Genomic DNA, 121,896 nt, shown 5'->3' with positions numbered 1-121,896 from the left:
ACCCTCTGAGTTAGTGAGAAACGACTGTCAAGTTAAGGGATAACCATGTTTTCCTGGCTCATTTCTTACCACAGGAGAATCCTGGTCAGCCATTTTCAAGACTTGCTAAGGCCCAGGATTGATGCAAGAGGCAAAATGCTGCAGAGACAGTTAATAAATACTCCATATAATACTACCAATCGATCAAAAACTATATAGAATTAACTAATATCTGGTGTGGGCCTGTGGATAAAAAAGCACATCATAGATCAAATTAATGAAAGTGGAATGTTCAGCATAATTGCTGATGAAGCTCTACATGCAACTAATAAGGAACTGCTGCCGTACGTTGCAAGACCTGCGGGTAATCTGCAGCAGCAGTTCTCAAACTGCTCCACAGAACACACAGTCAATGGAGTCTCTGCATGAAAAATTGCAAGGGCTCATAGTGTTGGCTGTGCTTACCTGAGTTGCATCAACAAGCTTTCATTCAATCTAAGCTTTTAGGTCCAGCACCTCAGTAGTATTTGGGTTCCTACAGAAGCCATCTTATATGGAAGTCATTTCCTGTTTCTTATTTCTGCACGTACACAAGAGCTTGAACTTTTCCTCACCTATTTGGGAATGGCAGGGAGGATGAGCTAAGTGGAATGTGTTAATGAACTGTTTGGATTTGGGGCTCTTACTGCCTGGTACCTGTTCCTCCTTGCTGATAACAGTTTTCTCTCTGAAAATGATTGATGTTTCTCTAACTATTGCTTCTGGCTCTGGACTTGTTTGTGGAAGGGTATAAAATACTACAGTTAGCTGCATCAAGCAGCCTTGCTGGACCTGGTTTTACTGATATCCAGTTTGGCTCACCTGTTGCCTTATTGAATTCAATAAAGCTGAATGTTAGCTGCCTAAACACAGAGAAGTATTTTGCTTCAACAGTTCTCAACTTCCACTGATGTCAATATGCAGTGTTGTAGCAGTGGGAAATAGAAAAATAAATACCATTGAGGATCTGGGCCGAAATTACAAAGAGGAGTCTGGATGTGTGTTCATGCAGCTGGATCAAGAAGAGACATGGGACAGCATGTATTTACAAAGGCAAGAAGCTCAGGATGCCATCATGAAAGCTGGCAACTTTTTTTCTTTTTTGTGCTCTTAAGTCTTTCTGTTAAAGAGGCTGTTGGGATTCTGAAATGTTCAGTGTACTGCCAATATTTCCAATCTAAATTGGTCCTGATATGCAACAAAAAGTTAATGGTTGCATTTTAATTAAATGGTACTTTCCAGAATTGCTTTGCTGGTTGTACTATATTTAAGAATAGTGTTTGATGCATCTCCTATCCTTTTGCTAACTCCAAAAAAACTGCTATCTGTAAATAGAGAAACTGTAAATAGAGAAACATTAAGCAGAAGGCACACTATGCAAGAAAGGCCATAATCATTACCCTGTCAGGACTCCTATATTAATGTATCTCTAATGTAGCCTTTCCCCAACATTTCGTCAATTCTATTGGGTTTATCTGTATCTGACCTTCATATATTATAAAACTAACCCTAGAAGCTTGCACTATGTGAGTGGTTTATACCTCATGGAATGATGCCATATCACTTTCATAATAGAGCAACAACTGTCATTTTAGGTGCTGGCATCAGGTAAAAAAGTTGAAGATCCTAGTGTGATGGATTGGGCCACTGCATGTGTTGAGGTCTCACTGAGCCCATCAGCCATACAAGTCTGGATTTCCCTCATACTGATTTGCTGTTGCTAGGCCCTCAAGCCCCTAATCAACACACACCCGACCAAGACCACACCCAGCTGCACATACAGACTGCAGTCAAATCTGTGCGAGTGGGTTCAACTCAGAGATTTACCCAGCATTCTGATGCATGCCACCTGGAGTGTGAGCCCCAAATAATGTCTTGCAAACTGCACAGCACAAGTTCATAAGAATTTGCCCCATCCCACAATGGGGCAAGTTACGTTGATTCCCCCCACCTCCATAAGAAATGCACAAACTGGGTTATGGGATAAACAAGAAATAAATTTATTAACAACAAAAGGTAAATTTTAAGTGATTACAAATGCTAGCAAACAGAATAAAGCACTTTACTTTTGTAAATAAACAAAACCTGCAAAATGAGCTTAGCATAATAAATAGCTAGGATATACATTATTAGCAAGTTCTCACTCTCAGTGATAAATAGGCTGACAGATTCTTAAGGTGTCAGTTGCCATGGATTTCCCAGGTATCTATACACAGACTAAAAATCCTTCCAGTCTGGGATCATCACTTCCCACAGTTCGGTCTTTCTTTCTCAGGTGTTTCCAGGTGTGTTGTTGCAGGGAAAGTGAAGTTCCCCACAAGCTGAAATAAAATGGCCCCTAAGAAGAGCAGCTTCTGCCCTTTTATAACATGCAGTACTCTGTTAGCTAACTAGAAATCCCTATCAATGGATTTCATGCCTCTGGAAGAGCTATTCTCTTAGAGTGGAACAGCACTTTAGGTCAACGATCATTTTTTGTTCGTCTTTTGACAACAAATAGCCATCTGAGAAGGCAAAGAGGCATGTGCAGCTGGAGAAGATTCTTTGGGGGTTCTAAGCCCAGACCACACTCTCCCAGAAGCCGGAGCTTCTGTCACAGGTGGGGATCAGGCACCCTGCTCTGGCCAGCTGATTCTCCTCAGATTTGGAGGTATCACTGACAGCATCATTTGTGCATGTCTGCACATATGAGCTGTCCCTCCTCCTCCAAAGCCCCAATCGCCCCCATGACTGTTGGCTGTGGAGCTTTGTCTAGTGATCCTGGTATGCACAACAGTGGCTCAGAAAATAAGGCAGAAGTAGATTTGGAGAGTGTAAGTCCCCTCTAACCCTACCCACTTTTCACCATCTGTGGAAAGAAATAAATGCACAAACTGGAGTTTGTGGCTTGGTCAAGTTACATGCAGAATATTCATAATCTCAAACAGAATTCGTAAATTGTACAGGCTCCCAGGTTGTTGCATCATCTGATGGCTGTCTTCCTCTTCAGGTTCTGGTAAAAGATGCAGCAGAAACATCACTTAGTGAACTGCTCCTTCAACGTGGACTCAGACAACTAATAATTGGAGGAAGACTCCATGATCAATTCAATACAGGTCATTTGGATGTTGCAAAAGCTTCCTACCCTTCCAGAAGCCTATCTGGTTATACCCCTTCTGGTCCTGAACCACTACACCAGGCGTCCTCAGGATAGGGAAAGGAAATGTGGAAATTCTTCAGACCTTTTCGCCTGCACCTTCCCTTCTAGGGAGGACTTACTAACATGGTATGAAGGGGACTTTCTAGGACTTATAATGTGTGAAGTTCTTTGCTATTCTGTTTTTCCAGGCTTACGAAGAATCCACAAGGTAAGCCATCCCAGAAGTCCAAGGGTCTCCCACCTGCAAAAAAGCCTGAGAAAATCTCCCTATTCCAGACCTCTGGACCAGCACCTGGACCCCTGGAGGACTTCAGTGTAACCAACTGTGGAGCATTGCAGAACAACAAAACTTTCAGACACCAGTGCCAATCAGAAGTCTACACTACCTACAGTGGTTTGGGTACAGGGGATTTTCCCCCTCCAGCACAGGTGCTAGGCAAGGAGAAACTGTTTCCTGTTTCAAGATTCTATCTAGTTTCTGAATACCATTAGAGCCTTTGTCAGCACTGCATCAAACAAAAGTTTAGTGATTTTTTCCTATAGTTCCTTCCACAGCTTAGCACTGTCTTACATGTTAAGTCTTATACATTATTAAACTATTGATGATGGCCTTGTCTCTGCCAAATATGCCAGCCTTCCCATTAGGCCACTTTTCCCTGGAGTGTTTTTGTGCTCTTTTTGCACATGCTATCCTCTGTACAAATCTATGAAGCCAAACTTAGTACTCATTCAAATGCCCCCTTAAATGCTTCTTGGCTGTGATGCTTGCAATAGGGGTGTGCGCTGCTATTCCTTCTCATGGACTTACCCAGGATTGTTTCATAGTTTACCTTGACTACCGCTTTCACTGGTTTATCCACTAGACATTGCATCATACATAGGCCATGGCTATATGAGATGTCTCTACCAACAGAAGTTACTGTTGCAAGGGATTTCCCAGCAAAACTTCTGTCAACAGATTGTGCCTACATATAAAAGCAGATTGAAAATGCAATCTGCTCTGACAGAGAGCAGCCAGACTGCCCTGTCCTCTCTCGACAGAACAGCTGATTGGAGGCTCTGCAAACAGGGCTGCCTGGTGAACTAGAAGCCGTCTGTCCACAAAAGGGCCCCAGAGCATCTACCCAGGTGTTTTGTCAACAGAACATTGTTGAGAGGCATTATACCTGAACAAGGAGACATATAATGCTGCTGGTGGATGTGCTGGGTTTTGTTGACAAAGTGCATTTGCTGTGTAGACACTCCATGTTTTTTTTCCTGGCAAAAGCCCGGTTTTGCTGGGAAAAGTCACACAGAGAACGGAGGATTTGGGAGTAGGGCTTGTCTGGTTATGTGTGTGTACACTGCCTAGCCCCAAGTCTTTATCAGGGCCTCTTGGTACTAAGGTACTGTGATGCTGGCAGGCCGGGGGCTACTCGAGCTGAGGACACTAAAAGATCCATAGCTGGAATCTGACTGGGTCACTTGTGGAATAATACTGATAAAACAAGATAGGTAGTAAAGTGTTCAGACTCTATTGAGTGTTTGTGATTGCTGCATCCATTAATCTTGCCCGTAATATATATTTCAATTTGTAATGTAATATTTGAATGGGTATATTGCGAGCCTCCCTGACTGCATGACTCACCATACGGGAGGGTGATGTTAATTAGCGGGAAGAGTTGCTCTTCTACAGAAATTGTTATGCCTTTTGTGAAACAGAGTCCTTGGCCCTGGTAGGCTAGTTGCAACTGGGAACTCCTTACATCTGGATTGATATATCATCAATAAAAAAGACCAGACTCTTATTGTAGTCCTGCTCTGCTCTCCTGGACAGTGAGATCCCATACCAGCAGGGGGATTATAGTCCCCAAACAAAAAGAACTAGGCATTTCTATGCTACTTGGTGGGAGGTAAGGGGGAAGTGATTCTAGATGTAAACATGAGATCCCCAGCAGTTTAGTCTGGGTTTGCCCTCAAGGTCAAATAGAGTTTGCTGATTATAAAAGCCTGTATTGGCCATTCAGACCTAAAACTGTAACTTATTCATGTGTCTACTTGTTTTTACCTTATAAAGAACTCTCCAACTTCCTTTTCCTATTTAATAAATCTTCACATAATTTATTACTGGATTAGCTAGAAGCATTGTCTTGAATGAGAATCTTTAAAAATCACAATTGACATGAGGTAAGTGACTGGTCCTTTGGGATCATGTTTTACCTGAATATTACTCAGATTCTTGGTGTAAAGCTCTGTTGATCACAAAGATACTTGCCTGGCTGGCAAGAAAGACCCAAGTGCCAAAGGAAACTGCCTGTGTCTCCAAGTTGAAGCTGCTGAAATGCCTGAGAAATGGGCACTTAGTGCAGCTGGTTGGAGTAATCTAAGGTTAGAGCTCACAACCAATTAGAGTTCATGCCCTGGTTTTTAACAACCTGCCTTGAGCCTGGCATTGTGTCTGTCAGGAGGATTATGAATATAAACAAACATTCATATTTCATTGTAAAGAAGAGGGACCATCGAGCAATCGTAGGGTTCCTTACTCAGTTCAGATATCCTTAATTTACAGGAGGCTTTTCTCAGGTTTGCAGAGTGGGATTCAATGTAGGAAAATAATCCTGCATTGGAAGACTGTCACAACACATTGGCACATTGCTGGTACTGCATTGACCATATTGTAAACTTTTGTTACCTAGAGCTGGAAAATTCCCATTTATTTTGGGAAGAAGGGGCTTTCAAAGACTGGGAGGTTGCTTTGAAAGGCCCCCAGCTACATGGACAGCGCACAATTCGAAAGTGGCACTTTTGAATCGCCATGGCTGCCATTATGCTAGTGAGGCAGTGCATATTCATTGCAGTTCCTCATTAGCATGTTTCAAACTCCCTCATTAGCATGCCCCTTCTGAAAGGAGGGGGCTCATGTAGACACGGCCTAAAGGAGATTTTTCTCACTTACTTTTCTCTGTCACAGCTCACAGTATCACTGGCAGCCTCAAGAGAAACACGAAGGACTGAAGGGACATAGAAAGAGCTGTGCTTGGAACTCTTGTATCACCCACTTGGATAATGCTGAGATGGATTTTTTCTGCTGTCTATGCTATTCTTATTTGGTGAATGAACAGAGGACTTTATGTTCCAGAGTTGTCAAAAGATTTGGACACCAATAAAATCTGGCATAACTACTAAAATAAATGAATTAATCTACTTTTCCTACGGAGGCTGGGGTTTTCTAAGAGGATTAATGAGGTTGGGTGCCCAATTCCCACAGAAATTATTTGTGCATTTGACACCTAACCCTGTCCCCTTTGAGAGTCCCCACCTGACTCTGTAAAATCTTTAGGTGAGGGAAAAAACTAATCTTGTTCTCAGATCAGACCATGCTGATCTGGGCTTTACTGAGAGAATTTACAATGAGCAGAATCTTCTGAAACCAAGAGACACAACAGCTGGGAAGAAATAATCTGTTGTAAACAAAAGCCAAGGCTCAGAACGATATTCAGTTCGATAACACAAGTTCTTCGCATGCTTGTTCATGTGTATTCCAATTAGGTGTGCATGGGTCTGCCCATGCATGCATGGTGGCCAGAAGATTTTTTCCATCGAAGCACCTGTAGGGTTGGTCTGGGTGTCCCCTAAAGTGGTGTTTTTATGGAGACCAATATAGTGCCCCGCCAATGCCCCCCTTCTCACTTTCTTCTTACTGCAGCTGACAGCAGGCTGGAACACCTGTAGCTCTTGCTTTGCAAGCAAACCATTTCATTTATCATTGTATATAGGGATCTTTAGGGTTAGCTGTTTGATATTGTGTACACAGTCATACTATTTAGTGTTAGACAGTTCCGCCAGAGTTGTCTCCCCACACTTCCCCCCAGGGATTTGTTTTCTGTTACCCTCAGAGTCGGGGTATGCCGAGGTCTTTAGGGTTTAAAACCTGCTCGTATTGTGTGAAGCGTATGCAAAAAAGTAATCCACACTCCTCCCATCTATGCTGTTTAGGAGAGGGTCACCATAAAGACTGGCCACAGCTGCAGAGAGTTCAGACTTAGAACTCCAAAGGCCAGAGAGTAGTGACTTAGGAGGTGCTGCACCCACAATCCAGTCCCAGGCCAAGAAACTGGCACTGAGTACTTCTTCAGTATGTGGCACCCTGGCACTGCTGGCCTCGTGCCTAGAAAAGATGGCTCGAGGCACCACCATGCATCATCCAAAGGGGGCACTGGGTAGGCACCATTCCCAATCACCAGTGCTGCAAAAAAGGAGACAGCCAGATGGCTGTTCCTCCTCTATGTCAGGAGCAGTTAAGACCCTGAGAGGGCCACCCCTCAAGTCACTGCCCAGCAGAGCATCGACTCTTCCTAGAGAGGGCAGGTCGAGTCTACAAGTATGCCGGTCATTGAGCCCCTAGCAACCTGCTTTGACTTCAAAGGCATTCGAGGTGGTTCAGGACCTTATGAGCGTCACAGTGCCTTTTTCTATGCCGCAACGTGACAAATCTCCAATGCCTCTGGCACCAGCACAGCCTCAGATTATACTGAGAGGAAAGCCTGCAACGATGTCGAGGCAGTCATCATCATCACCAAGCCCTGAATGTCCCCAGGTGCTGAATACAGAGAGAAACACATCACTAAGTTTCCACCTCAGCACACAGACTTGGCACCACCATGGTGCTCTGTGTTAGAGACCTCAGCATCAGAGTCGGACTCTTACCACTCGATGGAATGCACAGAGATCCAGGTTCGCTGTTAGGTCTTCTTATGCCAACAAACCAGCATAGGCATTTTAGGCCTCACTTGCCCCAGTGGTTCTTCCCACAGAACTATCAGGATGATCCTAGGAGAAACAACAGGGGTGGTAGAAGACAGTTGAACCAGTCATCCGGCCAAGGAACAGGCCAGTCTAAGCCTTCTTTAAGCCCTAAGCAGGGCTTTTGAGGTCATAGTCAAGGACATCATACCAGAGACACACAGAACACAGCTCCCACACCGTTTTCTTTCAGGCTACCCCTGTTCTACCTGGCATGGTCCCATATCATCAGAGTGGTGAGCATTCCGCAGGCTAAAAAGAGGAAACTTGATTCAATTTTCTATCCACTCCCTTGCCATCCCTCTTCAGGGACCTCTCTCATTTAATGCAGGAGGAGCAATCCTGACTATCTCTGGGGGCAACAGAGGAGATGCCTCAGGAACACAAGAGCAAGGGTTTCTCTTCCTGGTATTTCCTAATGCTGAAAGCAAAAAAAAGCTTCAGAGCCATCTAGATTTGAGAGGTCCTGTTCCTCACTCCCAGCCATCCATAGTCTTGATTATGGATGCCTCTGATGGGGGGTGGTGTGCACATTTGGAAACCCAGGGTTTCTGTTCTCAAAGAGACCTGAATCTGTAATCAATATCGGAGAACTTTGAACAGTGAGGGTAGTGTGTCAGATGTTCAAAGATTGCCTAGTGGGCTGTTGTGCGTTAGTCATGATGACAACACAAAGATAATGTTTTATATCAACAAACGGGGGAAGGGTGTATGTTCCTCTCCCTTGTATAATGAAGTGCTCAAAGTGTGGGAATTCCATATAGAGCATTCAATCCTCTTGCAGGAGTCTTATCTCTGAGGAGTTTACAGTGACCTTGTAGAACATTTCAGCAGGTCCTTCTACAACCACAAGTGGTCCTTTTGCCTGGAAATGGTTCTTTTAATTTTCCAGAAGCGGAACTTTCCTCACACAGACCTGTTGGTAACTCACAGCAAGAAGCGTCAGGGGTTTTGCTCCTTCCGGAACCACAATCAGGGCTCCACAGCGGATGCATTTCTAATGCATTGTCAAGGCCCATTGCTGTACATTTAACCCCATCCCTCTGGGCCAGAGGGAATCAGGCAGAGGTCATACTCATCGCTTCGGCATGGCCTTGACAATTATGGTTCTTTGTGCTTCTCAACAGGCCAGTGGAGACACTGATCTCTCTGTCACAACCTCCTGACACAGGACCACAGCCATCTTCACCACCCCAACTTGGAGTCACTTCACCCTACAGTTTGAAAGCCCAGTCATAGAATCCAACTGAACTTACTTGCAGAGAGGAGGTTAGACAGGTCCTCCATGGCAGTAGAAAACCTTCTACTAGGTCTACATACCTTGCTAAATGGGGATAGTTTTCAGTCTGGGCAAACTAGAGGCACTCCTCCTCCCCATGAGGGCTTCAATTCTGTTGATTTTGGACTATCTTTTTCACTGTTGCCACCAGAGATGGCAGTGGGGTAGTTTGTGCCCGGTGTGCAAAGCTAATTCATCACACCGAGAGTAGAAGAAGAATCTTTATTTGGCATGCAAAGTAAGGCGCAGGGGGATCTCTCCTCAAAGCCTGCGTACCCAACGTCTGGGTGATAGCACATATATACAGCTGTTCAGTGAAAGTCACTCCCCACACAGGTAATACACTCCGCCTTCCCATTATACAATCTCCTCATACTATGCAGGCATGGGGGTCTCTGGGGGTCCTCTGGTGGTCGCTTTAGACAGGAGACCCAGGCCCCAAAATTCAAAGGTTACCCTCGGTTACATTTTGTTTCATAGCAATGAAGCGAAGCCAGAGGCCGTTTGTTTCATAGCAATGAAGCAAAGCCAGATATGGGCTGTATGTTCCGCATTCTTTGTTCTACTTACTACTCCCTTTTCTCCGGTTACATCACCTTAAACAGGAAAGCCTCACCTTTCATCACTAAAGCTAAGATTCTGATGTGATCCTGACTCCAGAAACTAGGGCTTTAAGAAACATACCAGCAAGTGTGAGACCAGCAATAAAACTACGTGAATATCAACTGAGTTAGACACCAGAGTTACAGTTTGAATAAGAGATTTCATAGATCCCAAGGCCAGAAGCAACCACTGTGATCGTCTAGTTTGCTCTTTTTTTTATCATACAGATACTAGAATTCCTCCAAAATAATTCCTGAAGCATCTTTCCGAAAAACATTTAATCCCAACCTAAGTACTGCCTCAGATGGGGCACAGTTCTTGGTTAATTATTCCAATGATTAATTATCCTCTGTTGAAAGTGTACATCTTACTTCTAGTCTGAAGATGTTCAACTTCCAGTTATTGGATCTTGTTATACAGTAAGGATAAACATTTTTTTTTGTTCAGATCGTAAGATGGGGTCGGCACCCCTGGCGCACATGCCAAGAGTGGTATGCAAACGGATTTTCATCAGCACCCAAGGCCTCCTCTCTCATGCAGCCCTGTTTTAACAAAAGACCAGCTAACGCTACCAACCAGCACCTAAACCATACAGCTCTACAGCTTATTTATTAGTGAAGCTGTAAGTAGCACTACTCGTGCCTTTAAAAAGTTTCAGCGGCACTTGGCCTGTACATAGAGGTCAAAACACCAAATTTCTGCCTCTGATCTATATTATAAGACATTAATACAGCACACGTGTCCTTTTTTTTCCCCATGACCCTGTGCCTCCAGCGTGGGCCTTGCCCCAAGGCTAGCTCAGACCAGGTTTATGCAGAGCACCCATGACGCTGGACAGAGGAACGGGGCTAACAGAGGACTTACGACCGAGCCCTGCGCATTACACCTGAAATCGCAACAGCGCGTCACCCCAGCGGGGCCAGCGCAGGCTCCCGGAAGCCTAACCGGAGGCTACGGGCCCTCACGGCCTCGCTCCTGCCACCCGCCCCTCAGCCGCTCGGCGCTCTACCTATAGCCAGCAGATGGCGCCGCAGCTCGCTTCCCACTTCCCCCTACTTCCGCCTCCAGGGAGGAGGGAGCGACCGTTCCAGAAACTTCCGGAAATAGGGGGAGTTAGCGGAAGTGACGTTCCGGCGTGCGACGCAATTTCTGTTTGTGCGTGGCTGGCCAGAGCTTCTGTAATCAGCTCGCAGGGAAGGGAGATCGTCCGCCGGGGTAAGCCGGGGGGCGGCTCGCGGGCGCCGGGGAGGAGGGTACCATGGCCACTGGGGCGGTGGTAGCCGCGGCTTTGTCGGGCCGGAGTTGGGGGAGGGGCGGAATGCGGGTAGGTCTCTCGCTCTCAGCAACAGTATTGTTGGTAACAGAGGTTTCGCCGCCCCCCCCCCCCCCCCCGCCCGCTGGCGGCGAGGGACACACGAAAGGGCGGGCAGCGGGGAGCCTGCGGGTGCCTACGGCCGCGGGCGGGGGGGGGGGCATTTAGCTCTGACGCCAGTTCCGGGGTGATGGGTGGCTGTGGGAAGCGAGCGGATGCGGTGGTGGTGGCTCAGTTACCGTGCTGGGCTGCTGGCTGCCCTGGAGCAAGAAAGTCGTCTGCGTTGAACCCGCCGCAACGAGGCTGGTAGGGGTCAAACGCTGGTGGGGGGTGGTGAGGAAGCTTAGAGAACTCGGCCAGTCGCAGGTAAGGAAGAGGTGGCTGGTGAGAGTAGTTGTGTGGCTGCTTCTTTACTGTGGTTTTGCGCATGCTTGGGGCGGGGGAGGGGGGTGACTGTGAACTAGTTGGGCTTCAAAATCAAACAAGGAAAATAGCTAGTGAACCACAGACCTGGAATTCTTCTGAATTAGTCGTTTGCAGCAAAACTTTCATGCACTTGAGAGCTTCTTGCTGTAGTAAGCCGGCTAGTTGGCTGTGTGCAAGAGCCTTTTTGTTTTGAACTTGATGTTGCTGAGCTTTCTATCTACAGTGAGTGCCTCTGTGAAGTGAAGCAGATCATTCATGTCATCGCAACGTAGGATTTGTGGGGTGATGGGGAAGTGGGATTTCTGGGTTTCCTGCTGGTAACGAAGTTTGAAATGTGTTTCAGTTTCGTCACAAATGGTAATTTGAAGTTGATTTGTCTGCAAAACGCGTTTCCTCTTTAAAGCAAGAACTTTGAACAAATTATTTAAGACCTTATGATTCTTCAGGCTGTTCCATACTAAGTTTTAACTATAACGTTAAACCGTAGATAGAAATTGGTGTCTTTATTATAGAGTGATCTGACTGCACCTGCATGAAAGTATAGAAGCTAAACTTTTATAACAAGGTTTAAAATAGGTATGGTCAAGCTTGTGATTTGGTATAATTCAGTTGTCTGTCTTTTGTATAGAATGTCAGAAAAAAAAACATGGCTTTGGCCTAGTTTGAGTGATTGGAAGAGCTTTGGGCTTTTAGCATTCAGTGCTCTATTTACCTGGTCCTTTCTCAAAGCATACTGCCGAAGGCTGAACAATTATATTGGGCTGGATTCTTGTTCAGTTTTGGAGGTATAAGGTGTAATGTAGCTCCGTTTAAGAAGTTTGTTTCTAGGTTGGAAGATAATTTAACTAGTAAGTTCTTACAGTTAGTTTATTGGGCTGACTAAATTGTCAGTGAAGTCTGGTGTGTTTTCAGATGTGCAAATCTGATTGTGAGGATGCTTGTGACTTTAAGATATCTGCAGAATAAGAAACAAACAACTTTTTTAAACTTTGTTTTTATAGATTGATGCTTTGAGCCCTTGTGTGAGCCCTGTCTAACTGCAGAGCCCTTATCAGAGCTTCGTTCCTAAGTACAAGAGTTTAAGTCAGTCACTGCATTTTTTTGGTTTCAATTCTCTTTCCAGCTTGTGCATTTGAATTCCATTGTGTTATAGCTAGTTCTATGCTCCTCTATTTTGTCACAAGAAAAGTGTCGCTAATGTCCAGTGAAAACATGAAAATAACTTTCATTTTGAAATTCAGAAGTGAGAACAACAGGGCTTTTTGACTTGGCGTTGTTAAACTATTCCAGCAAAGTCAAAACTTCATGCATAAATTGGCATAATATTGTAAGACTTTGCTCTAATACTGTAAAAATAAACCCAAGGTCAATTTTCGCAAACTTCCTCATTCCAAAATGTTTCATCAAACAATATCATGTTACAGGGAGGTGGAAGAATTTTTAAAACTATTTTTGAAAAAAAATCTTAACTTTTGAAATGTTTTATTTTGTCATACTGGAGAAATTCTTACTTGCAGTCTTAAAAAACAAAGTAAGTAAAATTTGAAGTTTAGTGAAGAAGAGAGAGAATCCCAAAAATTCAAAACATTTTTTCCAAACAACTTAAAATATTTTTGCCAATGAATTAGTTTCAGCCAGCTTTACACAAAAGTAATTGCCTTTATGCCAGGTAAACTGTTTCTCTGCTTCACAGTTATGGTCAGTTTCCATCAGTTAATTGCTTTCCTGGGCTGTCTTCCATGATGGATAACACTTCAGGATTTGTTATATATTTAAATTTAATACAGGATTTAAAAAAAAAAGTGTTACAAATTGGAAATAGTCAGTCTAAGACCCAAATTTAATATACTGAAAAAATGTAAATTAAAAAGCAAAGATGAACCACAACTTGTGGAAGTCCTGGCATTAGTTTTTCACAGCAGTTGCTTTAGTGGTGGTGCACAGAGAATATTTTCAGTTTATTCAGCTAATTCAGTTCAATGGCTGGTACAAAGTTAAGAAACCATTGGAAACATTGAGAAAGCAGGGAGAGCTTGGCTCCTTCTATCCTACCTTAGGAAAATTTAAAAATGGTGTGAAAATGAGCTCTACTAATTTTTAAGCTTTTGAAGGACATAGGATCCACAGCAGTATTTAGTCTCTGGATGACTACTGAATTCAGCAAATTAAGAACCTAAATACCTTTGCTTTCAATCACTGTAGCACAGATCCACATCCAACTTAGTTGACTAACTTTAGGCCATGCTTCCATTGTTTGAGAAATCAGTTTTAAATGCAAAGGTTGTTAAACGGATATGTTTTGGTATACAGGGGACTATACCCCTGTTAGGTCTTCGGACCTCTTAATGCAAAGAGTGGAGTTAGGAAAATTCTGAGACTGTGGAATCTCAGTATCTAGAGGGCTGGTAAGTTGAGGTGAAGTACAAAAGTAAGTTGGCTTCATAGTTTTTAAAAATGTAACAAATTTTAACAAAGATTTCCTGTGATTCTGCTACAACCAAGTTAGTGTTCAGAAAAACTTAGCTGAGGAAAGTTTATAGTTGGTCTTAAACACTAGTTTTAAGAACCACTATGCCTCATGGTTTGAAACACATGTATGTGTATTAATTTCAGACCTGATTCAGCATTAAGTCAAATATCCTGTGTGCAATACCACATACATAAGAGGAATGTGCAAGAACTATGCAGTAGTTAAATGTGGGATGATTGGTCTCTTCCCGCATTAGGACTTGTTTTGATATCCAGTAACCTGCTTATGACCTGAAACGTGAGGTTTAGTATCTTTTCCATAATTTTTGTTAGCACTAGCTATGGTAATTCTGGTATTCTTGGTATCTGTCTGTATCTAATCCCTTTTGGAATCTTTTTAGGTTCTTGATCTCTGCTCCTTCCTGTGACAGTGAGTTTTACAGTGTAATCATGGAGTTATGAGGAAGATTTCTTTTATCAGATCTGAATTTTTGATCTTACTTTAATTGACTCTCCCCTTGTTTGTCTGGTAGATCAGTTTTCAATATCCTATTTTATACTCGTTATAATGTATATAATTTTATTCTCTATTGAGGATGTATGAGGGGCTGTGTTGAGTCAGACCCATGTTCCATCTAGCCTACTATCCTGTTTTCCAAAGCATCTGGGTATTGTGTTTGCCTAAAGGAACAGAACAGGGCAATTTCAAGTGATCATCCCCTGTCATCCAGGCCAAGCTTCAGGCAGTGGGAGTTTTAGGGGCACCTGGAGCATGGAGGGCTAATAGGCGTTAAGAACATAAGAAGGGTCATACTGGGTGAGAGCAATAGTTCACGTAGCTCACTGTCCTTTCTTCTGACAGTGGCCCATGCAAAGTACTTCAGTGAGAACAAAACAGGCAGTCATTAAGTGATTCATCCTGTTATCCACTCCCAGCTTTGTGCAGACAGTGGCTGGAGACACCTCAGAACATGGAATTGCAACCTGATCATCTTGGCCAGTAGCCATTGATGATCCATTGTCCTTCATGAACTTACCTAGAGTTTTTCCAACGTCCACTGGCAGTGAGTGAGTTCCACAGGTTCCTTTTTGTTTGAAATCTGCTGCCTATTATGTGAAGGGGTAAATAACACTTAACTTTCTCTATGCACTACGGCCATGCCTACCCTCGAAGCATCTATGGACAGAAGTTACTGTCAGAGAGAACTCAACAGAACCTCTGCCGACAGATTGTGGCTACACACAACTTGCTGTGCCGATAGAGAACTTCCAGACTTCACTGCCCTCTGGTGCAGTGCAAATTTTGGTACCTCATTTTTCATCCTGTTTTTAAGATCATTTATGGATATGTTGAACAACACAGATTAACTGATTCTGATGGAATCCCAGTTTGTACTTCTGTTACGAAAACTGACCAGTTGTTCTTATCCTTTATCTCCTTTTATTTTTAACCTCTTTCTGATTTATTAGAGGGTCTTCCCTGTTATCCTCAGGGCTGTTCAGTTTTTTTAGAGCCTTTGGTGAGGGATGTTCAGAAACACTTTGGAAAGGTTTAGTTCAGTACTCTATCAACTGCATCATCTTGGTTCTCACGCTTTTTGATCTCCTCAACAAATTTTAATAGGTAGATGCATGATTTCTATTTATAAAATCCATAGTAATTCCTCCCCAACATATATTATGTATCTTCCTGATAATTCTGTTCTTTACTATATTTTTCAACCAGTTTGCCTGGTACTGAAGTTGAGCTTACTGTCTTGACCTTGCCAGAATTGGCCCTGGAGAGGTGGTAAGCGACGTGTAGCCCACTGGCTTTCTATGTGTGGCCTATCTGGTATTGTGTCTACCATTGCCAACATGCAGGGTTGTCAGTTTTTGTGGATTTTTCTCCATAGTTTTTTCCTACTAGTATTACTGAATTTTCTTGCACATAACACAAGGTTATGTGAAGGGAGGTGCGTGCTGATTTTTGTACGACTGACTGACTGAGAGCTGTACACTCTCTCTGCATCCAATCAAAGCACTGCTATGATTCAGCCTCCACACCATGCAAATTCTAGGTATGACAGTGAAGTTAGCAAAGCCACCCTATCCTGGGAGATTGTCTTGGTTACAACAGTCTTGAGCTGAAGGGACATGTGTGCTGCCTAGCCCAGGGGTCTGGAAGATAGTGGGGGTGCCACATTATTCCTTTTCCCTCATACTATTCTGGGCATATTTCGGGTCTTGTCAACAATCAGTTGGTAGTTAATTACCTGTGCCTTACATCGGTCTCATAGTTCCATCAACAAGAAGGAGGAAGATGTACTTGGACTGAACTTATTCTGATGCATTAATCAGGCAATGACGTTTCCCTAGCACCCTACCTCCCATTCCCCAGGATGCCGGCAGCCCACCTGAAATCTTGGCATCTCAGCCCCCAGTTGAAACCTCCACCCAGTCCTTTTACATACATATTCCCTGCCTGTGGCTGAGAGGGAGTCCTTGCTCTCCTTGGCACTAGAAGCTGCAGCACAGCAGTGCTAAGAGTCAAATTCTCTCCCAACCAGAAGTTTTCCCAAAGTACTGACCTCAGCCACCCCTTGTTTCCCTCATCACCTCACCTGTGTCTTCTCCAGGATCTAGGAGGCCCTGATCAGTGGAGTTGGAGACTTACCTTTTGAGGGAACTCTTCAGTAGTCAGTGTCTGAAGTAAAAACAACAAGAAGTCCTGTGACACCTTATAGACTAACAGATATTTTATGCTCCAAAATATGTTAGTCTATAAGGTGCCATAGGACTTCTTGTTCTTGAAGATACAGACTAACACGGCTACCTCTCTGATCAGTACGTGAACTATGAATTCTGTGTTACCCTGCTGTCGCAACGTTTTCTTCTGTTCTTTGCGCTGAAGTAGAGGATTTCACTCACCTGTGCTGTTTTTCACTTTTTAATTGGCTGATTGAGAGCTTTTTCTTAGCTATAATCCCATCCACAGACTTGTGTATCTTAACATTTACTTCTCTGTTCTCAGTGTCGGCTACAGTCTGTTCTTGCTGCCAGCTTAATCTTACACTCGTTTTCTTTTGGGGTCTTCTTTTGCTGTACTCCTTTTCAGAGTAGAAAGATGGCATTATTTTAGAAAAGCAGAATTAAAGTCAGTGGCCATCCTGTAGAGTTGGTTCCACATTTATTTACTTAGTTGTGTTTTGTTTTTGTTTGTTGTAGAACTCTTTTTTGTTTGGAAGAAAAGCCATGTAAATGTCAAAATCGTAAATGCCAAAATGTCTTCATTTATGTAGTTTAGCTGCAGCACCACCTCTGAAATTGCTTGTGCTAGTGGTTTCCCAGCTGTGGGATATAAAGAGGAACGTTGTGGGGAGTGGGGTAGGATCTGGAGTGCCATACACTCCGATGCTGTCCCAAGCTCCAGTTTGGCCCTGTTCCCCAGCCCCTAACTCTGAAAGTGGCAGAGCTCCACTGGGTTCAGACACATTCCATTAAGGTCGGGGAAGAGAGGAAAGGGGTGTGACGTGAAATATGAGGACTGCCACTCTATTCTAGCAGGAGAGACATCTCTCGTTGGCATAAAAAAACTCCTCTGGGAGTGGCATAAGCTGCATTGATTAGAGAAGATCTCCCGCTGACATAGCATTGCACACATAGGCACTTATGTTACCCTTTTGGAATAGTTACTCCTCTGACATAAGTTGTGCGGACATAGCTTTGGTATAGTTTGTCTCTGTGCATTCAGATGTTTGGGGCTTTCGTGTTTAACCTTACTTGAAAGCTAGTGACTTTTTTCTTTGTAAATTTGCAGCTGAATTTCAGGTGCACACATGGGTTAGCCTGTGTGACAGGTAGTCTCTCCAAGCTTTAATGGTCAGCATTGAAATTACTTGTATATTAGGATATCTCGGTGTATATTTTACTCCGCTTACATGAATGTTGGTCCCAAAGAATTACAGCTGACTTCTGAAGATGATAGTGACATTTAAGGAACATGTCACTGATCTTTAGAAAGTTTTCCTGTTGCATTGTAGTGCCCTGGCATCCGTGTGGAGCAGCTTTCATTAGTTTATTTGGCAAGTGTGGTGCTCTAAACTTCAATTTTATAGTAGGTTTGTCTGTGCAGTGTGTCTTGCCCAGAGACCAAAATGTCCATGGTTCCCAACCCTTTCAGTAACACAGAACACTTCAATGAGACAAACAATTCCTTAGCACGCAGGCTTTTTTCAACTGAATCAATTGTTTATAAACATCTTTTACTTTTACTATGGTTACAGTCTTACTAGAGAGGTTTGCAACATAGTAGTGCATACAACAAGCTAAACAGGATCCAATGCATTAATGTTTCAAATCTACCACAGAATACACCCTCTTAGACAGCAAGCACAGATACACTTTCAAAATCTGTTAATGCTAGGGATGTTAAGTAAACAAATAACTGAAAGCAGGCTTTCCTCACTGCCAGCCAGGACACGGCATTTAAACCATGTCCCAGTTCCAACAGGCTCCTGCCTCTTCCCCCTTGCCACACCAGGGAATGGGGGCTCTCCATCAGCTCCTTGAGTCCAGGAAGTAGCATTTCAGCTGCCTCCCAGTGTGAAGGGATCCTGTGAGGTCAGCATTTCCCCTCACCATGACTCTGCAAGGGGCTACCACCAGGAGGGGGCAGAGGGGATTTAATGAACCTTGCACCAGCTGGTAGGCAGCATTGCTGCTTGAGCCCCAGCTTGTGTGGTGTCATCCTGTTTTTTTTTCCCCCCTCCCTTCCAGGATGGCTCTGCAAAGAGGGGAGGAGAAATTGACAGAGTTTAGTGGCATACTTGGAAAGTTCGCATGCCACGCCAGTGTGCCACGGCATACTAGTTGAAAACCACTGACCTTGGTAGCCAGAGGTGAATTCTCAACATTGTTTCTGGGTTGGAAGATCTGTTGATTTAGTTGTGTTTTACCTAGAATTGCCTATTTAAAAGCTTTTGAGAGGAGTCTGTATATTTGATTTCAAGCTGTTCTCTGTTCCTGTCTGGCTGAACAACATCTCTTTATATTATGGTTGCCATTGAAATAAAAATGTCTAAATTTATGCTAACTGAAAATATTTTGAGATGGATTTTGAGTTGCGGGTCTCTTCTGTGCTTCAGAACTGAGCTGTGCAGCAATTTTTCTGCCTGTTATAGAGAGCATATTTCACTCAAGGGCTCCTTCTGTACAGGGCAGTGAACCTATTCAACTGTTTCTTCAGTGATGCAACAATGTTTGGGTGCCACAGCTGGTAAACTTAACAGCCATGTATGATTAAATGCCTGCTGGTTGATCTTTATAGCCCTCTTTTTGCAAAGTTAATTGGAAAGGCTCTATGGATGAGCAGTCTGCTTGTTCTTGTTGCATGGATTGGAATCTGGTCTCTCTCATTTTCTGTTCCAGTTATGACTCACTTAGATCGTGTGTATGAGGGTCATATTAAGATATTATTGCAGTTCCCAGGTGATAATTGCTATGTGTCATCTGGTTCACCCATTGTCTGGTTGTTCCAATGCAGTTGCATGCATGTGAAACCTGGACAACATACAAGCATCATTTGAAGGTACTTGAACAGTATCATCTACGCTGCCTCAGGAGACTCCTAAATATCTCATGGGAGGATAGGCACATGAATGCTAGCATCCTGGAAGAGTCAAGCACGACGGCATTGAAGCCATTATCATCGGATAACTTCGTTGGACCGGTCACACGGTCCCTGAGGTGTGATCAGTGCCTCCCAAATCAGATTATTTTCTGAGTTCAGGGAAGGCTGGAATTGTGTGGGGGGCAGAGAAAGCAATATAGGCACATGCTGAAGACACATGGACAAAAATGCAATATTGGTGTTGGCACTTAAGAGAACCTTGCTTAGGACTGTCCCCTGTGGAAGAACGGTAATCCATGAGGGGGTGGCAAAATGAGATGTCCCACAGCAGCACAGATGAGGTGAGGCAAAGAAGGAGAACAGAATGGTAAAAGCTGCCTGTGCTTCTCCAACAGCTACCAGCACCTGCCCTTTCTGTGATAAGACCTGTGGCTCCAGAATCAGGCTGATCAGCCATCAACAGACTCACAAATAGGAGAGTGGTATGAAGACATCCTACTACTAGAGTGACCATCAAGAAGACGAGATTAAGAAATACGCAGATCACAAAAAGTGAACTGACAAAGTTTCAACTATAATCGTGAAATAGCTGACTTGGAGGCTTAATACTAGTCTCCTGTCCATACTGGGCTGATTAATCTTGCTAATTTTTGTGGTGGTGGTAATAAAAAGCTTAAATTCCAGTCTTTAGGGCTGGGGAGAGACCAGTTAAAATAGTAGACATAGAGCCTCATGGAACTTTCTGTGGATAGTTCTTTATTTCAAATAATTAGAGCTAATGCCTAAGAATTTTTTCCCCTTAGGCTTTGTCCACATTTTAAAAAACAAAGGTTGCTCTTGATTTACAGGCATTCTAATTAAAACTCGTTTACTGTGTTAAATGCCAAAGCTAGGAGTTTAATCTGCACTTCAGTTTGGTAAAATGTTTGAGCGTTCAGTCTTATAGAACAGGTCTGTCCCCTCTCCTTCAGTGTTTTAGGTGTCTTCCCAAGGAAAACAAGATGTTAGTTACATGTTGCAGTGAAAGGCAGGCTGTGTCCATACTTGTTGCTGGTGTGTAGCTGTATGCAGTGTGGAAAGGCTCCAGCAGTGGAAGACAGCGGGATGGATACTTTGCTAAAAATAGCAGTCTACATGTGGGAGGTGCAATGTAGGATATACTCCCAGAAGTGGGGGTTGTGGTTTAGGTGCTGTAGTGCCCTCTGCTTGTCTAATATAGGACTTGTTTTTTCCGCTATTTTTTATACTTGTTAGCTGGAAGTGCAGTGTCTGTTCTTTACATACTGTTATCAATGGAGAAGGCATTAAATGTACTAATAAAAGGACAAACATCCCAGTTCTCAGGAAGTGGTAGACCCAGGTGTGCTTGACACACAGCCTCTGTCTTGACATTTTTGTGATATTTTTCCATCAGTTATATGAAGCTTTGCAGGCTCTCCCGTAGGCAACACTGAATAAGTTAAACTAAAAACACCTCCTAATGTCTCCAAGATGTTACTAGATTCTCCTAAAGATTTCTCTGTAACAAACATAGCCCCGTAGTAGCTGCATTTTAGAGGATAGCTCTGCAGTTTGAGCATTGGCCTACTAAACCCCGGTTTGTAAGCTCAACCCTTGAGGAGGCCATTTATGGATTGAGGCAAATAGATGTCAGGGATGGTGCTTGGTTCTGCCGAGAAGGTAGGGGGGACTGAATTAAATGACCTCCCGAGGTCCCTTCCAGTTCTAGGAGATGTGTATCTCCAATTATTTTTTAACTTAATCTGGGGCAGCGCTAGGTATGATACCGATACTCTTTTCCCAGTTTCAGGCAGTTGATGGCCTTTCAGTAACCCTCTGTCACTGGCTCTTTCTTGAGAAAGCAGAAATGTTGTTCATTTCAGTTGTTGGCTGACTTGACTGACTACATTTTAGCTTCAAGGGGAGCCAGTTAACTCAATTTAAAATTTGTTATCCTGCATCTTAAACAGGAGCCTGGCCCCAGTTCTGCTCTGTTTCATCCCTAAACAACGAAGTGTGTGGAGGAGGAGTGAATTAGCCCTACATTTATTTTGAATGTTAGAATTTATCTTGGGAAAATGAACTCATGATTGGGTGCAGCTGAACTGAATGATGAGCATGAATCATCTGCAGATATAGACAAGGACAAACTATGTAGAATGGCATCTCGAACGAAAGGTAATTTGTTTGGTTACAGCTTTTTTTTTTTTTTAAATTTGACAGTTTATGCATGAAGCACTGTCAGGCACTCAGAAGGCTTACTTAAGTAGAATTTGCAAGGGTACTTATTCTATGCAAGTAAACTTTTTGTTTTCAAGAAGGAGCTACTTTATTTATTCTATGTTCTGGTAGAATACAAAAGTTGACTTTTTGTCTTGGTAAGTTTTCATGACCATATTGCAAGTCTACACCAAAAGGGATGTGAAGATACCAAAAACTTCTTAGCTGGTGGATTATCCTTTTCTTTAAGGAATGACTTGGTTACACAAGCTTGCAGGGTGGATTACACACCACCTTCCTGGTGCAGGCTGTCTCGTTGATGGGTTGTGCAGGTGTTTGGCTTTCATCTTATCTAGCTTATTTTAGATAGTGAAAATCACCTGTTCATTGAAAAGTTTCCAGCCTTGAATATCACTATTTTTCACCTTTTTAAAGTATGTATACTGACATTGTCATGATCCTGGTGCAGAATGCTTTAAGTGGTGGGGACTACAACAGTATTTCTCAGTAACTAATATGTGGACTGGCATAGGCCCTAGAGAGCTCCCTGATACAGTTAAGACTACCTTGCTGCCTTCCATGGTATCCAAAAAAAAAAGGGGGCGGGGGGTGGGGAGGGAACATGGTACTTGAGAACTATGCTAAGATACTTTCTATGCTGATTCTGTTTGAATCAGTTTGTGTAACATAATGGTAATTCACGCTCAACAAAAGTTTCCCTAGTAACTTCATCTTGTGACTATATTTAACATCGGGACTCCTATCATGAACAAATATCTTCTGGCCACTATTTATTTAGAGAATAAATTGTGGAGCCTGTGCATACACACCTCATCTATTCCGTAGTGGTTGGGATGTGTTGTAGTCATTCATGATTTTCTTTGAACATAGTTTTTTGGTTGTCCTTTTACATGTTTTTAATGTTAAGCTGTTGAAGTAGGTGGCTTGTAGTTTAACTTTCTAATTCTTCATTTAACTTAAGGGTTAAGCCTTTATCCTAAGATCAGGGCTAATTCTTTTCTTTTTCAGCATAGATAAGGACTGGGCCTCTGTTTAACTTGTTACTATGAGAACAGCAGCAACCTAAAATCAAAATTAAGTAAAAAGCTTGTGTTTGCCAACACTACTACTTTTCAATATCTTAAATATTTTCTTAAATTTCCAGAAATCAAGAAAACTGACACGCTTCAGTAGATTATATACACACAGGTTTTGCACACTGAAGTCAGGGATTTGTGATTCAAAGTCACTAAAGTGTCTTAAATATTAGAACCGAGTGAAATCTTTTCAGCTATTGGTAAATATGCCAGAAATGCAGTTTTGGAGGCAAAAAACTGTTTGCAAACTAGGATTGAATTTGGCAGTTTTTGCTGAAATAAATACTTTCTTTCAGGGAAAATCATGTTAGTTTTATTTTCTAAACAGTCTTGGCATTTTGTTGTGAAATGTCACTTTTAATTGACTCAAACTGGTCCTTTTTGTTTTTTGGCAAGAAACTGAAGGATTCAGTTTTGGTTATCCCAAAAAAAAAATTGTCGGCCAGCTCATCTGTACTAAATGTGAATTTAGGAATCAAAACTTAGACTGCTGTGTCTCAAATTGACTGCGGTGTTTTATCAGGCCTTGAGTAAATTCCCATAAATAAAATTCTGATTTCTCAAGTGCTGTTTTTCTCTTCTTAGCTATACATTTCTTTTATTGATGGCAATGCTTTTTTGTCCATGTGTGAGGGACAAAATGCGGTGTTAGATACTTACCAATAAAAAGCTAACCTTCCAAGCAAATGCATGGATCAGAAGGCTGCAAGCAGCAACATGTCAGTGTTAATAACTTCTGTAGTGCCAACAAATGGTTTAATTGGATGGGAGAGGGGAAGAGTAGCAGAAGAGCTGCTGGGGGAATGAGGGGGTTATCTCTTGGTGACACTGAGAGGACAGGCCAGTCTTTTCACTCGTAAAGTAGTTAACAGCCATGTAATAAAACAGCAGTGTTTGGGGGTATGGGCCATGGATGAGATTTTTCTCTGACCCTGTTAGCAGCTACATTTTTTGAAAATTTCTAAGCCTGACCATTATCGTCTTCCATCTTTTCTGTGCCTTAAATATTGAGTCTGTTCTGGTCTAGCTATGGTCTGAAGAAATGGGTCTGTCCCATGAAAGCTCACCTAGGAAATTATTTTTAGTCTTTAAAATGCTACTTGACTGCTTTTTTGTTTCGACCCTATAACAAGATGTGCAGGTGATTCTACACTTGCACTTTTTTAAATTTTTTTTTTTTAGTCAGAGGTGTGAAAATACACAGCCTGGGCTGACACAAGTTTCACAGACAAATGCTGGGGTGGCTTAATCATTCTGGAAGGAGAGCTCTCTCCCACTGTCATAGAGCAGCTATGTGGGAAGCTTTATAGCTGTGCTACCCTGAAGCACACAGTGTAGACGCAGCCTGAGGAATTGCATAGCACTGTCCTAGTGGAAAGATGACTGGACTGTGATTAGTTCTAGCTCGGAATCTCTGGCCTGCTGAATGACTCTGCCAAAATCAGTTTCACACCTGTAACATGGATATAATGATGTCAAGTTCATTCCTATGTTGTGCTCATGCCCTTCCAGACAGAGTTCAGCAAAACGAAAAGTTGGAAAAATAGAGGTGAGGTAAGCACCACGCACACTTAACTCTGTCCTCTTTGAGCAAGGATCCCAATATGCTCATTACACCTCCTGTATCCCCTTCACTGTAATAGACAGTAATTCCTAGAAACTACGGGTAGCTCCAGAGAAAGAGTTAGCGTTGTATGGGTGTAAAGCACAACTCTCTTTTCTGGTTCTCAAAAATTTGTATGAACTCAGGGTGCTAGATGGGTGCAAGCTATCACTGAGCAACATTTACTCTGCATTAATGAAGTGTTGCCATTTAACTTGAATAACTTTATATGTATTGATTAATGACTTCTGTAGTAACCTTGTGACAGGATTTGGGTATGCATATTAGGATAAGTCACCAGAGAGCCTGGTCAGTAAGTTGTTATGACCAGTTTTAAGGATCCCATTCTGAAGCTCCCTTGGGGTCTTGTAAATGGCTACTAGAAATTACACCTGTAAAGTTCCTTTGTATACAAGAAAACTTAGCAGCATTGCTGAGGCTTATGCAGCAACCGCACGTGCATGCTCTGATGAAGCAGGTATTTGCCAACGAAAGTTTATGCTCCAAAGTATCTACTAGTCTGTAAGGCGCGACAGGACTTCTTGTTTCTGAACGTGCATGCTCTGTGAACTGAGTCTTAGATAGCAGCAGTAATCTGGCATGAAGAAGGTGCTGTGAAAATCTAGATAGCTAAAATTAACAATAGTCTTTGGCTATAGACATGCCACATAGAAAATTGACCACAATAGCAATGATCTCGAAAAATTTTCACATGCAAGAAAATGTATCCGCTTATGTATTGTCAGTACTTCATACCCTCTAATGAGAAATTACTTCACTCCCTGTCTAGTCCAATGTAGCTATCTGCCTGAGTGACAGAACTGGAGAATATAAAGCCAAATTTCATCTGATTAACCTTTTTTAACAACATAGGAGTGGACTATTCTTCCTTGTACTATGGTTTGTGGGAAACTTCTGGATTTTTTTTTTTTTAAAAATGTTAAATCTTAATGGGAAAGATGTCATGTTACTCTGTAGTACTATACCCATTTAGTAAAAGGTTCTTGTAATTACAGGACTTGCTGTTAACAAGACGACTGTTACAACATGGTGGATTATTATGAGGTTCTAGGAGTGCATAAGCATGCCTCACCAGAAGACATTAAAAAGGCGTAAGTATCACTTTTTTGGGGTGCAAGAATGGACTTGAACATTTTCTTAAAAAAAAAAAAGCTGCACATGGGCTCTAGATACCAAATGTAAAGTATTGGTAATGAATGTTTGTAATTAAGAAAATCTTCGATTAGTAATATAAGCAAGTATCCCTCCCACCCCTCCCCCTCAAAAAAACCCCCTTATTTGCACACATTAGGAGAAATGGTTCATTAAGGTACTTTTGTATCCTAATAAAGCACATTAACCATTCTAACATTTGGTCCCGAGCTTTCTTTTGAAAGATAAGCTTCTCTGTTGTCAGTCACTTTCAGATAGAGCTTTTTGAAAAGGAGGTAGGTAGTCTGCATAAAATGTACGGGACTTGATTGTAGTCAGTTGTTTGTTCTAGCATACTTATGCCACTTTTGTCTCACTTAGACTAAATTATTTAACTCTGTAGTTTCCAGTCCTCTTATTATAGATCATTTCACGTCAGCACCTTTTTGGGCTCCCATGTGCTTCCTTGGCTTCAGCCTCTTATCAACTCTTCTTTTCTTTCTTAGACCACGTCTACACTGTTTTAGGCCGTGTCTTTCCAAAAGGGGATGCTAATGAGACACTTTGGGATATGCTAGTGTAGACGTAGCCCTAATGTAGAGTGGATGGTTACTAGCGTTAGATCTCCTCTTGCTTTCTCCAAACCCAGATTATTTCAAGTAATTTTGCTTTCTGATGCTGCCCTTCTGTGTGCGTGCTGTCCACTTCTGATGCCACTTCCAAACTTGATCACATTGGAACAGACACAAAACACTGCAGGAGCTATTTGTGTGTGAGAGGAACTTTTTTAGATTACATGGCCAAAAAGTTTCTAGAAACCCTTAAGGCTGGGGCCTCCAAGTCCTGGCTCATAGGCCATCTGTGGACTGAGAACCTCCCCAGTCTGGCCTGGGAAGACTTTTCAAAAAGTTGTTTTTCCATATAGCCCATGCAGCTGGTGGCTGGGTTGGGGGTAGGCGGTGGGTGGGCACTCACCAGTGCACATGGCTTTCAGCAGCGGCCAGGACACCCTCTCTCTCTCCTCTCCCCCCTCCCCTCCCCCCCCCCCCCCCCCCCCCCCCCCGTTCCTTCACACTCTCAGCTGCAGAGTGCACTGCTGGGTCTTGCAAGGCGCATTGATCAGGGAGTCACCCCGGCTGACACAATTCTCCTGCCACTTTTATGTGTTTGGGTTGAGTCAGTTTCACTTTCGCTTGTCCTTGCAGATCTTGCTTTTGTTTACTCTGGGAGAGGGTGTGGGATCCCTTTGCAAGTGTGTCCCCTGTGGGGAAGGGGTTGGTTCAGTGACTACTTGGCTGTTTGCTGTGAGGTGCTGATAGCCTTAAATGATGGATTGTAATTAATTAGGCAGAGTCATTGAAACAGCAAAATATGAGGTAATTCTAGTGTTGTATTGCATTACATTTTCCTGGCCAGTTTTGCACTCACTCATTCTGTGCTTGTATCATTATTGCTGAGTTGAAGTGCCTCTATGCAACCTTTGGGAGACTCTTCTCCTGTTTGCAAAAACCACAAGTTACACTTGATACCAAAAGCAATGCCTGATGCCTGTTGATGCGGAGGATGCCCACCCAAGCTGTCCTAAAGCACCCAGTAGTAACTCCGCCGACTGGGGTGTTGGGTAGAAAAAGGACCCCTTCACCAGAAAGGGCACTACAGCAGGTGTGTGAGGGGGAGCTACTCTCACTGCTCTCTTCTGCAGTGCCACTCAGGCTCGGTCCGGTGGAGCAAAGATGAGAAGTTGATGATCTGAGTCAGAGCAGTCAGTTGATAGGGGTGCATGAGGCTTCAGTTAGTGAAATGCCCAGATCTGGCTTAATTCTAATAAGGTAGCTGGGAACAAAGCAAGCAGTCCTGTAGCACCTTAAAGACTAACACATTTGTTAGTCTTAAGGTGCAACTGGACTGCTTGCTTTGTTTCATGAAGAAACATAACACAGCTATCTCTCTCAGACTATTTACAGTGTGGTCGGGGTTTTCCAAGAACAAAGCATAACAGTTATTAGGAGTCTTGCGATAAAATCTTGGAGAAGCAGGTATCATTTATCTGGTCAGTTTCGCGAAATGACTTGGGGATGGGACTCTGTGCATACATCTCCCCTGGGTCAGCAGTGCAGTGCATGGAGCTCTAGCAGCTGGAAGCCACTTAGTTCTGCCCTCTTGCACTGCCGATATTGGTGGCTGGGCCCCCCAGTGTGTTTTAAATCACACAGGGGTGGCAGAATAGGCAGAGACATGTATTGATGTCTGAGCTGACAGAAAGCAGCTTCTGCAATACACTACTCGTTGCCCTGAAGCCAAAACACAGCTCCCTCATAGCAAACAAGCCTTGGGCTACCACCCTGATGCCCAAGTCAAATATGGTGAGAATTACTGAAAAATCTTTCTTACCATGTAAGAAAGTTCCATCAATCCCAAGGACGTAGTGAATATTACAGTAATGCTTACAGTTAATTCTTACTAACTAAACTGAAATTGATTAAAAAGGAGGAGAATATGGATTAAAAGATCAATATGTTCAGGCATGAGTACGGCTGAGGCCAGATTCATAGTAGAGATGGTGAGCTTTATAGTTATGAAGAGTTCATTCTGGCTGTGTATCATACCATGCTATATGCACTTCCCTGATACAATAATTCCTCAAGATATGTGCATTCAACGTGTGTTTCTCGTGTTTTACGTGAGAGTGGTGGGGTGGGGGATCGCTGTGGGTAGGCGTGGAGAGACCCTGCAGCTGCAGCAGAGCCAGCTGTGGGGTCCCCAGCTGAGCATCAAGGAGACATGGAACTCTGCGGCTGGAAGCCAGCTGGGCAGCATCTGGATGAGCCAGCTGGGCAGCATCTGGCTGAGCCAGCTGTGGGGTCCTTGGCTGGGGTGCGGGGAGATCCGAAGCCCTGCGGCTATAGCCTTCCCCCTCCCTTCCCCTAGCAGCATGGCTGTGGGCTATTTGACAGCCGCGCTACTGGGTGAAGGGAGGGAGAAGGCTCTTAGCCTGGTTCCTGTCTGCTGGCTTGTGGGACAAGTTTCCCGGGTGTCTCAAACAGCAGGGAGCTGGGAACCAGGCTTCACCTGGTTCCTGGCCCCCCATCACTCTGGGGGCCAGGAAACTGAACAGCCATGCTGGGCTGGTCAGCTTCCCAGCTTCTGCAAGCTAGACTGCAGCCTGGGTCCCATCTTCCCTCGACTTGCCTGAAAATTTGAGTTATGTGGGGGGTTGCAGGAGCTCAACCTGCATGTAACTCACAGGTTTACTGTTCTTGTGTTCAACTGGCTTCAGATTCATCATTGTAAATATGTTTTCAACATGTGGAGTAATAACTTCAAATACTACTAAAGGATTTCCGTAAAGATTTAAAGGGGGCAAGAATAATATTGAGCTGTTAGAATACTTCAGAGCTTCATCTTAAGGGTCACGTTTCCTAGAAGTGATCTGTTCAGACACTGCTCTGTAAGCTTGAGGTAGTGGCAGTGTTTGTTGTGTGGGTCATCCAGATTTACCAGTCTAATTCCTTTCACAAGGTATTAATTTATCTTTTGTGCAATATCATATAAAATATTTCTAAGTTTTCAGCATGTCTTAGCCAAGTTGAGGTCTCTTCCTTTAAAATAGGTAAACTAGCTTCTTTGCAAATGTGTCTGGTTTTAGCAGATGAGATGTTTTCAATACTTTCACTTTAATGGATGGAACATCTATGATACAATGTTGAGCACATTTAAATTAGGAAAGCTTTTAGAGATCAGATACATCTCTTTAGTTTAGGCTTTTGTGCATTACTTGTGGCTATAAAATAGCTGTCTGGCAGCAACACATTTATAAAGTGATTGAGTGACAGATATCTTCATTTCCAATCACTCTTTTCAGAAACAAATGGGAGGTAGCTTTCCTTATGGAACATCTTCCTTTCATGGGCTGCCAAATATGCAACGTTTCTAGTTTCCAGTAACTTATGAATGCTGTATGCGTTTCCTCATCCAGCCTAGTATATAAGGCTTATGCTGATCAAACTCTGGTAGCAAATGAAAGCTTTAATTTGGTAGGGATACTTGTATGGATAACTACCTAATTCAAACATTCTAGCTTTTGCCCCTGTTTGATCATAAAAGCAATCCTACATATAATCTCTACACTTAAATACTCAGGAGACAAGACTGTAAATGTTTCATGCTAAATTTTTTCTTGGGGTACTGTATTCAGCCTATGGATTGTGAGTATGGTGTAACTGCCAAATCATGCAGCATAATACCTACAGCTATTGTCTGTCCATTAAAAACATACTGATGGATTACAAACACAGAGAATTACTGCTAGGGTATAGCATTATCTTATTTTGTACAATTGTTGGAATTCACGGAAGAGCATGTAGCAGAAAATGCTGGGCCTTCTGATTGACAAGCTTGGGCAAAGAGGTTTCTTTTTACACTTCTGATGTCCACTTTCCTACATGCCAACCTAGTTCTGCACTTAATTATTGGCAGAGGAGGAGGTAGGGTGAACTTTTCAGGCAACAATTGCCTCTGAAAATCAGATTATAAAAAGCTAGTCCACTTAGATGTGAGGAGATGGAGAGATCAGAGGGAATCACAGTGATTGAAGGAATTTAGCTGCAGGCAGACCTCCATTATTCAGCATCACCAAAGAGTAATTGCTTCCTGGTAAAATGTTTCCTTAGCAAAACTGAGGATACCTTGACAGCTTAAGTTACTTATTTGTGTATCAGCCAAATTTCTTGGCGTAGATCTACAAATAAAGCTTTGAGTGATTAAATGTCTTAATTTATGATTTTCTATTTTGACACCTTTATTTCTTGTCTATCTTGCTAGTGCTTATGAATGCAGTTTACTGAAATAGAATATGATTTATCTTCCCTTTTTGTTTTCAGTTATCGCAAACTAGCACTCAAGTGGCACCCTGATAAAAATCCAGACAATAAAGAAGAAGCAGAGAGACGATTCAAACAGGTTGCTGAAGCATATGAGGTTTTGTCAGATGGTAGGTATATTAAAAGGGATAATCTTTGGTTATGGGTTGCTATAGAGCCCTAAAGCATTCTTCAAAAATTTGTCCACAGATAGCACTTTGTGATGTTTGGTGCTCTAGGAAAGACACCTGTAAGTAGTTGCACAGTGTGGTGTAGAGGGGCAGGGTTCAGAGTTGAGGAAAAATTCTGAGGTACAAGAAGGCTCTTGTAGGATTAAACTATTATATCAACTCATTCATTTAAATCCTGAGTCTGCAGCTACATGTGTTGAAGAATGAATCATCGACAGGCATTCATAAAGATTTGAAAGCATGGAATATCAAGTATTATATCCTTGATCCATTAATTGACACTATGGTGGTTATATTTCTTCCTAAATCCCTAAAAGTCTGTTCACCACTTGGTTCTCCATTTTTTGATAATGTGACATTAACTGGGTTAATTAGTCCAAATGTCTTTTCTTCGATCATAGGAGGCATGTGTATAGGTATGAATACCAGAAGCCTCCCTTTCTCTCTTTTAAGTAGTTAAAACCAGCAATAGGGTAACTCCAAATATACCATCATTGAATTTCTAATACAGTGCCCTATTAAAATTTTTGTAGGTTTTCAAAATATTGGGGGAAAGGAAAATCCCCAAAACAGATTAACTGCCATGCTAATGGTTAATGTACCTAGGAGAATCCATGGAGTAACTAACTGGCAAGTGGCTTGTGTTGCCATAGGAAACGTGAAAGAGTGCCTGGATCATGTATTTATAGCTAACTTAACTTTATAAAGTTGACTTTCTAACTTTAGTATAGAAATTGCTGCAGTTGTCTTGCTTTGTTTTGGGCCCAATAATAAGAGTGCTGACAAAACTTAGAATGAGAAATGTCTGAAACATTTTGTTATAGGGGTGGGGAGACTTAAATTCTAATACATTTTAACATTTTATACTACATCTTAAACCTCTCTAATGTGGAACAATCTCGCCTGGCAAAAACCGTAGTTCAGCATGATTTTAGTTAGCTGGATGACCACTTAATGGGTGTGGTCATGTTTCCTGTGGTCCTATAGAGTTTGTGTATAGTCACCAGTCCTGGCTCTGTGTTCTGTGCTATTATTTAGCTGTAATTTACTCCAAATGTCTTCTAAGAACCAAATAAGTAGTGAAAGTGTGGGTAATATGCTAGACAATATTGACTTTCCATGGTCTGGCAAATTCTCTCGTTCGGCACTGGTCAGGTCCCAAGGGTGCTTGAAGAGAGGTTCAACCCGTATTCAGGTCTCAAGAAAAATATTTGCTTAGAATTGTTTATAGTATCCTACACAATACAATTCTGAGGCCACTTTAATTACCATTCTGTGTAACTTTTTTGACTTGGAAGGAAGCCTCCCCCCACTATTTATTTATTTTATTTTATTTATTTATTTATTTATTTATTTGGTCTGAGCATTGACAGTAGCTAAACTGAACCATAGACCAAACAATTTCTGCACCCTTTACATTTCATAGTTTCAGATAAGCCACTGGAGCTGTTAACCTTAAAATAAACAAAGAAATAAACAAAATGCCCCTGAAGATCTTCCTTGGTATAGATACTAGAAATAGCATGTATTTCTGGATGTTCTTCTTCATCAGCTTTTTTTAAAGCACTTTTTAAACGCATTGACCCTCTTCCCTGCTAATCTAGTCTATCCTTTGCTGTTTTTCACTCTTCTTTGCTTCCCAAAACAGTACAGTCAGACATTTTCCCGTTCACCTAATTTTCTCTATGAATGCTACCAGAAATGTTAGATGTGCTTGGCCTCATCATTGGAAACTTGTTTCTGCTAGTAGCCCTAACACAGGCTTGTGGAGGGGGGCAAAGGTAATTGTCCTGGGACCCAGCAATTAAGAGGCCTGGTTCTTCCAAGCCATTCAAATTGTCACCAGAGTGCAGCTCTACATGGTGCTCAAGGGGTGTGGGTCATGTCAGCTTTGTGGTCTAGTTGACTCTGAGGACTGTCTGCCTCTGGCCATGCTCCTTCTGTCTGAGGTCCCACCTCTTCTGGGGACAAGGAGGGCCTCCTCACCTGGCCAAGAGCTACAGAAGCTGTTGCCCACCCACCCCCCCCACCTGCCATAACATGACTAGTTGTGGTGATCCCCTGCTGTCCATTCAGAGCTTCTGGCAAACAGACTAGGGACCTCATCACTGCCCATCCTGGGTAGTAGGTCTGTCAATGGCTTTCTTTTCTCCAGTGCTCAAATTAACAGAGGAATAACATCACTGGCTCTTCAGAAGTGTCCTTGTGAATTGCACTTGCAGCAAGTGACTATGGGAAGGAGTGCTGTTCTAGCAGAACATCCTCTTGTGTAATCTGCCTTTCAAAATAGGGCCTAGTTTGGCAGGTTATAGACTTGTTCACTCCACCTCATGTTTTGATTTCGGGTGTCCAACTTACAAAGATGAACAAGTAATTTTTCTCTATGGGCAACTTATTCCATAACACGGCTACCTTTCTGTTGTTGTTCCATAATTGTCATTCTCTGGGTGATTTCTTGCACTTTCCTGTAAAATATTTGCCTCTGACTGTTAAGGACAGCATATTGGACTAGATGGACACCTGGCTTGATCTGTTACACCTGTGTTGCACTAACATGGTTACTTCAGTTTACTAATAGTCTATAAATCTTGGTTATTTTTCATATAACCAACCTGTACAAATCATACTGTTGATATCCAGTGGATTCAACCTGCTGAATTTAACCTAGGAGAGTTCATCATACTATATCAATTTCCCACAGTGAAACTTGAGGGTTTACTGTAATGCAGACTTGATTTGCTTCTTTCCTTCCTGCCCCAACTCCAGAACATGGCAAACCAGTAATTTGTCATCATATTTGTCCTAGATGGCTTCTGTCCTTCACTTTTGCTCTTTCCCTCTGCATCTGTTCCTAACAGTGGCTGTAGTCCTTTTTGAAAGAGGCCTCCCCACAGTTTGTCACAGTGGTGAAATTTGTTTGTCACAATGCCTTTCGTTATCTTGCTTATCATAAACACATGAAGATTATAGGCTTTGCTCAAGTAAGAGTTAACTTTTACTACTTACTACTAGCTTATTGCTACCTACTCAATAAATTACTGATATTTGTGAACAGCTTTTCACCTTCAGGATTTTGGTCCAATACACAATATTTGTACTGTTTGCTGTAACCAATATGCATTAACTAAACTTGCTGTAATAAAATTGAGATGAGTATGTTAGTGATGCATACTTCATTTTTGCTGCTTCCAAATACAGCTTTACAGATTTAATTGGTGGTTTTTTTGTAGCTAAAAAACGTGACATCTATGACAAATATGGAAAAGAAGGCTTAAATGGAGGAGGTGGAGGTACGTAGGCATTTGGAATGTTTTTTTCTTCTATGTGATTTGAATGATTTATTTTAATAAACTGTTCTACTCTGCAGACTCATTTTAGTTATTGATCAGTTCATGCTCTGAAAAGCATTTATAGCCATAAGAGCTAAAAATCTTTTAAAATGCAATGAAATTATGTAGAAATAGAGTCAGTAAGGAGGTTGTTAGCATGTACCATAGAGCACCAATTTGACATGACCCTTATCAATACATTCAGTGTCTGCCTCTGGTCCTATCTAGTCCAGAAAAATGTTTAAAAAAAGTAACAGGAATTAGTCTATGTAGTCAAAGTCAGGAAAAGCAAATTAGATTCCAGCTTGGCCCAACATTTTAATTTTGAATAGGATCAAAAGACTGTACACTTATTCCAGTTATCAATTGCTTTTCTAACAAATGTGACATTAACTGACAAGGTATCTTTCTTTTATTCAGTTATGTTTATTTTTAAGAAATGCCTTTTTTTTGAGAGACTGTGGTAATCAGTACATCAGAGGAGAAACTCTTCCCAAATTCTGCTGTGAAAGCTAAGTTTAGGACTGTAGACTTTAACAACTAAAATCTAATTTTAGCTTGTATTTTTTAAGCATGAGTCAGATGGGATGTAGACTTTAAACCAGTGTTTTTCAGTCTGTGGTCTCTAGCCTCTTACAGGTCTGCAGAAAAAGATTTCCAGAGGGCTCTGCCCTTCCATTCACATTATTTTAAGCATCTGCATGTGAAAAAAAGGTTGAAAACATCGGACATAAAAGCTGCCAATTATGATCAGCTAAACCATCACAAGATTATATAGATTCAATGTGTAAAGATGCATCAGCCTTCCAACACAACAAAGAGCTCTGATTTTTTTAAACTAAGGCAATCAGACTTAATTTTTGTTCAAATATATGCACTTAAGTACAGTTTAAAAAATAAATACTGATGTATAGAAACCTGCAGAAGAACATAAGTGATAACTTGTAGACATTCTGTTAACCAAAGGGATATCTAGAAAGAGGGGGAGAGAAAATGAAACTTGGTTTAATAGCAAAACAAAAAAGCAGTCCAGTAGCACTTTAAAGACTAACAATAATTTATTAGGTGATAAGCTTTCATGGGACAGACCCACTTCCTCAGAACAAGACATGCTTTTGGTTTAATAAACTATGGAAGACCTCTTTGTCCAGATAATAAAATATGGAAACAGTCACTGTTCTTTGCTGTTGGTCACAGTAATTCTAGGTACACTAGAGCTTTTTAGCAGAATGAGATAATTTTAATGTGAAAATCTTGCTCAAGTGTATTAAGTGATTTGAGGAATATTGAGAAAATAAATCTGACGAGTCAGGAGTAAACTATTGTGAAACCTCAATTTTGTATTTTTAGAAAATGTATACATGTAGCTTATTCATACAGTTAACATACTTTGCACTTCTGTAGCATGAATAGTGAAATGCCACTTCTTTTTTGGCAGGTGGAAGTCATTTTGACAACCCATTTGAATATGGATTTACATTCCGTAACCCAGAAGATGTCTTTAGGGAGTTTTTTGGTGGAAGGGACCCCTTTTCATTTGACTTCTTCGGTAAGTTGGTGGCTGTGAGGAAGTGAGTGCATCAAATTAGTGGCTAAAATTCATCCCTACATAAGAGATGTGTGTAATTTGACTTTCACAGGAAACTTTCCTGTCTCCTTTCTTGCTTTTTGTTGTTTAGTGTTAAATAGGTGGTTTGTGGTCAGTTTATGCTCTCTCTCAATATCTGATTTGTTTCAAAACAGTAGATCAAATTTATGATCTTTCTAAAAAAAGACACTAATAAATCACAAAGGTAACTTCTGCTTAGTAAATTTGGATTGCTCTGTTTTGGCATACGGTCACTTCCTTTGAAAGCCTGGTGCATGAGTGGGGGGCGGGGGAGCAAGAAAAGGAAAAAAAGCACAAGCAATAGGTGCAGTTTAACCAGCTTCCAGGGCTACCATGGAATTAAAGAAAAATAATAAATACTTGTCAACAGAGCTTGCCAGCATCGTGCCCGTAACTGTTTTTCACTTGTGAAGGCACCTGTGACCTAACAAAAGATCTCTGCGAAGGTGCTGGAGATCTTATTCGTTTCCTGCCAATGCAGCTGCTTTCCTCTTTCAACCATAAAGGAAAACACATCCTTTGTTGAGCCCTTTGCTCCTGGAAGTGCTTGGAGGAGCCAGTAAGAGTAACATCTGGAAGACTGCAAGAAGAAATTTCTACCTGTTTACAGAGAAGACCTGAGAAACAAGAGAGGTGTTCTGGCTATTTCATAAAGCTGAATAAAGAATTAATTCACTGCTGCAAACAGTGGGCGACTTTTTTGTTTAACTCCAGAATGGGGAAGGAGCACAAATCGTAGCCTTATTGTAGGAATCTGGGAGAAATAAACTAGGAGGTCAGAGGAAGTTCTGTCTCTTGTTCATTGTACACATGTACAGTTTACAAGATTTAGTGTAGTGAGGGAGACCTTGTACTATGAATTCATTTTTGAGGGTAATATGAGTTCTCCAAGAAACTAAAACATGCATCAACATCTTCATTAGAACCCATTTTTCTTTCTTCTCCTTTCCCTCTATTTATGTATGTCAGCACTATGTTGACATATGAAAGGTGAAGCTAGGATGACAGAAGATGCCAGTTTATTTCCCAGAGGTTGTACCAAGCCTGCTAAAATATGCAAAACAAAAGGAGGAAGATGATGAAATCCTGCAGAATGCAAGAGGAATTCATTGCTAATGATTTAAAGATGACGAAAGTGGGACATTTAAGGGGCTTGCATTTCTTTTTACCTTTGGTTGTTAAGGAGTAGGGGAGGCTTTGATACTCTCTATATTAATAGTGGGGAAAAAAACAATTTCAGTTCCTTTGGAGATGAGCTTTGTAGACCTGCAGGAAAAAAGGGGTGAGGAGAAGAAATGAGGCAGAAAGAAAAGGAGATAATATTTTAGTTAGTTTCCTATTCACATGCCATTTTTCTTTAATTGGTCTGTAGGTTTTTCCCATTTGGAGTAGGAAGTGTGTTACACTTATGCTGAAGGAGTAAACCTGAAAGTGGGTACTACCAACATTTTAAAGTGATACAGGAGGTTACTTCCAGTGGAATACGGATAGGTGTCATTATTTTTCAAATATTATGAATATGAAATCAAATACATAAATGGAGTGCAAGGAACAACACATCTAAGTGCAGCCTTCCTGCACTCTGGGGCTACTTCACTTCATTGTAATATATAGAAAAATAAGCTAAAGTAAAATGTCTGCACCCATGGGAGTTTCATTTTAATAATCAGCTTCTAAAAGTATCCATGATTTGACTGAAATACAAATGTTAAGCTAGCAAATATGTCATTTATTGTTGCTGCTTTTCTGTATATATGGCCAGATAATGGGCCTGGCTTATAAAGGGGGAAGGCATTTATAGGTACTCCTGTCTTTTCTCACTCATACGATACGTTGGTAAGTGATTAAAGTAGCTAAGACTTATGAGTTTACTATCTACAATGGGCATGTTTCTTTAGATTCCTACTCAGTGCTCATCAGTTGGCTTCCTGAGGAGTCTAATTTAGGATCAGAGGAAGGGTTTGTGGAGGATCTGGAGGAAGAATCTAGTGAAGGAGTAGCTGAGGAGTTAGCGGAGGAGCTGGAGGAAGACTTCAGTGGCGGATCTATGGACACAGAATCCGATGAAATATTGGAGGATGTCGGTATATCATTAGAGGAGTGTGGGGGAGGAGCCTAATAAAAGATCTGAGGAGGAAGCCACTGGAGAATTGGAAGAGGAACTCAGCTGAAGAACTCAGTTAAAACAATAAAGCTTATTTAAGTGTTTTTATCCTGTTCATGTTTCTTATGTAGGGCGGTTTGTGCCTGCCTTATAATATTTCATGCCCCAAGAAGGGTCTGGGCCCCCCCACTTTCTACACCTGTGCTATAGAGAACGGAAGTGAGTCTAGACGTGTCCAGGTTGCCTATCCTTTCTTTGCTCTTTTCCTCAGGCCTCCAGTAGTCCTGGACATGAGACCCATGGAAAATAGTTTACTTTTGAATCAATTTATGAACATCTGGATACTCATACATTCAGTATGAACTGGGTTCTCAATCAAAATGTTAAGAAGGTGTGAGTATTTCAAGAAACCTTATCTCCGACCTTTGTCAGTGGTTGCAACTCTTCGATTTCTTAGAGAATTTGCTGCAATGCAGGATATGCAATTGTCAGACCAGTTGACTTAAGTTTACTGCCGATTATCTCTCAGAGTAGTTGATGAACAAAACAGAGTTCAAACACATACTTTGAAGTGAAAAATAGCCTAAAGGACCTGTCTGTGCATTGAAGATGTCTAGATAGGCCTTTACAGAAGTATACTGAGGTGAACATTTGTGAAACAAATGCAGATACCACTGTGCCTTTGTCTTGATCTGACTAGTGTATCAGGAATTCCAGTTTCTGCTGAGTGGGGAAATTGGCAATGTTGCTTTTTCCACACTGTCCTATTCAAAAACACTGCACTACATAATAGGCTTTTGTGGCACCAGCAGTCTAAATTCTGTATAATTATGACAAGCCCAAGTTTATCAATGGACAGCTATGCTATTCTTCCTGCCTTTTGAAGAACACAAGTCATCTACTGTATTTTGATGTTCATGAACTTGCTGTAAGTTTGCTTTGCAAAAACCTGTAATGATACGATACAAATGTCCTACCTTTTCCATTCTCAAAACCAAAATATCAGTCAAGCTTTCCAGCTGCACTTGAAGTCTATCCTTTGTGCAAGGTGCCTGTCACAATATTGAATGAACACCTGAAATGATACTGTGCATGTTAAGTGCAGCTGGTGAAAATTTGCTCTCACAAGAAATGGAGACTAATAGAATGGAAAGCTGGGATTGCATATTCTGACAGGGGAGAAAAGGGAATGATTTTGTTTGTTTCAGTGAATCAAAAGAATCTAAGGTCTGTATTCACAAGGGGACTCAAGATCCTAACTCAGTACTCTAGGTGGGATGATGGTGCCCCTGCTCAACTTAATGGTCTGTAACCCAACAGTCAGGGAAGTGGTGTGGGGGAGTCCTCAGCTCAAGTCCATTCTCCAGCGTAGATATTTGAATTTAAGCTTCCCACATTCCCAGTTTCAAATATCTGTTGTGGAGAAGAGACTGAAGTTCAGGTGTGTTTCATTATAGGTGAGTGCCCAAACCCTGGGTTACTGAATAAAAACTGTGGGAGGGGGGCACCACCATTCTGCCCAGATGATGGTAGGTACAGTGTTAGCCTAAAAAAGCAAAATGCTTATTTTCTGACTAGTTGACCGGTCTCAACACCATTAATGGAATGTCTTTGTCAGGGACCAGCGTAGAGAAGAGTTTTGATTGGAAAAATTTTGTTCACATCTGGTTAGGATACTTTTCCTTTTATTTTGAATGGAATTTCTTGTTTGTCCTGTGTGGCAAGCCCAGCAGCACACCTGCCCAGGAGAGCCTGGGTTGAAAATGAGCTCCAGCATGGAGCATCCAGGCAATTTGATTGCTGTCTGGGGAGAGGAGTGTGTGCAAGCAGACCTCCAAAGCAGTAAGAGAAATGCCGATATCTGTGCCAAAATCGCACAGGACATGGCAGGGACACCCAGTAGTGTCATGTGTAAATAAAGGAACTAAGATGAGCATAGCAGGAGGCAAAAGGTCGGCCTGGGTTGGCGCTGAGAACATGCTGCTTCTGTGAGCAGCTGCATAGGATTTGCAAGAGGAGGGGGAAGATGTGGCACCCATTGTGCCAAAGGTATCCATGGACACCTCCGGAGTGACTCTTTCAGCGTCCGGGGGTAACGAGGAGGAGATTGGAAGAGGATAATGCTGAACAGTGAACTGGGGATCCAATCTCACTGACAGACAAGACCTTTTTTAACTCTGGAGCCAATCGCTTCCCAGGATTTATTGCTGCTGGACTCTGATGGTGAGGGAGGCACTTCTAGTGAGTTCATATTTGTAATCCATGATACAGTGGTTAAAAGTAATTGGGTTTTATCTGTTTCATCTGCCTGGAGGGTAACTTGGAGGCTACTCTAACTACACATTGGGGGGCTCACCGAAAAAGTTCTGTTAATGTGTCTGGAGGTGGAGCAGGAATTTTTGGTGCACATCTGTACAAAGCTATCAGAGGTACTCCCCAACCTTTCTCTCAAGGTTCCTAAGGAGGAGTCCTGCCTTATTTTCTCCTCCATGCTTAGGATGTCTTTCAGTCCCAAGCAGGCAGTAGGTGACTTGGCATCACGGTAGCACAAAGCCTAGCAGTGTAAGGTCCAGGTTTCTGGGCACATAGTCACCATCTTCTCCTGATCATGCTCTCCAATTCAGAGGAGACTGATGCTGTGCAATAGCAGCCTGAATGAAATAGGGAAAAACTCTAATTGATAGCGCCTGAGGCCCTTCACCTCTCTTTGCTTATCTCCAACAAATCATGAACCCCAGGTTTGCTTCCCCCTTTGCAAGGGGTTTGAAGGGAATATCCCAGGAAACAGGTTCTGTCATCTCCCCCTCCCACCTTTGCAGGTCACTGTGGGGTAGGAGTTGCAGCCTACATGCATGGGGGTTGGGGTGGTAAATGTTGACTGCATGAACCCTTACATGCCCATCTGGTTCCTCGCCTGCCTTTGCAGGTCACGGTGGAAAGGGAGAGTTGCAGTATGCAAAGGTATGGGGGAGTGTGTATGGTGAACACACATGGACTGCATCAGCCCCTTCAACCTGACTGGTCCCTTCTCCCCCGTGAGGCACCTCATGAATGTAGCTGCCTTTTGCAAACGCGGATGCCTAGATAACAATGAGAGCTGTACTTTGCACTCCGTAACACATGCTTTCAAAGCAGATGCAAAAAAGGAAGATCCCCAGCCCATTGCTTACTATGCCTGCCACCAAACAGAGTCTTCCTACCCTGTGCTATGCTGTGTCTTACCTGCCTGGTAGGTGCATAAAATGCTAACTTTGGCCTTGTACATGACACATGCCTCTTGTGCAGCGCAAACCGTCCTGCAAGGTAAAAGTGTAAAACCCATAGGATTAAAAATGTAACTTCTCTAATTGCTATCCTTGGGTTCTTCTCCCCCCACCCACCACAAATGCAGCTGCAACAATGACTGTTCCTCCAGCACTTTGGCTGTCTTTGATCAAAAAGTGGAAAAAATACAGAAGATTGATTATTCAGTGAGCAAATGCAATCTACCTGCACCAATGGAGTTCAGCTGAATGCATGGAGAACGATGTTATGGAGCGTAAGATACAAGATAAGATATTGAGGTTCATGGGGAAGCAAAGACCTGATGAGGTGCATGGTAGAGGTTCAGGAGAAGAATCTGGAGCAGAGTCCCCCTGCATCCTGTGATAAACCACCTGCCCTCTCACCAAGTTCCAAACCCACCTCTCCCAGGCACTCCAGAATGGAGTGGGGGACAAGTGTCACAGGCAGCTTTTCACTAACTCTCAGGGATGTTTCTTGGAATGGAAGGCCTTTATCCAGCAGATTTGATTGGTACACAAGGGGATTATAGTAAACCACTTGTCCTTGTGCCCTCCTCCCCTCCAAACTCCTTTTCTGTCTTTGTACCCTGTGTTTCCTAAATAACGCATGACTTCAGAACAACAAGGTCTTTACTGTGTTGCAGGGAAGGGGAGGAAGTACAGGCTGTACACCTGGTGCAGGGGGCACCTTCTTAGGAGTAACATACATGAATGTCACATCACTGGCCATTCAGAACGCTTCATTTGATTTGGAATCAAAGGTCTACACTTATTCTGCTCAATAAGTTCCTGCATGTATGTGTTTTGTGGCCTCATCTTCTTCCTCACTCTGGTGGCTCTTGTCTAGGCTCTGGAGAAACCACAGAACAATGCACAAGGTGTTGCAGTGTTTGTCACAGCAGTTTGCAGCTGAGGGGTAATGGTGTTGGTCCCATGGGTTGCTGTGCTATGACAGATAAACAACTTTGTGCACCCTTTTTACTTGGTTACTCTTTGTTTGCGAGCAAGGAGGGAGGAGATGAGTACATTATGGGAGGCTGACAGTGTGTACCCAGAACTACCTGCGGCAATGTTTTGACACATCAGGCACTGAGAATGTAACTCAGAATGCGAATGGGCTGTAGGAACTGTGGGATGGCTACTCATAGTGCATTGCTGTTAAAGTCAAAGGTAGCCACACTAGTGGCGATGCACTCCCTTGACCTGGTGCACTTTCAGCTTTGCAAATTTGTGTGCTAAAAAGTCAACCTGAATAAATTCAACCTACATAGACTGCATCTAAACTAGCAAGTTCTTTTGAAAGCGGGCCAGATTTTCCAAAGGAACACACAGAGTGTCTACATACACAATGCACTCTTTTGGTCCAAATTGAAAGAAAGCAACTTCTCTTCCAGAAGCCCTCTTCGTCTCCTGGATTAGGAAGAAGGGCCTCCTTTTAAAAGCTTCTTTCAAAAAAAGCACACGTAGATGCTCAGCAGGCCTTTTTTTCCAAAAGAGCGGTCCTCAGTGTCAGATTTTTTTTTTTGATTGATCCCTTGCCCGCTCTTTGGAAAGAGCGGCAACTATGTGGACCCTCTCTGTCAAAAGAGCGGATTGATGTTTTGATCTGCTTCTTTGTGTGTGGATGTGATCTTTTGAAAAAAACTTTTTGGAAGAGATCTTCTGGAAGAACTTCTTGAGAGAGAGATCACTGCAGTGTGGGGCAGTCATAATATAGATACACCATGTGTGTTTTCACATCCTGATTGACCTAGTGGTGCTGATTGTAAATGAAGTGTTAGGGTAAGCCCATGTATCTTGAGTGGTGACGGCAGGATCCTGAAAGCTGGGGGACTTCCATAGTCTGTCCCCTTGAGGCTCCTCCTAGCTCGTTGTTGCTATTTTAACAAAGATAAGGAGGATTGGAGTCTGGCACCAGTCATCTGTAAGTGGTCAATAATGCAGTGGTTTTTAAAAGTATACAGTGTAGCTTTTGATTTTTGTTTCTGTTTTTAATACCAGGTAACTGAAGATAAACTGGACTATAAATGGAAAGCATAATAGTGGCAGTAATATAATATAGATCACTGGCATGCCTGAGTGAATGACCTTCATAACTCATTAGTGAGTCATTCTCTAACGAGCAGGAATAACTTGGACTATACATCTGTTAAATCCAGTGGTTTATTTGCAGCTAATATGCTAGACTAAGACTCTTTTGTTTGCTAGTCTTTGAAATTGCTACTTCACGTGTGTGATTACTTGGACATATTTTAATTTCAATAATACTTTTGTGTGGCGAGTGGTCCTAAGACTTGCTAATTCATATTTGGTGTAAAAAGTGATCTACAAAACATTTTTTTTTTTTTTAGACGGACGTTGTTAAAAACCTTCAAAGCTTTTGATGGAGAAAAAGGACTGAAGGCATTTTTTGTGGAAAAACACAGTCTCTATTTTACCTCACAGATTTAAAATGTGATCTGATTCCTCCAGTTTTGTTGGGAGGGCCAGTGAGATATGTAAGATTTTTTTTTTGTGAGTTCTTAACATATTTTAGGTAAGGAATATTGTAGCTCCAAGAAAGGCTTCCTTTCATTCATCCTTGTTAAGTAGGCATAAGCAAAACAAGTAGATATGTAAACTGTGACTTCAAAATCACCTTTACTTTCAGTTCTTAGCTATGCTTACTTGTAATATTGTCCTTTCCTGGTCTTCAGTGATCCACCTTCCAGGCTAGGCAGGAACTGGATCTTATCTGAGGATGGGGTCAGGTGAGGAGGGGAACCTGCTCTTGGATCTCTGCTTTTTCCTTAAAATCTGCTTGTAATTCTAGCTGGTACAATGATTATTATGAATTGACTGCAAATGACAATGGCTCAGATTCAGGAACTACCCCATTTTCTGAAACATGAGCAATGAGATTTGGTTTAGAATTGGAAAATTCTGTAGAAGGAGAAAATTTATAAGCTTATTCGTAAACTACTATTACAGACCACATGTTGAAAAATAACATTACATTTCACTTTTAAACTGTTTTTGCAATGCTACACTTTTCAACAGCATTTCATCACAGGCCAGGTGAACATGTCTAAAACTGTTGCTTTGTAGTTAACCCAGATTTGTAAAATATTTTGTAAATGTTCCTAGTGTCCTGTGCTGTGTAGTACAGGATCTTGCAAAGTTCTTCTGCAATGAGAACTCAAATCAAAAATAGTTTACATTCAGAATTAAAGGTGCCCTGCCCTTTAAGGGTACATGGTATTGTGTAAATCATGGTCACATACAAATGTTGATGGTACACTACTTCAGTATAGAAACTCAAACTTGAGTTTGTTTTATATTTGTAATATTCCAGTAGGATTTCCTTTTTATCCGGACACGTATAACTTTCTATAAAATACTAACTTCTATATAAGTGTTCTGTATTTAATGACTAGTGTGACCAGTGTTTTCTCAGTATAAAGGAAAAAGAACAAGTGCCTTGCCCCTCTAAAAATTAAAAATAAATTAGCTACAGGATTTTGAGTTTAACTTCAAAATGGTCTTCAGCCAGGGTTTAATTCATGGATGTGTTTGCATGGTTTGAGTCTCAGGATCTCAGGGCTTTTTATATCATTTGGAAATTCAAAAAAAAAAATTGCTTGACTCTTACTATAAATTTAAGCAATGCCCTTCATCCTTTCTGCCCATAAATGCTTTTATCTGAATTTACTCTTAAGATCTTAAGCATCTAACCCTCAACTAGTTAAGGGACCGGCTGATATGTTTGTTTAGTTTAAGTGAAGATTGTCTTGTGATTTATTTTTAATTTCCTGTCTACAGTACCCTTACATTTCAGATTTATTGGACTGCTGACATACATTGTACCTGTCTTAAGCAGAATCCTGGTAGTGGCAATTGTCAGATTAAATCTTGAATGAAGTTGTAGAAGAAGTCTTAAATTATTTTGGGTTGAGTCAAACTTAATGTTGATGTGATTACGTTGTAGCCCAAAAACTCTGCTGGACAATGTATTCTACAGTGAGAAGGGCTTCTCTTGCATTAACTTCAGGTGTTTGACATCTTGATGTTGAAGAGCATGCAGATTGTTGCATCTCCAACTAAAAAAAAAATTGTTGCTTTAACTGTGCTATGAAGAAAAGGGTGTAGTTAATGGCTGTGTGAGGAGCAGATGAGTTCTTAATTACCCAATTGTTAACTGATGGTTCCTATCTAATCTACATGAATTTGCTATAAAGTATGGATTTGTGTGCACATGTACTAAGCGTATAGCTATTGTAATTGTGGTAAGGTTTGCTTGTATAGCATAATTCAAATGGAACACATTTCTTTACCAGGATGTGAATTTCTGCATGTTTATGCTATGTTTATATTTCTGCAATATTTGTGTGTCACATACAAACTGGAAGAACACCAAGGAAACAGGACTTTGTTCTCAGCATGTCACTACTTAAAGTTCTTAATGCCAAAATGATCTAAGTGCCTGAGGGAGATAATATTGGTCTTCTACTGGTCTCAAAGGATCACAGAATTGCTATACTGAATCAGACCCACGTTCAGATATCCTGCCTGACAGTGGCCAGCACCAGATGCTTCAGTGGAAGGTGCAGAAAGCTCCTTTTCTACTAGAAGTGCTCATACTTGTGTAGCAGCTACGGAATACAACTGATCACTTCAACCTACTGTATTAAAATCTCTTTTGTTTGTAGAAGATCCATTTGATGACCTATTTGGAAACAGGCGAGGTCAACGGGGGAACAGAAACAGAGGTGGCGGGCCATTTTTCTCTGCATTTAGTGGCTTCCCTGCATTTGGGAGTGGTTTTTCTTCATTTGATACAGGTAAATATTTTTAAAGCAAAATTCAAGCTAAATATAATATTGCTACAGAGTTTCTATGGAATAAGTTGAACAGGCTTCAATTTTTCAGAGGTGTTGTACCATCTCTCAGTGAAGTTCCCTAGTTTAAATAGAGCCACAAAGTTAGAGTATTTTTTATATCTCTGATATCTCATGAAAAGTGACAAATAGCAGATTGCAGCATAAGCTTTCATGGGCAAAGACTCACTTCGTTAGGTGCATCGAATGAAGTGGGTCTTAGCCCACAAAAGCTTATGTGCCAATAAATCTGTTAGTCATAAAAAGCAAGTAAGCCCTGTTTAGAAAGTTTTTTGTTTTGCCTGGTGCTTAGTCCTTTATTAACATCTTTACGCTAGATGAGTCTTAACCTCCTCAGCATGTCAGTTTCTGTATCTGTTACATGTTACTTTATGGGATGTACTCAGTGCTTTTGAAATATCCAAAAAAAGGGTAGCGTATGCCTTTAAACAAGATTATGGATTCCTATATGCTGTCAATAATTGACTTCTATTTGAAAGCAACAGCTGAAAAAGTATGTAGTGTAAGAGGGCAACAAAAATTAGGGTGCTGTAGCATGTGACTTATGAGGAGAGGTGGGGGGAGTTTGAGCTTATTTACTTTATAGGAGAGACGGGCGGGGTGGGGGATTTGGTAGCAGCCTTCAACTACTCGATGGGGGCCAGGGGAGGAGGGGTTGGAGGGGAGCTCCAAAGAGGATGGAAAGAGCCTGTTCTCGGTGACAGACAACAGGACAGGAAACAGTTGTCTCAAGTTGCAGTGGTGAGGGTTGGTCTAGGTTGGATATTAGGAAAAATGGTTTAATTAGGAAGGTGGTGAAACACTGGAGTGGATTTCATGAGAAGGCGGTGGAATTTCCATCCCTGGAGGTTTTTAAGTCCTGGCTTGACAAAGCCCCGGGTAGGATGGTGTAGTTGGGATTGGTACTGCTTTTAGTAGGGGGTTGGAATCAGTGACTTCTTCAGGTCTCTTAAAACTCTGTAATTGTGTAAATTTTAGAGGCCTAGTTTTTGCAACTCCATTTGAGGTCAGCAAGAGTAGGTATTACCCAGCAATTCTAAAATCCATGAACTTGGTATTTGAAAGTGGGGAGCTAGAATGAATAAAAAGTAATTTGGTGGTCCAGAAGACCAGATAAGGGAAAAATGAGTGTCACTCACCTCTCTAGTATCCTTCCTACAATAAGAGTTGTTATACTATTTCATCCACTGCTGAAACTTATTAGAGGTATTTTTTGCTTTCGTGTATGTGCACATATATTTTATTTATATGGATAACACAGTTGCATCAGAAATTCTTTACAGTGCTTTAGTCATACTTCCCCTGTTGTTCCCCCTGCAGGTTTTACTTCGTTTGGTTCATTGGGGCATGGGGGCCTTACTTCGTTCTCCTCGACGTCATTTGGCGGCAGTGGGATGGGTAGCTTCAAATCCGTATCAACTTCTACTAAAATAGTTAATGGCAGAAAAATTACTACTAAGAGGTAATAACGATTATAAATAAGATAAATGTTGTAATAGAATTACTATTTTTGGATAACTTTCCTTTCTTTAGTTGTCCAGTTCTGTTTGAATTGTAATGATAGACTTATTTGATTCTCTTTTCTTTCACTACTATTACATGATGGTTCCCTGCAATAGGGTGTGTAAGCATGCAGGAGATGGGAGCAAAGAGTGCTTAATGCCCTGTAGCCAAGAATTTTTTCAAAAGTGAGAAAACCCTTTAACAGCAGTATCCTGTATAGCCCAACTGGTGTATTGATTAACTTCTTTGGCAGTAGCTGGTAAGGGTTCAGTTGTTTGAACAGTTAAGAGACCTAGCCATGTTGATCTGTGTCTTCACAAAACAAATAAGCAGTTCTATAGAACTTAAAGACTAACAAAATTAATTTGGTAGGTGATGAGGTTTCGTAGGGCAGACCCACTTCTTCCTATTTCCAGATCTGAAGTAGTGGGTCTGCCCCACAAAAGCTCATCACCTAATAAATTATTTGTAGTCTTTAAAGTGCTGCAGGACAGCTCATTTTGTTAACTATCAGGAAATTACCAGCATTAGAATGAGAGACTCAAGGAGTGCAGCAGGACAAACAAGTGAAGTTGATCACCTGTCCCTTTATTAGCAAGTCTACTAAGCAAATCCCACAAACACTTAAATACAACAGCAGATAGTGTGTAGCCCTGTGACTGGCATCAGTCACATCTTCTGATGGGGAACAGCGTCAGTCAATATCCTCCTTGTTACTCTCAGCAGTGAGTCTCACCCTGGCATCTCCCAACACACGGAGATTGGGATACAGCTTTTATTATGTTATGCTAATAGTGAAGGAGTTCGTGTATATTTATGAAGGTTTCTTTTCTTCCTGATTTGAGCTTCCACTCTCCCTACCATTAAAGTCCCATTTTTGTAGGCTAATATTATTTTCCTTTAATATTTACATTGCTAACTCACTATGTGTTGTGGTTAGCACTTTGACATGTCTGCGAAATCCAAAAAATATTATAACCAGCTTTCATCAGTACTGACAATATACAGCAATTTAGAAGCAGTAAAATCTTCTGTTTTATGACACCTTAGGTGAGTCCTTTCGAAATAGGAATAAGGGGTTTTTGGAGATTGGGGAGTCCTTTCAAAAGGCATCTACACGGGTGGTGCGCAATTTGAAAGTAGCACTTTCGAATGGCCGTGGCTGCCATTATGCTATTGAGGTGCTGCATATTCATGGCAGCGCCTCATTAGCATCTTCTGACCTTGGTCATTACCATGCCCCTTTCAAAAGGAAGGGACTAGTGTAAACATAGCCTTTGTGATGTAGGATCATTGCTATCTTGTGACAAACTTTTATCACATACTGGTTTATTTCAAGTCTGTCTTTAATCTTGAGCTTTTAGTTAAGCTATACATCTTAGAAACCTGTAGGCCATGTTACATCATTTCCCTTTCGTATCCTGAATATATGAATTCTCTTTTATTCTTGGGTATACCTGCTGAGAAACTCACACTTTTCAGTTGCTGGGCAGCAAGTATACACCAGGATTTCATAAAGGCCTCTGTCATTAAAACATGCTCAGGGATAATGCAACATTTTAGTACTGGCTTCCAGCTAGTATGTATCTGAAAACTGGAGCCCTCCTCACTAAGCTGCTGGAAGAGAAAAGGAGCATGCTTTTACTTTGACTTCTTGCATGACTCTTGACTGGGGATTGGGTGGCCACTGTTACTCTCCAGCCCCATCTTTCTGGTTGTAAATAGCTTGAAGCATAGCAGGTGGCCTGTGCTATGCTGCAACTTCCCCCAAGTGTCTGTTTTGAGAGTTGACCCTCTCACCCTGTAGGCTTTCCTAAGGAACATTAATGAAAGTGCTGTTTTCAGTGTCACTGGTCTTGTCTAAACTGTCAGGTAAGCTAATAGCATCAGTTAAGGGACTCCATCAGGAAAAGCTTCTTGCTCCAAACTAGTGAGTGAATGTTTGAGCGCTATACACATTGGAACTCTCCTCATTACCTTACACCAGTCTTTGGGGAGACCCACTGCAAATATGAACTAGTGATGAAACAACCTGCAACAAATTAGGGAAATTCATCAGAAGTGTAATTGACAGTTGGTAAACTAAAATGTTCTCAGTATATATTAGTACAGTTCATGGGTCTGATACATCACACAATATACTAAATCTTTAAAACATGGAATTGAGACCTCCTAGGCTTTTGTTTGAATTATGGGTTATGTATTTTAGCAAAAATGCAAGGTTCTATAAGTGAGCCCAAGAAGTGTCCCCTAGAATAAACCCCTCAGGACATTTTTGTAATTAAATTAGTGACAGTGCCAAAAACCCAGTAAGCAGTGGAAGTGTTGGTAATGCTGCTAGACAGATTTGCTTGGCAAATTCTCTTGTTCAGCACTGGTCAGGTCCAAGGGTTCTGGACTAGAGGTTCAACCTGTAGTATTTATCCAAAGACAACTGGACACACATGACAAAGGAACTGTAGGCCTTTCTCAGTTATTTTTGCTACAGTTTTACATTTGAAACAGTGCTTTAACAAGCTCTGGCGAATGGGATAGGCCTTGCATCATGCCTTTCAAGTTAGCAAAATCAGGTCTTCACAAACTACGTGTAGAAGAATTTGAAGAGAGCAGTAGTCTGTCAGGGCTCTGAAGCCTACTGTGGGGGCCATGATCAGATTTGAGGTTGTCTGCAAAGCATGTCAAGCATTAGACTTGGTAGAGACCAGGGCATAAAGCCAAAGCCCTTCTACATGGGACTGCAGACCAGTGCACTGAGCTTGATCAGCTTAGCTTCACGCGGCCCCTTGATATAGGGACCCAGGTAGTTGCTTTGCTAGCTAATGCTTCCCTAATGCTGGTTATGGCTTATGTGCAGAAAAACAATTGTGAGGACTTTTAAAGTATGGGGCGGGATGATGGGGGTGGAGAGTGGGGGTGCTAAAAATGTTTGAGAACCTCTGGTACAAGAATGTTCTAGAACTCTTCTGTGTCAGCCTAGAGAGAGAGATCTGGGCTTTTTAATGGATTACAGCAGAGGCTTTCTGTGTAACCTTCACCCATGGTTTCTGTAACCAGTTCAGTCAGTCATCACAACCACTTAAAAGTAACATGGTACAATGGTTGTCTACACAGTAGACTTTCTGTCATGACAACCTCTTCATGTGGTCACTCCATTGTATCAATGAGTTCTGGGAAAATCTGGGCTGCTGTTCATAGTACATAAAGGGATCAATAGCTTGGAAGACTTTCAGACCCCTAAAAATAGGGCAGTGCATTGTGTGATGTGATGTTGCATAGATTGAAAAGGACAGGCCAAATTAATTACTTTATGCAGCTGTTATTAGAAGATTCCATCCACAGAATAAACAAGCGTGGCTAAGTGCTTGAAGGAAGACAGTTTTTTCAGTCTGGGATGCAAAATGTTAGCTGACATTGCAGTTAAACAAGTGGCAAATTATGCTTAGAACAACCCAGGATGCAAACTGGTTACCAGTGTCAAACTGCAGGATAGATAGGGGCTCTTTATCTAGTAAAAATTTTATAGAATGAATTGCTCACCAAAGCAAACAAGCAATTGCAACGTACAGAACACAAATATACAGTGTTCAAGATACTTAGCATCCTGAGAAAAGGGGTGATTGTTTTCATCATAACCATGGTGGTATCCTTTTGAAAGAAGACTTGCATCTTGTATCCTGTGGGTAGTAGTTCATGGCCTTGTCCTACTACTATTACTCTGAAATTTGGGTGTAGTCTTAATTTGAAAACAAACAAGCAAACCGTGAGCAAGCTGTCATCTTTGGAGAGAGCAGGCAGCATCTGCTTGTTGATCAGACTTCTCCTAACAGCTATTGTCTTTATGATTTTTTACTTAGTAGATCCTGCCTCTGTCTGATCAAAATAGAGCTCTATCGATTTGACTTCTGTAGAAGTTTTTCACTTCATATTTCTGTACTCTAAACATGGACTACTGATGGATAGTATTATACAAACTGCCCTATATATTGCCTACACTTGTGCTTTGAACAGTCAATTATAATTAAGTACCCAATGGGATAAAGTGGACTGCTTTGCAAACCCAAAATTAAACATTAACAAGGAGGGGCTGGTGGGAGGAAAATGCTATGAGCTATAGCAAGACTGTCCGATGAAAACTAATTGTGATTCAAAAGTGAATCTTGCATTAGAAATTTAACTTGGCCATGTATGGAAAATATATACCATAAAACAATGGGCTGGATACAGCTCTCAGAACCTGAATTGCTGTAGTTCCTGCTGCTTGTAACTAACTCAACATTGAATTGTTTTGCATGGCAGGGTAAGGAGAAAAGGAGAGAGATGAAAAACCTTCAGCCTAAGAGACCTGGGATTATAGACAACGTAGTGCAATGGTGGCGACCTGCAGCGCTGCATGTGTCCCACCAGGGTAACCTGATTGTGGACCACAATGCATTTTGCGGACCTTGATGATCCACAGTCACTGCCCCCATAGCTCCCAGTGACTGCGGTTTGTTATTCCTGGCCAATTGGAGCTGTGGGGGTAGTGCCTGCAGGAAGAAAGGCCACAAACATGCTGGCTGCTGCCTCCTGCAGCCCTGGGAAGAGTGAATCATGGTCCCTGGGAGCTGAAGGAGGAGCTGTCTGTGAACTGTCATCTTCAGCAAAATGTTTTATGGCCCACAGTCAGATATCCCTGATGGGCGGCAGGTTTTCCATTGCTGATGTGGTGCCACTTGAGCTGCAGTGATTGTTACAGTGCTGTCCACATTACTTCAGTGTAATACACTGGAGGAGTGGGAGATAGTCAGTCAGTCAGTCAGTCAGTCAGTCATTTCCAGAAGAGCTTTTCAGTGGATTGGGAGAGAAGTTTCTACTTGTGTTTCCCCAACTGTTCAATGTGATTATTTAATGTTTCCTCAGCCAAGCTTTGTCTCTAGGTTTGGCATGGTACTTCCATATGTAAACACCTACTTATGACGTATACTTTCCTCATAATGAAAATGCTTTGAAACTATGCTTATATGGTTTTTTGGTCCTACAGAATTGTTGAGAATGGACAAGAGAGAGTGGAAGTTGAAGAAGATGGCCAATTAAAGTCATTAACAATAAATGGTAAGGAGCAGCTGCTACGCTTGGATAACAAGTAATTCAACGCACGTATTTAACAGAAATTTTAAGCTATAACAAGCACCATTTGAGGAGTAACAGGAACATTTTTTTGAAGATTTCAAACGAACTCTTTCAGTATCTGTACTTAATCTAAAGTATTTATAAACAGCTCATTGGAGCTCATGGTATTTGTCATTAGCTTTTTTTTTTTTGAGTTAATTGTTGGGACCACATCAGTAGGACCATTTTTTGTCCTTTAAAGTTGTTGTAAATTTCTGTATGCACTTTGCTTTTTATTAAACATGATCCAAGGTGAGCTGCAACCCTTTGGTAGTGCTAGGGCAAAATGTACACTAACCACTAGCATGAATCTTGCTTTTCTCATTTTGTTTGAAATGTGAGCCAACTAGTAGTTTGTCTGCTGTGAAGTTAACATTTCAAGGATGAAATTTTCGATAATTTCAGCTTTTTTTTAATATTTAGTAGTGAAAGATGTTAATACATTACTGGTAATACATTTCTGGTTTAAATAAAGTAAGGATGTTTTCTAGTTGTGCATGAATGCCGACAACTTAGTAAGTTCTGACAATGTTTAAATATGTAATGTTTAAGCCTAGAAAAACAACAAAGTGAAGCTGGTGAGCTGAATCTTTTGTCAATTGCTTAAAAAAAATTCAAAATGAATAAATGCTGATGTTTGTGGTGCATTCTTTCATGGCTGGCATTTGTAGCCTTCTTGTGTCTGTGTGATTTGGGCAAGTGGGTAACCATATTTTGCTTTTCAACAACTGCTTCCTTCAAGCTTCAGGATGAGGGACTTTTTTTCTTTTCAGATGTTTTCTTCAGTGTGACTGAAAACATGGCTTGTTTCCTTTTCAAGCCTACATCTGAAGTATCTATAGGGTGTTTCCATGGGACTGGTTGGATAACTGTCCCCAAATACATACATTTCAACTTGTCCAAAATTAACTCTGCATTATTAAATTTTATTTTACCATGCATCTTGTAACTAAGATGTCTAACACAAGTATACTGTTATCTCTGAAAACACTGCATTAAAAATCCTTTTGAAATTAGAGATTTTTCATATCGGGCAGCATGCCCACCTGTAGATGGACTTGCACAAAATAATCAGTGTCAGTAAATGAAGAGCAAACCCAGTGTATCTAAAATAGCCGTATTTTCTAATGTTCTGGCATAGGTATAAAGGGAAGAGTAATTCTGATTCATAAATGTCAGCATCTTCAAAATTGAGTGTTTAATGGCAGTTTTACAGTAAGTTCCCTTAATGTGGTGTTTTCAGCTGCATAGACTCAAGTACCACTGGTTTATACACTTACTAACCAACACTAAAAGACAGAAAAGTGCCTTCTTATATTGATGGAATGGGAAGTGAGGCAAAGTACTAATTTGTAGATAACGTAACACAGTCAAAACAGTGAGGATTCCTGTGGCACCTTAAAGACGAGCACATTTATTTGGGCATAAGGTTTCATGGGCTGGAGCCCAATGTTCCCAGAGCTTTTCCATCTACATGTGGACTAAATTTTATCTGCATCAAGGCATGTTCAAATATGCACCACCAGGAGAAACACAAACCTAGCAGAGGACACCCTTCTAATCAGCCAGGCAGCACTGGAATTCTCCTGAGCAGCCATACAAATGTACAACTAAGAGGAAACACTTCTGCGGCCCACTTTGTCATGAACTTTATGCTCAAATGCATGTGGTTAGTCTTTAAGGTGCCACAGGAGTTTGTTTTGTTTGTTAAAACAAACTAACATGGCTACTTCTCTGAAACTTAATGAAATGGTTACAAGTGTTTGCAATACTCCTGTATGCCTGCTTTGTACAGTAGATATTCATGCTCATTCATCACATATTTGGTGCACTGGATATTTCCATGTATAAGTGATACATGTGCAGTTTTATCATGCAGCTATCTCTGGCCTACAGCAAATTATTTAGGCTAATTTAACTTTCAGAAATATGATGCAAGCCCTCAGTATGCTTTGAAATGATCAATTAATCCTTTCTAGGGAACACTGTTTGCAATGTTGCACCAATGAATGTTTTAAAAAATCAAAATTCAGGAGTTAAATGGAAAAAATTGGCAAAACTGATTCAACCAAAGTACAGAACAAATAACCAAAGAGAGTGCTAGTTGTTGTGACTGCAGTGGAGTTAAACATTGTGATGAGTTTATACAATTTTAAAATGTTCTCTCCGATTTTTTTAGTCAAAGAGTAGACAAAGGAATAAAAAGTTACACTTTTAAGGCTGCGAGATCAAAACATATGTTCCTTCTTAAAGTTTGTCAGGTCCTTTACCTTCCAAACTGCTAACACTTCTATTATGATGTAGCAATTCACCATGATTTCCTTGTCCGCTGTCCTCTTGTACACACCATACATTGTCCAAGAAGTGGCTAAACAGAATAATAAGTTAGTTAAAATGGTGTGAAATACCTTTTTTCATTAGGTCTGAAAACAATGGCCACAGTACTCTCCCCTTTCTTGGGATGAATGTCTTCAGTCAGTTATAATGCTTACCTATGAAAAATACGTGTAGCTTTTCAACCTCTTCATTTAGCTGCTTGGCCTGAACTGAGTTGTAAATTGCATCATGAGAGTTTAACATGGTGACTTTACTGATGGTCCAGTTTTGATGTTGCTTTCTCAGCTTTCAGATTTACTTAGCTGGTGTTTTAGTTCTAGGTCCCATGCAGTTATGACATGTAGCAACACTGCACTCTTCGAGTAAAAAGGGAGAACTGCACCTCCCCCGCCCCCCAAAAAATAAAAAGCTTTCTAGTTGTTCTGCTCACTGTCTAATTAGTCCATCAGTAAAAGACCTTTGCACTATTAAAAATAAATCTACACGCTGGCATCTGTGGGAGCTGACCCTTGAACTGAATAGCTATTTTGATTTGTTCCCTGCTTTACTACTTTAACTGGCAATTTCATTACCCATTTTTCCATACAGTGGTATAAAGGATTTTAGTGCTTTGGGTGAAAAAAGGCTAAGTCTTTACATTGTTTCAACATGCGTAGTGCTATTATTTCAGAGACAATTTCCACTCTTAATTATCCTTTCTCCTGTTTACTCTGGATATAACAATCAAATTTTAACACCTCACCCTCCCCAAAAATAGATCCATTGCGCACTTGCAACACAAGGATGTGAGGTAGGTGCCTGAAACCCCATGACTGCATGTCTCTGGTGGCATTAATGTTAGAAATATCACACTATTGTAATAAAGAAATGATTAACTATTTTCTATTCTGTTGAAAACCCAACAATAGGTTAGGTGGCATTAAAAGTTTCATTAGGCTGCATAAAGAACTTTGCATCACTTTTCTTACTAACATGTTTTTTTGCGTGCAAGACCTACTCCTTAGGAATAATGGGTTACTTTGGGCACCACATTTAAATCCTCATTAACTTTCCCTTTTGCATGATCACAAGAAAAATATCTGGTTAGCTGGTAAACCTTTTTTCTTCCAGCAAATATCTGTACAATGCTTCATCTCAAATATGTAGAGTAAAATAATAAATGGAGACTTGTACTCTTAAAAGCTTTTTGCCTAAAGTAGGAGAAATTCTGCACAGCTGGGAAATAAGTACCAGCTATTGAACATTTGGAAAAACAAGGCAGCACAGAGACTAGGATAATTTGATGCTTCCTCCAAAAGTATTAGAAGGGGTTTCTAGAATTACTAACCATTTTAGTGGTCTGGGCTATCAGTCTGTTGGTAGCATACAATATTCTTCTAATGTTTTTTGATTGGCGTAACATCTCAGCCCATTTTGTGCAAAACTTAAAATAAATTACTGCCCTATAAAGAACTAAATACTGCCTGTTATGTTGTATAGTGTGCTGATTGATGGTGGAGGGGTTTGGATTATTCAGTTTTCATTCCTTTCAATATGACTGTCATAGAATGCTTTATAAACTAATGGCTTTAGTTTTGACAGAATGTGTTTAAAAGGCAATATACATTTTTGTTAAGCTTGTTGATGTTTGAAATGTGGTATTTATTGCAGCATTCAGTCTTAATTTGTAACCGATAAGGAATCCAAAACACACAATGAGCAATAGGATATAAATGATGATCAAAATCTTACCAAGGGATTATCTGACTAATGTCCAGAAAAACGTCTGCTGTAGTTTGTCGTTTACTGCAGTAAGTTTAAATTGTCACTGTTTGCAAAGCTATTGATCTGTAATAATTTCTTAACGTTCAATCAAAAGGAAGGTCAGTAACAATTTGACACCTTCCACTCTGTCATGCTTATATTTGACTTTCAAGTTGTTTGTGCCTGCCTGGATGAGCAAAGTAGGGCTTATATAAAAGTGGTGCTTCCTCATGTTGTGTATAGTTGTGCCTCTGTATAAGTACTGTTTGTGGGAAGCAGCTTTGGTTCAGGAAGTATCTGCCTGTGTCCTGTTGTCATAACGAGTGGATTCACATCTCTGCCTTGGTTTCTTCTTCATTAGCATGGTCGTAATTCCCACTTTCAAGACTAATCAAAATAAGATGGCTATACCAGGGTTGTATTATGCTTGCAGTTAATGTTTATTTTAAGAAAATATAGGATAGAATTTCCAAAAACACTCAGCACTGGCATACTTATGCTTCTGTTGAAGCTGGTGGGAAAAGATAGTTTGGGCTTGTCTACACTTGCCCCCAACTTTGAAGGGGGCATGATAATCAGGGTGATAGGAGATTACTAATGAAGGGCTGCAGTGTATACGCAGCACTTCATTGGACTGATTCTCCCTCACAGCAACTTCAAAGTTGCCAAAATTTTGAGGAGTGCGGACACTTCGCAGTGCCTACAGCTACACAATGCTGGCACTTCGAAGTTGCCGTGGGGAGAGTTAGCCTAATGAGGTGCTGCATATTCATCACAGCACTTTGTTAGTATTCTCCGATTAAGGCTGATTACCTTGCCCACTTCGAAGAAGGGGCTGTGTCTACACTAACCATCTTTCCAGAGACTTGATGAGTTTACTTTTGGAACTAAATTGGGACAAAAACTCACTTCCCAGTCCAACACCTGTTAGATCTCTTTTAATTGGGTTTGATATGGCTACAAATAAAACATGTTCACCCCCATGCTGTGTTCCTTTAGCCCACCGAAATACTTGTTATAGCAAGAATATGATTTCGAAAATGAACTCAATGCGTTTGTGTTAGATTTTGGCTCGTTTTTGCAGTGACGCTTTACTCTGTAATCTGCCTGCACAATATACAGGGAATAATCTTGCCTTCTCTGCTGTACGATTGTACTTGTGGTAGTGCTCAAAATATGCTGTTGGTTTTCACACAGAGTAAGATTCTGTCCCTTTCTGTCTGCCACAGCAGTGATTCTCCCCACTTGAGTGGCCCTTGATTTGCTTTACCAGCCCTGCAGCTTACAGGAAACTTAGATCCTCGCCAGCAGGCGCTTCTCTCCATGAACAATGCAGTGCACTGCCTTTAGGTATCTGACTGCAGACCGCCACCCATACAGGGTGTTCTGGGAATCCTTTGCAACACCTGATGGGATCAAAATGAGTCAGGTTGCAGTGACTAAGAACATGAGGACAGTAGTGTTCTCCATCCTATGATTTAATCTGTATCCCAGAATGGCTTGCGCCTTTTCAAAATCTGCAGAGATCTGCATCTCTCTCTTCGCTGTCTGCTGTATCTGACAGCAGTGTTCTGGGCTATTGTCATTAGTATTGCAAACAGAAGGCGTGTGGTCCTGCGGTATTTGCAGAGCTGCAAGGCGTGCTGTGAAGAACAGGATTATTCCGAGGTGGTTTGATTGTTATATAGAAAAGAAACAATTTAGGGTTGTCAGTAGTATTCGTGGAGTAGCTAGAGATTGTAATGATGGTGAATGCTGGTTCCGGGCCCAAGAAAGAAGCGCTGACTGATGGGATCACATTTGTCCCTCAGGTTTCAGATGATGAGCAGTGGCTGCAGAACGTTTGTGTGTGCATAGCTATTTTGTGGGATCTGTGTGACGAACTTGCTCAAGGAATGCGAAATGAGAGCACTCATGTTCCTATTTTGGCACCAGATTATGTGGCCATACAGTATATTGGTTAAAAAGGGCTAATTTTTTATTGTAATGCAAGGGCTGGTGGATCACAAAGGATGCTGAACAAAGTTGTGGGCTGGTCCAGAAAATTAAGCACAGATTTCTTGTCTGACTGACATTACCTTTTGAGACTTAAGAAATACTAGTAGTGATTCTGAGAGACCCAGTCTACACTTTGCTACAATGGCTTATGACATGGTGTATCAGCTACCACAAGAACACCAAGGATTGTTTTGATTACAGGCTCAGTAGGTGGAGAATGACAGCTGAGCATGCCTTGAAAAGTCACTGGCATTGTTTACTTGTGTGATTGGATATCATTTGCCTGCTGGGTCCTGCATAGTTTCTGCAAAGTAAACTGGGAAGAGTTTCTGTTAGGACTGAGGGGAGAAGTGGAGCAGCTGTCTGCTGAATTTGAACAGCCAAACACAAGAACTATGTCTACACTAGAGAGTTTTGTCGACAAAATCCATGGAACATCCATACTAAAAATGTGTTCTGTCAGCATACTGACAACAAAACTCAGCACTTTAGTTGACAGACCTCTGCCTCTCCACTATGAGGCAGAATGCTTTTCTCAATAATCCGTCAACAAAAAAACCATGTGCATACTCTGGCAAGGGTTGGTCCTCTGTCGACAGACAAGGCTTCTGGGTCACTGGGCAGCCCTGTCTGCTCTGCTACTGGTTGGCCACTCTGAGAGTGGCGAGGTAGTTTGGCAGCTCTGACGGAGTGATCTGCTTTCATGTGTGGCTGCGATCTGCCAACAGAAGTTTTGTTGGAAGATCTCTTCCGACTAACTTCTGTCAACAGGTTGTTCTAGTGTAGACATAGCCCAGGGGTATTAGAGTTCAGCGTGGCGCTATACAACTCAGGGAGCGTATGTTGCTTTACTGTTATAAATCTTGTAGTGATTGTGCTGTATGTTGGATAGAACATTGTCGTTCAGAGATAATATTAATAGTTGCATTCATGTTATGGGTTCTTTGACACAGTTCAATAACAAAGTTGGTAAGATGCTTTCTGGTACAGAGATCCACATTGTGCACTGTTAAAGGAACTTGTTCTCAGAAAACAGGACTTTATTTTGCAGCATGAACCAGGCAATTAAAAGCACTATTCTTTTTCCCTTTAAATTAAAATCTTTTAATTGCTGGTGCACCTGCATCAACTCACTTCCACAGGTTTGTGTGTGTGAAGCAGTGGTTGTCTTTATTGTTGCCCTTTGGGAGGAGTGGTGAGGGTAGCGTACTGAGGCTTGATACCACATGGAATATTGAAGGGGCGGAATAGTGTAGTTCTGATACTGAGTTGTTTGTGAGCTGCAGAAGGAGGCAAGCATCTATCCAATAAGTTCTTGGACTGCATTGGAGACAACTCTTTGTTTCAGAAGGTTGAAAAAGCTACCAATGGGAAGCTGTCGTAGATTTGATTTTTAACAAATAGAGAGGGACTGATTGAGAATTTGAAAGTGAAAGGCAGCTTGGGTGAATATGATCATGAAATCAGAGTTCACAATTTTAAGCAAGGGTAAAAGGGAGAACAGCAAAATAGACAATGGACTTCAGGAAGGCGCATTTTGATAAACTCAGAGAGCTGGTAGGTAGGGTCCGATGGGATGCAAGACTGAGGGGGAAAACTGAGGAAGGTAGGCAGTTTTTCAAAGGGATGTTAAGGGTCCGAAAGCAAGCTATTCCGCTGCATAGGAAAGATGAAAAAATATAGCAAAAGACCACCTTGGCTTAACCAGGAGATCTTGCATGATCTCAAAATAAAAAAGGAATCATATAAAAATGGAAACTAGGACAAATTACAAAGGATGAATATGGGCAAACAACACAGGAATGCAAGGGCAAGTTTAGAAAGGCAAAGGCACAAATGAGCTCAGATTAGCTACAGGCATAAAGGGAAGCAAGACTCTTATAAATACATTAGACGCAAGAGGAAGACCAAGGATAGGGTAGGCCCATTGCTCAGTGAGGAGGGAGAAACACTAATAGGGAAACTTGGAAACGGCAGAGATGCTTAATGACTTCTTTGTTTCTGTCTTCACCAAGAAGGCTGAAGAAGGAATGCCTAACATAGCGAATGCTAGTGTGAAAGGGGTAGGTTTAGAAGATAAAATTAAAAAGAGAACAAGTTAAAAATCACTTAGGCTCTGTCTACACTTGCATTCCTCTTTCTCAAGAGGTATGCAAATGAGGTGCAGATTTGCATGTCTGACACCTCAGTCGCATATTCTTATTTCAAAATAGCTTCTTTTGAAAGACAAAAACCAGTGTAGACACTGCTCTTTCCAAAGCAAACGCCATCTTCGAAGGAATCCTTCTTCCCTTTTTTGCACCTCATTTGCATTTTTGATTTCCCTCAATTGCATACCTCTTGAGAAAGAGGAATGCAAGTGTAGACATGGCCTTAGAAAAGTTACATGTCTGCAAGTCACCAGGGCCTGATGAAATGCATCCTAGAATACTCAAGGAGCTGATAGAGGAGGTATCTGAGCCATTAGCTATCATCTTTGGAAAATCATGGGAGACAGGAGAGATTCCAGAAGACTGGGAAAAGGCAAATCTAGTGCCCATCCATAAAAAAGGGGAATAAGAACAACGCAAGAAACTGCAGACCAGTCAGTTTAACTTCTGTGCCAGGAAAAACAATGGAACAAGTAATTAAGGAAATCATCTGCAAACACTTGGAAGGTGGTAAGGTGATAGGGAACAACCGGCATGGATTTGTAAAGAACAATCTTATAGCTTTCTTTGATAAGATAACAAGCCTTGTGGATAAGGGAGAAGTGGTAGATGTGGTATACCTTGACTTTAGTAAGGCATTTGATATGGTCTCGCATGATATTCTTATAAATAAACTAGGCAAATGCAACTTAGATGAGGGCTACTATAAGGTGGGTGCAAAACTGGCTGGATAGCTGTACTCAGAGTAGATATTAATCATTCTCAATCCTGCTGGTTAGGTATAACAAGTGGGATTTCCCAGGGGTCTGTTTTCTGACCAGTTCTGTTGAATGTCTTCATCAACGATTTAGATATTAGCATAGAAAGTACGCTTATTAAGTTTGCAGATGATATTGAGCTACGAGGGGGTGCAACTGCTTTGGAGGATAGGGTCAAAATTCAAAATGATCTGGACACATTGGAGAGATGGTCTGAGGTAAACAGGATGAAGTTTAATAAAGACAAATGCAAAGTGCTCCACTTAGGAAGGAACAGTTTCAAACGTACAGAATGGGAAGCGACTGTCTAGGAAGGAGTATGGCAGAAAGGGATCTAGGGGTTATAGTGGACCACAAGTTAAATGAGTCAGTATGATTCTGTTGCAAAAAAAAAAAAAAAAAGCAAACATGATTCTGGGATGTATTATGAGGTATGTTGTGAACAAGACACAAGAAGTCATTCATCTGCTCTACTCTGCTCTGTTTAGGCCTCAGCTGGAGTATTGTGTCCAGTTCTGGGCACCACATTTCAAGAAGGATGTGGAGAAATTGGAAAGGGTCCAGAAAAGAGCAGCAAGAATGATCAAAGGTCTAGAGAGCATGCCCTATGAAGAAAGGCTGAAAGAAGTGGGCTTGTTTAGTTTGGAAAAAAGAAGATTGAGGGGGGACATGATAGCGGTTCTCAGGAATCTAAAATGGTGTCTTAAGGAGGAGGGAGAAAACTTGTTCTTGGCCTCTGAGAATAGAACAAGGAGCAATGGGCTTAAACTGCAGCAATAGAGGTTTAGGTTGGACGTTAGGAAAAAGTTCCTAACTGTCAGGGTGGTTAAACACTGGAATAAATTGCCTAGGGACCTTGTGGAATCTCCATCTCCGGAGATATTTAAGAACAGGTTAGATAAATGTCTATCAGTGATGGTCTAGACAGTACTTGGTCCTGCCGTGCAAGCATGGGGCTGGACTTGATGACCTCTCAAGGTCCTGTCTAGTCCTAGTGTTCTATGATCCTGTGAATATGGCTCTTGATTACCAGGGTTCTCCACCCTGGCCAGCACTTCCTGGAGTGGTAGCTGCTGGCAGAGCTCCATGCCCTGCTGGCTCCCCTGCCCTGGGTCTGCTGGGGTTCCCCCGGTCCCAGGGCTGGAATTTTAAGGAGAGCTCTGTGCCCCAGCTGGCTCCCAGCCTTGGGGCTGGTGGGTTCCCCAGACTGGTCCTGGGACTGGAGCTGCCAACTGAGTGCTGCCTATACCATCTTCCTCCATGAACACCAGTGGTGCAAAATCTTGGTGCTGACAGTATCAGAGCTATGCCTTACATCACAGATGGGGCTGAGCAGGGTCAACTGCTTTTTCAGGAGGGCATTTGTGTCTAGACTAGGAGTACGTTGCTAGATGATTTTGCTGGTTTCATCTATTATAGATGTTCAGAAATCATTCACCTATTGCCACCACAGACAGCTCTCTGGCAACCCAGGTGCTCACTGATGACCCAGTATGGCAGAACATCTTTTGTGAGAGGAGATCACCAGACCGGAACAAGAAATTTCATGTTCTGCTCAAAATAGGCTTCCCTCAGGCTTTTCTTATCCTGCACTATGGGACTGAGATATGCCTTCCCCACCCCATGATGCTAATGGTTTTGAGGAGAATGAGACAAGATGATGACACAGGAAAGTTGTTATGGGCCAGGTAGTTTAGATGTTTGGATCTGGTGGTTCAACACAATTTTGGTTAGCCTGACAGTTTCTCAGAATGATAGCCAGATCCTACGCCTGGATGCTGCTTTGTTACATTTCCTGATAGAGGCACTTCAGCTAAAATTATGACTCCCCTGCCCCCCCCCCCCCCCCCGCCAAAAGCCAAGGGTATAACTGAGGCTGACTTAGAGAAACACTTATTTAGATTTAAAGCTTGGCATCACAGCACCTCCCTTCTCTCTTGACAGCATTCAGTTCAGCAAGGCTTGAAACAGTCTGGATTTTCTGTTGATAAGAGTCCATGTAGCAACAATATCTGCACATCACATTTCTCTCAGGGCCCCACCATGTTTTTCCCCCCACCCTGAAGTAGCTAGATACTTTAAGTGCCTTACCTGGTTTTCCCACAGGTTAGGAGCCCTCTCCTCCTGGGGATGTCCATAGTTGAATGAAGTTAATAGGTCTCCCATATGAACCCTTAGCAGTCTATTTCCTATACCATCTCTCGGTGAAGGATGCCAGATAAGCCAATGTAATGACTTGAAGGATAGGGGAGAGTGAGGTCCTCCAGGATGTGTCCCAATGTACAGTGTTTTTTAGTAAATGAGGATTATGCTCAATCCTCATCTAAATTTTGTTCCTAAAGTAGTTTCAGCATTCCATTGGAGCCCACTTACCCCCACCCTTATCCCAACCCTTGCTCTGGCTTATTTATACCTGGCCCTCCAGATTTCCAAGACGAGCATCTGATGAAGTGAGTCTGTGCTCATGAAAGCTCATGCTCAGAATGTTTCTGTTAGTCTACAAGGTGCCACAGGACCCTTTGTTGCTGTCACTTACCCCCAGTTTTCTTCCCCAGGCCTCATTCGAAGCCCAGTGGAATTTCAACTTCATGCACTTTGTTTGACAGTTCCATTACTATCTTGTAACAGAAGGAGATCAGGAACTTACCCCACCCATTGTCTTAGCCCTGTCAGGAAAGGGTGAAGCAATACTAAAGATTATCAGTATGAGTTTCCAGATTTATGACTGTCCATCTTCTGAGTTAACCAACTTGGATCCACCTAACCAGTTATGCCATGGTCAAATACTCAGCAGAGGCTGTCAGAGGGAATGTCTAATTCTGATATTTGCAAGGCGAGTCTGTGGAACTTGATTCACACTTATGGCATTATTCTTCAGTAGAGACTTCAGGATCAGATGCCTATTCTGGTAAGACCATCCTGAAGTCAGATACTGTTTTAAGTATAATTCCTAGTACCAGTGCAAGCATAAGTGATTTAGTCACCAAAAATAATCTGGACAGATGGAATAGCTCCTTATTTTGCAGTATGTTGGTTGTTTTTCCTCTATGTTATCCACATGCATTTTTTGGCCTCCCTGGCTCTTCTGCTTCTAGAGAGCTATATCCCTTTGAGTCTGTAAGTGCAAAGAAACTGAAGGATGATTGGGACTGCTTCTTGGTCTATGATGTAGAATGTGGGGGAGGGTGGTTGTCAGCAGATATCGAGTACAAATGCAGCCTCAAGAGAAAAAGAAATCTGATCTTGCATGCATGAAGCACATGTGCTGTCCACATGGATTCCTCTTTGGTGTACATCTTAACCTACGCTTATTGTAAGGTAAGTAATAGTTCCTTATCAGTTGGCAAATGAAACATGATGGTGGTGGAATTGATGATGAAGAGAGAACTGGTGATAAGGAGAGAGGAGAGGTATACCTAGGACCCTAAGTGAAAGCAGCTGCAAGGAGCTTGCATAGAATCTGATGTCTCCCATGCCTTTATAGGCCTTGTGTATCAGTCCTCAATGGAGAACCCTGCAGCTACAGGGATGAGAAGGCCACAGTCCTACTCCTGAGCATATGTCTTTCCAAGTGGCACTTCTTGCTGGTTAACTGCCAGGTTGCTCTCTCTCTTTTATTAAAATGTGGATACTGCCTTAGCCGGTATATTTGTTAAAGCTTGTGCTAGTAAAGTCTGAAAAGCTTATCTTAATTTTTGTGGTGTTACAATGAAGTAAATGCGATCTCCCAAATCGTTTCCTTTGTTAGGATTTTATATTTTGAACACTGGAGAAATAGAGCTTCCTTTTTCTGATGTTTTCCCCAGGATTTATCTACGTGAGAGTGATCTCTGTAGATGCTTAATTTAGGTTTTTATCTTACCACAGAGTTTTAAAGGCTTGGGTTTTTTTAAATCTTTCTGTTTAAACCAGCACAAACTTGTGAGTAGGTAAGAACCATCATTCAACCAGTGAGTCATAAGTATTCGTTTCTTCCAGAAAGTATTTAACCTTAAACCTTTGAAATCACAGGGAATTTTGATATAAAACTGAAGAAATAATTTCTGTGCATGTTCCTCAACTTTTTTTGTTTTTTTAGCAAATACTACATTTAAAGCCTAGGGAACATGAGACCACTAATACAACCTTTCTACATTGTTGTTGACCATAAACTCTTACAGTTAATATTACGCCCACTTCATAAGTGTATCTTGATGTTATTTCTTACAGCTTTGTCTAAACACAAGTGTTGACTAACTATACTCAGGGCTGTTTGAATGTGGTGGGGATGGAGGAGAGCGGAGCAGCTTCCTTGAGGCCCAGCGATTTAAAAGGGTCTCTGGCTCCCAGGTACCAGTGCTGCAATAGCAACTGGAACTCTGAATGACGCGGTCCAGGCAGCGCTAAGTGGCTGGATGGGGGAGGCATGGTCTTAACCTCACCAGTTCAGGAGGCCTGGAGTTGTGCCCCCTGCCCCCGAACCCACCTTGCCAGGGGCCCAGGAGTTCTGTTGTTTACCCTGACTATACTGTTTTAGTTAAAATGGTATAACTCCTGTGTGTGGAAGGAGTTATGCCAGTATAAATTTGTCTTCATTGCAGGAAGGAGAAGACACTATGCCGATTACATTACTTAACACAGCTGGTAAAAACTGTTGGAATCTCAAAACAGTTAACAGTATATAGGCCTCAGAATGATTCATAACTGTTGACTCCACTTTTTAAAGATAGCTAGTTTTTTTTGTAAGTTTATTGAAATATGTGTTAGTGGTGGCCATAAAGATGCCAGCAGAATTTTTTTTGTGAAAATGCAGTTCTGGACAAATTGAAACATTAGCTTAATATTTCTCAGAAAATTTGTTTTGGAGAAAAATTGGACAAATTGCGACTTTTTAAATGACCTTTTTTGCTTTTTTTTAAAAATAAAGCAACTCATGGAACTACTTCTCTTTTGATAAAATGGTATAACTAAATCTTTGAAATGCAGTATTTTGATGAATGTGAAATTATATTTGTTTTTTTTCCCAGTGATCTGAGTATTGAGGTTTTGTTTGAAATTGCAATGAAAACAAATCTTGAAATTCTCTAAATTCTTGGCAAAAGAAATTTCATCCTCAGTACAGCTTTTGCATACACTGGCAGATTTATCTTCTGTCAATCTTTGTATAAGAAGAAACACTTCATCTAGGAAAGGATAGGTAGTAGGTACTAGATTAAGAAATGGAGAGCTAATAATGACTAAGCTTCTGTGAAGGTGTTAGATTTGCTCTGAGGTTTTCAAAATGTTACTTAAATGCTGTCTGTGTTCAGTGCTATACATGACTATTCCAGATCACATTTCCAAAACGTGCATGTTTTTAGAGTAACAGGCTTGAGTTTCTTATTAACTGAGCTATCTTGAAATTACTAATCAAAAGAATATAATTAAATAGTCCCCTTTTTAATAGGACTTAAAAGTAGTCTTAGGTGCTATTTATCTCTGAATTCCCTTAACGTAATTTGCGGTCTCTGCCATTGCCTTTTTTTGTCTAAATTTCTTTCCTTGTGCAAATGTGGCTCTTTCACACAATGGTAAAAGAAAATAAGACCAAGCAAAGTGTTGTGAGGTACATTAAAGAAACTTAATGTTTTGTCGTTTTACAGTAATCTTAGGTGTGGCTTCCACTTGTTTTTAAAATTATTGTATGATATTTAAATGTGAGGATGTTTGTTTCAGCCTTCCTATTTTAAAAAAATAGTTTGATTTAACTCTGCTTGCTACTTGAAGAGTCACTGTCTTTATGTGATTTGCCCTGGGAAGTTTATATATGATTACATCCACAGTAGCAATATTTTATTACACTAAGCCACTGAGGCTGGATGTTCAAATGTTCAGCATGTTGTGTTTTTTTCCATAAAAGGCCATTGCAGAAGTATTGTTTTGCCTTGTCTCCCCCACTTAGACATAAATTGCAGGCTTTAACTGTCAGAAATTAGCATCTGACTTCAGATCTAAGTTCATTGCTAGTTTTTTGTAGGAGTAGTAAGAAAATGCCCAAACTTGCTACTGTCTTCAGTTTCTAGTATGGGCCTTTTAATGGCAAACAGCCAATTGAAGAGGTCTGAAATGCAATATCTGTGAAGGTTGTATAAGACACAGCCTCTTGAGTTTTAAATTATAGTGATGTTTCTGACTAGTCTGCTAACTTCAAAAGGACTAAAAAACCTCTGACACTTGCAGATTAAGATACTAACACCGTCTTGTTCTGGGCCTATAGTCTTTAATTAACCTGGTGTATAATTGTGTGCATAGGGAAGATTTCATTCAGCCTTTTTTTGTTGTTGTTTTTGGATCTGCAATGATTGTGTAATTAACTCTTCACTAATTATGTTTCTAAATAGAAGGTAAAGCAAGGGAGACCATCATTAATGATGACTTTAGATACACCAACCGCACTTCAACTACACCAAAGTTACAGCTATGTTCTTCAAGAATTTGCAGTATACACCAGCTATGATTATGATAATGTGCTAACGTCAGATTGTTTTAAATTTTAGATTAACAGCAATTATGTGACAAAACATTCTTTACAACTTTCTTGATCAATGCTTTGTTTTGGGAATGTCACACTGATTCTGACCTAATTATGTGCATACTTATAGGTAGAAAGCTACTAGAAGTTTTCAGTTTAGTTTTCTTCTTTTGGAGTACAGTACAGAATACAGAATGTGGCAAAAAGTAGTAAGTGCATGCAAGATATTTAATGTTGTTTGTTTTTCTCTCCATCTATTCCTCTGTCAGTTTATCAATTCTTTGCATTGTTTTGAATCAGCTTTCAGGTCAGAACATTGACTATATGAATCTGGTGATGAATTTTTTTTATAACTTACGCTAAAATGAACTAAAGAGCTAGTTATGAATCACGCAAATGGTTTTTTTTGTATTTGTAAGTATACTTAAAACCCTGGCATGTGTTTCTGCAATTAAAAGGATTCTAAATGAGCATTTTTAGATCTTTCTAGGAGTCTATAAATACTAAATCAAGAAATTTTACAAAACTTATTTCAAGCATTGATTCCAATTTTGTATTAAGTATTGCATATTAAGATGCTTGAATAAGAAGGTTTAGAAAATCCACTAAAATATATTGGCACACAACCTATCGTATATTGTTCTAATCAAAGTACACAATCAAATTGCTCCGTTGGTCCTATTGAGGGACTTGTTTCTTCTCCCTTCATTCCCCATTTTTCTCTGTCTTGATTCATAATTTATATGATCTCCTGCATAAAGGCCAAAAGACTTTTAGTTCTTGTTTTAACCGGAGTATCTCTTTTAGGGGAAGAGAATCTGGAGTTAAAAAAAGGGCGATGACAGAAAATACGGAGTCCTTGGTAAATGTTCACTTTCTCAGTCCCTTCTTCACTTCAGCCTAGATACTAGCAATATGTGTTAGTCCCCAGCCTTTGATCATGATCATGATCAGATATGCCCACCCTTTCCCTACTGAGGGCTTCGGGTGTAAAGCACCTACCCTTTATCGCTGGGGCTCAAGGAAAAACTTGGTCAATTTAAGTACCTGCCCTTTCCCATGGGGCTTGGGGCTCTTCAGGTCTGCAGGATCTTAACCCAGTGAAAACCTTACACAGCTGTGCTCTAAACTTCTGTTTTTAGCAACACACAATAAATATACCAATCCAGTCTATTATGCTTCACCTTAAACACCACCTATGCTTAAACTCCACCTGATAGTCAGGGTCCACTCATCTGGGGGTATCTAGCAATGCTGCTGCATTTCATGGTTGTGAAGTCTGGTCAAAATTCCAGCAGCTTGATGTTGAATTGCAGCGTGGAGGTGTTTCCTGCTTTGTTTTTCATTTATGATTTATAGATAAAACTACCTGCCTCCAAGTTTACTAAATGTCTTGTATTATTCAATACCCAAGTAACAAAATTCAACCAGTCATGCATTAGCAACTGTTTCCTCTTCCCTGCTCAAGTTTTTCTTGTTTTAGCTCTTATGCCCAAATTGTAACTTATTACCTCTGTGCAGATGGTCAGCATAATTTTGCTTGCAAGAGGTTATCTGATGTATTTTATCATTTGTTGAGTCTTTCAGTGTACCTTCGAAACTTCCCAGCTCCCGGGTGTCTACTTCACAGCCCTTGGTGGTGTAACTTTTTTTAGGAGGATTCCTGAGGTGGGGGATACCCTCATGGCTGCAGCAGAGCATTTTTCTTAGCTTTAGTGGTGAAATATGAGTTTGCCTGTAGGCTAGTCAAAGCTAGCTTAGTATACTAGTTTGTTGAAGGCCTGAGACTTAACTAGTTCTTACCCCGCAGTTCTCAATCTGAAATGTAACACAAGTACAGATGGTGGAGGGGGAGAGGGTGAGTGGGTAGGAAGGAACTATGCAGTCCTTGCGTGTTGATCAGACACAAACTGGAGAGACAATATGAGCCAGCACATTGCAGCATTGTCAATTATTGCTTTGGGGGAAGTCTGGGTAGTATGTTTCTCACCCTGCTTGCACAGCTGTTGCCAGAGGCAAGTGTTAGTTCTGCTGTAGTCATGCCAGAGAAAATGTTTGAGGGGTAAGTGAATTATTATGCTTAGATCATATCTGAAAGAATGAAACAACATGACAAAAGAAGGAAACGGAGGAAGTTAACAGACTGGTTCCTAAATCCCATTTGCTCTTGTTATGCCTTGAGCTCAAAATGCATGTGCATGCGCGCGCGCACACAGAGCAGACTACCTTCCTGGTAAATATATTATGGTAATCTCTTTACAGCACTCCTATCTGAAAACCAATACCCGTTCTTGGTATCTCCATTTTGAGCTTTTGACTGGTGTATGGGCGTGTGCAGAAAAGTTCAGTGGTGCAAAAATAGTGATAATAAATGCCATTGGCAATCAAAATGGAGGAGAATCAATTTGGGCTTAAGTTGAAGATGTCTGAGAAATTAAACAAGCAGAAAGGAGTTGCAAAGCTGCTGACTAGATCAAGACTATTCCATGAGAGCTAAAGTGTTGTGAAAAGTTATTTGGGGCTTAGGAAATGGATGCTTGGCACTCTGGCAGCCTGAAGGAGTTCATCTGCAAGACACTGGCAGCTCTTTCCTTGATGCCTGTCTTATCAAACAGGAGTTGGAAGAATTGCTTAGATCTGTTGTGTGCATCTTTTGATTCATTAACTGAGGTGTAAGACAAACTGCTTCTCATGCCAAATTTTATCTGTTTTTAGGTGTAAGTCACAATAAACATAAAACCATGAACACAGGATTGTAGATCTGAAAGATTTCCCCAAAAGCAAACACTCGCTTTTTCCAAGGTATTTCCAGATGTCCTTTTCAGGAGATATAGTCTCCATTTTCCATGTTACCCTTTTTATGAAAAACAAGAAAGCCATGCTGGCAAAGATTCTCCAAAGTGATTTGGTCTGAACTTAATAATCAGACCCTACTGAAATGCACTGAGTGTCACCATGAATGGCTTGCCAAATCTTGTTGTAGCTTTCTGCTTGGTCCTTTCCACTCAGTGATCAGATTAAACTTCAGAAGCTGTCATTATTCAAGAAACTTGCATGGAGTTAATGAAGAATCTTGATATTAATTTGTAGTTACATAAATCAGGGATGTATGGGCATTGCTTGGTTTTGTCTGTTAGGGCTGAATATCAGTCTAGCTTTATCCAGTTTAGTTCATGCTTATTAAATGTGGATCACACCTATTAAACTTGCTGTTAAGCAAAAAAAAAAAAAAAAATTGCTTGGAAACTGGTTCTAGTTAACTGCCTGGAAAGGATTTTCCATTATGGAGATACACAGGTAGTAGTCCATTGTGTCCGATGTCTTGAGCTTGCACAGGCTCATCGGTTGTGGACTTGCATGTGGCTGAGGAGTCCAAGCTTTGAACGGCATGGGCATTCACAGTGGGGACAAGGGAATTGTCCTGGCTCTGTTGATGCGGCTCTGGCTGTTGTTTTCTTCCTCTCATGAGCATCAATGAGGCGTATGCATCACTGTTCTTCAAAGTTGTCGTGTGTTGTATGAGAGCACCCCGGCCTGTTCGGTCTTTTGCATGCTGCTGTAGCTGATCTGGTTTTAAACCAGCCTGAGCAACGTTGGCCTTCACACAGTCTTTATATCTCTTGCGAGGCCTACCTTGATTCCTTTTGCCCTGGGAGAGCTCACCATAGAGGAGTTGCTTAGGGATTCTTGACTCCTCCATTCGTATGACGTGCTCTGTCCAGCAAAGCTGGGCTTTGAGAATCATGGCTGTGATGCTCGTGGTTCCTGCTGTGTCCAGAACTTCCAGGTTTGTAAGTCTGTCCTTCCATCAAATGTGCAATATTGACCTCAAGCTGCATGTGTGGAAGCGCTCCAGCAGTTTTGTATGTCTTCTGTACAAGGTTCAGGTTTCACAGCCATACAGGAGACTGGTCAGGACTACAGCTTTATACAGTTTCAGTTTAGTGGACTGTTGGATATCTATAGGCAAAACTCAAGAATCTTATAAAAATGAGTGTTTCCATAAGTAATAAACACTGATGGGCAAGTGCTTTAATATTTTTTACAGCAGTTGGCAAATGTGGTGGTTTTTGTTTGAAAGCGTACTAGAGTATATAGTATGGGCGCAACTATGCAAATAAAAACATCTCTACGTTAAACACGCTTGCTTAAAGTATATCACTAATCCTTTGATATACATTACTAAAAGTATAGTGTAACATAAGAAGTGGGGAGGGGTAGCTCAGTGGTTAGAGCACTGGCCTGCTAAACCCAGGGTTGTGAGCCCAGCCCTTCAGGGGGCCATTTAGGGATCTGGGGTAAATAGATTTAAAAAAAAAAGTCCTGCCAGGGATGGTGGGTGCAGGGGACTGGACTCCATGACCTCTAAAAGTTCCCTCCAGTTCTGTGAGATAGGTAGGTATAGGTATAAAAACTTTTAAGATTTAACAGGGGGAGGCCTGGCTCAGTGGTTTGAGCATTGGCCTGCAAAACAGAGGGTTGCGAGCTCAATCCTTGAGGAGGCTATTTAGAGATTGGGGCAAATACACATCAGGGATGGTGCTTGGTCCTGCCAAGAGGGCAGGGCACTGGACTATATGACCTCCTGAAGCCCCTTCTAGCTGTAGGAGATGTGTATCTCCAATTATAAAATCTAAAATTTCACTTTTTATAGACAAACATTCTGAAAATATTTTCAGGCAACTATTTTCATGAATTACTAGCTTTACTATACCTTTTTTGCTAGTCATCCTCTTAAAGGGACAACATATTTAAAAATCACATAATGCTAGCATCTAAATTTCTGTGGAAAAATAACAAATAGGTACATTAAAAGTTCCATTTTTTTTCTGTTGGACAACATTTCAAGATTATTTGTGTATCCAATCTATTGAGTCAGTTTCTCCTTGTATCTGCGGATGTTGTCTTGCAGCCCAAGAGGTGGGGAAGGATAGCTCAGTGGTTTGATCATTGCTGGGTTGTGAGTTCAGTCTTTGAGGAGGCCATTTAGGGGTTTGGGGCAAATAGATTTAAAAAACAAAAACACCTCAGGGATAATGCTTTGGCCTACCAGGAGGGTAGAGAATTGGACTCAATGACCTCTAAAGATCCCTTCCAGTTCTAGGAGATATATGTATAGCGGGGAAGAGACTTTTTTCAGAATTAAAGGAAAAAATGAGAAACCATCCAAAACTGAAAGTGGACCAAGACACTTTTTTATCTTAAACTATTTTATGTGCGGGCTTGTCTGCACTAAGAATTTTCACACCAAAAACTCCAAAGGATCTATGCAGTGTGAGTTTGACTTTACTGTGGTTTGAAATGAGTGAATGATCTGACATCTCTAAAACTTTCAGTGCCGTATCCCTCTCCTTGGTTTCCTGATCCTTTACTTTCTATCACAGAAAACAAGAGTACAAGCAGAATCAATAGAGACATGTTTGACTGTTTCTATAGCTAACTCTTGCTTTAACTGTTCCAAGCATTTTCTTTCTATCAGTCTTTATATTTAGCTGATTTAATTAATTAATTATTGCTACTCACTACTTTTTCTGGCTAGTTGGTGCAGTTTGTTTTGTGGGATCAGTCAAGTTTTGCTACACTGGTTATTTCCATTTAGCAATAAGTCTTAAATTTAGCACATGTTACTGCACAGGATTTAGTTACTTTGACTACTGAGGACTTCAAAGAATTTTTCTCAAATAAAATGAGCGTGGTTTTCTTCCTAGTGCCTGCTTATGACAGGGGTGAGCAGACTTTTTATGTTGGGCCCCACTTTTCGTCCCTTCAGTTAGCAGCCCCTCCCCCCCAAGAAGCCCAGGAATAAAAGCACTTTCCTGAAAGAATGGTATAATGTGGTTTTTCTTTTGGCCCGAAGAAGGGTACGATTTATGTTTTTTAAAAAAAAAAAAAAAAGATATTTTACTATACTAGAATTAGAGGAGATGATGTAATGGAGATTAGTGATTTAATTGCATTTGACAAGAGGATATTCAAGTGACTTGAACCTCTGATTTGAGGGTGTGGGACTAAAGTTTGTTCTTTTTAGTGGGTTGAAATGGTCACTGAGAGAAATCCAGGTATGAGTTGGGTGATTCTTGCAGGACCACATCTTCTGAGATGGCAGGGAAATTGCATCATATCCAATAAACCATGGTGGGAAAACTGGGCCCTATGTTGTTCTTAAGTATGTAAAATTGTTCAGGAAGTGTCCTGACTAAAGTTCTACTTAGACACTGAACTTGGAAGACTGTTGTTTTGTAAATTAAGCAGGGCTGGTACAAAACAAAATTGGAAAACCTGCAACTATAATTCTTTGCTTCTCCAAGCTTTCCATAAGGTGTTAGCTGCAAAACAGATGACTCTAAACCCCAGTATACATCACAGCTTTGTGAAACTAATCATGAAGTTCTGATCTAAGTTAAAGCTATCATATCGAATAGTTTTTGTTTTTAATTTCACTACCTCTTAACCTGAAAATAATTGTTCTTCAAAATCAAGTCTTTTGTAAGACTGAAATTTCCTTTGTCGGTTCAAAAGTAAATGGGAGGAAATCTAATATCTTTAGATCACAGGCTGTCACTTGATGTTGGTGTCTTTACCTAGTGCAGTTGACATTCTGTCTCCCAAGACTGTTCTGGATAAAAGCAATGAATTCTGTGGCACTTTAAAAAGCTAACATTTATTTGAGCATAAGCTTTCATTGGTAAAAACCCACCCTGTCAGATGTATGCAAACATCCTATTGTATCAGAGAGGTAGCCGTGATAGTCTGTATCTTTGAGAACAACAAGAAGTCCAGTGGCACCGTATAGAGACGGATATTTTGGAGCATAAGCTTTCATTGGCAAAGACCCGCTTCATCAGATGCATGAGTGGGGCGTGGAGCGGAGTGTTCCAGAGTTGATAGGATTCCTCTTTGTTTTTTGTAGATACAGACTAACACAACTAGCCCTCTGAGATTTGGTTTCAAGTAAGATGCTTCTTCTACATTTAACTTGAAAAAAGGTCAGGCTGTTATAAATATAGGCATTGATGGAAGTCTTATCTGCTGGTTAAAGGATTTTTCTAACTGCTTTTGAAATCAGAAGGCTTTAATCTAGATCTGAAAATCCATGATCCAGCCCTCTCTTTGGGAGGTGAAGCAAGGAGCTGTCCTATGAGATAGTGAAGGAATATCTTGCATTTATGGATAGTCTCTTTGACTTTCCTGAAGTTCTTTATTTTAATATTGCAATGTGTTGTAAGAGCTCTTTTGAGGATACAAACAAGGGAAAGGGATGTGACCAAGAGCGAATGTCTATGTGAATCAAAAACATAGTAGCTGGCTTATGAAATCAGGATACCATCATTTGTCTTGCAGCTATTGAGTCAATAACAGGGTGTTTGAATTACAATGCAAAGTATGATTAACAAGTGATGAACAGTGTGGATTATGGAGAACTGTGTGAGAGATTGCACTTGTAGAACATTCTTCAGTATTAATGGCAGTAGGGGTGTATTCCTGCATTGGCAGGCCAGTAGGCTGCCTGAAATAGTTGAGGTGTGACCTGCCTCTGAGTATCAACAGGGTGTGGGTTCTGAAGCCTAATAATTATTTAAACATCAGAGTCAGCAGTTTGACTACTAGGGGAGGAAACGTGCGAGAAGGGTCATTGATAAATAAATCTGCCCTATCCTGAATGGCATAGCATTTTAGTGTCCTGCGCATGGAGCATGTTTGATGGGTAGAACCTGGGAAAGTGCACTGCTTCCAGTCTGATCTCCAACTAGCATAGGATAGTGAATCAAAGCCTGCCATGAGGAATGTGGGAATTAAGATGAGAAACCATATTGCTTAAGTCAGGGGCAGGCAAAATACAACCTGCAAGCTGGATCCAGCCCACCCCAATACTCTGGGAGTTGATGCCCTGCAGAAACTGGCCAATGGGAGCTGCCTGGGTCATGCTTGTGGGTGTGTGCAGCATGTGGAGACACCCCCACCCCCATCCTTCACAGGTGTGTGCTGTGCAGAGATGCACTTGCTGGCCTGAGCAGCTGGCTGTTCTGAACAGTGGGGACAGGGGGGAGAGGCAGGCACGGAGCCATGCCTATAACTTGGCCAGAAGCTGCTACTGTAGGTACCTCCTGGCCAGAGCTTTCCCCTGGCACCCCACTCCCTTTCACATCCCAGGTCACAGCCCAAACCCTCTGCACCTCTGCCGCAATCAGAACTCCCTCCCAGACTGCACAAGCCCCCGCCCAGAGCTCTTTCCTATACTTAACTTCCATCCCAGACCCTGCACTCCCTCCATCAATATCTTAGAAAAGTACAGCCCTTGACCACTTAGCAATTCTTGGAGTTCCCTGAATCAAAAATGATTGCTCTCCCTGTTTAAGTTTAAAGGACCTCTGTTCTACTCATATTAACACAAAGTTCCAGTCTGTCAAACATATCTGTCAAATGCTAAGTGATACAGAGACAAATATTAGCTGCAAATTGGACACAGTGATGAGCCAACATCAGCGTGAATTTCTCAGGCAGTAGATCTTACTCACTTCGTTGTGAGACAGAAAGTACAGACTTAAAACCATGACCTGAATCATAAAATCATTAAAGTAAAATGGAGGGAGGGCTTCTTCTGTTTGTTGTTACCCTGGTTCACTACTTTCCTGTTAAAGACATCAGCACAGGAACAGAAAATCTCCACTAAAAATGCCTTAAAGAATTTAAAAATTCCAAATACTTTTTTGTAGTACTTGTAGCATTGTAGCTGTGTTGGTCTCAGGATATCAGACACACAGTAGATGAGGTCTTTTATTGGACCAACTTCTCTTGTTGTCTAGGGACAAGCTTTCAGGCATCTCAGGATTGTTCTTCGGGTCTGGAGCAAGTAACTGGGTTGCTCAAAACAAGCCAGATTAAGAATAAGGGATTCATACATGCTTGTGGAGACTATTTAAAATTACGCAGGCAATTATGGGTGGGCAGGCGGTAACATGTTACAAATTATAGTCTGCTACAAAAGCAGATCTTATGTCCATGATTTTTTAGTGTGCAACAGAGTTAGGAATATAACTCCAGACTTGTCCTTGGAGGGTATTTGGGCAGGTTTCCTTTAAGGACAAGGAATGAGAGTTTGGTTGTGAAGTGATCATTTTGTGTCAGATTCTGCCATAGGTGATGGGATGATTTGTTGTTAGTTATTACACTCTTGAAAGTGACAATCTAATTTCAATCCAGATGGTTGTGGTGGGCTGTTGATTCACTGGATGATATCCACCACACATTGTAATAGGGATGGGTAGGACCCATGGATCTTGAAAAGCATGTTGTGAAGGGTGTGGTTCGTCATAGCAGTGGAGATTGGTCAGTGTGATTTTTGAATCTGTTCTAACAGTGTCTGGTACTGCTTTGAGTAGCATCCTGATCTGTGTGGAGCTTGCTTCTGATGATCTTGGTGAGATTAGAGAGTGTTTCCAAGGTATGGGAGAGGGGTAAGTTAGGATGTGATTTCCATTCAAGTATAGGTTGTAATTGTTTGATATCCTGTATGGGCTTTAGTAAAGGGCAGTAGGTGACAATTGAGGGTGCTAGGTAAATGGATATTTTTGTATTGAAACAGGCTGTCCGGATAGGGTGTCTAGTTCCACGATTCAGTCTGGAACCAGTCAGAAACCCATGACTCCACCCCCATTACCGCCACAAAAACAATCCCATGCACACCAAGAAATGGTATTTGCCGCCAGTCCCTCAGTTGCAAATTTGGTGGTATCTAAGTGTCCAAGATGTGCATCAAACCACACTTTAAACCCACCTTTGCTGTGACTGGAAATCGTCAGTTTGTGCAAAAGCAACAGGGTCTAATGAGAAATTCTGCTCCAATTTTGTCTGCCTAAACTCAAACGGTGGCCTGTCAATGGAATGGTCTCTACTTGATTTCTGGAGACATGAAGATTTACGTTGTCTCCATCTCAATGCCTCGTCTTGAAGACCTTTCTTCTGTACAAAAATATCTAAAATAGCCTCTTTTGGGGCCCTATTATGATTGTTCCTATGGGATTAAAAACTGTATGTGGTTCTCCAAGACCTCGTCAAGTCATGTCACTACATTTCATAATGGATGTTTGTAGTTCCTTTTTGTGTTCACAGTAAACTTAGAAGGGTTCCTTGAGGGCATCACACCCATATGCTGTTCCTATGTGAAATTTTCAGCAGAAAAGCTGCCTCTGCTTACTAAGCTGGTAATGGAAGGGTAAATTCAGATTCATTTTGCCATTCACCCAGTGGCATCTCTGTGCTATTGGCTGCACTATTTCAATGTTATTAGATGGGGAATACCATGAGCAATAGCATAACGTCCACCGGAGGCAAACCACACAGGCAGCATTTATCTTACCCTGCTGATACTTGCTTACTGTGAGAACATTACGGGAACAGGACCTTAATGACTTTTGCTATACTTTTAGTAGCAAACCATGCTAAGGTAATGCTTGTTTTTGTTTCTACATCTCATATCCAGCATACTGTTTCTTGATAAGGTAGTGTTTCTCAACCAGGGGTGTGTGTACCCATGGGAGTACACTGAGGCCTTCTGGGGGTACATCAACTCATCTAGATATTTGCCTAGGTTTACGACAGGCTACATAAAAACACTAATAAAGTCAGTACAGTCTAAGTTCATTCAGACAATGGCTTGTTTTTACTGTACAATATTTCTACTCCAATTCATGTATTTGCTAATATGGTAGAAAGTCAGCCATTTTCAGTAGCAGTCTGCTGTGATGTTTGCATGTTTTTTTAAGTGAGGTGTAACTTTGTGTTATGCAAAACAAATCTGACTCCAAAAAGGGTACAGCAATCTGGAAAGGTTGAATGGCACTTGTTTCCAGACCTCAGATTACCTTATTAGAGCAGTTCCCAACCTTTCCAAGATAGCGACCCATTTTGACAATTAAGACTTTGTGACCCGAGGCAATTCAAAACCAGGGAGTGAGGGCGTTAAATTCTTTTTTTTTATAAATCTCTTGGTTCTGGTGGCAGTGGCACTGTGCACAGAGCAAGGGTGAGTGTGGTGCCGTGCATAGGGGCAGTATGTTTGGAGGTGGAACTTTAAACCCCCTCTCAGCTCTCCCACCTCCCACACATGAGTTCCACATGGTGCTGCCACTGCTACCCCGACTGCTCTTTGCTGGGCTGCTGCTATGGACTCCGCAGTTCCCTCCAGCCCTCCTCCTCCCTTCCCCCACCTGCAGCATAGGCAGTTCCCTGCCCTGTTGTGCTGAAATGGGACTTGGTTTTATTGGTTAATGGCGGGATCCTTCTTTCCAGCTGTTAAATCCATTTAAATTGAATTCACTTTCAGTGTGGCAGGGCAGGGACTGGGAGTGAGCGGTGGCAGCAGCAGGAGCCACAAATGGCTCCTTTAAGCGCCACATGCAGTTCAGAGCCACCCTGCTGGTGCCTCTTAACAAAACTAATGGCAGCCCATGTTTGGGTTGCATCCTATAAGTTGAGAATCCCTGCCGTAGGGCCAGGTTTCTCAGTCAGTGGTATGCGGGGTACATGAGAGAAATCTGGGGATACTTCATTGGTTTTTTTTTTTAAATGGGTACTTTATAAAATAAAGGTTGAGAAATGCTGATTGTGAGGCAATTGGAACTTTTGTTTTGGTGAATTCTTCAGCATGTGTTTTTTCAAAATAATTTCTCATGCTCAAAGTGGCAGGCATGTTAACAAAAGGTATGTTAAAATTATAGTGCACAGTTTAGTCTTTACAGAACATTTGTTTGGCTCCCTGTATGGGAGATAGCATCTGTGTTCAGGTGAAAACATTTTCAGTGCTTTTGAGTCTGTGGTGTTACCTAAATTAGTTCTTTAAGGAGAACTTACCTTCTGTTACGTGGCAAAAATCTGCAGAGCCTGTACTTAAGGTGAAGGACTGGTTTACTGCAAAGTTAAGAGTAAGTTGCTCAGTTACCTGAGAGGTGCAGCAAAGGGGAAAGAATGGGAATTTTCCTGCCCCTTTGTGTCATTACGGAAAGTAAAGAGTGTAGGAAACAGCATGATCTGGCATGCAAATAACTGGAGATGAAGTCAGAGATAAAAGGGCTGAGCCCATTGCCAGCTCCCAGAGCCAGAAGGGTGGAGGATTGCTTTGTTTCTGTAAAGCAAAAGGCACTGAGCCTTTCCCTTTTCCAACAAGTGAGCCTCACTGAAGCAATGGCCTTTCCATGACAGGTGTAGAACAGTAGTGCTTTTTTCACCACTCTCCACTCCTTTTTGTTGTCCCAGATTGCCTGCTGTTTCCCTCCGTACTCCGTTTTCTTTACAAGACTACCTGATCTTGCCATTTTCTGTTCTGTGGTTTTGCCAGTCACTTCCCTTACCCCATTAGCTCAAAAAAGGTTGCTAAAGTTCTACTCTAGTCAGTAGTGTGGGTGCGTTGCTGTTGGAATTCCCATGCTACTAAGGTTTCATTGTTGTGCCTCTAATGAGAAAACCCCAACCTACAATTTTAGTTGCATGTGAAACAAGACTGATGGAGTGGGAGGGGTTTTTTTACCCTGGGCAGCATTTCTGCAGCACTGATGAGGATTTAATGTATTGTGACTACTTGCCTGGGCCCCCATGTCAGAACCTCTGATGGTAGCTATACTTTGGAAGAGTAATTTTAAGTACTCTAAATCTAGTTCGGAATTTATGAAGTCCCTTTCTGTGGATGAAGAAGGTGGCCTTGATAGGAATAGGTTCCTATGGCAGTATTGTGTGGATTGAAACCAGTACCATAACTCTAAAAGGGAGGTAGAGAGGAAGGGTGAAATAATATTGTTTATTGGATAAACTTCTATTGGTGGAAGGAATGGAGTGAGATATGGGAGGACAAGCTTCTGAACAGAACATTGATCAAGAAACAGGAAGGCCTTTTCACATCTGTCTATCCAGGCCAATAACTGTTGAGCATAAGAAATGCCTGGAAGTGAATTAAATTGAGTTCTTGCAGAGTTTTGTGTGTGAAGAGCTTTCAGTTGAGCAGAAGGGGTGAACAGGAACTACACAGAACTGGGAAGGCTTATTACATTGCTCTTTCAGGCAATCCTTTTTTGATTCTGTGTTCTCCAATGATAGTGAGTAAATGCATGATGGTGGAGTTTTCTCTGCTTAAAAAAAATCCTTAGTAGTGAATAATGGTCGAAGTGACCAGTTTGTTTCTCTGAGACAAGTCAAAGTTCCAACTCTCTTGGTAGTTTATCTGAGTAATTGCTATGTTTGAATCTAAGCCCTTTACAATTTGTGGAAATGCTGCCATGAGAAATAATGGTGCAGACTTAGCAGCTGCTCCAGCATTCCATGGATAGCTTCTGAATGATTTCAGGCCCTTTTGGCTAAGAAGGTATAACTGCATTTTTATCAGTAGATTTTAAAATGGCTTTTTATTTCACATGATCGTATTGGGTATCATCAAGCATCTTTTTAAAAACATTCGTTGCTCACCTAACAAAGCTACATTTTGCTAAAAAGCTTCAAGGAGAGCTTACCTTCAGCTGCGTGGCAAAAATCTGCAGAGCCCTTACTTACGTGGATTTTACAACTTTTCAGCCTGTTGAGTTTTGCCTTGCAGTATTAGTATTTCCTGGAATTTAAAAAAAACAAACGTAGCAATTATTAATCAAAAGAACTTGCACAATACCGTCTACAGTATTATACCCTGAGTACAGTCTTTTTTCATTTCTCTATTTAAATGCTATGCTCAGAACTTCAAAAGTGGACTTAAAGGAGTGGCTTTTATTTAATTTTATTTATTTATTTATTTATTTATTGTTTACGGGAAGAGGGAATCACTTCGAGCTCCAAATTTTAGAGAATGCTGGAGTTCCAAAATTTTGAGGATGTGACTCCTGTTGAAGTTGGTAGAATATGAGGGTGTGCAGCAATTCTGAAAATTTGGTTGAAGTTCAGCACCCAAATCAGAAACTTAAAAAGTTTAGCCTTGGTGCTGGTTTTTGTCTCTTTAGATTTCGGGTTATCTCTGCACTTCACACAGTCTGCTTTTTGCTTGTGCCCTCATCTGTCAAAGATATATTTTTTAAAGTAGTTTTCAAGCAGGGAACAGGAAAACCAATGTGTCCACTTGGGGGTTTGTGTATACAGTAATCTAAAACTACTCTGGGTAACCTCTTCAGTGAAAAAGTTCTGTCCAAATGGGCTGTAAGGGAAGAGGGGAATGAAAACTGCAACTGCATTTCTGGGGCAAAACTAAGCCCCAGAATGTTTCACTGAGCTTGCCAAGTCCTAGAACAAATCTCATAGGATGGTATCTTGTGCTTAGTGTCTTGAGTCAATCAAGGCTTGAAGAGTTGTAGAGCCACCTAGGAACATCTTGTATACTGAATTAATCTGATCAGTTGATAAGTGCAAACAGAATAGCAGAATCTCCCATAAACCAAGGCAAGTCTTTAAGCTATTTACTGAAGTTAATTGCCTCCACCTTTTTTAAAAAAAAACAAACCCCACACTGTGAACTGAATATTAACATCCACAGACTGAATCTTTCTATTAGGATTGCTTTAATTTTTGTTTATGAAATGAGCTGCTGCTCCTTCAGGAGTTTTATATGCTCTTTCATTTATAGGCCTATACTTTACAGCAGCCATTGAGTTATCACCAACAGTTGATATCACAAACTGTTGATCCCTTCATCAGGAACAGAGGTTTTCCCAAGTGGGATATACCTACCTTGCAGCTGTGCCTCTGTGCCACTAAGAGTCAAGGAAAAATAACTAGGTGAGCAAAACTGGGTGGGTGTTCTTTTACCAAGTCTTACTGGTGGTTCATCACCAGCCATAGTTAAGAGTGAAATCAATGCTTCACTCAGTAGGTCTAATTGGGCCCCCTTTCTATAAACAGCTAGAATTGGTCCCCCACAAAGTTCTTTGAGTGTGTCATGTATCAGCAGCTTTTGAGGAACATTATTATACATTAAACAAAGGTGCTCAGATATTCTGGGCACCTCTGGAAGGGCTGAGGTAAGGTGGAGGGGAAAATTTTAATTTTAAGGCATTTTTGACACTTTGTAATTTCCGAGGCTCAGCATAACTCTTGGTTTAGTTATGAACTTGTGCATTCTGTCTCCATGGCCGTGTCTCCACTGGGGGCAAAACTCTGAAATGGCCATGCTAATGGCCAAATTGGATGCTGAAATGAATATTCAGTGTGTCATTAGCATGCCGCCAGCTGCAGCATTTCAGAAGTGCCGTGTTTCACTCACGTGTGGCTCGTCTACACCGGGGTCATTTTCAAAAGGACCCTGCAAACATTGAAGTCCCCTTATTCCTATCAGCTGAATTCATTTCAGTGCCTCATTAGTATTTTCCTATTTGGCCATTTTGACGTTTTGCCCCAGTGTAGACATAGCCCACGTATCGTAAAGTGCACCTGTTCCTGATACTACTCACAATTAAGGGTATATATTTTCACATGCCTGAAAAAATAAACTTCTTCCACTGGGCTGTGCATAGGCTAGTTTATGTACTTTTTGTTGCTCAGGACAAGACATTGTATTCACAGAATCACAGGGCTGGAAGTCCAGCCCCCTGCTTCAAGCAGGATCAACCCCCACTAAGTCATCCCAGCCAGGACCTTGTCCAACCGGGACTTAAAAACCTCAAGGGATGGAGAATCCACGACCTTTCTAGGCAACGCATTCCAATGTTTCACCACTCACCTGGTGAAGTAGATTTTTCCTAATGTTCAACCTACACCTCTCCCTCTTCAACTTCAGACCATTACTCCTTGTTCTGCCATCTGACACCACTGAACGGTTTCTCACCCTCCGTTTTAGAGCTCCCCTTCAGGAAGTTGAAGGCTGCTATTAAATCACCTCTAAGTCTTCTCTTCTGTAAATTAAACAACCCAAATCCCTCAGCCTATCCTCATAGGTTTTGTGCTCTAGACCCTTAATCATTTTTGTTGCTCTTCGCTGAACCTGCTCCAGCAAATCCACATCCTTTTTATACTGGAGGGCCCAAACCTGGACACAGTATTCCAGATGTGGCCTCACCAGTGCCGAACAAAGAGTAACTACTTCTCCAGATCTGCTCGAAATGCTCCTCCTAATGCACCCTAGTATGCCGTTAACCTTCTTGGCTACAAGGGCACACTGTTTACTCATATCCAGCCTTTCATCCACCATAACCCCTAGGTCCCTTTCCATCGTATTGCTGCTGAGCCAGTTGGTCCCCAGCTTATAACAATGCTTGGGATTCTTCCGCCCCAGGTGCAGGATGCTACACTTCTCCCTATTGAACCTCATCAGATTTCTTTTGGCCCAGTCCTCCAATTTATCCAGGTCCCTCTGGATTCTCTCTCTACCCTCCAACGAATCTACTTGTCCCCCTAGTTTTGTGTCATCCGCAAACGTGCTGAGGGTGCAATCCAGTCTCTCATCCAGGTCATTAATAAAGATGTTGAATAACACCGGCCCCAGAGCCGAGCCTTGCGGCACTCCTCATGAAACAGACCGCCATCCAGATATCGAGCCATTGACCACTAGCCGCTGGGCCTGACCATCAAGCCACCTTTCTATCCATTTTATAGTCCAAGGATCCAATCCATATTTCCTTAACTTATGGACAAGAATGTTGTGGGAGCCTGTATCAAAAGCCTTGCTGAAGTCAGGGTATATCACATCCACTGACTTCCCCATGTCCACAGAGCTTGTTACCTTGTCATAAAAGCTAATCAGACTGGTCAGGCAGGACTTGCCCCTGGTGAATCCATGTTGGCTACTTTTGATCACTTTGCCCTCTTCCAAGTGCTCCAAAACAGATTCCTTGAGGATTGCCTCCATTATTTTCCCAGGGATTGAGGTAAGACTGATGGGTGTCTAGTTCCCTGGATTGTCCTTCTTTCCTTTTTTAAAGACGGGCGCTACGTTTGCCTTCTTCCAGTCATCTGGCATCTCCCCTGATCCCCCAGAGTCTTCAAGGATAATGGCCAAAGGTTCAGCAATGACCTCTGACAATTCCCTCAGTACCCTGGGGGGCATTAAATCCAGACCCATGGACTTGTGCACATCTAGTTTTTCTAGATAGCTCAGAACTTGTTCCTTCTCCACAGATGACTGCCCTCCACCTTCCCATACTGCATTGTTGAGGACCGTCATGTGGAAGTTGACTTTGTCTGTGAAGACTGAGGCAAAAAAATTATTGAGTACTTCAGCTTTTCCTACATCATCTGTCACTAGGTTACTTTCCTCATCCAGTAATGGCCCCACACTTTCTCTGATAACCTGTTTATTGTTCACATGCCTGTAGAAACCCTTCTTGTTACTCTTCACATCCCTTACCAGCTGCAGTTCCAGTTGTGCTTTCGCTTTCCTGATTACTGCCCGGCATTCTCCAGCCATATGTTTATACTCCTCCTTAGTCAACTGTTCACATTTCTGTTTCTTGTATGCATCCTTTTTGAATTTAAGTTGACGAAGGATTTCCCTGTTAAGCCAAGCTGGTGGCCTACCATGTTTGCATTTCTTACTATGCAGCGGGATTGTTTGTTACTGTGCTTTCAGTAAGACTTCTTTAAAATACTGCCAGTTCTCTTCAACTCTTTTCCCCTTCATCTTCATTTCCCAAGGGATCCTGCACATCCGTTCTCTCAGGGATTCAAAGTCTGCTCTTCTGAAATCAAGGGTCTGTATGTTACTGCTCACCTTTCTTTCTTTTGTCCGGATCATGAAATCTACTATCTTGTGGTCGCTGCAGCCCAGGTTCCCTCCCACTTCTATTTCTTCTACTAGTTCTTCCCTGTTTGTGAGCAGCAGGTCAAGTTGTGCATGGCCTCTGGTCGGTTTCTTCTGCACTTGTACCAAGAAGGTATCCCCAACGTTCTCCAAAAACTTCCTGGATTGTCTGTGTGCTGATGTATTGGTCTACCAACAAATGTTCGGATGGTTAAAGTCTCCCATGAGAACCAGAGCCTGTGATTTGGAAGCTTCACTTAGCTGCCTGAAGAAAGCCTCATCTATCTCATCTCCCTGATCTGGCAGTCTATAACAGACACCAACTACAACATCACCTCTGTTACTTCCACCTCTAAGCTTAACTCAAAGACACTCAACTGGATTTTCTTCTTCCTTATACTGGAGCTCTAAGCAATCATACTGCTCCCTCACATAGAGCACAACTCCTCCTCTTCCTTTTCTCTCATCTGTCCTTCCTCAACAATTTATAGCCTTCCATGACCGTGCTCCAGTTGTGCGAATCGTCCCGAGTCTCCGTTATTCCGACCACCTCATACTTGTTTGACTGTGCCAGGGCCTCTAATTCTTCCTGTTTGTATGACTGGTAATGTAAGAAAATAACATGTTTTAATCCTTCAATACGGAAACACTCCCATTTCAAATTAGATGATGATACAAGGTGTCGTCATTTCCGACTGAAAAGGAAATCAGTGATACAACACTTTTACAGTTTCTCTGTCAGTGGAGGTGCTACATATTTACATCACTTGATACCTGTAAATTTGTGCTGCTTCCTAACAGGAATTTCAAGTCCAGTCACACTTAGTGCCCACAACTTCCCTTTTTTAAAATGTAGATATGTAACCTTCACTTTTAAAAGGATTATAATATATGTATGAAATTTCACTGAAGGTAGGAAGATCTTGCAGTTAGGAAATGAGAATATATAATCCTGTATAATTTATCTGTGGTCTTAATACATATTCCTTTTCTGTTTAGATATGGCTGTTCAACAAGGCCTACTTTTAAGCTGAAATCCATAGCCCAAAGAAAAGTTAATTAAATCCACCATTTCGCTATCAGTTTCTATTTCGCTATCAGTGTGCATTGTGGAAAAACTTATTTCCACAGTATGTACATAATAGCTACGTCTACACTTACTAAAAACTTCAAAATGGCCATGCTAATGGCTAAATCGAAGAATACTAATGCGGCACAGAAACGCATATACAGCGCCTCACTAGCATGCTGCCGAAGTGTCCCAGTTCGCTTGCCTGTGGCTCGTCTACAAGGGGATCCTTTTCGAAAGGACCCCGCCAACATCAAAATCCTCTTATTCTTATCAGGTGACAGAAATTAAGGGGATTTCGATGTTGGCAGGGTCCTTTTGAAAATGACCCCCATGTAGACAAGCCGTGGGCGAGGGAACTGTGGCATGTTCGAAGTGCTGTGGCTGGCAGCATGCTAGTGAGCTGCTGAATATGCATTTCAGTGCCTCATTAGTATTCTTTGATTTGGCCAATAGCATGGCCATTTCGAAGTTTTAGTAAGTGTAGACACAGCCAATGTAAGCAAGAAATGGCAGCACAGATTAAGTGACTTGTGTCATTTTGGACATCTGTACCAGAGTCAAGGTCAGGTTTTCTGCCTCAAAATCCTATACCTTAACCAAAATTATTCTGCCTTGGCTTCTAAAGGAAGGTGCGCTTGCAAATCTTTAATGCAGTAATCATTCATTCGCCGAAGGTTTTTTTTTTCCTAGCTCTTATGACATACTTTCATTTAAAAAAGAAACCTATGTGAAAGAATAGAATTGATAGTGCACTGTGCCATGTCTGCATAAGATGTTACCTAGGATATTCAACTGTCAGTTACCAAGTACTTTTTCTTTCACTTTAAGAAAGTTATAAGGGAAAAGAGGTGTGGTTTTTTTTCCAGGAGCAAATGAAGCTTTTCTCTGGCTAGCACCACCATTGAAAGTGCCTGTCTAGCAAAAGAATCTTTAAGTGTGTAATACTTACAGGATGCAAATACACTTTTTATTAAATAAAAGGCTTGACAGCTATCTTTGACAGATATGGGTTTTCTTTTTGATATGCAATATTGCCCTCTGCTGGTTTACTTAACTGCACTTTAACAGAGAAAGCCATGCTAGTCTATGTACTATCAAAACAAAAAAGCAGTAAAGTAGCACTTTAAAGACTAACAAAATAATTTACTAGGTGAGCTTTCATGGGACAGAAAAGCTCACCTAATAAATTATTTTGTAAGTCTTTAAAGTGCTACTTGATTGCTTTTTTGTTTTTAAATGCATGTTTTTTCCTTCTAGATCACAAATTATAAAACTATATTCTGCCTAATGATTTAATTATCTGTGACAGAAGGTAGAATTTGGCCCTAACTGGCTTAGTTTTAAATACATTATACCAAGGTTCTGATTATTTTCAGATATGCCTGGCACCTGACCTTGCTCTGGTTGTAGAAGTTCTGTGCTTTTCAATATAGATCCCACCCTGTATATCCTCAAACTATGAAAATATTTTTACTAGAAGTAGCAAATAATGAAAAATTGATTCCAAGGGCCTAAATATTTCACATTTACTAGTAAACATACCTCCAAAATAAAATATCTTTTAATAGGAAATATGAACAAACATGTTTAATCTTGTAGTCTTTAGTAGAGTAAGGTTCTAAACTGTAATCTTTGGATACTTTCAGAAGATTACCTTTCCTTCCCCTCAAAATCATACTCTGATACTGTGCCCTTATTTATTCACTGCAGATGTTGCAGTTCACAACTAACTTGTGAAGACTCTTGCTGATTATTTTTTAAATGTCTTGCAATGGCTGTTTTTATGTGGGAGAGTGGTATTACTTGTATTCACCACTTTTTTGTTTATAAAAAAATTAGAACTGCATAAATCTCCAGTTTCAGAATCTCTGCCCCTGGATTACACCATTCTTACAATAAAAATTACAACATGACCCCAAGAGGAGGGAACAAAAATGGAGCCTGTCCAGGGGCCAAAGCTGAAACCTGAGGGTGTGTGTGTGCAGGAAGGGAGTGTAACTTTGGCTTGGGCTTTGCCTTCAGACCTTGCTTGGGCTTAGGGCCAACACCATTGTTGGTGATGCCATAAAAATTGAGTCACAATCTACTTTGGCCTCCCAATGCACAATTTGAGAACCCTGGCACTAGGCCAGGGTTTGGAGACCAAGAGCCATTTTTTAAAAATTCAGTAAAAAAAAAAAAAAACTCAATCCAAGAGCTGCCATGCACATGAATATGAGAAGGTCCTTAATAAATAACATCAAACCATACTTTATGTAGCCCCTATTTTAAGAACAGCACACACAGTGATTTGTAATGTGATACATGTTTACTGCAGGATGTTCACCATTTATCAAAAATAATCAGGAGGTTTCTTTTACTTTGCAGTTATAGCATCAATAGCCACAAAGAAGTCCTTAAAGAGCCACATGCGGCTCTGGAGACGCATGTTGCGGTACATAAGGAAATGCAATTTCTTGCAGTAAACCACTCACGTTTCTAGAGGGGGTAGCTCTTTTCTTGGAGGGAGTAATCAGAATTCTTTGAGGAAACTTTAATTCCAGGATTGAAAGCAGGACTCGTAAAAGTACTTATTTCTATAACAGGTGCTCTATTGCTGCATGCTCTATCTCAGAGCTCTACTTTTCAAGTGTGGATTGTTATCCCCTTCTAGGCAAGAGAGAGGCTTGAGCTAATTTGAAAACATCCCTTACTGGCTTTGCTCTTTGCTGACAATGCCTAAGTGTTTCATATTGTTTTCTCCCAGCAGGCTAAGCCTTTTTCTGCTTCAGGTGCAACTGCATCACACAAGCCCCAGACAGGATGAAACCTGTTTTTTGTTGCTGACTTGATTTTTGGTAGGCCAGGTGTTAGGAAGCTTTGTCCGCGCAACTTTTGGTACACAGCAGCTAGCATGGTTGAGAAACAAGCTGGCTTCAGCCGATGTGTGGCACCTGGCAGTAGCGTACCCACATGCCCTTGACGTGGCTAAGTAGTTTTCCCCCGAGCCCAAAGGTGTACTATAGTTTGTATCGCAGTATAGAACCTAGAAGTACTACCCAAACATCTTCAAGGGTTAGGCAGTGAATTCCTTGGAGACAGTCCTTCCCACTGTCTCCTCCTTCCCCTCCTGAACAGATAAGAATGAAAAGAATTTTTACAGATGGGAAATGGTGGCACAAAGTAAGTGACTTGCCCAAAGTCACACAGTCTGGCACAGCCAGGGCTTCATCCCAGTCTGCAGTTTTAACTAAAGAGCATTGTTCAACTCTTGGTACAACTGAGGTCTAATGGGAGGAGGGTCTGCTGTGGCATTCAATAAAAGGCCCCCCAGCCTACAGCTATCTCTTGTGGAGAAAATTATTGAATTCAGTGCAAATTGAGGGCACTTGGTATCCTTAGCGTACATTTAGTCCAGATAAGTGTTAACCTGTATGTAACCCTTCTATTAATGCCAGATGCCTGCCAGAAGGGCCAGGTTCAACTCCTGTGGGGTTTTCCTGTCAAAGATACAACCAGCTGGCTCGAGCCCCCACCCAGTGGCCTGGGACAATTTCACCCCCCGTGCTAGGTCCCTGTAAGGTGGTTCTCCCCGCCTCGCAAGCACAGAGTCTGAGATAGACCTGGCTTGTTTAATGACCATAACCTACCCCAAGGTTACAGCAACAAAGGGTCCTGTGGCACCTTATAGACTAACAGAAAAGTTTTGAGCATGAGCTTTCGTGAGCACAGACTCACTTCATCAGATGCTGCATTTGATGAAGTGAGTCTGTGCTCACGAAAGCTCGTGCTCAAAACTTTTGGTAGTCCATAAGGTGCCACAGGACCCTTCGCTGCTGTTACAGATCCAGACTAACACGGCTACCCTTCCAATACTTGACACCACCCAAGGTTACAGTGACAGAGGCAGTATATCTAAGAGACAACCCCTTTACCAAGATACCATCCCCATATGCAGTAGAACCAAGTCTCTTGCTGGGGCTCTTGGCCCTTTACCCCACACACAGTTACAGGGGCTACCTTCTGTGGTGCACTCCCAAACCCAAAGCGCACAGATACATCACCAGGGCAGTACTAGCTGTCCACTTGTCTGCAGCCCCCACTTCCTGCCACCAGCCAGTCACCATCCTCCACTGCTCCTCCTACTGGCTGCACATGATTGTCACTCCCAACCCCACTGCTTGGGATCATCCTGAGGCAGAACCCTGTGATTTCAGCTCTGCATGGCTTCAGCTGCCACTCTGTGATTTCAGCTCTTGGTATCTCTAGTGTGGAGTTTCACAAACACCCTAGTATCCAGCTCTATATTTCAACAGGTGGAGAGGGTTAGTCAAGCTAGTCTCATAGCTATATGGCCAAGGCATTCAGCAAGGTGGCCCAACCAGTACTTCTTCCCTTCTCCTTTACAATGCTTTAAACCAGGGAGCCCTGTGTAATCAATGTCTTAGACAGCTATGGTGACTGCCCTGTCCCCCACAACGACCCAGAGCATTAGTGAGATCTCACAACTCCCGCACTGTCAGCTTAAATTGTGATTTTACAACTACATGTTTACAATAGACCAAATCTCATGGCTTACTTGCTACCCATTAGGCTTTTCCTGAAAAGGTATCACATATGCACACTGTTGCATTCTCATGCAGATGACCTCTGGGAGACACATTCCTTCCAGCCTCAGTATCGCACCTGCAGCCCTTTGCATTCTCATGCAGATGACCTCTGGGGGAGACATTCCTCCCAGCCTTCAGAGGCATTGCATTCCTTCTGCCACATTTCCTACATGTAAAATGTTATTTCCCAAGCCTGGAGCCAAAGGGACTTGTTGGGCTCTTCTGCTTCTTTGTTAGGCATTTGGTGGTGTTGCTAGTTCTTGGAGTGAGCTGCAGGGAAATAGGAAGGTAACTTTGCTGGATAGGCAGTTAATGTAAGAGGCTGAGCACAAAATCATGCTAGTGTTGCTGAGGAGCGTGCTGCTTGGGTAGAGAGATGAATTCCATGTCTTTCAAATTCTTCCTTCCCATTGGCTGAATAAAAGTCAAGTGTGGAATTCTGGCTATGACAGGGACTTAGCTGGAATAGGTCAGTGAAGTCAGTGTTTGTGTAGCATATGGATAGGTAATTTAACATCTGCTCTCATATTTACAATTGTGCTCATTTCAGTTCAGCTGGTATAAAGCAGCCTTTCCTGAAAGGGTACAAACATAAAACCCCTACAACTAATGACTAATGCATATTTCTGATATATGCTTCTGCTTTCCAATGTACATTTGTAAATATGCACCTGAGAACTTTGACGTACATCAAAGGGAAAGCTGTGTAGCCTGTGTTGCTGTAGGAAGGGAGGAATACGCTGACCTTGTGAAGTACTTTATTTGGAACTCCTCTCCCTTGATCTGCCATGATAGCTTAATGAATACATGGGACTTTTCCACCGAGTGTGACTTCTACTCTCACCAATTTTTAAAAAATGATTCCTCTTAGCTGGCCTGGTGTAAGGAAGTGAAGTCATGTGTGAGACACTAAAGATTTGAATTAATATTTGTTCATCTAGTCTGATCTGGCACAGTGCTGAGCACTCTCAGCTGTCTTCCATAGTAGTGGCAGCTGATGATGCTCTGCTCCACATGGCATCAAGGCCATTAAATTTGTTAGGTGAACCCATACTGCTGGGGATCTGCTCTAAAACTTTAGGGAACAGCTCCCCAGTTGTTCTTTTTAAAGTGTGTGTGAGAGGCATAGCCAGGTTGCACCCCCATGTGGAAATATCTCTGGCTTTTCTCATGCAACTTCTCTTCTCTCTCCTTTTTGCATGCCTCTTTCAAAGACAGGGAAGTTTATAAAATCATGGAGGCCTACGCCTAACCAAAGCATTGTCCAGCATCAACCGATCACTTTTGCCACTTCCTATAATACTCCTGATAATCACCTGGAACATGTTCAAAACTGCTGGCAAACTAAATTCATGCACTTACAAATATGATACGCATCTACCACTTCTGTTGGGTTTTTAGTTGCTCCATGTGGTTGAGTGCTGAATTGTCCTGTGAAACAAATAAAAATTATATCCTATTTCCAACCCTTAAAAAGTAATGCTTCATATAGAATGACAGGTTAAAAAGAAGACAATAATTCTTCCATGTGGAAGAGACCTAGAGCTGTTTTAAAGCACACCAGAGTTGCTTTGGTAACTGGATGATGACTGACCCTGGATTACTGTTGTTGCTTAATTCATAACGAGTTCTTTTCCATCTTCAAAGCATTTCCCAGACACGCAATAATGTAACACACCCACCCCATAGAAGTAATGCATGAAACCATGTTGAAAAAAACTTAGAATATGGCAGGCCAGTTTTAATGCCACATTTCATCAACTTTTAAGTGATGAAGTCATTGGATTAACAAAATTTCAACCAAAAATTTTTGTCTTCTATTCACTGTTTCCTTCAGTGTTTTCCTAATGGGTAATTATTTCTCATTCAGGTCCTCTGCTTTCTTCCCATTATAGATTTTTAGCATTTGTGCCTTTTTCCTGCAGCTTGTTTGAAGTGTTTTCCTCTGTCATACTCGTTACCTTTCAGTGTTTTTTGTGCTAATGTTCCTTTGATATGGTAGCTTGAGCAGGAGCTGAATCCTCTGCTCTATAGTATAGATGTCACTATTCCTGCAGCAAAGTAGTGTATTAAATTGTTACCCAGCAGGCGTATCAGTAAGCATGAGGTTTATTGGTGTGCTTACTGGTTAAGTGGCCCTTACCAGTTAACTCCAGCAATGGTGAGCTGTGCTGGGCTGGAGCAGATCTGACTGTGGTCAGGGTGTGGTGGGGGGCACTGGTGCACCAAGTGGCAGGATACTAGGACAGCTGCAGGGCCTTAGTTAAAATGGTTAAGCACTATTGGTTAATCATTTTAACTTGCCTACAGCAAGGCAGTCACTTAAAGTCCCATCAGTGTGGGTGTTTCCCTTATATACTTTCCTGAGCTCTTAATCCCATCGTGTTTCTTCTTGTGAGTGTGTGCACGTGCTCTTCTTCCCACTTACTCTCTAAAGCCAAATTTTCTTCTTCCAGCTGATCTTTCCTCCTTTTTGCTCTCCAGTTTCAGAAACTCTCTTCTCTCCTAAGAACTATACTCATGTCTCTCCTCATCCCTAGATCAGTGCTCCAGTACTGGTGTGCCGAGAAGCAGCGCTTAGTGTGCTGTCAAATTTTGAGGAAAAAAAATATTTTAATTGAATAAATCAGGGGAGAGGGGATAACCTGTGGCTCTTTGAGCCTTTCAGTGCAGCTCTTCCTTGGAGCTGTACACTGGGAGTGCCATCGGCCACTCTGTGCATGTGCCCCATTGCTTGACAGGAGAAGTGCATGGTGGCAGCCACGGTTCTGGTGAGTTGCTGTCATCAATTTTGAGCAAAGAACTGGGGGTGTCTGGTGCTGGGGGAGGGGGCCTGGGGTGGCCTGGCTGAGGGGGAGGGGATTGGGTTATATGTACTGGGTGTGCCATGAGGTGATAAAGTGGCTAAGCACTGCCCTAGAGTCCGCCTGACTGTCCTCTTTCCCTACTGGTAACAGACAGTGCTTACCCTGCCTGTGGAGTCTTCCATCAGAGCTGTACTGGGATGGCTTTTGCCGCTGCAGCAGTGGAAACAAATAAGGAAAAAGCTTTTGATCAGTATGGGGGTGGGGTGAGGGGCAGGCTGGTGTGTGCATGGTGCCATTCAGGAAGGCTGACACCATCAGGCATGGGTAGTTTGTCCACCAGAATCTGGCAGAGTAACTTCTGGTAGAGTGGATCCACTGTGGTAAGACACTAAGGTGGGTGGGATAGAAGGGGTCATGCAACAGCTCATAGAGCAGTAACATGGCTAGGTGGCAGATAGTAATAGTAATAGTATCCATGTCTTTACTATGGAGAAAATGAAGTATGAAGAGTTGAAAGAGTTTGCTTAAGGCAGCAGACTGAGTCTGTCAGTACTAGGGTGTCACTAAGTGGTTCCTGACTTCCAGACTGGTTTCCAGTTGTTTCAAATTAAGCCGAAGTCTTGATGTGTATCCAGCTCACTTCTCTTGACTTGTCTGCTTTTCAGGTGTGGCAGATGAGGAAGCTCTTGCTGAGGAGTGCAGCCGTAGAGGACAACATGCCCTACCTTTCCAGTCTACCAATATCCGCCTTCCGAAGTCCCACAAGCCTGCCACTTTCCCCAAACATGCCTATCAGAATGATGAGGTGGAAGAACAAGACAGAGCTCGGGTTACGAGCAGCTTGGAGACCCCTTTTTATTCATCAGGTGTGCACATAAAGGTTAATGAGACATGTACTGAAAATGACTCAGGTAGTCAAAAGAAAACTTCAAAAACCCCAGAAAGAAAGCATTGTTGTATACTGACTTAATTCCAGCTCCCTAGTGAGTCTTTCATCCCGCATTAGCTGTGCACCGCAATTCAGTCTAGATTCACAAGATAGGACACCTCCTCTTTCAAAGGAGGATGAAAGTATGATCCTGTAGGAATGAGCAGAAAGTAATGCTCTCAGAAATTATACACATTTTTTGCCTTTAAAGACAGGAAGATTCTGAAGTACTCAGTGTGCTTTCATATTTATTTAACTAAAATGCAGGGTGTTCCTTTCCCAAAAGAGATTAAGTCCAGACGTGAGCAACTGAATATTGTTCCTGGAAGTGGGAATTCCGTGAGCCCTCAGTCTTCAGTACTGTAGCTAGGAGCAAGCTACCCAGTCCAGATGGATAGACTTGAACTTGTGCGGTAAAACTAATAGTAAGGCCTTTTGTGGTTCTGGTTCTCCAACCCATCCATCTGCCAGAGTCTACATCAGCACCACAACATCCACACTTACTTGTAGTGTGCTTGCATGAATGAAGCTAGCACAGGTCTGTCTACCCTGGCTGGGAGGCTTGCTTCCAGCTGTACAATGGATATTCCAAAGGTGCTTTGCATGGATTGTGCTCTCTTGCATAAATTGATTTCTGGAGAGCTGAGCAGCCTGCAAAGGTAAATAAGGAATCCCAACAATAGTCCTGATTACCTTCTGCCATAATTTTGAACATATCCAGTCATTAAGTTCTAGATCAGATTAGTCAATGAAAACCTGGAGCAGAAGATATGAGATGAACCTGGATTTGGATTTTGTGAATGTCCCGTTTCTGTGACTATCAAACCTTAGATTTGACCTTTGAGGGAATTCAGATTCCATTTCCTCTAAATGGAATGGGAAGTGAACACTTTCTAAGCAGTATCCAAGTTTGTCAAAATGTTGTTTCAGTTTTTGTTGCAACCTTAACACTATTTACATAGTTTATCTTCAAATCTGCTTACATTCTATATGAATTAGGCTATAATTCAAGTAAGTCCCAAGTGAATGTGTACAGAGATCTAATGTGACTCATTGGTCACTGTCTGCGCTGCAGAATCTTGTCATCACTCACATAATCCCTTGTCACTTTTTAGTGTTCACTCAACAGCTGTAAGGATATAGGGTGAGTGGGAGGGGGAATCCTGGCATCATTATAGCAAGTTGTGCCAGTGACTTAGTAGGTTCAGGATTTCTCAGTTATTCTGTAATTGTTTTACACTTACTGCTTTGTTTCCCTAGTAGACTGTGATTGCCGAAAAAGATGTTGGTTGTTGGCTTAAGTGGAAGGATTCAAAACTAAAAACTCCCCCCTCCTCCATTTTGAATTCTTTGTTGAAGCTTAAGTCAATGCAACTACTCGGTTATAAACCACTAGATAATGAGCCTTTATGATAAGAAGTGAACTCTGCACCTGGTGCCACTCAAGTCCTTGATTATGCAGATAACCTCCACTCTGTCTGAAATCCCAAACATCACAGTGGAATCTAGACCAATTGCTCTCATGGTAAAATGTTAGAAAACTAGTGTGCTATTGGCATGTTCTACAGCCTGGTTCAAAGCCCCTTGAAGTCAGTGACAGTTTTACCATTGATCTCAATCAGCTTTGAAATGAGGAGCTAACACAATGCCACCACCAATGAATATCCATAGGGCACCAGTGGGGCACAAACCACAGTTTGACAACCACTGCTACAGCACAGCACCTGAGATTAAGGTAAAATTATGTAGTCAGCCACTTTTGTTGCAGAAGCCAAATAATTGTCAAGGGTCTTCAATAAATGGAATTAAATTTGTGGCCATTGTACAAGGTTGTTGTGTACTTAAAACCTTGGAAAGTATGGTTGAGAGAAATTTAGTTTCCCATTCAGTGTGTCAATTTATCACACAAACTGAACATAATTTGGGTTAAAGATGTTGGAATGGAGCCAAATCAGCACTCTCATTTTTATCAACTGCTTCTTGCCTTCCTAGAGAAATGTATTAAGTCTCACATCACTAACATTAGCAGATAGGTGGCTCAGCTGCATTTTAGAAGATAGAAAATTCATGTTGACACCACGTTTACCTCAAACAACTTCATAACTTTAACAAACTTGAACAAACCCATTTGATATTTAAGTCCATCTATCCTCCAGATATATGTTTGAACTTTAAAAATATAACTTGCCTAGTGAAGTGGTTTAAATGTTTTAAGGTTAATAATAGTGTGCAATTAATACATAGAAATTAAAAGTTCTTAACTTGTGAATTAATACTGCAAGTTTTTTTCCCTCTAGAGCGACAAAATATCTTGTATTAACCTATATGTGATATCCTAATCCATTCATTACGTGACATCCATTTTCATCTGCTGGCATTACTGAAAAGAACCATTTTTAAAAAAAACTTAGCATAACTAATCTTGGTCTAATTCTAGCATGGAATCCTCAGCTGAGAAGTCAAACTACTAGAATTTACTATATCCACAATGCAGTCTCTTTTTTTGCAAATGTCATTAATTATGTTGTGAAGTAGTAAAATCACCAAACATATTTGGTTTCCCCAATTCATTACTCTGTAATTTGCCAAGGTACTGTGATTTGACTGTACATTGGATGAAAAAAAGCTTGGCAAGCTGCATAAGAAGAGTTGCTGGCCAGGGGTGAGGGTGAGGCTGGGGAAAAAGGTGTGACTGGAGAACCAGCCCAAGGGATCTTTTGGGAGGCAGGAGTAGAGCTTGAATGACTATTCCGTGGCTGCTCCTAGCCTGCCTAGGATATGGGAGCTACTGAACTCCTGTGTGGGCACAGCATGGGAAAATTGGACAGTGGATGTGGTCACTGGTTTGCTGCCTCCTGGCCTGGGCTCAGAGACCTGCTTTCAGGCACTGCTCTCTTGCTCATGAGGGTGGAACAACTGTCTTCCACACTGAACTATGTTAGTGACTCGTGCTTACAGGGCTTCCTATACTGTATGGCCTTGCAAGCTTCTGCTTGCCCTGGATGACTTAAAGAAAAAATCAGGGTTTCTTCATTAGCAAAAGATAGGTAAGTAGCCTTTGTTTAGGTCATTATATTTTCATGGCAATTCTGCATGACTGACTAAATGTAGCCTGGTGAACAATATAAAGGGAAGACCAGAGTAGGTGGGTAAAACTTTTTTTGTGTTGGGGTGGGGGGCAGATTCTTAACAGCTGGTTTGACAGTGAAGCTAAATTACTTCAGATGGCTGGACAACAAAGCTGGGTGAACTCAGGTTACAAATAAGGTGCAGCATTGGAGTAGTGAAGTTAACAATTGAAGCAACTTAACAAGGGATGAGGTGCGTTCAGCATCAGTTGAAATCTTTGAATAAAGATTGTTGTCTTCCTAAATGATATGTGACAGCTGAACAAAGTTACAGACGTGGTGCCAGAATTAGAGAGTGAAATTCTATAGCTAGTGTTGTGCAGGGAGTTAAATACCATCTTGGTGTTACTCTGTCTCCCAAATCAAATCAGGCCTAGTTTTTTGTGGTATGATTTTTTGGGCCTGAGGTGGTTCATAGGAAGATGTGAAAATAAAGTTATTAATGATAACAGGGTGTGATTTGAAAGTTAGCTTTTAACATGCTTGCAGTTTGAATAATCAAATATATGTTAAAGCAGAATAATAGAAAATATTTTTGTTCTTTAGGCCAGTCCCCTGTGCAGGATTTGTCAGCCTCAGAAGCCTGAAGTGCAGAACTGAGCCACTGCTCATCCACTTCATGGGGAGAGGTTGTGCAGGGAGATTCCACCTCTTGAAAGTCTGATGCTGTGTCTGCACTAGCCCACTTCCCTGAGAAGGGAATAATAATGAAGTACTGGGGTGAATATGCAGCACCTCATGAGGCTAATTCTCCCCGCAGCAAGTTTGAAGTTGCAAACTTCAAAGTGCCCGCATGCTGTGTAGCTGCGAGCACTTGGAAGGACCCACCCAACTTTGAAGTGCCCTTACTCCCAAAAAGGCAGGGGAGTTGTTTGAGGTCACATAGCTTCAGTTTTACTTCAGTTGGCTTTTTAGGGGTAAAGCAACTTTGTCTTTTGAAGCCTTTCCTTAAGTGGAAACTTTGTAGAGAAATGGTGTTCAGGGTTAGGAAGGAAAGTATGTAAAGGTAAGGACGTAATGGAATGTAAGAAGGGTTTCCGGGTTCTAGGAACAGGTTCCAGTTCATTGTCTGGACTGCTTCATCTGGTACTGTTGGTGACAGGAGCTGACAAAAGGCAGAGAATGCCAAGTTAGTGGCTGCAATCTGAATTTCAATTGGCCTGTTTTCTGCATATAGAGCAGGTCTTGGGAACTTTTCAGGGGCTATTGACCCACATGAAAAATCAGTTCGGGGTGCAAAAGAAAAAAAAACCTTCACTGATCTGACCCCTGACTGAGAAGCAGAAAAAGCTCCCCTTATTCCCCTCACATGTAACCGCTGCAGCCTTAGAGGCCCAGGCTAGTGGATTTTGTGGGCTCCCCTGCACTCTGGGTTGGGGCCAGAATGAGGTGTTGTGTGTGTGGGAGGAGGGTGCTAGGAAGTGGGGTAGGGTTATTGGGTGGGTCATAGGGTGTCTGGGCAGGAGGGGGATGCAGGAGCAGGCTGGAGGTGTGGGGTCTGGATGGGAGGGAGGGGGCAGTAGCAGTCTTGGGGTTGGGTGGGAGGGTGCAAAATCAGGCTGGGAGTTCAGGGTCTGAGAAGAAGCGGTTCAGGAGCAGGCTAGGGTGGGTGGGAGGGGGTGCAGGGTCTCCCCTTCCCCCCGCCTCCCCAAAGGGCTCTCCTTAACAGTTTGCTGGGATCCTTGCTGCAGCTGCCCCAGGCTGGGAAACCCTCCTGCCTTCCCTCCCACTGCCTGGGGTGGCTCTGGGTGGCAATCCCTCAAATAGGGAAGGGTTCTGTGGCTTTCCTCGCTGCCGCGTGGTCAGGGAGCACTGAAGGGCCTACCAGCTTGCTGCCTGGCAGGGAGAGCAGAAGCAGCTCAGGCCATGGGTTCCAGCCGCTGTCACCTGGCAGGGAGTGCAAAAGTGGCTCTAGCACTTGTGGTGGTGTTGCCTGCTCCCTCCAGCCACCTAACCTGCGTGTGGGCCTACGTGCAGTAAGAGAAGCTGTAAGTGTCCACGCTGACCCTCCACCTCACCCTGCAGGCTGGATTCAGTGGAATCCCTTCGTTCCCTCAGTGTTCTGATCAAAGATGGGGGAGGCAGCAGAGCTGAGACAGAGGTTCCCCACCCTGATAGAGAGCCTTTGTCAAGCACTGATGAGCCTCCTTATACAGCCTCTCAAGCCTTGTGTAATTGCTCTCTGCATTGCAATACCTAATGTTTAGAAAAGTATCCTGGTCATTTCTGGGTGTGAGAACTTTCTCTCTCCACCTGCTCCCAAAACAGACTGTTTGACTGAACAGAGACTGTAAAAAGCCAGAGCCATTGCCACCAAACTGGATTGTGTGACTTCTTATCATTTGTTTCACCCTGGGCTCTGGCCATATCTCTGACTCTCCAGAGATAAGCATTTCAAATTAATCAAATATTAACATTGATGAAGCAGCAGTGTCATCTCGCTACAATTTGTAATCTGCCTGCCGTTAAATTTTGCTGCTTGGTAATTCAAGTAACTTTGTCTTCCATTGACTTTTTGGGGGCAATGTTGAATCCCAATGAAGGTAAATAGATATGCTTCAGTTGCAAAGGTCAGTGGCATTATTCCTATAAGAGCTAAAGGGCTAAGCACTATGTTTTATTAGGAATTACTCAATATGTTTGGGTTGGATTTTCTGCTGCTGCAGATTATCCTAGCACAGCTGATTCATCCCAGCAGAGATTCTGGAATGCTTTCATGGGGAGAAAAGGATTTTATCCCTGACGTTGAGCAATGAAGAATATGGGTTATCCTGCCTTTCCAGGAGTAGTTCTAATGTAGCGTTTTGGAGTCTAGTTTAAAATATGCCGTGTGATAGGGTTTCCATTGTTTCCGTGAGATAATTCCAGAGGAAAGTCAGTCTTCCAATTCCTTAGTGCATCTTTATTTTAACTTAGCGCTGGTTTGGTCAGTTACTTATGTGATGAAGCATATTGTGTCTATATACAAGTAAATTTATATCCGATTGGCTGTATCCTGGTTAACAGATGCAGGATTCCTTTTGGTGGTTTTGAATGCATGCTTTTTAAAAGCCAAATAGTGAAATATTAACTTCAGCAGTTGTCATCAGTATTCCGAATTACTGACAGTCTTTTGTGAAGGGAAAATGAGAGCAAGGGCATAAAATCATTAGGCTGTAATAGTTCCTTTCTGTTCTCCTTGCTAACATAGTCATTAAACTGTCTAGTGCAGGGTGGCTGATCACGCTGATGATTTTTGCTTTTCTCACTAAAAGAAGAAGTCTGGTGAATTCAGACCTTTGCTAACAGATTCTTTTTTTGTAAGAGATCCTTCACCTGATCACCTTATTCTGCATTGTCTCCTCTCCTGTTTACCAAGGGAGTTGCTAGTTCCCTCTGGCCTGTGGCATTCAGATAAGGCAACTTAAGAAGCTTTTCCGATTGTAGGTCAAGGGAAGTTGAAGGGGCTTGACTTTCAGAAGTGAGGTACTTTAGTATGTGAAGCAAAATGTTAATGACAGTGCTTCATTTTTAGTAGTAAGCACATGTTCAGTCACTTTAATATAGTGGCAGCATTTGTGGACACCAAGGTGGTAGAATGCTTTTGAGTAAAAATCTCTTTGTCAGCATCTCCAGAAGTTTCCATCAAAACACTGTTGTTTTTTTTATCCTTCAACAGCAAAACAGGTTTCCTCTTCAGTTTGCCCAGGCTGAGAAGATATGGCTGACTGATTTAAAAAGGAGCACAGTTTCTTAAATCCTATAGTTTCTATGCATGAATGATAAGACAATGCTGAGTGAAGAGCGTAGAAGCTGAAATAATAACCAAAGAACAGGTTTGCCATTGGCAGCAAATAGGTGCAACTCCAGTGAATTCAAAAGCAGTTGTCTTGTTTCTGAAGTGAATTTGGCCCAAAAGAACATCATATAGTTCTTCTGACCAAGAGCTGGAAACTTACCTTGAAGTTCTGCAGTTGGGATGTGGACAGAACTCTGGCGTAAGGTATTCTAGAGCCCACAGTCAGGTTGTAAAACAGGCTGGTTAATACATAGCTCTCACCTAGTGCTTTCAATCCATTAACCTCAAATTACTTACTTGAGTAAGCCAGTATCATTATTCCCCCTTCCAGATGAGGGAAATGGATTTAGAAAGTGAAGTCGTGCTCATGATTACCTAGCAGGTAACCAGCAACATCAGGAGCAGAAAAGTCTGCATGTTCCCATGCTGGTGCTTCTATCTACTTATTCCACTCACCCTCTCCAGCCTTATCTGTGACAGAGTAGTGAGATTTGATTTGTTTTGTCTGTCATCCACAGGCTCATGTTGCTGTTCACTGACAAAGTATTGCTGAGTTAGAAGCACGTGTTTTTTCTTAAAGCTTTGTGTAGCATTTCTTTAAGGGAATTGTACATAGATGACATTGTTCTAAATCTGTTGTCTTTGTTTCAGATTAGAATTAGACTTTAGTGGAGATGGTTTCTGTTTTCAATGGTGAATTGTAACCAACAAAAGCCTGGGTGGAAAGTTCCATTTTCCCCAAGTTTGAAAGGAAGCAGATGAATTCTGGTGCACAATTCTGGCTTCCAAATCACTTCTATGCATGGTGATAGTTATGTGACGGTGCCAGTTCTAGGGGTGGGCAGGCAGGGCAGTCAAGCCAGGCCGTAACTTATAGGGGCTCTGAATGGCTTAGTCTTTTTGCTCCACTCTGATTGGCTACCTCTTTTTTTGGTTAACAGAAGTTGGGCCAAAGAATTTTCACCCTTATTGATGTAATGGCTAGAGCTGCTCCTGCAGTGTGATCAAATGACCTGAAGGAAATCATGAAAAAAGCATATAAGGTGCTGGACAAACAAAGGCTTCATTTGCATATGTGCCTCTGAAGTGCAGCTAGATAGTTAATTATAAACTCAAGAAACTTAGTCCTGATAGCATAAGGCTTACAATATAAATCCTTCTAACTTAACTAGCTGATGAAGTAAGGTCATGGCTGATATTCAGCATACGCAGTGTGCTTCACTAAATGTTAACATTTAGCATTTTATTTATTTACTTAAGGTTGGTATTCTCTATTCTTAGACTGAGGAAGTCCTACTGCAGGCACCCATTGTGATTTCAATTGTTGTGGACAGGCAAGAGCATTGTCTGTGTATGTGCTAGGCTCATTTATTTTTTGTCCCCCTTTTGTATGTGATCTTCCTGAATGGCTTTGTAGTCCTTCTAGTGAATGTTTTTACATCATTCCAAACTTCAAAGATACCAAAGCTTCTCTTTCCCAGCTTTGTGTTAGACTTAATCAAACTGGTCACTAAAGAAACCAGCCAAATTGGGCCAAGTCTTCTTGAAAGAATATCAAACCATTCAGAGAATGTGTGCATTTCTAAAGAAGGAAAATCAATGAAGTATTATGAACAGTGTTTTACAAGCCATATCTCCTTAGGATACAAAGAAGGCAGCAAGAGGAGGAAGCAGAAGCAGAGAGAGGAACAGAAGAAGAAGAAGCCAACCAAAGGGAACCACTAAAATGGACTCCTCTGATACTCATACCTTTACAGTGACACCATATGTTATAGTTACATTTGAGCACATTTTTGTGTATATTTTTTTTCAAATGTATACACTATTAGAAAGGAAAATGACTCATGTTTAAAACTACACTTGCACTACATTACCTTTTAGCAGCGCAGTGGCTTTTTTACCTGTCACTTTGGGGACTTCAGAGGAGGCTGATCTTGGTTAAAGGTGCACTGTATTTAAAGTCTGGCAAATCCTATAGAAACACTTACTTTTTTTCCTTCCCAGCAACTAGCTCTACTGTAATCTAGTGCTTTTCTCTAGGATATAAGGGGTTGTAACAATGCCACTTTATCTCTGCTCCTTTTGGTATCCTCCAGCCTGTTGAAATATGTGAGCTAAGACCTAGATCCTGTTCCTGTAGAAATCAGTAAGCTTTCCCAGTAACTACAGTGGGAGTAGGACTAAGACTTTAAGAAATAATCTAGTAATAATTATGGAAACGTCGTAATTTGATTTTGTTAACTTTTTCTAACTTAAGCAGAAAGCTATTATTTGTTATAATTAAGTATGCTGTCACATTTATGTTGTATTGTAAAGTTATATCTGATGATTTAAGAAAGCCAGTGTGATTCTGGTCTTCTGTACGTATTTATTCTGACTCATTATGCATGGTAGACTCCTGGTGAATCACTGAGTGAAATTATTGCTAGTGTTTTTCCCCTTTGAATTCCTGCAAAGTCTTTCCAGACAAATTATTTAAATGTTCTAAATTTACCCTTGATTTCTGCTGAGTGGATTTCAGATTCTGAACATGTTTTCAGATTCCATATGATTTTACTAAGTAATTATTTGTGGAAATATATGTCGGTCACATGCGAGGAAAGCATATTTAAATCAGTTACATTGCAGAACTAAACTTTTAGTTTGGAAACACTTTCTTCACTTAAAAAAATATTTTGAGTGTGGCAAGATGACTTCCTTGCTTTCCATAATTGTTTCATGTGCATGACATGCTTCTTCTTCTAACCTTTTAATTGAGCACTAAATAGAATTCTTCTGTTAACTGCATGTTTCTTGCTAGTATGTTGCCTTTTCTCTTTAATTTCTATTCCTAGAAATTATCAGCCATGTATTTGTTTTATTCTTTTGTCTTTGCTCTTTTTGCCGGTATGTTGGTAAGGCAATGGACTCTATTGGCTATGTTTGCCTGGCACTGTTTGAAACCCAAATTTCCTGGAAAAATTCACTCATCTTTGGTATTTGAAAAAAGTAGCAATGCACATGATGTAAGGGAGAAGCCAAACAGAAAAGTAAAATCTGCTGTTGTAGAATGTCTGTGAAAAGATAAGAAATGTTGGTTGAGCACAGTATTTGGATGGTTTAGCATATGTTTGCATTAGGGAAATGTAACCTTATGCAGATAGCTAGGGTGTTAAATTAGGTTACCTGAAATTTAAGATTGAGAACAGTTTTTTGTTTGTCACTTACAAGTACCACTGAAATATTTTGTGCAGTGTTACTAATATTTAAAAATAAAAGCAATTATCTTTATTCTTTGTCATTTTTAACTGTGAAAATAGTCGTGCCCTGACATGAGTTATTTACAGTAAATCCTTGAAATGCACGAGTTCAAGTTGTGCTTAACTCGCATTAACATGAGTTAAGCACAAGTCAAAATCTCACTCCCCACGTGGCTCCGGTTCAAACCTTCCCCCAACCCCGCTCACCACCTGCACGCACCTCCAGCTTACCCCCCACCCATATGCCTGACTCTGGCTCACCCTCCTGCCCCCTTGTGCGGCCCCGATTCAAACCCCATGGCCTGGCTTATGACCTAAGCACAGCTCCAGCTCACCACCTGAACCATGCCCCCACCCTGGTTCAGCTGCTGCCCCCACATGGCTCTGGCTCAACTCCATCCCCCTGCAGCCCTAACCCACCCTAAGCTTAACCTCCCTGCGCCCCTCCCACGGTCCCAACCCACTACCAGGCTTAACCCTCTGCAGCTGTTTTCTCCCCCCCGCCCCCAGGATTTACCTTTCAAAAGGAGCTCCAGGCGGTTCTGCTGCTTCCCCAGCAGCAGAACATGTGTTCCAACAGGGGAAAAAGCCACCCCCAACTTATGTGAAATTCCAGTTACATGAAGGTGCATGGGAACACAACCCTTGCATAAATCGAGGCACTACTGTATACCTAAATTAAGCTTTGGGGTACTAAAGGAAATGGAGGTACATGATCATAAAACACTCAAGTAACGATGAAGAATTATTTGTTTATCAAGAATTAACAATGTAACAGATTTGTACATATGGTAGACATGATGCAATGGGCACACTTAGTTAATTCTAGATTTCAAGAGTATTGTTTACAAAGAGGCTCCCTCCGCTTAAATAGGGAATACTGCTAAAATATGAAATACTTTCATGTTCTGATGGAAATGCATCTGCTGTAAGAATGGCATTCATACTGAAACCACAGGGTTACTTTGAATTCAGCTATTTTATGGGATTTTTGAAAATCACTCCATTTTTGGGAACTTTTTGTTTCTGGGAGGGAAAAGATCTCCCACTACACTGTGAGATTCTTTCAAATGGTGGGCACCTTTGGCTCACATGTGTATATTCTAGTAACAGAAGAGTGACAAGAAGAGGCAATAATAGAGATTGCATCATAGTTTAAGAAAACTTTTCATGAGTATTCCAAAAGTTGGTGGTAGAGTGAGTGGATTTGTGGGGTGGGATGAGAGACAGAATACATTGTTCATTCTTAAGAGTCAAAGGCATAGTTGTGTTAGTCTGTATCTGCCAAAATGAAAAGTCCTGTGGCACCTTATAGACTAACAGATATTTTGGAGCATAAGCTCTCGTGGGCAAAGACCTGCTTCGTCAGATGAGGTTTGCAGTTTGTGTGGTTAGCAGTTTGCAGCTGACAAAGTGGGTCTTTGCCCACGAGAGCTTATGCTCCAAAATATCTGTTAGTCTATAAGGTGCCACAGGACTTTTCATTTTGGCAGATACAGACTAACACAGCTCTGCCTTTGACTCTTAAGAATGAACAAAGACCCACTTTGTCAGCTGCAAACTGCTAACCACACAAACTGCAAACCTCATCTGACAAAGCAGGTCTTTGTCCACGAGAGCTTATGCTCCAAAACATGGGTGTCCCACCTTTTGGCTTGCCTGGGCCGCATTGAGTGAAGAGGAATTGTCTTTGGCTGCATATAAAATATATAATATAGTTAATGTATATAAATCACATAATAATGTTAAAAGTTTATGATCTTGTGGGGCCGCAGTACTAGCTGTCCAGGGCCGCATGCAGCCCGCGGGTTGGACACGCCTGCTCCGAAATATCTGTTAGTCTACAAGGTGCCATAGGACTTCTCGTTCTTTTTGCATTCTTGAGACGTTACATAATATGCTCTGGGTGGTTAGCTGTAACACTCACAGGACTGAGCTCTTACCTGGACTTCAGCAGGGATGCAGGCTCTGGTATCTCATGACTCCCGCCAAGAATACACCCATTGCTTTGATGGCTGCATGACATTCGGTCAGCTGTGAAAATGGACAGCACTTGACCCCCTTAGCAGAATGGTCTCTGCAAGTGTTTCTGCTACAAGGCAGGGGCATGCTTACCAAGTTAACTTTCAGTGTTGAGTCATGAGTTTTGCTGCCTTTGGCTGTGCACTTACCGGTGTTTTAAATCAGCTGAGGGCTTGTCTACACTACCACCTTCCTTCGAAGGAAGTTGCCATGGGTGGGGGGGTATTTGCTTAACGAAGTGCTGCGTATGCACGGCAGCACTTCATTAGTAAACTCCCAACATCCTAATTACCATCCTTCATTCGAAGGAATGTGGTAGGGTAGACAAGCCTGGAGTATCGCAAAGACTCATTATGCTGCCTCACATAAGTCAACTTCGTTTTCATCATGCATGTTCCCTCTTTTTGTAGGAAAAGTCAGTGACCTTTCTTAATCCACATAATATCCTCTGTATTTTAGAGATGCAAATTCTAGGCTTTTCCTTATGAAAATAGCTATAGTTGGAGAAGTCAGATCACTAAAAGCATCCAACGTATATCCTGCAGCAATATCCTGTATATCCTCACTGAACGTGAAGATTGCTCTGTGTTGCCTTTTTCCAAACCATTTCTTAGATTCACAATTGCCCTCCACTTGGATTTCAGGATACCTACCCACCACCTTAGAGCATGCTTATGGTCTCAAAATCTGAGACTTTACAGAAATTACAATGAGAGAGGTGTAGATTGAATATTAGGAAAAACTACTTCACCAGGAGGGTGGTGAAGCATTGGAATGCGTTGCCTAGAGGGGTGGTGGATTCTCCATCCCTAGAGGTTTTTAAGTCCTGGCTTGACAAGGTCCTGGCTGGGATGACTTAGTTTGGGTTGATCCTGCTTGAAGGAGGGGGCTGGACTAGATGACCTCCTGAGGTCCCTTCCAGCTCTATGATTATATGATTCTGTGACTTGGTTTATTATATTTAATGCCCAGTGTTTTTCTCCCTGACATGTTTCTACATTTCTAATTGCACTTTACTTCTCCAGTCTGAACCAATGGCATCTCAAAAACAGAAAACATAAGTGAGCATGATAGTGGCATTTCAGGTCTTGGTTCCTATCACTGGATGCACAACACTCTGCAGTCTCTTTTGTCTCATAGCTTGGTGCACAATTTTGTCATACTTCCCATGGTTTCCTGCGTACCGTATTTACTTCTTTCCTTTCTCTGACTCTTGCATTGGGGCAGAAAACAGAACAGACAAGCAGTGGTGCTCTACAAGTCATGGTTCTGGCTCGGTGTGGGGATGAGGTAAATTGAATTATCCACCTTCTCTGACAGATCACCTGTACAGTTTTAAGTGACTTCTCAAGGTCATCCAGGAGTCAATGGCAGAGTGCCATTTGTGGCTTTTAGGGCACTTTTCAAGCCACTGGATCATGCTTCCTGTCAGTCTAGTTTTAAGCATCATTGGGTAAGAGAAGGAAACTGCCTTCACATTCCTAGATTTGGCTGTTTACATTAGGCACTTCAGACCCCTAGAGGGCAAAATTAGGCTCCCAGGTCTGAAACAGGAGCACATTTAATTGACCTGTGTGAGCTTAATTCAGTTTCTCATTTGTATTCTAAGCCCTTTCTGTATTAGAAATATTTAACTTTTTTAATGTCAGATTTATAAAGTATCCTGCTGGTCCTCAGTGATGTTAGCATCCTCTCCTCATTTAATATTTATTGCATCCTGAAACAATACGGAGATGAGCCAGCTGCCCCCATTCATCTCAGTGGGACAATGTTAACTCTGAAACCTAATTGCAAATATGTCCTTGTTAACTTTAGTTATTTAACTGTTCATTATTTTAAGAAGGAACTACAAGCAGATGTGCAAACGTCAACTGCTGTCTAAATTCCTTGCTCTCTCTGCCAGTTTGTATGCCAGGGCTGTGTAAATATGAATCTTTGCCATTTCAAAGCTGAAAACATTCGTGAAAAATGTATCCAAAATGACATGGGCTGTTGTACTGCATATATTCAGCTTCTCGTTCAATTCAGAAAAACCTGCAATAGTTAATATAAAGTGTTCGCAATTTTTCTAGCCTGCTACAGTGGAGTACAACTGTGTGTGGAGCAGGGGGAGAAAGAGGGGTTGTCTTTTGCTGCATGGTTTAGGGTCAATGAAATACATGGACATTTGATGCGAACAACCTGCCCTTCTGTCTTGTACTCTTTAACAAGACATGGATCCTGGCTTTTATCAACTGTTTTTGTGGTGCTCAATACGTATTTGTCATGTATGGTGCACCTACCTCAAGCATAGGTCTGATTAACACTTCTTTGATCCCTTTGTTTTCTTTAGTAGAAACTTGTATGTATTTTGCTAAAGAACCATAACACTGAATTTCCCAGCTCTGAGTACGCTTGATAACTTGTCTCTCTCACCCCAGAAGCTGGCGCAATAAAAATATTATTTCACTCATCTTGTCTCTACCAAAGAACGTGCTATGTATCCTTTGGTCTGTATTTGAACAGCTTGCTCATCCCTGTACTATATAGTGCAGCTGCTTTCAAAGCTGTTTTTTAGTGTTGCCAACAGCAATTTCATTGTAAGATACGATAGTTTGTTTTTTCTGTAAAACTCATCTCAGAGTCATGGAATACAGGAGAATTTCTCTTTTTATCAAAAAAGAAAAGTGTTTAGCCCTTAAGGTTGTGGAGAAAAGCTTGGAAATGCAAACCCTAAAGTCTCCAAACCTAGATGGCAAGTAAGTGAACCTCAGATTTATTGGCTTTAAAATCACAAGCATATCACTACACATCACTGTGGCCTAGAAAAGGCAGAAATAAATCATGGTAGTGTAGTGGACTTAGCCTGCGAGAACTGATAATGGCACATATCAAGAAGCAGAGCAGGTGGATTATGGCTGTTGGTGTGCACATTGATGCGAGTAACCTGCAGTAAAGGTGAATTGGTCGGAAATTTTGTATTGTCAGGGTGTTTGCTGCGTGTATCTCCCGTGACAAACTAGGCTAGACAAGTTGGAGACATTGAAACATTCTCCTCTGTTCGAAGCCATTACCCACACAAAAGCTGTTTAAGTTGTGTTTCCAGTTGTGTAGTTGGAATTTAAGACTGTCCAAATAAGCAAAGCAATTATTAACAGCACTGACAAATTTAACATGCTCCACTCCAATTTGGGACAGAAAACGGAGGATGTGTATCTACCTGAAATGACAGGGACTGGGGAATTTAAGAAAGTGGACTGAAATTGGAGCATAGGCTAAAGCCTCAACTCTCACAAATATGCCACTGGGCTTTTTCATACTCTCAAATGATCAGGAATGTTGGGTTTTTTTTCACACCTTATACAAAAAATAATTCCCTGGTCGCATGGCGTCCTTTTCCTCCTCCATGCCCCATTCTCGCCCTGCTCCTCAAATGCTGCATTCAGTATTCCTTCACTATGGACTCAGAGCACCACCTACTGACTCATCATCATCATCACCTTCTGAAGGGTCCTTTAAATGTTTCTCATGCATTGACCCAACTTCTTCGTGCTTACTGAGTGCTGGCAGTCACAGCATAAGGCCTACAAAATAAATGTTGTTTAATACATGAACTAAGTAATGTTAAAAATGCCAACCTGTCTGGTGTTAGGAAATAAAGGGTTATGGGTATAAAGAGAGTCAGGTGCTAAGAAAGCTAGGAAAGTAAACAAGCTGATTGCTTCCTGTATTTCTGCTCAGCAATGGCATGGAAATGGCAAAAGTGCTGTCACTTCCAAGGAACATCAGGCCAATTTACTAGTCTCTCTCTCTCTCTGTCCTGCCCTTCCCCGCTATTTTTTTTTAATTCAGCTCATATTGGTAGTTAATAACCGAGGTGATTTGACTGTGCTATTTGCTTATCCCCTATGTTTATTGACTCTCACCCAACCCAGTTTCAGGCCTACTTGACCTGGCACCCCCATCCCTCTTGGATAGGCAGTAGTGGGAGTGTCCAGCCTAGATCTAATTTCCTAGAAGCAGCAAGGATCTGCGGGGAAGATATGGAAAGCAGGGGGAAGGCCAAAAGGTCGAGGCCAATTTCCACTCCTATATTGCAGAAGTAAAAATTGGTCTAATTGGCAGCCAAATCCATACACCCCATCCCACCCCATGGCAGATGATTCCAAACAAAGTTCAGAAGGTGTTTCAGTCTATCGTTCTGATGTGCCTCCAGCTTAAGAAGTTTTGCCTACCACGGTTTCAGTTCTGGGGCAGACTGGCCTAATACTATGGGGAGGTTTCTGAATGTGCTGAATCTGTTTTTGTAAATATTCCATGTTGCGGTTGTAGGATTGTGGAGTTTGACTTTTGAGTTGAAGATATATTAATATTTAACTGAACCTCCACTTTGCGGGATCTTATTAAGGTGGGGGGCTTTCAAATTCCAAAAGATGACCTTTTCCTCAGAACAGCACCTTTTTTCCATCACTAGAGCTTAGGAAAACATTGCTCAGTCAATGTGTTATGTGCGTATATGTCACATGAAGGGATGGAATGTGACTGACTCACTCATATCGTGTTCTATCTAGCATCATGTTTTATTGTGGCGAGTCAGCTGACAAAGTTGGAGCAATTCAGGTATTTCTACCAACCCTAGATATGAAACACACATGCTGAAATGACTAGATATTTCCTAAGTGATTTAGCGTATGTTTTGCTCTGTGTGATTAGCAATTAAAATAAGAGGTTGCTCAGTGGTGCTCTACCTCACACATTTTTCCCATCTACATGTGTCTAGGCACCTAGTCAGCTAGAATTCACCTTTTAGGACCTGAATCATCTGCACTGAAATGTGTCTGTCTGTGTGTCCAAGAGTTAACAAGATTGCCTCCATTTATTCCAGGAGTGTTTTATGTCACACCACTGACTAAAGTGAACAGAATTTGTCCCTAGGCCAAGGCACTGATTTTTATAATGCAGCAGTGTGTATATGCAGCTCAGCCTTGCATGTTGTATATATTTAGTGACCTTGGCTATTTGGATTTCACTATATTCCTGTGGTTTCTTCATGCTATTATTGTTGGGTAAAGGACACAGTGATCCATTCCTGAGCTAAATTCTGCTCAGTTAGAACTAATCCAAAATTTTCCATGCAAATATGAGTTTGCAGAAAAAAAAATTTGAAAACTAAAAGATTTTTGTGTGAAGTACTTGATTGAAAAACTGAAATTTCCCATGGAAAGCAGACAGGATTTTCCCAATAACCCTTCTGACGAACTTTCCAGCAAGCCCAACTCTGTCACCCTTCTAGTTGTGGCTAAAATCTACCCTTTGAGGTACCTGCCCTATCATGGAATTCAGGGGAAAGAGCTTTATATTCTGGGCTCTGCTGCTGATCTTCAGGGCGATTATTGAACATCAGTTGATCTCCATTTCCCCACCTGTAGTACAGGGACGTTACTTATCTTCTCTGTAAAGAGAAAGGGTTTTAAGGTCTCTCTCTCTCTCTCTCTGGTATTTGTGTGGTCCCCATTTTTGAGCTACTCTCAGGCTGTGTCTACACTTGCCCCCTTCCTCGAAGAGGGCATGGTAATCAGCCTGAGTGGAGAATACTAATGAAGTGCTGTGATGAATATGTAGTACCTCATTAGGCTAATTCTCCCCACAGCAGCTTTGGAGTTGCAAACTTCGAAGTGCTGGCATGCTGTGTAGCCAGGGCACTTTGAAGTACCCATTTAACTTCAAAGTGGCCTTACATTTAAATTTCTGGGAAGTTGCGCAGGTACTTGGAAGTGCCCACGGCTACACTGCATGCTGGCGCTTTCAGGTTTGCAGCTTTGAAATTGCTGTGGGCAGAAATAGCCTAATGGGCTGCTGCATATTCATTGCAGTACTTCATTCCTATGCTCCGCTCAGGCTGATTACCATGCCCCCTTTGAAGAAGGGGGTTAATGTAGACACAGCCCCAATCTTTAGTGATTGCCTATATTCTTGTAAAATACCATTATCCTCACTGTACAGACAGGAAACTAAGACATAAAAAGCAATTTGCCCCAGGACAGAGCAGAGACTTGAACCAAAGTCTCCTATGTTGTTGGCTAATGCCCTAGCCAGCTGTATTTTCCATCCTGAAAAACTGGAGTTAGAATTAGCAGTTACTCTTACATATGTGCACAATTCCTGTTCATGCAGGTGGAGCACTAACATTTCAGGGCAGGTTGGACGCTAGATGTGGACCAACTCCATAGTCTTCAGTAGAATTTCTGTGACTTTACACAGTGAAGCAGAAACAATTTTTAAGGGATGGGTGTTGTTGTGCCACCCTGCCTAACCCCACCCCCATCCCTCACTTAGCTGGGGCTGCAGCTTTGAAGCCCTAGGCACTGGGGCTGATGGTTGGGGTTCACGGGCCTGCAGCAGAGTCACCAGGACCCTGGTCAGCTGTGGCATTGCCCGTGGCTGTGGCCCTGGATCTGACACTGGAGTCCATGGGGGCCAGTGGCTGGGACTTCCACAGGCAGCTGGGCTGGGGGTCAGGATCCCAGGCAGCAGCAGGACCCCTGGACATGGGCTGCTGGCTGGGACCTGAAGTATCTTCCCCTCTCCTGGGGCCACTGTGTGCCACACTTGATGGGGATTGTGTGAAGTGAGGGGCCGTTAGTCAAACAAACTGAATTTTGGCTCTTTGGGTGCGTTGACACAGCCCGCAGAAACGAGACCCACATTGGGCTTGCAGGGCTCTTCTAGCACTCTTGGAGGCAGGCTTGTGCTCTGAAGCTGAGGGAAGAGGGAGAGCTTCAGAGCCGGAGTCCAGCCCAAGCTGTGCTTCGCAGTACTCCCTATACAGCTACTTTCAGAGCCCTGGGCTCAGCTGCGCACACCTAGGCTGGGAGGCTTCCTGGCAATGGCTGCCCAGTTCAAAGCCCATGAAATCGGGCGGAGTTTTCTGAGTGGACTTTACAGTATAAGCTATTGAGTTTGTGGTTGTGTGGCCCCAAATACAGTGGGCTGCCAGTCCTGATGTATAAATAATTCCTGGATCTGTATGGCCAGAAAGGGACCCTGCACAGAGCCGTCCCATCCACAGGATGGTTTGGCACAGCCAACTCAGACCCTGTGCTTTGGAGGGCCCGGTGGTGCCTTTCTCAACTGCCCTAAGGATATGACTGTCCCCCATGTTAGCTGCGGGACCCCAGGCAGCCTGCAGGAGGACCTGACGTGGGGTGGTGACAGGGGCTAGACCTACACGCATGCACCATGGTGGCGGCTGACACAACCCGGCAGCCTGCTCTGCTTTGCCCTGCTGCCTGTATTCCAGCCCACTGTGCTCTGTTTCACCGCAGTGGCAGGGCTCTGGCCCACTGCATCACTTGGGCAGTGTGGTCTGGGGCACGCTGTTACACCACGGTGGCAGGGAGCAGAGCAGAGAGCACTGAGTGGGAGGGGGCAGCAGGGCAGACCACTTTGGTGAGTGTGTGTGTTTGTGTGTTGGGGGAGGGGTGACCCTTGCTGCCATCTCATGCCAGGGCCCCCAGTAATCTCCTAGCTTGTGTGGGGATGATTCAGGGGAATGGATGAAATAGGGGGTGGGCAGAGACAGGGTGGGCGGGGCAGGGCTGGAGGCCAGGGTTGAGTGGTGGGGACTGCAGCAGAGAGGTTGTCCCCTCTCAACACCCCACAAGGACCTGGCTATGGAATTGCACCCATTCACTCCTGCATTTAGCCCAGACGACTGTTTCAACTAGTCTCTCTCTCTCTCTCCAGGAAGATATCCAGTTAATTTAAATAAATAATTGTTTCTTCACAGGTAACAGTCTCTCTCAAGCCCAAAAGTAAGATGCTTTCCCTGCCTATCAGGCTCGACTGTGCAGTCTTTGCCGTCCTTTGCGGTAGGAGTAGGTTCAGAAGCTGGAAAGCTGGTGAAGTCTAGACATAGGTGAGGGAAGTAGAGGTGACGGGAGTGCTGCAGCACCACCCAGATTTTGCACCTTGTGGTGCAGTTCCAGCCACCTGCCCAGAGGTTCTGTTGTCACCTGGGGTTCCAGCCACTGGCTCCAGGTCCACAGTCACATCATATCTGTAGAGCTGGAAGGGACTTCAAGAGGTCATTGCATCCAGCCCCCTGCCCCTACAGCAAAACCAATCACCATCCCTGACAGATTTTTATTTTTTAATGTTTATAATTATTTTTAAATTAACCTAACCCAAGCCCTTGAAAGGCCCTCTCAAGGAGTGAGCTCAGAACCCTCCGCTCACCGAGCCCGTGCGCTAGCCACTGAGCCCCAACTCTTCACCAGTGCCCAGTGCTCTACAGCCATCCCCAGCTGTGGCCGCAACCTGGTGTGGTGATGGTTCCAGATGAGGTATGATGTGGGGGGAGAGGCACAGCTCAGAACCCCCATCCTAAAAATTGTTCCAGTGCCACTGAGTCTAGGGTGTGAGTGATACTGTCTTTATATCAATGTAACTATTTCAGTGGAGGGGTAGTTTTTATTGTCTTGAATTTAGCAACCATTAAACCAGTACACTCCCTCATATAAACAGTTTTTGAATTTACAGGAATATTCTGTAGTGGTGCAATAAACACTTTCATATCAGTATAACTGCATCTGCAATTTTTTGTATGTAGACAAGGCCTCATGTAATATAGCTTGGTGGCCTAATATTAATATTTATTTAAATATTATTCTTGAAAGTGCTATAATATTTTGACAAACATACTTATTACATTAGGTAACAGATCATACATAATGCCTAATCAAGACCTCTAGATGCCACTGAACATAACCTACATTGTTATGGCTACATATTGTATAAAAGATTCTACATTCTTCCATCTTAAATTACACACTACATTCTGTACTATACTGCAACAAAACTATACAAAGCTCTCTTCCGATCTTTCAGTTGTTGTGCTAATATAGCCTTAACCATGAGCTTCCTTTCAAGTGTAATAGGTAAGAACTCCTGTCAATTCATATTAACATAAGACAGCCTTCTCAAACCAATTTGGATTGCCTCAGAATGTGGAATTTTTTACTGGGATTACTTAACTTAAACACTGACTGAGTAAAAACTAAGCCTTGTTACCATTTATGAGCCTGCAAAAAGCTGTTTTGCTCCACTGAGTTGAATCCATGCTGTTCAATTTTTGAGCTCAAATAAAGCAATGGACTGCTTTGCCTTCAGTAACTATGTCTTTGTCTTCCTAAAACTCCAGATTGAATTGGAATGGATGCTAAAAATTTCTTCTTTGCATCCACCAGGAATGTTTCGAATTCTGTGAAATTTGCCTTTTATTTTGACGCAAGTACACAATTAGTACATCAGACACTGAGTCTCCAACGAGATTTGTTAGCATGGAATATTGTCATCCTCTCCCCCTCCCCACCCCCTGACTTCTTAGTGTTCTGAAGTTTTTAAAAGTTCAGTGCTGTGGAATTGATCAACCTGCAGCTCTGGAGGGAACAGACGTTCAGAGAGCTAAAGTTAAAAGGGAGCAATTCATTAAAGTTAGTCAGCAAGTGATTTGTTATAGGGTCTCTGTTGTATCTCAGTATCTCCCAGAATTACAGAATGTTTGTTCTCCCATCCAGACCTCTTGGCAAAATAGCTTGACTAATATATAGCAACCATGTATAAGTGAAGAACACATTGAGACAAAGCTATGTAGAAGAAGTTAATGCATTTTCAGGCTAAAAGGGACCGTTATGATCATCTAATCAGGTCTAGCACTTACCACCGGGCATAGAATTTCACCCAGTGACTTCTGCCTCAGGTCCATAACTTTTGATTAAGAATGACCTCAGCTCTTGATTTATAGACTTCAAGTGATGGAGAATCCACCACAGGCCTTCTAATGGTAAAAGTTCAGCTTTACATTCTCAGAATTGCTCTTAATAGTGAACAATTTCATGATTTCAGTCTGACATGGCTATCATTGGTGCTAAAGGCCCTGAAGGTCTCTAAGCTAGCCAGGGTAGTTTCTAATTGGAGCTTGTTTAGGTTGTATAGTTTTGTTCCTTGAGCAGTGTTCCAGTAATCCCAGGTGGAGGTCATGTGTGTGGCTAGCCAAAGTTTTGTCCTTATGGGTGGGGCTCAGTGTTCTCACCAGTCATTGAGCAGGATGTGGGTGGTAGACTTTATTTTTATCTTTAAATATTATTAAAAGTATTTGAATGTTCAGTGTCACTGGAAAATCCAAAAGGATCCAAAGGCTGTGGGCCTTAATAAATTAGTACCAATACCTTTAAACTGAGAGAAGGTGAAGAAAAAAGGAACCATCTGTGAAATAGTTGCTTCTTTGAGAGGTATCCCTGCAGGTACTCCACCAGTGGTTTGGATGTTGTCCCAACATCTTCCACTGGAGATTTGTCCAGCAGTCTGGTGCAAGCTGTGCATATATGGTGCTGTTGCCTGTGCCGTACCAGTTGAAACCTTACGTGTGTGGCCTGTGCCCTCTTGTTCCTTCTCAACCATCCCTGGCCTGAGATGGAGCTCCGCAGTCCTCTGAAAAAATAGTGTGTTAGAAATAGATCATAGTTATTCCTTTGTTACTTACAATAGTGTGGTTAGATTTCAATTAGTTATTTAAAATAGTGTAATTTAAAAACATCTTATTTTCTTCCTAGTTTAAAAATGCAGGTTCACCAGGCTTTAAGTCTTGGTCTACATAAAGTCTATTCAGGTGGATGATTAATTGCATAAAACTTTGTTAGCACAGGGTACTGCAACCCCTTTTTCTCTGAGCAGATCATTTCACCAGAGCTGTATCAACTTCCATGGCCTTTTTTGCATAATGTCCCTTTACTAGAAATTTATGGGGCTGCCACATGCTCATCCTATCACACATTCATCAACCACTGCATCCTTACACAGAGCTGAAGTGTAGACACCCATGTGGATAGAGCAGTTCTTCCATTAGCCTTCTGATGCTCTGAAGCCCCTACCACCTAAGGGTTACTGCTTTTTAGTCACCAGCATTGGTGCACCCACATAGACATCCTTCAGAGAACACAAGGTTACTCAGCTGGTGCAGTAACTGTAGCTCTTTCAGACTCATCGAACTCCATGGTAGAGAAGGATCTGGAGGGCTCGGGCCACGCATGTGCGGTTTCATCTGCTACAGTGCATGGCAACGCCACCATGTATGCTCAGCCTGCTGGACAAATCTGCAATTGTAGGAGCTGGGGATGGCATCTAGACCAACGGTGGAGCACTCACAGGGACACTCATCGTGAAGAACTCCTGTTACTGCACCAGGTGAGTAACCTTCCCTCTGCCCCTTAATATCACTTCGGTCTTTCCTGGATTCTCTCTCCACTAGATCTTTCATTTAGTCAACATCTATACATGTTGCATACATCGGGACAGGTCTTTCCTAGGATATGGTGGTAGAAAGGGGCTGTGAAGCCAACAGTGTTACCAAAGCCTCTGGTCAGCCTATTGTAGTAAGATGGAAGGCCTAAGCCCACACAGCACAGGCCTGCTTTGAGGCCTAAGGCCTAGCAACAGTAAAAACATGGCTCAAAGCAAAGCTAAGCTGTGAGCCAGAGGCAGGCCTTTGCTAACAGAACTTGGCACAGACAGGGCTGAGAGTATGAAATACTAATTGTTAGTCAGCCCAGGTGCAGAACAGTAATTGGCAGAGTTCACAAGTTGAAATCACAAGGTACCACAAGCTCATTCAAAAAGACCTTGGTACCTTCCCTGCACAGATACAGATCTAGGTTCAGGAAGGGGTCTGAAATGACAGCATGATAGATAAGAGACAATCTAACCAAACCACAAGGTACAGGGAGATGGGTGGTATCTAAGTAGCATCAGAGGATGGCAACCTGAAAATGTCAGCTGTGAGGTATGAGTTGTTTTTATTTGTATATAATGTGAAGTCTATGGGGGACTGTCTTTGTCTAACTTGGGGGGCAGCGGAATTCCCACTGACTGCATCACTGCGGCAGGTACATCTGTGCGGTGTATTAGTACAGTATACTATACTTGACAACTATTATTTGTACCTTGCTTGGCAATAAACCCTGGTCTTCAACCTTTATCTGGTTTGTGGTCTTTGGGGGAGCCCTGTAAGGTCTGCTGCAATTATTGGGCCCATATCATTAAACACACATGTAGCCTTCTGATTATAGTCAACAGAGCCAAATACCCATGAGGGCACAATGGCAGTAAATCTGCCAAACTACACCTAGCAATCCTCCCTTCTCCCGGTGGTGGAAGTCTGAATGGAAAAACGAAGGTGTGGCCAGAGCATTGTCCAGTTCCAGCAGTTGGAGGTCCCTTGATGCCATGGTGAACAATATAATTTGAAATAGCTTTAAGGCTCATCTAAAAAACTCTAGATCAGTGTAGAACAAACCCCAACATTAGAGTGCTGTGTTAAAGGTCTTCTCTGGGTACAGCCAGTGCCTATTGGCTGCAGCTGAGAATGTAGGCTCAAATATAGGCTCCCTAAGGGCCCATATAAAAGCAGTTTAAGCTGTCTTTTTCTGTTTTAGACAAAACCTAATCCAACTCAAGCCGGCCATGATAAGTAGTGCTAGGAAGAAAGCTACGGGATCTCTGAAGTCAAGGGCAGAAGAAGCAATCTTTAGAAAGATCCTAACAATCGCAACATTTAATGGAATTGGATAGCTTATCTAAATAAGCAAAAGGAAAAGTTATTTCTTATAGCAAAGGCCAATCTCAGAGATTTCCCTTGAGGGAGAATCAGTAAAGCAAAAAAACCCTCCATAAAACCAAAGGGATGTGTCAGCTAGACAGCAGAAATTGGAGAAACTACTCAAGCAAGAAGAGGATTAGGCTATCTCCTATCAAAACACGTACGCCAGTTTGTTACAGTGAGTTACACAGAAAGGTATTTTCCCAAACAATTCCAGCTACAGTTAAGATTGGAGGAGAATATATTTAAAATATAAAATATGCAATCCTTGAAATAAAATGTTCCAGATGAGACCATTTCAGATCTGTGCTGTTCTCATCTTGCTACCATATAAGGAAGGAAGGCTGAAATAAATATACTGTGGATACTTTGAGGAAAGAGGAACGGAACAGGCAAGTGCTTTTTACCTTCAGGTCAGAGAATATTTACTTCCCATATTATTAGCAAATTTAGGGGATGCACGGTGTAGTGGTGCACAGTGTAGAATACAAAAGGTGAAAGGACTGACTTCCACTTTTGTCTTCCTGTGAAATGAAGCAGTGTCTGCATAGCAATTCCCACACTGTTACATCATCTTAGTTGCATAGCCTCTCTCATAGAGGAAACATTAAACCAGGGGTCAGCAACCTTTCCAAGGCGGAGTGCTGAAATTTGACCTCTATGTACAGTCTAGGTGGTGGTGATACTTTTTAAAGTCACTATGTCTAGACTGCAGATATCTGTTGACAAAATTCCTGTCAACAGAACATGCATCCAGACTGCAGATATCTCAGCAGACATCTGCTAGTTGGGAGCATACTGTTGACATCCTGGTACACGTTATGCCACAAGGAAGAAGGGATGTCTCAACAGAGAGGCTTTTGCTGACATTTGGCCCTGTGTAGATGGGCCAAATGTTGGAAAAGTCTCTCCCGCTGGAATGGTTGGCAAAAAGATATGCAAATACATTGCCCAATTTCCATATCTTTTGCCAACAGTTCTCGGCAATCTGGACAAAACCACATAGTCCTACTTACAACAGCTTCATTAATCAGTTAAAGGGCAGGGCTTTGCCATTTAGGTGGTGGTTGGTGGCATTAGCTGGTCTTTTGTTAATCCACAGGCAGCATGGCTTTGAGCAAGCTCCCGACTCACGGGGAAGAGGAGCAGGGCTGAGCTCCCTCCTTGCGTCCTGAAGAAAATCGGCTCACATGCCGCTTTTGGCACCTTTGCTGGGGGTTGCTGACTCCTGCATTAAATCAACATTCGTTGTCTCAGTCAGTTTTTGCGACTTCAGGTTCTCAGTGAAACATATTGGCTGCCTCTACACTACAGCTCTGTTTCAAAAGGACAGCGCTCGAGCCTGAACGTACAAAGATGGCCTTTCGAAACGGAGTGTCCACACAGGCAAATGGGGACCAAAGGTTCGACCTGTCCTTTCAAAAGGCCCCCACTGCACTTTTGAAAGAGAGTGTTCACATGTCTCAGGGCGCTCTTTTGAAAGAACAGGGGCAAGAAGCGCTGTGGGCAGGGTCATATGGTGGACAGGCCCTTCTGGGGTCGCCAGCTGCTGTCCTTTTAAAGGGCCCTCCTACCCCAAGTCTCAGCATACACATGCCGAAAGCCAGTTACCTCTCCCCAGGCATGCAGGAAGAGGGAGCAAAGGAGGCATTCCGGACCCCCATGGACCCTGACCAGCGCCCGCCTACCCCCACCATCAAGGCTGTGGCTGGCGCACTGGCCACGGTCCTGGCCATCATGCACCAGTGGCTGTGGGTGGCTACCCTGCTAGCCACCCTCCTGGAGGCTATCCTCAGGATGTGATATCCCCACCCAGTCCCCTGGGTCATCCGCCGCTTGTGGGGCTTCCCCACAAGCAGCAACTGGTGGGACTGGCTGGTGCTGGAGGACTGGGGTGATGACCAGTGGCT

General features: G+C 42.0%; 1 protein-coding gene and 1 long non-coding RNA gene across 5 annotated transcripts; one reads left to right on the top strand and one right to left on the bottom strand.

Annotated features, from left to right (window-relative positions):
* Positions 1 to 1,790: 1,790 nt before the first annotated feature.
* Positions 1,791 to 11,510, bottom strand: LOC142008114 (uncharacterized). Its single transcript, XR_012644075.1, has 3 exons — positions 11,373 to 11,510; positions 7,844 to 7,966; positions 1,791 to 3,010 (listed from the first exon to the last, which is right to left on the bottom strand). It is a non-coding gene; the product is annotated as an uncharacterized LOC142008114 (long non-coding RNA).
* Positions 10,938 to 105,361, top strand: DNAJB6 (DnaJ heat shock protein family (Hsp40) member B6). Of its 4 annotated transcripts, XM_074985060.1 has the most exons (10): positions 10,938 to 11,036; positions 25,576 to 25,671; positions 30,592 to 30,701; positions 33,992 to 34,051; positions 35,529 to 35,639; positions 45,776 to 45,907; positions 47,285 to 47,426; positions 52,488 to 52,558; positions 94,923 to 95,123; positions 103,734 to 105,361. In XM_074985060.1, the coding sequence occupies exons 2-10, from the start codon at positions 25,607 to 25,609 to the stop codon at positions 103,814 to 103,816; spliced, it is 975 nt and encodes a 324-aa protein (XP_074841161.1). In that variant the 5' UTR covers positions 10,938 to 11,036; positions 25,576 to 25,606; the 3' UTR covers positions 103,817 to 105,361. The 4 variants fall into 4 exon arrangements, with proteins under 4 accessions (XP_074841161.1, XP_074841158.1, XP_074841159.1 ...); XM_074985057.1 differs by lacking the exon at positions 103,734 to 105,361 and having other exon boundaries at positions 94,923 to 98,423; XM_074985058.1 differs by lacking the exons at positions 10,938 to 11,036; positions 103,734 to 105,361 and adding an exon at positions 11,478 to 11,499 and having other exon boundaries at positions 94,923 to 98,426.
* Positions 105,362 to 121,896: the final 16,535 nt, after the last annotated feature.

Source organism: Carettochelys insculpta, chromosome 2, assembly GCF_033958435.1.
Source record: "Carettochelys insculpta isolate YL-2023 chromosome 2, ASM3395843v1, whole genome shotgun sequence".
Classification (NCBI taxonomy): Eukaryota; Metazoa; Chordata; order Testudines; family Carettochelyidae; genus Carettochelys; species Carettochelys insculpta.
The sequence above is the reverse complement of the archived record's forward strand: the minus strand, read 5'-3'. Positions and strand labels throughout refer to the sequence as shown.

Excerpts from the sequence above, each read along its gene's own strand:
- DNAJB6 (XM_074985058.1), top strand. The coding sequence starts at position 25,607 with ATGGTGGATTATTATGAGGTTCTAGGAGTGCATAAGCATGCCTCACCA. Across the intron at positions 25,672-30,591 it reads CCAGAAGACATTAAAAAGGC|TTATCGCAAACTAGCACTCA; the intron begins GTAAGTATCACT and ends TTTTGTTTTCAG. Across the intron at positions 35,640-45,775 it reads CTTTTCATTTGACTTCTTCG|AAGATCCATTTGATGACCTA; the intron begins GTAAGTTGGTGG and ends TTTTGTTTGTAG.